The sequence below is a fragment of the Colossoma macropomum genome, unplaced genomic scaffold (assembly GCF_904425465.1).
Source record: "Colossoma macropomum unplaced genomic scaffold, Colossoma_macropomum, whole genome shotgun sequence".
Classification (NCBI taxonomy): domain Eukaryota; kingdom Metazoa; phylum Chordata; class Actinopteri; order Characiformes; family Serrasalmidae; genus Colossoma; species Colossoma macropomum.
In genome coordinates, this window is record NW_023494809.1 from 20,768,327 (window position 1) to 20,895,295 (window position 126,969).

The window sequence follows — 126,969 nt, forward strand, 5'->3', positions numbered from 1 at the left end:
ACCTCCCCACAACTCAGAGCATCCTAGGTTTTGTGAGCCAGAGCAAACTAGCCAAACTAGCTAACTGACTCAGTGACCTTTAGTGGCAGTGGCACTTCTGGGTTGCTGTCAGAGGGAGTTGGCACCTCCACTTACTCATGTTACAGAGCAGCATGTCAATGGCTTAGTCCTATTAACACCATTTGGCAGAAGTTGCACTGAGGCTAAAGGCAAAATCAACACTGCTTACCTGTGCCTTCTCTTGTGAAGGCCTTTATAGACAATTAAATCCTTTATTTATCGTAAAGCCCTTACTGACCTTAAGCCTTCACGAATACCTTCTATCTTAAGCCCTCATGAATAGCATAAACTCTCCTATTCCATGGGATAACAAGAACGAAGAGGCCTTTTTTCAAATTCAATTTTGATTCTATTAGATAAAAATGTTTACTCTACAAAGGCATAATCTCACCGGTTACACTTTGAGTTCTTCCTTAACTTTGTTTTGACTTCCATATTCTTCATTCTTTTCCTGACTTTCATCCACCCACTATCTCTCTCAGCTGTTAGGTCCACTCACTTTCAGTGGGAGAACGAGGGAGAGCAACAGAGAGAGAGAGACGGGAGGGACGCCTCATCCCATTTTATATGACCAGGCTTTCACTCCTACACTAATGGAAAATCATCCCGTCCTCCCTGGTCATGCCATTACAGATTCCTCCCAATTACTGTCTCCATGGGAAGATACGTGGGTTCATCGAAAGTTCCTCTCCTCCAGCACAAAAAAGGCTCCAAGCAGTAGGAGATTCAAGCTTCATCAAGCCAAGTGTAGACTCCTCCAGCTGGGAGGGAAAAAGCTTAAAGCCTTGTCACCGCATAAATGTGTCTAATTAGATTCTGATGTCACAGTGTCACCTCATGTGTGTTAAATCCTGCATATGTACCTCGACTGCGGCGTATCAAAGATGTATTAAATTTGTATTTGGAGCTAGCGTCGCTCCTCAAGGAGGCCACGTGTGTTGCCGAGGCTAATGCAGAGATCGAGATGCTCTCCCTGAACATTCATCTTCACTACCGGCTGCCAAGGCCTTACTCAGTTCCTCATACAGCTTAGACAGTGCTGCACACTCATGTTGCCACTTCTATTGCTGTCAGTATAAGGCCCTGTCAGTCAGGGTTACCAAGCCAAAATTAACCTCCTGTTTTTCAATTCAGGCACTAGGCATTGTATTCTTATACTATACCTGTAGGGAACCATCAGGGCCTTCTAGAACTTCAGGGAAGGCCTAATGATTTATGTGAAAAAAATATATAAGGAACAATGCTAACTCCAACAAGAAATGGCTAATACACTACAGAAATACTTGATTTGAGACAGAGATGTTGCTAACTATCCACTGGAGTGATAATGCATCTCAGTGAATATCGCAATAATTTCAATAAGTGCCAATATTATTTTTAATTACTTTGCTGTTATTTTACTATTGCCTTTGTACAATCATTCTAATTGTTCTCGAAAATATATAGAATAGAAAAGATTGCACTTAATTATAGGCTGCACAAACAGGACACCAATAACCAATAAACTACACTCATACATACTTCAAACACCATTTGTTAAGATTATAACATAGATTTTCAGTCCTCTATAAAGATGAAGAATCAAATGGACATGCTTGTGCCAATGCACCAGTTTGGCAATATGGTTTTCAACTAAATGAACCCGAAGGATCGATGAATGTTAACAGTGTCACATATATAAATATAGTTTTAGTAATCCTAGATATATAGTTATCATTATAAATAATTAAGTAATAGTAGAAGCTAATGCAACTGGTAATTATATAGTAATTTTATTACCATCATGGAAAATGCGAGCTATAGGGTAAGACTCTGTAACACTCACATGGTTTTTGGTAAGCAAATTGGGAATGCATTAATTCTGCTGATGGAAATTATTTGTCTAAATTTACATTATTGTGCAAGCTTACTGTTAATATACACTATAAGGCCAAAAGTACATACCCCTCCTAATTTTTGGGTTCAGCTTCATGAAATGGCTTTCCATGGTGGAGCAGCTGGATGCAAGCCTAAGATCATTATGCACAATGCCAGGCTCCAAATGGAGTGGTGTAAAGCACACTGCCACTGAATTCTGGAGTGAAAATGTTCTCTAGAGTGATGAAATACACTTCAGTATCTGCCAGTCTGATGGACGAATCTGGGTTTGGTGAATGCCAGAGGGACACTATCCACAAGAGCGCACAGTTCCAGTAGTAAAGTTTGGTAGAGGGGGGATAATGGTCTGGGGTTGTTTATCAGTGTTTGGGCTTGGCACCTTAGTTCCAGTAAAGGGTAATATTAATGCTACTGCACACAAAGACACTTCAGACAAATAATATGCTTCCTACTTTGTGGCAACATTTTGGGGAAGGCCCTTTCCTGTTCCAGCATGACTGTGCTCCTGTGAACAAAGCGAGGTCCGTAAAGACATGAGTTTGCTGTAGAGGAACTCCAGTGGCCTGCACAGAGCCTTGACCTCAACTGGAACATCAATTGGAACATCAATTGTGAGCCAAGCCTTCTTGTTCAACATCAGTGCCTGACCTCACAAATGCTCTTTTTATAGAAGGAATACCTTCCATTCCCAGAAGAGTGGAAGCTGTTATAGTCACAAAGGGACCACCTAGTTTTTATGTAAGCAAAAATTTAGTGGTAGAGATAGTCTTGAAGTAATTAAGAAAAATCTTTGTGATGCTTTTCCGGACTTTTACCGCAGCTTTTTTCAGTTGTTTGTTTTTCTCCTTCCAGTCTTCTCTTCAGGAGGTGAAATCCAGGCTCAATTGAGATAAGGTCTGGTGACTGAGTTGTCCAGTCTAAAACATTTCACTTTTTTGGACTTCTGAATTAATTCTGCTGCTATCATCATGAGTTACATCATCAATCAAGATTTCTGACCTCATTCCAGAAGCAGCCATGCAAGCCCAAACCATGACACTACCTCCACCATGCTTGACCAATGAGCTCATATACTTTGGATCATGAGCAGATCCTTTCTTTCTCCACACTCTGGCCTTTCCTCACTTTAGTAGAGGTAGTTAATTTCTTTACGAATTTCAATCTGGCCTTCTCATTCTTACTGCTGATAAGGGGTTGCATCTTCCGGTATGGCCTCAATATTTCTGCTCTATTTTGAAACTTGGATTGTGATACCTGCCCTGTGGAGGTTGTTGGTGATGGCACTAACTTGTTTTGGGTTTTTTCCACAGCGCTCACAATGTTTCTGTCATCAGCTGCTGTTGTGCTCATTGGCAGACCTGTTTAATGGGTTGTTAGTACACCAGTGGTTTCTTTCTTTTTCAGGACATTCCAAATTGTGATATTGGCTGCTCAATGCGTGTGCAGTGGCTCTGATCGACTGTCCCTCTTTTCTCAGTTTCAAAATGGCTTGCTTTTCTTTCATAGACAGCTGTCTGGTCTTCATGTTGGCTTATCTTTTTCAGCAACAAACCTTCACAGGTGAAACCCAGGGCAAAAGTAGACATTCAGAACTATTAATTGTTTAAACAATCAATCTAACAAGGCACACCCAGGCAACAAGTCACATTTCAATATTTATGCTCATTTGAAAAATAGGTGGGTTCAAACCAATGTGCCATTTGGTAAGTTGTTGCCATTTCAGTAGTTTCAGAGTGGACAGAGGAGGTGTGTTGGTTAGGTGTCCACATACTTTTGGCCATATAGTGTAGCTAACAGTGATGCTGACATTGATTTTTCATCTTTTGTTCATTTCAGCTCAGTTTCTTGTGCTAAAGTGGTGCTGAATATTTTTTCTAAGCAATTTAGTTCCAGCACATGTAGCTCTAATAATCAGATGCTACTGAATGCCTTGATTAACTGGATCAGGTTTGTTAGATCAGGGCTGGAACTAAACACTGTAGGGTGGCAGGGCTGGACAGCCATGCTGTATCATGCTTCCAAGAATGCCTGGGACAGCCAAGGAAAGTTTCTCTTGGAGCATTTTGAAAATTTAATCTGAGATCCTATTTCTGGGCTCTTCAGACAGAAGCCCACTCAGGACAGCCTCTGGTCAAGCGTGACAGAATGTCTCACTGAATGTCTCTCACTTTTAGCTGTTATGATTTTCACAGTAATGTCTTGGATCAACGTGACAGGCCAAAGATACTTTGCCAACAGATTTCCATTACTGTTATGACAATAGCCCACACTTTTCTTTTTTTTAAAGAGCCCATATCATGGACAACTGAATTTTGCTCACTTTTTTCTTTGACTTAGTATATAAATGCCAGTGACATTTCAAAACATACCATTTACTCTCCAGTCCATACGGTCCATATATGGAAACATATATCTGGTTTTGTTCTGACAGTAAAAATATGGACCTTTTAACTCACACTTGACTGACTTTCAGATAAAAAAAATATTTTCATCTTGTTTTAAAACCCCAGACATTTTAAGCCTCTTCAACGTTTCTGTAATCATTGATTTTGCGCACCTCTATGATTTATAACTAGACACAACTTTTACCCACAAAGTCATGCTCCATCACGCTGACATTCCACAACTTTCTGGACTTTGACAGACTACGAGCTACATTCATCACCACTTACTGTGTAACACAGGCAACCTTGGATCATTTCATCACAGCTAATGAAGAGAAGACCTAGCAGGGTGACAGAGAGATCAATTTGTAGCTAACAAAGATAACAAATGAACAGCGGCTTCAGAAGGTCACTCACCCTGCTTGACCTATCCAGCTGGCCTCTTCCCTGCAGCACCAGAAACCAGCGACCTTTACTTCAACTTTCTTTGGCCTCACACGCTGCCGGAAAACAACACAAAAGAAGAGGGCAGAGGTAAGTGGAACAGTGTGTGAGGTAAAGTGCATACTGAATTTAGCTTCACTTTAAACCATGCTGTGTTTTCCTAATAGATGTTTTTAAAAGGTCCATATCATGGAAAGATAAAGATTCTGCATTTTTGAAATAAAAGTAATATTTAAATATTATTAGTCCATATATAGTTGTATGCAAAAGTTTGGACACCCAAGCCAAATTGCATTTTTTACAGATTTTTAAAGTGAACTGAAACAAAAGGCAACGTCTGCAGCAAACTGTTTTTAAAAATACCATTTTTTCTGCAAACTTTAATCCAGAGTTATTTTTATGTAATTAACATAAAAAATGAAATAGTTGTGGCATGTGACAAAGTTTGGACACGCTTCTAGTCAACACTTAATTCATTAGGCTTTAATGGACTTGTTAGGCAGGTCATGAACTGTCATTAGAAATTGTGAGCTGATGATAATTCCAGAGCAAAATAAATTCTCTGACTATTCAAACCCTTTGCTAACACTCAGCAACCATGGGCTCCTCTAAGCAGCTGGGTGATGATCTGAAAGTGAAGCTGATGTCTACAAAGAAGGGGAAGGCCCTAAAAAGATATCAAAGCCCAGCTCGCAATTTCCACTGTCTGAAATTCACTAAAAAATGGCAGCAAGATCTAGAAGACCAAGAAAAGTCTCAGATTCTAGAGCTGCTTGCATGCTGGCCAAAAAGGCAAAGTAAAACCCCCATATGACAGCAAAAGACTTGCAGTTTTAGCTGACACAGGAGTCGTAGTGCACCGTTCTACTGTTCTGTATTGCTTGCTCAAACCTGATTTGTGTGGGAGTCATCAGAAAAAAATCTTGACTGTGTGACCTCATCACAAAAGTCAATATCTGAAGTGTGCAAAACAACATCTAGATAAGCCAAATGCCAAGAGGCATTTTGGAAACACATTCTGTGGACTGAAGAAGTAAAAATGGAACTTTTTGACCCCAACCACTGAAGAGATGTTTAGAGAAAAAGGCACAGCATTTGATGGAGAACACCTTGCCAACTGTTAAGCATGGAGGTATATCTATTATGCTATGGGGTTGTATTGCAGCCAGTGGCACAGAAAACATTGCACAGGTAGATGGAAAATGGCTCCACCAAATTTTAACTAATTCTGGTAGTAAATGTGACACAGTCTGCCATGAAGCTAAAGAGTCTTTCTCTTGTGTGGCCTTTTATGCTAACCAGGCTACTCTTGCTGATGTTAGCATGGCCCACAAACACTGAAAAAATATTATTCTGACAACCTTCATTGTCCACTGAAGAGAAAAGACCACTTGTAAGAAGACGACGACGAGTCTCCATCAGCTTCCAACTCTGTACCAGTTACCTCTGTTAGCTCTTTAGCTTGCTGATTTTCCTTGGCTAAATTTGAATTCTCATATACATTTTCAAATGTATAAAAACTCAACTATATGTAAATTAATGTTGTTCAGAGTTTCAGAGTCTGTTTCTATTTTTATTATTTATTATTATTTTTAGGATTTATTTTTTTCCTTTCTTGTAGTTAACTGATTATCGGTTTATTAACTCATGGATATTTCAATAGCAAAATTAGTCAAAATGCACAGTCCTACTTTAAAGAAACACAAAAAAATCAAATGTGTAAAGACTTTAAGGGATAAAGGAAGATTTGGAAAATAGGCGTGTAAAAAAAAAATGTATAGCTTTATTTACATAAAACCACACACATTTTATAAGTGGAAAAAAATAAATAAAATTCAGTTGTAGCATTTTAAGATGTTTTGTCCATCCTGAATCCATCCAAGGGCAGCTGCTCCTCAACATTCCAGGGAGCAGAGATAACCTCTCACTCCATCTCTATGAAATGCTGGAAGACCGTGGGAGCACATCCCCTGTGGCATGCAGTAATGTATTGCAACCTCTCCTTAATGTTTCAGTTCAGGTGCTTAAATCTCCACATATTTTTGACTCTTGACAGCACCGCTCCTGATTAAATACTGACGCATATTAAAATCAGCTCTGCATTGCAAGCAGAGAAGGAAGACTTTGACTAAATAATAATTTAGCATGACCGAATTAATGATGATATATTCGTTAGATAATTAAAGCCCAACCCCTCCAGCAACAGATCATGTGGATGACAAGCTTTGTGGAGAAAGAGCTGCGCATGTGCTTAACCCTGTGGTTAAAAGTCACCATGGAGACAAAGGTCACAGATAACCAAGGGATCAGTCCACTAACCTAGCACTTCAGGGTCTCCACTTCTTCAAATCTGTGCAAATCTAGACTGGCAGGTCATCATGGCAAGTCACAGAATAAGAATCTGATATTATGGAAGAGAGAATAAGACTGAATTTGAAATGTGTGACCTTCCCGGCACTGAATTGGATCACTTGACACTCAATAAATCAAGAAGCACCACAGGGAAATTTACACTTGTCTGTTCTCTTGCCTGGAAGAAATTACTAGATACGCTCAACAACCTTTAATTCATGCTATATGCACGCTTGAATGACCCTTCAAAAGAAACCATTTCATAGGAAACGGCACCTTGGACATAATGAAATGATAAGAAAAACCAACTCAATAAACAATTAAGAGGAGTAGCCGACAGGGATTTAGCGCTTGTGTTCCCTTTGCTTTTCAATGCCATGGAATCCATATTCTCCACAGCCAAAACTGTGGGAAAAAGGGATATTTGGAATAAAAGATGGGGAGCATATGCATTAGGGCTAAATGATATTGAAGAAACAATATTTAGGTATTTGCGATAAATTTTGTGATATATGGACAGCAAAAAGAACCAATCATTTACCATGAAATCAATATTCTGGAAAGGGCTGCACAGTATGAACAAAATATCATATTGCATGTATATTGCTGCATATTGTGACTGCACATTAGGGCATTTTTCGACTGCCAATTTAAAAATAGAAATGAACCCAAATGGGAACCAGCAGAACTTGCAGTTAATTCTAGTTCATTTTCCACCTGCTCGAGACAGCTGGAACTGCCATTATAACCACAGTAACAATTTAATAATTTTTAATCTTTTTAAAACACTCTAATTCCAGATAGTAAGAGGAAAGCCGGCCACTGTTGGCCTGCTGACAGCAAAGCTGGCGACCTGCTGGCTTTTGGCTCAGCGTTTTCTGGTGGCCTGCAGGTGGTTAAGCAGAGTACTAGACAAAACGCCACTTTTTATTGCTCTTTTTGCACTCACAGTCCAGTTTACTTGTTTTTTATTCATTTCTTCCTTTCATTGTCCTTTATATTAATAATGTCTAAAAAATAAAAAACATAATCTAGCACACAAAATCATTTTATATAGGCCTAGTCATATATTTTGTTTTTAGTTGCTTGCAATATTTGTGTTTATTTTCCAAAATAAACATAAATAAATAAACAAAAATAAATAAATTTAAAATCTGAGGAGATTAAAAACTAGTTAGACCTTGTATGTAGGACAATAATCTGGGCGGTCCAAGGGTGGACCAGCAGTGGTGTACAGTCAGCAGGGTGCCGACCTTATCATGCCAGACTGATGTCTGCACGCTATCTGGGATGTGGCTAATCATCTACCTTGCTAGCTTAACTTATTGGCTGACAAAGTATACACTGTAGCGTTCTGCTTCTCAAGTGTGAAAATATAAGATAGACCACTTCTCTAGAGGCTAGCATAAATGCTAATAGCGTTAGCTTGCTAACTATCACCTGAATTATCTTACATTAATTTCACAGGTTGAACGGATTGAAAAACTTTACTAACAAAGTGTTTTTGCTAACTAAAGTGCCGTCAGGTAGTTTACATGAGCTGCTATCTAACGTTAGCTACTGGGACCATTTGGGTAATTTCAAAGCACAGATCAGATAACAGCAGTTAGCTGGCTAGCTAACATTGCTTTATACTAAGTGACAGCCATAGGGCTAGTTCATTTCAAATGGGACCTTCTGGCTAAGGTATAGTTGGGGTACAAGTTAGCTGAACAGCCAGCTTGTGGTTATTTTATATAGTGATATAACTGCAGCTGCCGTCCCTATTAAATACAATGACAATGGTCTCTTATAGGTGTACTTTAAATACAAATAGCAAAAAAAGCTAGCTAGCTGGATAGCTACTATAATAAGGTCTAAGGTGTTAACTAAACTCGCATTTCACTAAAAGGCTATCATTGCAATAGCTAAACAGTGGTGGTCACTTTCCTTGAATAGAGTTTAATTTATGTCCCATCACCTTTTAAAAGCAATAAAGTGACTGTTGTTTTTTTTATTTCTGTAAAAAGTGAAGGGAGCTGTACTTAAAATAAAAATATTAAAACTAGCATTTAAATAATCACACTTAAAAAACACAAAACATCTGTATCCACCTTTAATATGGTGATTTTGGGTCCCATCTTACTGACAGTGTACTTCTTATATTTATTAAATCTTCCAGTAACACCATAATTACAATGTCACTTGGTTAATTTCCAAGCAATTTAATGTTAAAGAACTCTTTCCTTATTAATTTATTTAACAAAAAGTCATTTTAACCTGTGTCCCACATTTTATGTGCACCCCTGTTACCAAAACCTGCTCCCCCTCATAAAAAATGGAACATTCCATTTATTATGAAATATAGCAGAATTTGCATCATCTGGTTTTTTGCAGAATGACCATCAGACAAGTAAGTATCCTCATTTGGTTTACCAATTTATACACAAAAAGTGACTGGACTGAAGGAGTAAAGCTTGATCATTCAACGCTGTAACCAAAATTGTAAGAAAAAAGAGTGTATTTTCATATATTTTTAAAAAATATGGTTATTAATAGTTAGCATGCAACATGTGCACCATGTCAAGCTAACCACTCCTAGATGCTAGCTTACTTTAGGCTAAGTTCACAACACTGTTATTCACTTTTTTAACTTCAGTTATTTTAAATGAAAATGAAATCAAAATTGCTGGAATTAAAGGGCCTCATTCACCATCTTAATAAGTTTTTTTCTAAAGTTTGTTCTTGAGAAAGGTCCTAAGAATAAGTCTATGACAGATTCATGACGTGTCCTTAAACCACATGACTGTTCACACCTTTGTGCTCTTGAGTGTGTGTAGATTCTGTTCTTACCTAAGAACAAATCCCAAATAAGAAAATATTGGTGAATGTCAGAATCTTCGTGAAAAATTTGTAAAGTGGGTTTTAAGAAGAAATTTCTTCTTAAGAACCGTTTGCGAATGAGGCCCAAAGATTTTAATAAAAACATTTGTATTAAACAATTGTTCAACTTTACCTTCTGCTCTATGTTGTATATTTTATGTTTTTTTTTTACTGCATTAATATCAGCTTAATGGGGAATGGTCTCCTGTTAGCTGGTCATTTATAGTGAAAACAGCTCGTATATTATCTGATTTGACAGCGAGATGTGAGAAAATAACATTTTCTGAAGGTGAAACTGATTAATATTTGTCAAAACCATCAAAGAAAAATAAAGAGTTTCAAGGCCTAATTTTAAGTCTATTTATGGAAAGCGACAGTGGTGTGGCATAGATTGGATGACCTCAGGTGGATCAGCACATCGACACTGTACAGTGGAAAAACGGCCCTAAGTAAACCACAGACTGGCCTGCCTTTTATAATTAATTATTTATGATTTTTGGATCATGTGATTGCCTTAATTCAGCCAAACACACAAAGAACACCTGTGATTGGTCAGGAATGCCAGAGCATACAATAAAACATTCACTGACTGGTTAGAGGCTCATTTGTATATCATACACTTCCACGATATCAGCATTGCGAAGGGCAATGTCACGATAATGATCAGAGAGCAATACATCGTGCAGCCCTATTGGGCATGTCCAGAGTCGCCTGTAGAAAACTGGCCGCTGTTCCTCTCATCAGTGGTCTTTAAGTCTGCATCGGCTCTGAAGACGTTCTCAGCTTGATGGTTTCTGTCAGCCTCTGTGTTAATGCACTCTTAAGTGTGATGGCTATTTGAGAGGCTAATCATGATGACCGTGTGTGAACTTTGGAGTGTTTGAGTGGAGGCTCGCTGTGAAAAGCTGTCCCACGTGTCAGAGCGAGAGAAACTTTTAATGATCTGGCTCGCGTTCTCTCTGCGACGCTAATTGGCTGAAACGAGCGACGGGGACCTCCTGCTGGCAAGTGCTTTTAAATGGAAATGTTGCCCACTGTCATTCTCAGTGGCTTTCGGCCTCTGCCACGTCATGTCTTACACGCTGACTGCCTCCAATAAACGCTATTTTACTTGTGAACTCTTAATGGCAAACACAAAGTCAAGCTAACAGGTCTTCATCGACATCACCTGGAGCAGAGATTGGCAGGTTTGGTCCTAAAGGCCCACTGCTCTGCACATTTTCTGTTCCCAACAGACCTAATCCAACTAATCACCTCATTAACAACCTTTTACCTAATTGAAGTGGGCATGTTAAAGCAGGGAAAGTACAAAAACGTCCAGGACCAGGGTGGGGAAATGCTGACATACACCAAGGATGAGCAGCTCTAGTCCTTGAGGCCTGCAGTCCAGCACAGTTTGGTGAATTTTGTTAAATACACCAAAGTCAGAATGGTTCACAGTGGTGGTGATATGAACCAGATGTCCACAAAGCCACTTCATAAAGAGAATTTGTTACTAATATTCTGCCTTATATTTGAGACTGATAGTTTTGAGGTAAGATTTTTGCCTAAAAACATAATTTTTAAAACATATTAATGGTGGAGAGGTACATACACAGCACTGTAGCGCAAAATAGTCCCAAAGAAAACATTTTTCTCTAAGATTATTTTATTATTATCAACATTACATAGAAATGAAAAAATACATTAATAAACCCTTTAGTTTTGGAGTGTAAATAAAATGCCTATATTTGGTAAATCAGAAAGTTACTCTACAATGAACCATTTTGCATCAAACCACTCTGAATGGCAACTGAATTATGGAGAAACTTTGGTAGATCATTGAAATTCAAATCTTACTCAGTTAAAAGCAAAAGTATGGAGTCAAAATATACTTGAAAGTCAAAGGATATCAACATCTAAATACACTTAAGTATGTAAAAGTAAAAAAGTAAATGTTTTAATATATAAATTAAATGTAAATTAAATTTGTAAACAATGTTAATATTAAAAGTTCCATTTTAAAAAAAAATAAAATGCAGAGAAACTGAATGGAAAGAGATCTGTCGATTATTTTGAAGGCATAAACGAAAACGCGCAGTTTTTTTCGTGTTTTGGAAATGTAATTAAATGAAAGTACAAGTATTCAAAAGTATTCAAAAGCTTGAGTATATTAACAAAGTACGACTGCTCAAGTGTTTTTTACATTCCTGTCCAGGATCAGATTTGCCACAAATGTCACAAGCTGCTTAACAACACGCTGGTCATCCATAGCAGCACACCACACTTCATCAAAAAGAGCCCACATTTTATGTTATAGCCTATACTTAAAGTTTTATATTTAATAGTATTTAACAACTTTATCATTTCAGAACCTGTCTTTGTACCAATTAATCAGCCTGTTTTGTTACTATTTACTGCCTTTAAGACTGATACACTATATTGTCAAAAGTATTCACTCACCCATCCAAATCACTGAATTCAGGTGTTCCGATCACTTCCATGGCCACAGGTGTATAAAACCAAGCACCTAGGCATGCAGACTGCTTCTACAAACATTTGTGAAAGAATGGGTCGCTCTCAGGAGCTCAGTGAATTCCAGTGTGGTACCGTGATAGGAAGCCACCTGTCCCACCATCCAGTCATGAAATTTCCTTGCTACTAAATATTCCACAGTCAGCTGTCAGTGGTATTATAGTGTAAGCAACTGGGAACGACAGCAACTCAACCACGAAGTGATAGACCACGTAAAATGACAGAGTGGGGTCAGCGGATGCTGAGGCGCATAGTGCGCAGAGGTCGGCAACTTTCTGCAGAGTCAATCGCTACAGACCTCCAAACTTCATGTGGCCTTCAGATTAGCTCAAGAACAGCATGGAGAGCTTCATGGAGTGGGTTTCCATGGCCGAGCAGCTGCATCCAAGTCTTACATCACCAAGCGCAATGCAAAGCGTCAAATGCAGTGGTGTAAAGCGCCGCCACTGGACTCTGGAGAACGGTACTTCTCCGTCCGGCAATCCGATGGACGAGTCTGGGTTTGGCGGTTGCCTGGAGAGTAGTACTTGTCTGACTGCATTGTGCCAAGTGTAAAGTTTGGTCGAGGGGGGATTATGGTGTGGGGTTGTTTTTCAGGAGTTGGGCTCGGCCCCTTAGTTCCAGTAAAAGGAACAGGATGAATTAGAGCAAAGACTGCGAGCCAGGCCTTCTCGTCCAACATCAGTGTCTGACCTCACAAATGTGCTTCTGGAAGAAAGGTCAAAAATTCCCATAAACACACCTAAACCTTGTGGAAAGCCTTCCCAGAAGAGTTGAAGCTGTTATAGCTGCAAAGGGTGGGCCAACATCATATTAAACCCTATGGATTAAGAATGTCACTCAAGTTCACATGCGTGTGAAGACAGACGAGCGAATACTCGGCAATATAGTGTATGTGTAAACAGCCTCTATTCTCATTGGCTACTGTGTATTGTGCCTCCCTAAAACTGTCCAGGTTGAAATGAAAGGAGCAAACTGTAGAGTTCAGACTAATATTCCTCAGAGATATCAGAAAAAATAAACTTCAGCCACTTCTTTCATACGTGTGGATAATTTGCTTCCTGACAGCCAGGAACAGCACACCGTTTGTTTTTCCAGCTTCTTCTGCTTCTGTGGGCATTTGTGAATGTGTTCACAGATGTGTTCATATGTGGACTGTACTGACTGAGGAGTGAACTGTGTATTCTGAGAATTTAACAGTGTTTACACAGTACACTAGACTCTTCAAATACAAAAAAGCGAGGAAATTTTGGTTTTCCAAGATACTGCTCTAAGTATTATATAAACGCAAGCATGCATGCTTGACCATGACAGTGTTCAAAGACTTTTTCCCCTCCAAATAGGGCTAAATCTCCCCTGAGCCACTGTTTATTCAATAGTTACACAAACATTAAAAAGAGAGACAGGGCAAAAAGCATGACTGCAAAGAGTTGAGTCTCAGCAATAGATGGCCAACAGAAATTCAAAGGCAATGTGAAGATAATGCCCCTGGGATGTGCACAGTTTCACAGAAAAATTTCCATATTTGAAATATTAAAGATAAGCATAAATCTTGCAAACTATATTTATGCAAACAAATCTATAAAACATTTTTTAATTGTGCTGCCACTCTGGAACGACCGAAGCTAAAGACGCTGGTGTTCAGCCGTGCTAAGTTATTATTCAGCACCAGTAAAAATAAAAGCACAGCATTAGCAGGAATGAAGTAAAATTCAAGTGAATACCCATGAGACCACTCAAAGGATGCTTATGATATTTGTCTTGTCACCTATAGGAATTCACTGTGACTAATGTGTAAACAGATGGCGCTTGTCAGAATTGTCCACTCTGATTTCTGTCCGATTGTTCATGTTCTGTGAGGCAGCAAACCCTCACGACAGGCAAGTACAAACTGAGAACTCCTCTTAACAGTATACTTCTTGTTCAGCCAAACTTGTGGTCATTGTTACTCTTCCATACTGGTCACTATGTCACTGTAGAACCCTGCTTTTGAAGTCTTGTAGCCGGTCAACGGCCACGGCTTCTCTCAGTGCTCTAAAGAATCCGAGGTAGTGAGCTGTGTTGTGAAGCATCAGTAACACCCCTGCCAGCAGTTCATTGGTCACCAGCAAATGATGGATGTACGCCCTCTTATGGTTCTTACAGCAGTAACAGCCACACCCCTCCACAAGTGGGCGGAAATCTTCCCGGTACCTGAAGGCAAAACAAAGTCACTTTCTCAAAAAGAGTATATACACCAAGTCACCAATTTATACAGTAGTCTGGAGTTCATACAGCACAAAAGGAAGCTAGCTAGCAAAATAACTAACCGTTTAAAGGAATGTGATCTGTAACTTAGTAAAAATTCAGGTAGAGTGATTAGCTGACAACTATCAAACAGTTTCAAGTTGTTTTCCTCTTTCTTTTAAACACTGAATTGCCTGCTTTTGGCATTTTTGTTCAATATGGATTCAATAAGTCACTGCAATAATGACTGCGCATTAGTGATGGGGAGTCGATTCCTAAACACGTCTGGGAGTCGAGGTCAACTCTTGGCCAATGACTCAGAATCGAAATGCTTGGAGTCGACTCATTGATTCTGTTTACTCTGTGTTTTTTAATTGTAATTAGCTTGAAGGACAGTTGCATGGAGGCGTGTGTAATACAGGAAGGCGTTTGAGTAGCCTGAGTTTGTTACCAACCTTTCTGGTGTGCCAACGCTGCTCACCAGCTGCTGTAAGCACAAACTGTGCACACAAAAAAAGTTTTCGATACCTCTACCCCTACAATGCACCGCTTTGCAACCGAACTCTGCTCACAGAAAACCAATGCTTCATGATGATGCTAAGTGGATGAGGCTTTTTATTCGCCAGCTTCTTACTCACATTTTTTGTTCCACCTTGAGTGATACTGCAGTTACATTCTGGTGCCTCCGCAACCTCTACATCATTTAAGGTGGAACAGAAAAGTGGGATAAGAAGACACTTGCAGCCTTTTGAATCTGATGGTAAGATGTGTTTAGACATTAGTCAGCTGTAATCACTTATTAAGCTACCTGATACATATAGTAGGTATACTATATGTATCAGGTAGTATACTATAGGTATACTATAGGTATACTAGGTGTAATCTACAAATCATCATCATATTACTATAATCTCTACCTACTCAAAAAATTGGGTAAATTACATTAAGGATGGTTAAATCTCTGCTATATCTCTTTAGCTCCGACTCTGGTGCTGTCTTGGTTAAAACTCCATCAATTCCAGCAACAAGAGTAGAAGGATGACTCCAGAAAACCCGGATTCATGCAACACTACTGCACATGACCGTTACAGAAATGACAGGCAAAGTTAGCACAACACACATGCTACCATGCCACCACCATGTCAGTGGCATTGTATAAAACGTCATAAAGTAGTATATTAAGAAAAGGCAGGATCTCACTAATGCACAAGTTTGCAGTCACAAACTGGTCAGAAATTTTGAGAAAACAAAGTAAAAAGTCTGAAAACATTGTAAACATGCGATATGTAGGAACACGGCTTTGTTCACCAACCAGCTCAGGAGATGCTAACCAGCTAATACAGTGATATTCATGAGCTAGGCCAGAAACATACACAACATTTTGTCGCTGTCCAAAGAAAAACATGCATCTCCAAAGTAGTAATTTTACAGAACAAGGGCAAAATTGGTCTTACTTTTTGAATGTAAGTTAATGTAAATAGGTTTTATTCCAAGTGATTTTAAGACATTTCTATCGGTCCATTCATTAAATCAATCATGAAATTTTCAAACATTGTAAAGGACAGCCGTGTTCATGAGTTTGCCAACTTTTTTATAATACATTAAAACACGTGGACTAGACATGGCTTTTGAACTCAGATGTTTACAAAAGCAGGTGATGCAGTCTGAGAAGAAAGAGCCACAAACATACATGTTTGAGATTATAACTTTCAAACTTTCAGGTGAGTTATTTAAAAAATGTTCTTACACAGTGTTATAGTATTTAATTTGTGATTTTCACTGAAGAATTTCATACATCAATTATCTACATTATTATATACAAAATTATAATGCAGTCTTTGGAAATAAAAAAACAGAGATGAATCGAGATCCATCAACAATGTTTTTTCACAATTGCAGGTTGGCACCCTGCACTAGAATTGATTGAAACTGAACTGAAATGTTAAGGTGCCTTGTGACTCTAGTACAGGGGGCTGATAAATTGTCCAGCAACAGTCGGGCTACAGTCTGTAACTGTAAACCCACAAACTGCACCTATTTAGTAGGTGTTGCAGTGAAATTGGCCGGTATGTTTTGTATAGGGTGTACCTAATAAACTGGCAACTCTCTGTATAGAGAATATACACTGACTACACAAAACATAAGTGACCCCCATTAGGGACACCTCTTCTTTCCATTAAACAGGCTGCCCGGGTGAAGCCAGGTGAAAGCTCTGGTCTCTAATCGATTTCACCTGTTAAATCCACTTCAGGTCAATGAAGATGATGGAGAGGAGACTATAATGAAAGATTTTTTAAGGCTTGAGACGTGGACTGTGTAAATAAGTGAGGACAGCAAGAAAAAGAAGAAAGACCTGAGTGCCTTTGAATGCGGTATCATGTACTTGTCTCAGCAATGCTGATGGGTTTTTAAAGCTTGCCAGTGTGCTGTGTGCATCTAAAATAGCCCACAGCTTAGTAGTGGGTGGTACAGGCAAAAATGTACATCATGATTTAATTAAGGTTACCGATGGCTTTGATATACATCACGGTACAGTGCAGTTAGGTATATTTTTTTCAGATAAAACAATTTTTTGCACATTAACAATGGTGTATTATTGTTGATGTCCCTTCACTTGTAATAAGAACCATATTTAACAACTGAAGTAAATCTAAAATATTTTTATTGTATGAAAATAGAAATGAACAATACATAGACAGGTGTCAATATTGCTTCCTAACCCTAACAAGATAAAGGTGAGCGAATGTAAAGCCCACAACAGCTTTGTCTGAAAGTCATTTGTCTCATATGTGTGTCTCTTACATTCAAGCTTTAATCTACGAGCCTCAGATGCTGCTGGAAATTAGTAAATATTACAAGCCGTTCACACTTTCAGTCTTAACTGAGAAGCTGCAGAGCCTCTTGGCTTGTAGGCCAAGACCGTGGCATCGCCTGAAGAAGCTGGCTGAGCAAGGAGTGCCACGAAAAGCTGGCTAGTCTCCATGCTAGGGCTAATGCCTAATGGCTAACCCAAAGAGACTGGCTTTTCCTCTCACTCTCTTTTCTCTCCAATTACTCATTAACTTATTACAACCTGATGTCTGCTCCTCTAACAATAAACTGGACTAAACTACGTCAGGTTGCAGCTTACTACACGAGAGGTGCGGGAATAAGTGTGTTTTGCGCTATTTGTACATCCCGTTATCTGCATTTATTTGCATACCGGTAAAACAGTAATGACAACACTAATACCTTGAGAAAAATTTCAACTGGTAAACAGGATGAACAGGTATATCACCCACTACTACCACAAACCAAAAGGCATTTAGACCAGTGGTCTAAGGACACTTACAAAATAGGCAGATCAATTCAGGCTCTACTGTCAGAAAACAGACAGGCCAAAAGGGGGCAAGACTATACCAGCATGACGCGCTCAATGTTTTGTATGCTTCATGACGCAATGCAGGGCTATGAGAGTGAATGATTCACATACACTGACACAGATAAGAAAAACAACTTCTTCCTTTATTCACCCTCTAACCTCTAATCTGATCTGACTCTACAACTTAAAGAATTATTAGGGAAATATAGCTGGTCACCAAGAAGGTGGGTGTGAATTACAGAAATATTGGCTCCATTCATCCACTGTTCTCATCAAGATGATCAGATTAGAGGGAGAATGGTACAATAATATGAGTGTCTGGGTGACCGCAGACAGCAGCTGCAGACAGTAAATAAAAAAGACAGAATTCTTCCTCACATACCTTGTGTCCTTCAGATTCATCTCAAACTGCGTCATATTTTCAGGACTGCTGTCTCCGTTCTCTTTAAGCTTCTCTACAGCACGCCTCTCTCCATTTGACTCCAACACTGTCACACACAAACAGGTTTGCTTTTATACAGTGTGAGGACATGAGGTCATACATATTTCCCACATTAGAATTAATACAAATAAACACACATGGAGGAAAAAGTAAAAAAGATTTTCTTTTTTAAAGGAGTGAGTTTTTGTTGTGTTGTTCTGAGCAAATAAATGCTTAGTGATCAGACAAACAGCTTTTTAAATTAACTTTTATCAAGGGCCTAAAAGCCTAAAACTCAACAGTAAATGTCTATATATAATAATGTAAGTATCTATATGTAAGAATAATAGGTCCCATGCGTATTACACATTATATATATAAAATTTTCTAAACCTAACCCTAACCTTACCCTCAGATAACAAAAAGAAATGGTTTTGCTTACTCAGTTTTTTAAAAATTAAACATGGAGCTTTTGGGAAAAGCAGTTTACAAAGTCAGGAGCCTTTGAAGGTTAGATCTGTTGATCTCTCTTTTTTTTAATACAACGTCAGGACATTTTGGTCTTGAAAACAAGCGCACACGCACACACACACACACACACACTCGCACTCGCACTCTCCAATAACTTCTCAAGCCTCTCAATAGATGAAGATCATAACCCTTTTCATTCTACTGTGAATAACTGAGATGGCACTTTCCCAAACTCATAGGCCGGGCAAAGGCACTCATAAAAATACACATAGGCACCAATCCACCTGGGAACACTCCTTGCCCACTGGCTTCATTAAAGAGTTATCAAGCGCTGTCACAGAGAGAGAAGCGCTCCAGTCAGCAGAAGGGCAAAGAGCACATCCTGTGTATTATCCCAAAAAAATGAAAGTAAAACAGACAGACGGAGATGATGAGAGAACAGGCAGAAGGGAAAAAGAGGGTCAAAGGGGGGGGAAGTAAGTAGGAGAGTGAGAAAAAGATGTTAAAGGGAGGGAAGAGTGAAGAAACTAGTGCAGATGGAAATGTTTCCCGCAGTGTCAGAGGGGGTTTAATCAGTGGGACAGCCTGTGGCCCGTCCCCCTGTGGCGCTCTCTAATTGGCTGAGAGGATATCTACATACCCCCGCCTTCCCAAATCCAGAGGTGGACGGTGGCCCGCCCTGAACTCCATTACCCTTCTCTCACCTAATTGATTCGCTCCGTCTGCTCTTTACACATCGCCGACTCTATCAATTACTCCAGTCTGAGATTTTCTGCCTGTAACAGGAAACTTACTCTATGGAGTTCACATCGTCCTGAGACTTGCACAAGTGCAATAAAGAGGACAGCAACAAATAATTGACTGAATTAGCATAGCTGCCCTGCACAGGAGGCGGTAGGAGTCAGGTACTTTCGCCTGGCTGTGAACAAAGCTAATTATTGTGTCTGACTGAGGGCTACACATAAAATAAAGGAGGGCTACACATAAAAGGGAAAAAAGGTACTTTCCTCACTGTTACTAATCTCTCATAAAGAAATATGAAGGAAATGGAAAGAAAGACTAAAAGAGAGAAAGAAGAGCGAGAGAGAGAGCTTTGCTCTATGCGCGTCCCTGTCAGCAGTGAGCAAGGCATATTCATTAATTCATTATCTGGAGCAAAAGATCACTGAGGGATGAAATCTGCAGCTTTGCTTTCTCTTGTATTTTGCTGCAAGGTTAAAATCACTACATTTGACATTATTATTAAAGGGATTCTCAAACTAATCTCCATCTGCTGCATCTGTAGTTTGTAGTCAGTTATCATGAAAAACTTCAACATGTTTCCTTTTAATTAGAAGAAATACAGTGGTGCTGGAGTGTTTGCGAACCCTTTAGAATTCTTTGAATATCTACATAAATATGTCCTAACATGCGATCAGATCTTCATTTAAATCAGAACGATAGATAAAGAAAAGCCAAACCACCAAATAACACAAACTATTACGTAATTTTTCATTTGGCTGCTGTCGGAACAAAACCTCATATCTCCAAAATGGTAACTTTACAGGAGAAGAAAAAAAACATACTGTACTTTTAATGGAAGTCCATGGAACCAGACTTATTTCCAAGTAATTTGGGGCTATTTCTTTTGGTTCATTCGTCATGATATTTACAGGGCAACAGGCATTTTCAAATTATGCCAAAAACTGAAAAATGGAAATGGAAAAAAAGCTTTTTTGAGGTTTTGTTCTGTTAGCAGCGATATATTGATTCAAGTGATCAAACATTAAATGTCTTTGTTGGCAAAAGCATGTGAACCTCTGCTTTCAAAAACTGGTGTGTTCCCCTTGAGCAGCAATGAACAACAGAACAGTTCCTGTAACTGTCGATCACCCCTGTACATTCACTTGGAAGAACCTTGGCCCATTTCTCTTTATAGAACTGCTTTAACTGTGTTATGTTCTTGCATGAACGCCACACATCAGGTTCTGCCTTGACATTTCAAGTGGATTAAGGTCTGGACTTGCAAAATGCAAATGTGTTCATAGACCTAGTAGTATTTTTAGGGTTGTTGTCTTTCTGCAGGACCCACCTTCTGTTGAGGTTCAGGTTATGGATGGATGCCCTAACATTCTCCTGTAGAATTTCCTGATATAATCCAGAATTCACAGCTCTATCAATTGATGCCAAGCTGTCTTGGTCCAATTGGGAAAATATGGCACTATGGTAACAAATTTGACACAATACCAATCTATATAATAATAATAAGCCACACAAAAGGTGGTAACCATTTAAAAAATATGTTTTTGAGTGCAGGGGGTCTTTAAAGAATGACACTGACCCCCAATTTCAAAAGAGTGAACAAGGGCACACCTGTAGGGGGCGATGTACCTGCAGTCTCTGGGTCAGGCATGATGGTGTAGTTGAAACAGAGAGCGCAGCCTCTCTCCGTCACCTGGAAAGGAAAGAAACCTTCGAACAGATCCACTCCGGCTTCCACGCATTCTATCACTTCATCCGGACGGCCAACGCCCTGCAGCAACCTGACGTAAGCAAACATTTCAGACAAAAAAGATGACTTTGAACTTGGAAGTAATCATACAGAAGCTGAGAGAATCGAGTTTGCAACTGTAGAAGTTACTTAGGCTCAGCCTGAATACCTGCATAATGGATTGCCTATATAACTGCAGCCAAATAAGTAAATAAATAAATAAACAAACAAATAATGCTCTAGACTGAGTTCAGTCCAGAGGGAGTCATGAAGTATTAATACAACACCACTGTATCTACAGCTTATTCTGCAAGCTGGAACTCTGCAGCCTATGCAATGTTCTGCAGTCCAAAGGGAGTGAACTGCCGGAGAAACTTTTTACTTTCGAATTTTAGGACTTTGGGATAAAAATGTACTAAACGAAGTGGAGAACGATTACCTGGCATGGCTAGCTAGACAGAAAATCAGAATAGAGACGCATAAGTGACAGCCATGTCACACCCTAATGCACTCTCTCATTTAGCCACTGGCAGTGTGCTCCACTTACTGATCACCCAGTGGCTCCCATGGGAACTTTCAGTTTCTAATGAGACTCCACAGGCCTCAGTGGGAGGGATGCTGTCGAACAAGACCCTACAGCAAGCTTCCAAATCTACAAAGAAACAGGCTGCTTTTTCTTTCTCTGCAGCCCCCCCCAAACCCCCCCACTGCCAATTTGTTCCTGGAACTACTCTTCCTCATCCTCCAGCATCCCAACTGAAGTAGCAGCCTGATGTGGTTGCCATGGTTCCTGGGAGGAGGATGGAGAGTTGCCATGGCTGCTGAGAGTCTGAGGGTACGTAATCAAGGGAAAGCAATAGGAGATGTGAGGTGGAGAGTGCAAAGATCACTCAGCCTCCAACTGAGAGGGACAAAGGTTCTCACAAAAGTTTGTGTGTGTGTGTGTGTGTGTGTGTGTGTGTGTTTGTGTATGCAGAAGAAAAAATGTTGCTGTGCTTCAGACCCCTTCCCAGAGCGGATGAATCTGATTGCAAGTGCAATGAAAGAATAGAATTTTTTTTCTCAGACTTTACAGGGAGACGTGTAGCAGAGCTCGCATATCATATTTTAACTTATTTTTTTCCTCCTGACTCAGTGATGCTACTACTTCCCATTTTAACAAAAAAAAATCTTGCTTAGTGCAGCTTTAAATAGCATTTGTTCACCAGTCTTAAAGGGGAATTTCACCAATTTTTCAAAATTACTGCATAATGAAATCGTTAATTTAAGTCACTCAGTGGTTTGATGTGCTGCTCTAGACAAACTTGTCGAGTCAGAACTGTGCCCAACAGTGGTGACAGAAACCAGAAAAGAGTAATGACTTTAAAAGCTACCTTACAGGAAGTTATTACGTTAGTTATAAAGTTTTAATGAAATGGTTATGCATATGCTACGTGATGCCTGAGACATTGTTTTAGGAAAATAACATATTAGCATTTCAGATTGTTTTGGCCTAAAACAGATTTTGTTAAATTCATGGTGAAGAGGTATATCCAGGGCATTTTAAGGCAAAATAGTCCTTTTCTTACCTTAAAATTTAACCTTTAAAAGGTAAATTACTTTCAGTCACAAAGTAGATTTCTCAAACAAGAGCAAATTCACAGTAGTTAAACGACGTTCATGTTTATTTCTACTCTGTGGAAACTTAATATCGGCCGATTTTTGCATCCAAATGATATATCGGTTGAGCCCTATAGCGTGATGGATACAAACACGAGGCTGACTTTTAGCCTGACTTTCACCTCGGTTTTTCCTGAGGCAGCTCCGCGGTCACTGCCGTAATCAGCTGACTCCTCAGCTCCTGCTCCATGGCGGCAGACTGGAAGCCATCCAGGACGAATCCTGCCACGGGCCGCTTGGCCGTCTCCCGCGCTGACCTGACCCTTTCCTCCCGAATATCGCCTCCCTCCACCACCCCGAATATCTCCGCCTGCTTCAGCTCCTGTCAGCCAGAGGGAAGATGCACAGTAAGCAGGTCCCAGTGCCAGCCGTGCCACTTTGTGGGCTGGGAAAACAGAGAACATCTTCATAAGCAGAACTGAGAAATGCAGTGACAAACCTCATCATTTTGTCAATAGAAAAACCTATTCCTGGCACAAATCCTCCACTAAGACTACTCTGAACACGACAGCAGTCTTTATACAGCAGGCAGCTAAGTGTCTTTTGGAGTAAGGAAACTTAAATTCACCTGCAAATCGAGGAGAGTTTCCTGTATGCTTGCTGTTTTCTGACCCTCAAATAAATCCGTATCTCAAATGCAGGTTGCAGCAAAATAAATAAAACTATTTATGAGACAGCTAATGCAAAAGGGCAGATAAAGGACAGCTTCTTTGCAAAACTGCTATAAGAAAAGCTAATTACTATTCATGCTTGCAGCAACAACATTTTTAAGCATTCATGTTGACTAAATGAATTTGGAAAGTAAATCATTTCTCTGCTGTTTATGAGTGAAGAACAAGGACATTACTCTCTATTTCTTTGTGTATTATTAAATATCCACTCTGTACAGTACCTGCTTTTTGTGATGCAGTATCAGACATTCATCTAGGTGGGCTAGAGTGCGGTCCACAGCCTTGCGGACCCTTTTCCGTGAGGTGTTGGCCTGCCACGTTTCTCCATCTGCCATGCTCTGATAGAAGTCTGGCAGGATGACTGCCTGCATGGCCATGAACTTGGCCACGGTTAGCTCTATCCTTCCTCCACTGCCCCACACTGATACAGTCTGAAATATCACACACCCATATATATACATATTCACACAGATACATGTAAGAAAACACTCTGTGACCAAAATGACTAAATGAAAAATATTCAACCCCTGTGCTGTGGAACCTCCACGTTTACACAGATGAAAGATACTGCCCTAACAAGGACACAGCTGGATTACAACTGGCCTCTACCTATGAAGCATTAAGAAAATTCAGATGGATTTTCACCTTGTTGTGAAAATGAAGACTAAAGAGTGCTCTAAGGCCATCAGACATAAAGTTAGAGGCATGAACAAGATAAAAGAAATGGCTACAAAATAATATCCAAGTGTTGAGCATTCCAGTGAGTGCTTTCGGATCAACTGTGAGGAAATGGAAGCAGCATCATAACTACCCAGGTGCTGCCTAGAGAAGGCTGTCCCATAAAACTCAGCATCACAGCAAGACCCAGATTTGTGAGGGAAGCCACAGAGAGGCCAACAGTCACTCTGAAGGAGCTACAGAGCGCACTGGCTGAAACTAGAGTGCAGGTGCTTCAGTCTATGATTTCAAGAGCTCTGTTTACAATTGGCCTACATGGGAGGGCGGCTAGAAAGAAGCCATTACTGAAGAAAAAACACTTGAAAGTAAGTCTGGAGTTTGTCAGAAAGCATCAGAATGACCCAAGTAAAATGTGGGATAAGGTTTGAGATAAGAGCTAAGAGCTAAGAGATAAGATAATAAGTATTATTTATGTGATGGGGACAGTTTGGGTGGTCTTATTTTCCATTTACTCTCCTCTTCCTTATATAAGTGAATCTTAAATCTCCTCAGAAATATCTTCTTTTTAACTGTACTCTGGCATTCGTTTCGCGTTCACTGTCTGTTTCATGTTTGAATAGCAAGAAGCTTGCAGCTCCTCATATTTGCATGCTTATGATATGCTGGGATAGGTAATGCTTTCAGCTTGCTTTATATATCACTGCCCTTGTGCATTGCACAGAAAAGTGCATGACAAACTCCCTTTTTTGGCTGATGTACATAACTCATTTGGGAACAGCTTTTGTTGGGAGGACACAGCTATAATTGGCTGGCTTCAATCATATCAAAACCTTAGAACTCCTCATTATGCCACTTAAAAACATCCACTGCCCTTTATATTGTGTGAACATATTGTGTGAAGTGGACCAAATTGGTCCAAATTTACTTGTAATAAAATTCTTGTTACAGTAAAGTATCTTAAAGTTAAGAAACATTATTCCATCTCATATTAAGTTACTCTTTTGGAGATATTTTATTTTCATGTTTCGTCACGAAAGTGATAACATGAACATGAACTCTTTGAAAATTGTGAACAACTTGGCATAAAAACTAAAGTACTAAGTAAGCATGAAGTACTTCATCTCCAGCTAAAACCCAAATAATCTCAACAGAAACGAGATGCCTTATTTGAGCCAGCACGCTCTCAAAGATGATTTGATCGTGTGTACACATCCATTTGTTGGGATATTCAGTGACCTCTGACCTTGTTAGTGATGTGGCCCGTGGGGCAGGTCGTGGCAGGGTCTTGGAGGGAGCAGTACAGCGCTGTGTCATGTAGACCTATTTGGGCAAAACACAATTTTTAGTATTAATTTTCGGCAAATTTATCAAGTTACTGCCATTATGTATGTTTACACATGCTGCAATTTCAATAAGTCATCATACACCAGAGATGCGGTTAAACACAGAACAATCAAATGCAGAAGAAAAGCTAATAACAAGGAATAACTACTACAGCCTGGTATCTAAAGACAGTCTTAAAGCACTGTTGTCCAAAGTCCGGCCCCAGGGTCAAATGCGGCCCGTGGACAGATTTTAATTGGTCCCTGGCTTTTATTTTACAGCGTGTTATAAGTGGTTCACCAGCCACTCTGAATAATCAAATCAATCTTTTGTGATAAGCGCTTACCTATCAACAATAAAGGAAGCCTTATGCCTCTTTTATACAGTGATAGAAAACACGGCAGCTCCTAGAAATCTCTGATTCTGCATGCTAAAATGTTTCACAATGACCTGCATGAACACGCAAACACTTTAACTCCTCTGTTGACTGATTTATGTGCATTTAAGTGGCCAGCGCCAAATTCTCAGAAAGGATTGCTAGCAAGATTTTCGGTTAGATTCACTGCTCTACATGACTGTATTATTCATTCAAAACTTAATATTTTGAATCAATTGTGAATATTATTTCAGTCCCTGGCTATATTGACATGGTCCAATCTGCTCCTCTATGAAATAAGTCTGGACACTCCTAGGGACACTCTGGCAAATTTAACCATTGCTACATCTGCTGTAAACATGCTTACTGCCCTACTACAGCGGTGCAGCTGTAGTCTATAGTTTAAAGACTAGGAAAACATTCTTCTGATGATGTACCTTGAAGGTGGGAGGAACCTTTAAAAACTGCAAGAACTCTGGGAAGGATATTCGAGGACAGGCAAATTGAACTGCTTTTCCACTCGCTGCCTAATGCTTACAGGACTGCTAGGAAGCCGAATATCACTGTGGTAGGGGGTGGGAAGGTTCCCGATGGTTGTATAAGGTATTTTCATAATGCATTCTGGGTATTGTAGTGAGAGAACACTGATGGATGTAAACACAAAAAAAGGATGAAAACTGTGAAATCTGTTAAACTGATGAGGCAGAGGTATGCAGTGTTGCTCTACACAATAATACATAACATAAAAATAACATTAATCTGTAGTTTTAGAACAGAACGCCCCTTTAAGGATCCTTAGGAGAAACATCAGCCAAAAAAGGGAGTTTGTCATGCACTTTTCTGTGCAATGCACAAGGGCAGTGATATATAAAGCAAGCTGAAAGCATTACCTATCCCAGCATATCATAAGCATGCAAATATGAGGAGCTGCAAGCTTCTTGCTATTCAAACATGAAACAGACAGTGAACGCGAAACGAATGCCAGAGTACAGTTAAAAGCAATCAGGCAGGACACGTGTTCATCTCTGCTTGCTTGGCAAAATAAATAAACAAAGAACAGCCGGATCGTTTTGAACCCTTGTCAAATAAATTCACAGAGGGAAAGGAACCAACTGTGGAATTGATGAGTGTGACTGTGCTGGTGACAGTGCATATTTGCATGAAGGGGCCAAACAGATCTGGCGCCAGTGCTGGAGCTCAATTATACGTCATGAAGACTGGCTGACATTTACTTGAACCAAACAGGCAGATAAATCTGAGCAGAGCACAGTACACAAACATAAATACAGTCAGGTGTTTGACACCGTCAGGTGAAACAGCAGTTTTATATCGTTTAATTATGCAGTCAGGTCACTCGCTGCTCCCCCTCCAGCCACGTTCCAATAAGTTTGCTCAACTGAAACAACAAAATGAAGTCACTAATTACATTTCTCTTTTCTAATGTAAGTGCTAAGGGCACGTAATGGCTGGCTGGGTTTCAGTGGTTCTCCCTAACCATGTCTGAAAATCTTAAATGGGTTCATAGTACCAGATGTTAAAGCCTATTTTGAAGGAACATAGAAACACTTTCCACCTGATCAGTATACGCCTGCTTTTCAAACATGATGGCAAAATTAGTCAGCAGTGCATTATGTATTGATATACTGTACTGTGCAAAAAATCTGAGACCTTCTCCAGTCAAAACGGCCAATGGGTATAAGTTAATAATTTATCAGGAGATATTTCTGAGAGGATCAGATATAAGAAAATCAACATGCATAAGGAAAGGTAAGATCAAAGAAAAATAGGTTTAAAAGAAAGAAAAGAATTTTCCAAAACTTTTAAAAGATAAAAGGTTTTAAAAGATAAAAAGTTAAAGGGTACAGAGCAAAACGGGACATCTAACAATCATGCAGGACCAGGCAGACCACCAAAACTGTCCCCATCAGATAAACAGCACCTGAAGTAGGCCAGTCACAATCACAAAATGATGATTAACTGCCATATAAATAACAGCAATTAACAAATTAATTGTCTTTTTTTTATTTATTGCATGCAACTGTTAAAGTCCAAGCCTAAAGCAGCCAACTAAACTCTCCCAACTGTTGACATACACAGCTAAAGTTCAAATGCTAAAGCACAGTGTCTATCCTCTGTTGAGTCACTCACTGAAGAGTTCCAAACTGCCTCTGGAAGCAACATCAGCAAAAGAACTGCACATTAGGAGATTCACGAAATGGGTTTCCATGACATTCCTTTTCCTTTTCTCGTCTGACTTTTTTCTGACTTTTGGATGATTGGCATAGGCAGATAATGTTTGAAATGATTCAATTATCCATAAGTGAACTGGATATTATAGGCAGCACATTAATTACATTACAGTAACTACATTACAGTAACTAACTAGCCCACGTTCCGGATCCACAGTCATGCTCACATAATGTTTTTCTCTCCTCCGCACAGCCAGTAACACAGTGGTTTTGCTCCTTTTAATTTTAAAATACCTCACCTTCACATTAACAATGCAGACTACCCGTCAAAAGTTTGGACACACATGATTGTATATTTTTCTTAAAAACAGTTTCATTTTAAGGCTCATGTCTAGATGTTCCAAAGTTGTTTTTTAAGACAAATATATGTATTCAAATTGATGCTTATATATGAATTTATGTCCAAAACAAAATAACCATTTTAAACATTGTTTGTTTAGAGGCTGCTTTAGGGTTGGAACCACAATCATTAAACCACCCTAAATGAAACAACGTGTGCCAAGTTAACAGTTTATTAGTGTAATGTCTGTCCTTGTTTATGCAGTATTATCTCTTGAAAAATGGGCAACTGTACAGTACAATATATATAACGATAGTAACCTAACAATCGGCTAAGCCAAGATGGCTCAGCAAGGCACTGCATGCTACTGATGCGATCAGTCCATCGTATTTTTAACATTTGCTTTGGTAACAAACAGAACCCCAGTGACAGCTGAACAGCCCTAAAGATATGAAGATTTAAAATGCCAATTTATTAAAACCCTGTTCAATTATATATCATGGTCCATGTTTTTGTAGGCATTAAGTATTTATATCAGTGTAATTAAACTTTCATCTTTACTGAAGCCCTGTTGAAAACAGCATCATAATTCTGGAGTGGCCTCGTTTGACACTTTCAAACATTTTGAAGTCTCTCTGATGGGCAAAGCTACAATTAGGGGCCATGTTGATTCCCAGTCTGTGTCTCATATTATTAAGCAAATGTGAAATGGTATAAGAATTCTCTCCATTCACTCTGTATATATGTATATTACATTTATACTTTCAACATCTATATTTTTTCTTACCGCTCCACCGTCCTTATTTGTACATATCGTAACTGTCAATTGTCGGTCACTTCTTGCAATTTATATACAAAAAAAACACTGTATTTCGCACTTCTGGTTAGATGCTAACTGCATTTTATTGACTCTGGACCTGTACTCTGCACAATGACGATAAACTTGAATCTAATCTAATCTAATGATTAGTATGAATTAGTATGAATATCATTTACAGCCATTGAATGTTGGTATTAGAATGAACAAATGAATCAGAAACATTACACTGCAAGAAACCGTCTGAGTGACCTTTAATATATTTCATTCTTGGTTTTACAGGCAGTAAACAGAACAGCCGTGACATTTACTCTCATCTACTTAATAGGCCTGTTGACTTTTAAAGAGGCACTGTTCACTTAAATGCTCATAACCCCCTGCTACAACATCTTAATCACGACAAGGCCTTGGGCTGAACACAAACTTCTACAGAGATGCTCAGACGGGCTAAATGCTTTTTGTCTGGGGATATAAACACCGTACCGCAGATGATGTTCAGAGACTGAGGTGGAAGCCCTGCTCATCACCTTGATAAATTTGGAACCTTAAAGTAGAACTAAAAATCTGAGAGGAAACTAATTCTATACATCTTACATGACAAGCCTCCAAAACTGACTACGACTTTTCAAGAGGTTCATCATCACACAGGATCGTAACCAGTTCAGCTACACCAATCACATTCTAAGATGCTGCAACTTGGAATATTTTTGCATTATCAGATCATTAAGATGTTAACAGTCAGTCAGAGTGGTTTGATGTGGAATGTGCGGTTCTAGATAAACTTGCCAAATCAGAATCTCTCAGGATTACTCACAGAGGTCCTGTGACAGGACAGAAAACGGTTAAGAATCTGCTGCCTGGTGTGTAAAACCTTGCTTTATGATAGTTTTGAGCATGTTTATGCCTAAAACATTTTTAAATATCCTTTCATGGCACAGAGGGTACATGCAGTGTGTCATGAGGTAAAACAGCCCCACTGATAACTATTTTTTCAGATTTTTTAAAGATCTGGCACTATTTTGCCATCATCAACATTATATATACAAACTCCACATGCAGGTTCACTGATCATTGTAGACAGTAGATAAAAGGGCTATATTTGCATTGCAGTTTTCACGACCCCTGGTTTCTATTACTACCACTGCAAAGAAATCTGAGTTGGTAAGTTTTTCTACAACTAACCATTCCATATCAAACCACTCTGAATGACTTTATTTACATCTCAACACTTGAATTATGCAGACATTTGAAAAACAGATAGGAGATAAAAGGAGATAAACTTTAAAACACAGAGCTAGGTGACATTTCAGAGCCTTACTGACCTGAAAACTTCCGTACACCTTCTTTAAACTCCTCCAGAACTTCATAGTGCTCTGCGCTGAAAGAGACATAAAACAATCTTGAGCAATATTAAAATTAATTATCATTTATTCATAATTAAAGCTTAATAATACAACTATGTGGTATCTTCCACACATTAGAGAAGATGTTGGGCTATACAGTAAGTAAAATGAAGCAAAGTATGTGAACAGATCATCTGCTTACAGGCTGTCCAGTGTGACCTGCGTGACTGTAGGCAGGCTGCTCAGTGTGTGCAGTGTATCCTGAGTCAGATGAGGCACCGTGGCACAGCGGGTGTAGAGGAGACAGCCTGGCACGTCTAATGAGTGTTGCCCCTTTTGCCCTATCCCAGTCAAAACGCCCAGCCGGCATCCTCGCACCACTTTAGACAATTCCAGCTTCATCACACTGACGTGTGGATATGAGTGACTGGCTACCTGAAATGTAAATGAAGACACATTAAGCACACAGAGGACTTAACCTACTCTTAACTGCACGTAACATACAGACCTAAGTCGCCATTTCACAGTCACTTTGCCTCAATTTCCACGTTTAAGTATCTATTTCAGCATTACAGAAATCTTATAGTTTATTATAGCATTACTACAGACTTTTTTGCAAGGGATATGGAGGATATGGGTTTGGTTCGATCCATCAAAAGCCAGAAAGGTGGGACACAGCAGTTTACAAACCTACATGATGGCAGCAGTGACAGATCATTTCATTCCCCACGCTAAGTAGCCCCCAATAACAAAAGTAAAATATGACTGACTGAAACAATACTGAGCCCCTAAGGTGACACAGTGATTAAGGTTACTTTTAAATAAGGCTATGAATTAATATATTAAAGCAACAAATTGATATACTGAGGCCACAACATAGGTTTCACATAACTCGTGGCTTCAATATATTAATCCATGCTCTCAATATAGTCAACTGGGGCCTCAGTATAATATCTCAATATAGTCATTTGTGGCCACGTCACCATGTCACTTTAGGGGCTCAGTAAAAACACATGTTAATTCTAATTTAGAAATGTTTTTCATCTGTAATTTTGAAATAATTCCTGAGTGGTTGTGTTTCTAAAAACGCAGCAAGATATCAATATTTAAGCGTTGCTGAAACATGACAGTATCCATGGATCCGTCTAGAAGATTTTACAGTACATAAACGTAACTGCGCAGATTAAAAACGCCAAACCTCTCAGCAAAACAGAGTCAGTGAAGTTAGCCTAGCACTGCCGCTGTGCCCGGCATTGGGAGCCGTTTCGCTAAGCTAACGTGTCAAACCGCGTATTGCTCAGAATCATAGCTATATATGGACAAATCTACCAACACAATGGTTTACGAACATATTATAATCGATCATGTATAAAAGTCTTTAAGCATCATCCGCTTACCAGCACAGCAAAACACGTGAACCAAGTCGCAGAATTATTACAGCAGCGTCTCACACGTACTACGTCACCGAGTAGTCCTTCAAAAAATCATACCACAGAATAAAATTAACAAATAAAGTTGGCCATTTTTTGCGAAAAAAGTTCACTATTTATGTAAAAAATGTTTTCAAAATGTAACATTTGCTACTAAAAACCCTGTCGAGTGTGAAAAAAGTCTGTTACCAAGGTTACCAAATGAACGCTTCGCTACATTTGAGTGTTGATGGGATTTGTAGTTTTACGCAAGAATATTCGAATCATCCCAGCTTAACGGTTGCACTACAATTCCCTCAATTCAACACGGTCAGGGATTCGACTCGTCGTGTTGTTAGATGTGTTAAATGTTTGCATGTTTTTTGTAGTTTTGCTGAAGAGTTTGTTTTTAAAAAATAACTCAAAGTTTAAACTTGTGACATGTGCAGCGTTTTACTGTACGTTCACAGAGCTATAAAAATGATGAAGAATTTTTTGTATGTGTTTTCTCTGTAACTGTATTAGCAGGCTACGTTTTCCGTAGGATTCCAGTCCTTCTCTGACATTAGCGACGTTACTCAGCTCGTTGTTTTATAAAACCTGAGGTAAAGAATGGCAAATCAGTCACACAGGCCAGATATTTTTCGCTGGAAAAGATTTACAAGGAGTGGAACCCAACCAAGCAGTAAGGCAAGTGAAGTGTGTCTTCTTTGACTGCTTGTTATCAGGATTGTGAGTCTATGGAAACTCTACTGGTAAAAATATATAGCCATTCAGTAAGTAATAATGAGAAAGTTTTCCATAATTATGACGCAGCATCTTATAATTATGACATAGCTTCTCATTATTATGACTTGCTATCTCATGATAATGAGATCCTATCTCATAATTATAACTTAGTATCTCATAATAATGGGATTCAATCTCATAATTATGACTTAATATTTCATAATTATGACTAGCGTCTCATTATTGTGACTCTTACATTCTCATAATTTCGACTGACAATCACAATTATGACTTAGTATTTAATAATAATGACATTTAATTTCATAATTATGACGTACTTTCTCATAATTATGACTTACTTTCTCATAACTATGATCATTTTTTTCTCATTATGAGATACTAAGTAATTATTATGAAATATTAGCTCATAAGTCATGATTATTCTCATTATTATGTAAATTATTATTATAATTATGTAAAACTTTATCATGACTTAAATGCTGATATATTTTCCTCTGGTGGCAGAAACGGGCTTCCATATGATTCTTTATGTTGCTAATGAAATAAGTATACGTTCCAGCATCTTCTTCATTAGATCAAATTATCTTATTTTCTGTGAGTCATACTAATTTTATTACTGTCAAAATTACACGCACACACTTAGGGTCAGTTTCTCAGTGATGGATTAAGCCCAGTCCTGGACACAACATTCTGAATGCAGATTCTCCATTGAAATGTCTGCATAATTCAGTGGTAAAAACAAAGTTGTTTAGGATGGTTTGATGTGAAATGCTCTGTTCTAGAGAAACTTACTGAGTGAGATTCTTTCACAGTGTTAAATAGAATATGGATATCTAAAACATTAATGTCTTTAAACACTACATCACAGCAGGTTATTACATTAAATGGTTATGAATATGTTGCCCAAGATGACTGAATGTATTACAGTAGTTTTGAAACAAGGTTTTGGACTACATTGATGGTGGATGGGTACATGTACAGCGTTGTAAGGCAAATGGTCCCCAAAGAAAGCTTTTTTGTTTCCTGATTTATGACAATTTTACTGTCATTAACATTACTTATAGAAACTGAGAAGACACTTGTAGGTTCACTGGTTGTTTTGGATAGTAAATAAAATGACTGTATTTGCATTGTAGACATCATGACACACATCAGACTTAAGAATGACTTTGTTTACATCTTAATTATTTATGCAGAAATTTAGAAAAATCGGTGGAATTTCCCCTTTAATCTCTGACCAGGAAACCAGCTGTTAGTGCCAGTTTCCTGGACATGGATTAAGTCTAATCTTGGACTGAATTTCAATGTAAATGGAGAATTACTGTTGGAAATTGGTTTTAGTCTAGGCTTAGCCTTTATTTAGTAACAAGGCTGATTTAGGATTTGGTGATGTAAATAAATGATGTTACTTTCCTAAATTTTCAAATATGATGGTTGGATTCAGTCTTTCATAGCATTCATTGAATTTAAAACAGTAATAGGTTTTGATTAGATTGAAAATGATTCTATAAAGCTTCCTTTAGAAGGTGGGTAAATGGACCTGGGGCCAAACCAAATGTTATTGATCTCTAAATACATCCTTTTGTTGTTTTTCACCTCAAATTGTAAAAGACTACCTTTATCGTTTGAAAAAAAGGTATTGTTTTTAAAAATATGCATAGTTTTTATTATCAAACTGTCCTGATATGTAAGGATTGCAAGCTATACTTTTTTTGGAAGAATTGCTGTTCTGCAGTTTAGCAGAATCTCTGGAGTCACTGGAGTTTTTAATGCAGTCTAGAGAGCCTGAGTTTAACTAACTCTGATTTCACTCACTTGTACCTTGACTTCATCCTCCTGATCCTGTACAAGAAGCTGTCTACTTAACAAAATCCAGACAGTCTTATTAATCCAAAAAAGGTGTCGACCTTACTAATCTCATAGAAAGTGCAGCTTATAGGAATTAGATGGACTCTCTGAGCAAATCTGGGTATGTATTATGCATATTTGTAGCGAGACATGGTTTCTAAGCAGGGTATTACATCTTAATACACATATGAATTATCTGAGCAGAGTCATCAGGGGAGGGTCAGCGCCACCCTAGTTCACTCACCTTCACTCCCACCCATCTATCTGACACTATAGTAAATAGTGGGCATTTTCTTCTCTTACCTTATAATCTGTGGTCTTAAATCTTTGTACACTTGATTCCCTCCTTTATGCAGGTGCAACTGACTGATGGTGATATAAACCAATGGATGAAGGTTAGTGTAAGAGAAACATGCAGTAAAGGGATATAATTAAGAGACAGTATAAGACAAAAAAGCTTAAAATCTGCTTATTTTAATTTTTTTCAGAGAGTCGAGATGGCGTCAGAGTTTGCTGTGTCTGAAGTATTCTCACCGCAGAAACGACACACTGCTAAACACAGCCAGGCTGTTGCCCTGCAAAGCTTGGAGCAACTACAGGACCATGATGACGCATACAGTGAGGGTACGGCCAGCTGATAAAATACTCTACTCAGGCCTTCATATTTACACAGTCACTTTTAACCCTTTGAAATCTAGGCTAGCAAAAGCAGTGCTAATTGGTTTTTATTTACATGACCATTTTCCGATCTTTTTTTTATGCCTTAGAATTAAACAGAGTGTTGTTGTTACCGTGTCTTTAATATATATATATATATATATATATATATATATATATATATATATATATGGTCTCTGCTCTGAATGGCTGCCCTGTATTGTGCCTCAAAAAGCAGTTCAGGCTGAAACACTCCTTATAACTTCAGGGTGGGTGGAGCTAAACTTCTTCAGGCTCAGTATTTGCATATATGTAAATATGATGGGATATTTTGCAAGTTTAACAATGTTTACATACTACATCAAACTCTTTTATTTAAAAAAAAGGAGTTTTCCATGACATGAGACTTATTGTTCAGTACTTTGATTATTCATCACTACTATGAAACTAAATCTGTAAGTTTCTTGGTTATGAAAGTAAAGAAGGGTTAAGGGTTTAATCATTCATACAGCATGTTTCTATACCTATACTGGCATGTTCCAGGTAAATGTATTATACATTTTATTATTAGTAGGATACTATGCTTTTACATATCAGAGACATGATATATTAGCATAACTAGTCATTTTAAGGGGTGAGTTTATGTTTGTTTGCTCTCTTCTGTCTTCTGTATCCTACAGCTCAAGCTATTCTTAGTGACTGGATGAATACAAAGTTGCGCCTAGAGTTGGAAATGGACGAGGAAGAGGAGGAGCTGATTGGTTCAAGTAAAACGCAAAGTCCAGAGAAGACAGCAAACCTGAACTACAAAAACTTTGATGGTGCATATTTATGTGCTATAACAAGTAGGGCTGCATAATATTGATTTTTCAACTTCCAGCGCCGCTGTGGGTGGCAGCCTTTTCCATAGGCTGCTAAATTTCCTTCGGGATCAATAAAGTATCTAACTATCTATCTATCTATCTAGAACCATATTGCGATTATATAGACCTGAAGTCATCGTTCTGTAGACAACGTTATACTCATATTAGGAACTCAGACTCTAAGCAGTTTTTCTATGTGGGAAAAATAATTGGTTTTCAAAAATCACTTCATGGCCTGTGGTATAAAAACTGTTCTAAAGCTGACATGTTTTTTCCTGTGTACGTTTTTCCCCCAAATGTCACTGGAACCTCTAAATCAAAAGGTCGTGTAGTAGTCAAAATATGAATATTACTACTATGGTAGAAGCAAGCTAATGCTACTGCGCATTGAAATGATGTTGCATGAAAGTAAGTCTACTGTTAAACTTTAACACTATTAAATTGCAACAGCAGCTGTTCAAACTGTGGTCTACTGCTGCCAAAGCAACCTAACTACCTAATGTAGCAAAGCATTTTTGTTTGTGTTCTAGCAAAATTAACAACCATGTATTTGAGAGGACATTCAGAGGAACGATGTATGCACGGCGAAATGTGATTGCTTTGGAACATTGTTACATATCACAAGGCATGATAGCTGCGATTTTTGAAAATCATCATGAAAATCATGATGAACAACGATCATGTCTTCTCAGAACTTGTGGCCTTCTTCTATGACATTACAGGTAACTTGTTAAGTGTGCAGGTTATGGTCATGAATTTTGATTTTGTTAGGCCTGTGTCTCATTTTCATAACATTTAATAACATTTATTTATTTATTAAATTAAATCATACTAAGTACAGATACAACTTCTGAGATTTTTTTTGCGGCCCACTCAGCACTCCCCTTTGGCGCCAGTTTGAGAGCCGCTGCCAAATCCAATGCCAGATTAACCACTTTTGATTCCCTAAAAACTCTTTCTTTAGAAAACTCAGTTGGAACCACTCAACTAAAAGGTGCTTTAGGGAGCCAAAAGGTTATTTTGTGGCATTGTTTCATTGGCACCTTCATTTTTTAATATTTGATTGTTTTTCATGTTTTTTTTTTATTTTCCCCATTTTCCTTATCCACCTTTCTTTCACTCTCTACCTCCATCAGATATGTATTCTCAACTTGCGCAGGAAGATGAGAGTTTTGAGGTGTACGACTTCCTCCAGGACCTGATGGAGACTGAATTGTTGGATTCTAGGGCAGTGGAGGGTCTCAGGCTAGATGCAGAGCCAGAGAGGAAATGCAGGGACCCCAGTATCACCATGCAGGTGCGTCATCAACAGGTGAAGGAGAGGCGCTTGCGGAGGGATGCAGAACGGGCAAAGCAGCGCAAGGAGCAAGAAGCACGGAGGGAGGCGCGAGAGGAGGCGCAGCGACTGGAGCGTGAGGAACAGAGAAAGAGGAAGCAGGAGGCCCGCAGGCAGGATGAGCTTCTACAGCAGGAGATGATGCGGCTGCGTAGAGAGATGGAGGAAAAGAGAAGCATGGAGCAGCTCGCGCGAAAGACGTAAAGCTTATCATTATACTATTAAAACAAAAAAACAAATTTACAAAATTGTATATGTGACATATGTGCTCAGTCAGCCAATACTTGCTTCTTTAGATTTTCAACTTTGAGGTTAATTTAGCAAATAAGCAAGTACCCCACTAATTAGCATTGTATTCCGCATACCTAAAGCTGCACTATGTACGTTTTGGGGATTTGGAGACCTCTCTGGTGGAAACATGTAATTACACACAATGTGCGGAAGAACATTTTGTAACGTCGGTTGTGCTTTGAACTCCAACAAGTGGATGAATCTGATGTTTGTGAGCTTGTTGAAAGAGTATTCAAAGAGAACTCAGTTCAAACCTGGTGTAAGCGAATTATTTACTATTGGCTGACTTGCAGCAGCGTACACACACCATATATTAGCATGTTCTTTTTTCTCCAGACTCAGTAATGCTACTTCTTCTTTTAACAAAAAACAAAAATTACGTAGTGCTGCTATAATCCCTTAAAATCTCAGGCCTATTCATACTAAGACTATTCTACGGTTATAGAAGTGTGTAATAAAACTTTGGGCCTGTCATCGGGCCCTGGCCTTTTAAGGGGTTAAATCATCAAAGACTTGCTTCAAACTGAGTTGTCACATAAAAAATTTAGTCAGGCAAAATGCCTGCAAAACACAGGTGTAGGGCTCTAAGGACTAAGCAACATACTTCTATTTATTTTTATAGCTCTACAGTAGCCTTGTAGCCCCAGTGCAAGAGTACTGAAGCAAATATCACCAAACATTTTTTGACTGATCAAATACATTTGTGGTGGAAAATTATTAATTGGTTGCCAAGGTACTGCTTTAAAAGGGAATTCGATTTTTTTTTTAAGAATTTCTGCATAATTACACCATTATCATGTCAGCAAAGTCTTTCAGAGTAGTTTGATGTGAAATGCTTTGTTCTAAAGAAATGTACCTAGTCAGAATTTCTTCACAGTGGTGGTGATAGTAACCAGACATCCAAATCATTCACAAAACATCACAGAAAATTATAAATGGAGATACAACTGAACTTAAATATATTTTGTAAAATGCATTCGTGGTGAAAAGGTACATGCAGGGTGTTGGAAGGCAAAATATACTGTAAAGAAAAAACTTATTTATTCCGATTATTCAGTGTTACCCTATAAAAACCCAGAAAAAGTGTAGATTTATGCTGGTTTTGGATAGTAAATAAAATTTAACATTTGCACTGTAGACTTTGTGACCCCTCATTCCTATCAACATCACTATAAAGAAATTCGAGCCAGTAAGTTTCTCTACAATGAGCCATTTTACAATAAACCAATCTGAATGACTGTATTTATATCTTGACACTTGAATTGTGCAGAGATTTTGAAAAATCAGTGGAATTCCCCTTTAAACGACAGAACAGTGAGTAAGCTATGTATACACGCCATAAAGTGGCAGCAAATAATGTTTCCTGTATTTCTGTGGAACAGAGAACGCGAGAGGATGGAAAAGCAGCGAGTGAGTCGACGCTCTCTAGCACCAAAGCCTGACTCACAGAGGCAGCTGCAACGCAGAGAGCAGGAAGTGGAGGCAAGGGTGCACATTCTCAATCTGCAGGTTAGCATGTTGCCAATGTGCTAATGTGAAGTGGAGATTGTAGGATTATATGTATGTGTATCGTGATATCACTTCAGTGGGTTAGTAATGGTGTGAGTATGTGTGTTCTAGTGCATGCAGAAGCATTTCTCAGCCTGGTACTCAGTGGTACTGGACAAGAGGGTGCGGCTGGGTAAGGCAGCAGCGCTCTGTGATTGGAAGAGGCAGCTGAGAGCGTGGCGGGCGTGGCGAGCGCTGGTGTGGGTGAAGAGAGAGGAGAGAGAGGCTGAGAGAACAGAGGAGGAACTGAGGATGGATAACAGGCAAGAACATCCACACACATGCACACACACACACACACACACACACACACACACACACACACACATACACACTTAGCAATGCAAACTAATGCTAGCCTGCAACTAGCATTTGGAATACAGTGGAATAACCCTGCACATATAACTGTAGTGCCATTTAATTCCTTTTAGCCTTGTCTGTTAATTAACTGAGAAATTGGTCAAAGCTTGTCTCAGTGAATATTTCAACGGATAGTCCAACAGTTTAAGAACTGCTGAACTCAATAAGTGATTTTTGGCAAGTTTTTCACTGTAATGAATAATAACATTAAGAGATTCAGGGAAACTTGAGAAATCTCTGTGCATAAAGGGCAAGGGAAAAACCACAACACTATGTTTGTGACCTTCGATCCATCAGGAAGCACTGCATTAACACTGCATCTGAAATATTGTTTGTTACTGTATCCACAAATGCAAGTTAAGACTGTATTATGCACAGTCCAGAAACACCTCCGACTTCTCTGAGCTTGAGTTCATCTGAAATGGACTGATGCACAGTGCAAACATCTATTGTAGTCTGATAAGTTAACCTTTCAGAGTGTTTGTGGATATAAGAGACATGTGTTCTCCAGATCATCTAGATTGTTGCCAGCATAAAGTACAGTTCAAAGCCAGGGTCTGTCATGGTTTGGGGGTGTTTCAGTGGGTAATTTGCCGATCTGTGAAATCTGTGAAGGCACCATTAACGCTGAAAGAGCACATATGCACATTTTTGAGCAACATGTGCTGCCTTCCAGATGACGTCTTTTTCAGGAACATCCATGCTTACTTCAGCATGACACTGCCAAGCCACTTTATGCAAGTATTATAATAGCATGGCAATGTAATCAGAGAGTGCGGGTGTTAGTCTGACCTGCCTGCAGTCTAGACCTTTCTTTCATTGGTAATGTGAGGCATGTTACCTTACAGATTATGCATGGAAATAATGGACATCATGTTCTCTAGGTCAAAGGAGAAGATTGTTACCAACATAAAGTTGAAACTGCAGGGCTCTTAAACTCTAAGGATATTAATCCATTATTAGTTTTAGGGCTTTTTAAGGCTTTAATCCAATAACTATTTTGAACTATTCAGTAACGTGTGTGTAAATTGAGTGAGGTTTTTAAGTGTGGACCAGCTGGCACCTCCTTACAGTTTAAGCTGTTGAGAATAACGTTAGGAATATGAAAAAGTATTCTTACATTTTGGAAAGTTGCACTTTGAAATCTCTCAGCAACATTATAAGATTAAAACTTGAAAAAAGGATATTTACATTCACTTTTCAAATTCACACTCTTTGCTTGGAGGGAGTCTGAGGCGTTCATTTGCTTAATGGATCTATTCATTGTTCGCCATAAAAGACTCTGACAGTGACAACAGGGAGCCTCAGCTAAACCCAGCCAGCACTGCAGGCCAGTAGCAGTCGTCTTGGTGGGTCTTGAGGTGTGTTTTCTCTCCCTGTAGGCGCCATCAAGTTGCGGCAGAGAGTGACCGGAGACGGCTTTTGAGGCGCTGTCTTAATGACTGGCGGTTGTGGTGCCGAATGGAAAAGGAACGCAGGGAACTCCTCAGCCAGCAGGAGGAAACAAGGCAAAAAATGGCCGCCCTGATCAGCGCCGCTGCTTCTGGGAAACTGACCAGAGAGAACTGCAGCGAACGACCACTTGCTGACATGCCTAATACATCCACCAAATTTGAGTACAGCACTCAACCTGTGAGTGAAATACTTAAATATACTTAACAAGATACAGTGTCAGTCAAAAGTTTGATTTTTCTTATTTTTACTATTTTCCACATTTTATAATAAAAGTGAAGACATAAAAACTAAGAAATAACACAGTAACAAAAACAACACAATAACAAGTAACAGAAGTGTTATATAAAAATATCCTGTATTTTAGATACTTTTAGAAAGTAGACCCCCGTTGATGTAGCTTTATTCACTCTTGATCATCCTCCTAAGCAGCTTCATGAGGAGCCATCTGAGATGATTTTAGCAGGACTGAAGAAGATACCCAGATGCTGACACCACTTGTTGGGGCATTTAAAAATCATACAGTACTATGCAAAGTCAGAAACAAGTCAAAACGGTCATTAGGTGTAAGTTTCATCATCAGCATCAGTATTTAGTTTGTCTACCTTTTGTCTTTATTACAGTTTCCTTACTTTTCAGAAGAGTTGCTTTCAGTTTTTCAAAGAGATCTAAAGGAATATTTTTCCACTCCTCCAAAGTTCAGTCTTAGAAGCTGGCTGTATTTTCTTTGTAATGCCAATTATAATCCATAAAACCTTCTTTCACAGCTCAGATGTCCAGTTTCAGTGTTCTAGTGCAAATTTCCTTCTTTCAGTAACAGCTGTCCTTTCAGACCCATAGCATTAAGTTGCCTTCTCACAGTGGAAGGATGAGTAGTTTTCAGATCTAGAGCAAGAGTGGAGCTTGATTTTCTCCTATCTTTCAAAGATGAAAGTTTTAAGTACTGTTTACCTTGATTGAGGTGGTTCTACCAGGTCTTGCATGGTCTTGCATGGTTGTTGGGAGTCCCACTATCTCTGGCTCTGTATCATTTTTTAAACTCCAGTTCCAGAAACCTTTGTTTTTTTACTTATTTTCCTTTGAATTTCCCCTTCTTTATCTATCCAACCTTATCTAACCTTCTCAGAAACATCTCCTGAAAAATGAGTAACTCGTACCTAATTGTAGTTTTGACTGGCAGTTAAACAAATGAAGGGTATCTGATATTTGTACCATAATTTATATATATTTTCATTTTTCAATGAAAATAGTAGTGCTATATATTAGGTGCCTCTGCATTATTTAAACATAGTAAGACTTTCCAAAAAAAGTTACTCACCTTGTTTGACACCTTGCTTGCATTGCTTCATTGTAGCAGCAGAGAAACTTTCCCTTGTTGAATATTCAGAGCCAGTAAAAATGTGTCCCTCCTGACTTTGTTAGTGAATACGAAGAAGCATTGTGAGACTGGGAGAGATAAAACTGAGACGCGAAGGACAGAGTTAATTAAACTGAAAATAACAAGGTAAAAGGGAACGTTAGATAGTGCAAACATATGAGCTTTACTTTGTCAGCTCCCCCACTGTGTAATTATCCGTGCCCCCCAGCCTCAGCACTGGAGAGATATGAGAGTAATAAAGGATTTTTCATGGTATCCTCTTCAGACTGCATTGGAGATGACAATTTACAAGGTCTAATACCCTGTTCATATATACATTTTACCACCAGATCCAGGCACCAGTGCAAGGGGTCACCTCAGCTTCTGCCCCGCCCACTGTGACTAACAGGAAAATGGCCCCTCCCACTCAGGCCTGGCAGGTGACACGTCGCCATGCTGCTCTTTCACCAACAGAACTCCTTCGAGCTCAACAGAGGCAGCCCCTGAATAGCGTCCCCCGCAGCCAGAGTGTAGAGGTAGTTGTAGTAGTTGTGAAAAAAACATTCAATTTCTTTTTTAAAGTGATGGTTCAGCTAAACCTGTTTCCCCTTCAGGACTGCAACTGCTAAAAACAGTAATATAATATAGAGATATTAACTTGAAGCTGACGTGAAACAAAGGCCCATGTGTGATTGTTTTAGAGAGGAGTTTGTATTTTTCCATTTTTATTTATGTATATGCAGCTTAAAATTTTATCAACCCCAACTTACAACACCTTCCCGTGTCCCTGCCCTTACCCCAGTTGTAGTCAGCCAAGATACAGGGTGATTCAAAAAGATTCATCTGATTTCAAAATGATGTGTTTCACTCGTAAATCATTACAGAACAATTTAATAAATTGTAAATGGTTTGAATGAGCATAAAGTTTATTATGTAATTTTACAAGTGCTCAGTATGAACGTCCTCCAGCTGTACGGACAACATCAAAACCATAGTCAAATTCATCCCATACTCGATTGAGCGTGTTGGGTGTCACTTTACTCACTGCTCTTTCAGGGCGATTTCGAGATCATCCAGTGTTGTGGTACCAACGATGACCGCTCTGAGCTGTTGGAGATTCACTAGCGACGAAAATCGTGTTGCACAGTTGTGAGGGATTCACTCTTTAAGTGGAGAATGCAAAACGCTTTCTGCTCAACATTTAGGACATTGTTTTCAATTGAACGTTGGTGATGGTGTTTGTATATGCTATGGCCCATAAAGCAACACTTTAACCATTAGTGAACTTTAATCACGTTTTTTTAGGTTTCTGTATGACATGTTTAACAAAACATTTCTTTCAGAGAAAAAAACACTTTTAGCACAACATCTAACTGATGGCAGACAGAATTGCCTGTTTAATACCACTTGGTGTGACCTTTTCTTTCCCAATACAATGAATTTAATACTTTTTAAAGTTTGGCACAAATGTCTAAATAATTTTTGTTGCCATTGTCTAAGTGATGGAGTCAGTGAATCAACTGTAAATCATGTCCAGTCTTGCTGTAGATATACAGGAATTTACTGTGTTTCACAGTGTTATTAATTACACAAGCAATCAATTAAGCAATCTTAAATAGACTTGCTTACACAGTTTCTAAAACTGTATGCTGTACTGTTATATATAAAAATAAACAAAAGTATATTGCATAGTTACAAACAGTAGTAGCACATATCTTGAACCAGAATTACATCCTTACTTTTGTCATTTTTTATAGACAACAGTTTGTCATACAGTGTCAGAAACCACATAAGCAAGTCTGTTTTAGATAACAAACTGCATCAGTCTTGTTAAGTTATCTAAAATAGACTTGCTTGCTGAACCAACACGTCCGTTTACAAGTCTGTTTACTAACATATGACAATTAAACTGTAGGTGTGCGGTGGCCGGTTTGAGCATCGTTACGCAGCCCAGCAGCAGACCATTGCAGAGCAGAGACGTCTCCTCAAAGAGCAACAGGAGCTGATCTCATGCCTGCAGGAGAGACAGAATTTTCTGGAGCTCAGGCAGGAGGCAGAGAGAACTGCAGAGTCAGCAGCAGCGACTCCAACAGCCCAACCCAAAAACTCAGCACCTCACATCATTACACACGCCAGCACAGGTGGTGGAGATGCTGAGACAAGGTACCTTCCTGGACAGCTCACGTTATGAAGTATAATTTATCTACAGTCTTACTTTTTTTTATGCTATTCAAAATACTAAACTTAATTTCAAAAAACATTGTCTCATTCACCAATATCTTCCTAAGTTGCTTCTTAAATGTGTTCTTGAGAAGGGTCATCAAAAAAAGTCTACGTCAGATTCATGACGTGTCCTTAAACCGCAGAATTGTTCACACCTTTGTGCTCTTGAGTGTGTGAGGATTCTGATCTTACCTAAGAACAAATCCCAAATGAGAAAACATTGGTGAATGTCAGAATCTTCGTGAAAACTGCGTATTATGTTTTTTTTCTGTTAGCATTTCATATACTGCCTGAACTTTTTTAGAATTGAGTTTTTTCTTTTGTCCATTTTTATAGATAACAGTGTGTTATTCATGCAGTGTCAGAAACCATATAAGCAAGTCTATTTGAGATTGCTTAACAACTCAACATGGTTTGAAGGAAGTGTGTGATGATTTAGGCCTATAGTTTGCAAGATGCTAATTGGTGTACAGAAGCTTCCATTACTTGTCAGCTACATTCGCTTTGTAGTTCCTGTGCAAAAGTAAAGAAGAAAATTTCAGACATCAAACATGTCTTGGTTGATTGACTGCAGTGGGGGTAAAATTGTGTAAATTAGTTTTTTGACAAAATTTTGCTTTAAAAGCAGATTCCTCTGTTGGAAGCCTTAGACAATGAGATTATTTCTATATCGATCTAAACCTAATTTTCTGCCTGTTTTGTATAATAAAGGAATTCATTGGGAGGGAAGCTATTGTAATCCCCTGAATTAATTATAGCTGATGCCTCATTGCTTTGTGCTATTGTGAGCAGACAGACAGGTGAATAGAGAAAAGAAGATTCAGATAGAGAGAGTCACTAAGGTATTCCTGCATCTCACAATTCTAGATCAAACAGAGCCTCAAGGGAAGACAGTGCCAGTCATCCAACCCCCAAAGCCACAGCCAGTCGCCAAATGGCTCCTCACCCTGCAGTACGAGGTCAGTTCTACCTACACTGAGACAATTCACACCTCCACTAAGTTGAAACAGGCCTGCCAGTGTGGTGACAGCACAAATCCCCTCATGCTTTTCTGCAGTAAAATAATCCAGCAGTGAAGTCACTGCCTCTCAGGCTGTATTTAGTGCCATGTGGGAGGACTGAGAATAGAAGAGGCAGTTTAGCCGTACGGGGGCAACGTAAGGGCTCCTAGGTGTGAGGATGAAAGATTTTAGCACCCCTTCTCTGCACAAAAGGTATAAATCTTAAACACCCTGCATCCAAAACAGTGATTACACCCACGCTCAGTTTCACTTGCCAGTATAGACCTAAATAAAGCCAAACCAAAATATTGATTGCAAGCACATTCACTTCTGTTCAAAAGTTTGGAATTAACGTTTACAAAAACATATTTGGTTGAAGATACAGTGTGGTCCAAAAGTCTGAGACCACATTGAAAATCTGGGATGTTTTTCATGTGAAGCTGCACTGTGTACTTTTTTTGTGGAAATTGAAAATGATAGCATTATTGAGTCAGAGGGTGTGCGTGTGCTGCTGTGAGTCACCCTGAAAGCCTGAAATAATTATTTAAAAGTCTGAGGCGTCAAGTCAGATTTGGCAGGAGTTTTTGAACCACCTCCTTCGTCTTTACTTATTAACATCATGCGCACAGGCTGAAAAAAGAAGGTCTGGCTTTCAATTGAAATATCAGCATCACACTGATGAAAATATCATGACAGGAGATAATTTACTTATGTCCTCCGAAGACACAACCGTCTCCAGATTTTGACTGAGTTCTCTTTGAATACTCTTTAAATACACTTGCATTGATCAGATTCATCTGCTCAGGGAAGGGTTCTGAAGCAGAACCCACATTACAAAATGTTCCGCACATTGTGTGCAATTACACATTTCCACCAGAGAGGTCTCCAAATCCCCATATCCTTAAATCTTACAGAGTGTAGCTTTAAACCTGCAAATAAATAACAGAAAGTTCAATCATTTTTAAAAGTTTGAAACAAAGAAAGGTTAGGACAAGTAAAATGAAGATTCTACCATGTTTCTGGGTCACTGTTTAAATTGTGACATTGACCATGTGACTGTGGCCTTTTTAATCTTATCTCTTCCATTGAAGCTCATGTTCATACGACTCTGAGGTGAATCTGATCTAATCACATGCTTTTGCACAAACTTGCTCAAGTGCATGCTGTCATTAAAGAAAAAGGAGGACCAAATATCAAATACTGAGAAATTCTAAAATTTACGTTAAAATTACTTTTCACTCAAATTGCAAAACTATTTTCACTAGCAGTATCAGATGTTTGGTCTCCACTGTACACACACGTGTATTCTAATACATTAGTCCTGTACAACCATACACATTTCAAATAATTATTAGAAAGCTAAGAAGCTTAAAGAAGCGTAAAAAGAATTAATTATATATGTGTCCAGAATCATGAACAGAGCCATAAGAGATTCTGACTGAGAAAGCTGTACAGCATCGAAAAATAAAGTTATAACAAAATAACACTGTATTATTTATCATTTAATGACTGCTGTATTGTAAACATTAAATGAAACATCTGAATATACATGTTGGTGTTTAGCTTATGAAACTACTCTGTGTAAGTTATTGTTGCATATAAAATAACATGAATTATTAATATGAAAAGTAAATACAAATGTTTGAACAGTATTGCACATGACAGAGATCTTAAGGCAAAATGCTGCCTAGAGACCCCATACCTGACCTTCAGCCTCACACTTTCGCTCTCTCCTTCTCAGCCATGGAGGAGCGAGCGCGGCTGCGTGCAGAACGCAGGAGGGAGGTGGAGGAGATGAAGAGAAGGCGAGAAGAGGAGAAGTTGGTGAGCATTAAACAGTGACGGTAGTCCAGTGGTTCCTAGTTCTAGAGGATGAACCCTGTCCTGCATATTATAGTGTTTACCCTGCTCCAGCATCCAATTCATTTTAACCATTTTTGCTATTTTGTATTTTTGTCATATTATCCCGGCACATCTTCTACAGAGAACACAGTAACATTTTAGTGCACGATTTCTGTTTCAGAGAACACTCTTCTGCACATTTTACACAATTTCACAATTTGCTGTATTTAACGTGTTTGAAAGAAATAAAACATAAAATATGCACTTTCGTACCAGCATCACTTAACGTTTTATTTTTTTCCCATTATGTTAAATACAGCAAGCTGTGAAATTGTGTAAAATGTGCAGAAGTGTGTTCATTTATTTTCACGTTTGCATATGACTTTAGCTCCACTCAGATATTACATTAATATGAGATGCGATATCCTTTGCTTGGAGTAAGGTGAAAATGGTATAAACTGTTTTGTTAATATGAATATGCACTACATGCATGTTTGTCTGCTTATCTGTGGTTTTACTCTGCACACTCAGTCAAAAACTACTAGATACATTATTCATATTCATTCATTCATTTCATTCATTTCCAGCCCAACAACCATTAAGTACTAGTTATTTATTTTTTAGGAGATATTTCTTCAGAGATTAGATATACGTTTCTGCAACTTAGGTTAAAATAAAATAAAAAAAAACAGAGAAAGTGGGACTCCTAACAACCACACAAGACCTGGCAGACCACCAAAACTGTCCCTATCAGATAAGCAGTACTTCTGAAAGGATGTGAAGCTGTCAGAAAGCCCTCACTGAGAAAAGGAAATAGATAAAAAAGAAAAATGGAAATGGAACAAAGAAGCTGCTGGTGTTTTCAGAACAATGGACTGACCACCCCAGAGTTCAGGCCTCAACATCACTGAATGTGTTTTGGATTGTTTGGATGGTAAGACACAGAAAATGCAACCAACTTCTAAGACTGAACTTTGGAGGTTTGGAATGGAAGCTGTAATAAAGGCAAAGAGTGGACACACTAAATACTGCAAATTTGATACTATTTTTAGTTTTTTAGTTGAGGCTTCTGTGCACTTTTCTGTTATATATACGTTTTATGCTTTTTTATAGACACAGAAAAATGAATGACTTAATGACTGTTTTGACTGCACAAATGAAGGGTGGTCTCTGATTGTACAGTACTGTATTTCAGAAATACCTTATTAAGTTAATGAATAATATGAGTTCAGATATCTGTATGTTTGAATAGCCCCCAATTTTACCCCCAGGCTCAGATGAAGACTGCAGAGGAGGAGAGACTGAGGCAGGAGGAGGAGGAGAAACGCATAGCAGCAGAAAGGAGGAAGGAGGAAAGGAGACAACAGAGAGAGGTGTGTGTATGTGCTGGTGTGTGTTAACCAGCTGTATTTGCAGTTTGCTCACACCACTGCTGTGTGAGCAGTTTCAGACAGCTCAGTGATGAAGATAAGAGTCTTGAAGTGGGTGACAGTTTACCAACGGAGATAAATATGCAGCCGGGACATCAAAAGATAACATAATAACACCCAAAGGATTTGTATTTGGCGAGTCATTCTCAGTCATCTATTACATTTTATGCTCCAAACCGTTTCACCGAGCAGCTTATAGCTCTGGCTGTTTGCATGCATTCACAGTTCATTTGTTCATTTAAACCCCACACTGCTATATCAGATGGCGCTTGCTTTAATGGACTTGCACTTTCCTCCTAACTCCCTGACAGAGGAGAAGTTGCTGAGAAATCTTTAGTATCCTGGCGCAGGTCCTGGCACCGACTGCTTAATTAGCTTTCTCCAGCACTGACAGAACAGCATAGATCATCCAATATCAACCCCCAGTAGCTCATCTTCTCCACAGCAGTGGTCTGAATGTAATTTAGATCCAAGATTAGCCTCTATTCCCTTATATGCTAAAATAGTTTCCTTAGTTTTGCTTATGTTACAGATCAGGGCTGTCCCATATGGATTATTTTGGACTACAAAGCTTTATAGCACAGTTGAGCAAACAGTGAATGCTAAAGAACTGGCCTATTTAGTTCTTGAGTAGCATTATTTATTCTGGTGCTAAAACTATATATACTTTTGAGCTACAGATTGGCAAAAAATCTAATTTATCTCATGTTGTCTATTGCCGACTAGCCAAGATGTTTGCTTCTTTGGTTTTGCACTGGAGCTATGAGACTAATGCAGCTAACCACTCAGCACTGTGAGAGCTGTATGCCTAAAACACACTTTCCCCAAACAATGTTAAGTAATCTCAAATAGACTTGCTTATGTGATTTATCACACTGTAAAACATACCGGCATCTATATGTCTATCTAAATGTATGTCACATAGCTAAAAACAAAAGTACTAAACATCTTGATGATGATGATGATGATCTATTTGATAATTAAATAAGATACAAATAAGACTGCATTCATACAGAACTTACAAGCATTTAAAAAAAAACACAATAAAGCCCTTAGGTTTATTGTGGTCCTCATAAAAGATATCAAGATGACAGATCGTAATAATCAGGCAAGAACAGAGAATAAAAATTACTATAAAGTAATACCAATGCACATTGTCACATATTTAGCAGCCATTTCTTCAAAAGACACTTAAAGTTCCTCTCAACTTGCAGCTTTTTAAGAAAAGCAGGAGGTCTGTTCCATGTAACTGCAGCTGTTTAAAAAATGTATTTTTACCAATTAAGCTGTTACACATAATGTAATCTTGAAACAAGTATGTGATGATTGAAGACTGATTTATATTTCAGTGGATTATTATAAGTTAAAGTGAACATCAATGATTTAGCATAGTTCACTTTAGCCTTAGCCAGAAACGGTCGCTAACTCCAAGATAGAATTAGCTAGAATGCAATGCTCAGTACAATAAACTGTTAAAAATAATGTAATCTTGAAACAAATATGTGATGATTGAAGACTGATTTACGTTTGTGCTTTTTTTAATGTTACAATGACTTTTATTTAGTGATATTTGAGATAGAACTTCAATGATTAGCGTAGTTCACTTTAGCCTTAGCTAGAAACAGTCGCTAACTCAGCCTAGTTAGAATTAGTAACAATGCTATGCTCAGTGGTACCAAACAACACAATACCATTAGAAAAAAATAAAATTAGTTTATACAGATCCTATATTTCTGTGAAGGTGCACATAAACGTATATGCCTCAGGACACAGAGAAGGGGTTCATGGGTAAGTGTAGCTAGCAGATTCTTACAGAGGCCATAACGTGCGCACCTTTAAAATCTCACGCTTTGTGCAAACCTACAGAGCTGTGTGTCTGATTAGCTCTCCAGTAGTGTTGGGAGCAGGACGAGACCCAAACAATACTTGACTCAAACCAGAACTTGCACAAAATCAAATGGAGCAGGTCAAGGATCGGCTAGCAGTTTGCACTATGCTAATTAGTGATATAATGGTTCTGTTACTTGTTGGCTACATTAGCCTCACAGCTCCACTGTAAAACTCCAGACACCAAACATTTCATGGCTGATCAACTACGTCTGGGGTACAATTGTGTAAATTAGATTTTTTGCCAAACTAACACTTTAGTATGCTGCACTACATTGCCTTAAAAAATGATCTGTCTGTGTGTTTAGAGAGAGCTGGAGAAGCAGAAGAGAATGGAGCGGGAGCAGAAGTTGTTGAAGCAGGCGCAAGAACACTACCACAGATCACTGCTACTGTACAAAGGCCTGGCGCCATGGAAACGCCTGGTGGAGAAGAGTCATACCGGTACTCAGGTCAGCAGACGTACACAGATATAAGCTGCCAATCAAAAGTTTGTCAACAAGACGTTCTTAAATGATAAATAACATACTGTAATTGTCCATTTATGCAATTACCTGAAATTCTATTCGTTATCTACCTTGAGACATCACTTTTGAAATCAGAGGCATATTAATATTCATTTGAATGTAATGTTATTCTTCTTTTAAAAAAAGAGGGGGAGGTTGATAAGTAGCGCTTAGCATTGGACCTGTTGAAGGAAGATTGCGAGGTCGAGCCTCGACAATGCCACTGCCAACTGTGGCTATGAGTCCAAGATGGACCTCTGAAGTTGCTGTCATTCTGTAGTTGTCGTCATAATAATTCTCTCATTAGGAACTCTGTGTTTGAGCCGGTTTAATAGTAGACTTACTTTCATGTCACATCATTTCAGTGCACAGGAACTGTTAACTTGCCTGCATTATGTTTGTGGCATTCTATGCATTTTGACTTAATTTAGGGGAAAATATACACAGGACTAAACAAATCAGGTTTGGATTATTGTGGTTTACCACAGGATGCGATGAAACACTGTTTATTTTCTCATAGAGAAAACCAGTTTTCACATAGAGTTTCTAATATGAGCAAGATGCCGAATGGAGAGTGATGGACGACTTCAGAGGTACTTTGGCCTTACTCTCTGGGTGTGTAGGATGGTCCCCCCCCACTCACTCAGCATGATGTTAGCCAGCATGGGTGTCTATTAGCTCATGTAACAGAATGGGCAGTTAATGGTCTGCTCCGATCCTGTTGAGCTTTTCAGTGATTTTGCGTCAAAAGAACCACTTTGGTAACAAAAAAAAAAATCAGTATCTGGTTCTTTAAAGAACTATTGTTGCAAATGAGATGTGTGAAGTGTGAAGAACCATTTAAAAGTTAAAAGAACCTCCACACAATGTGAAGATTCTATGAAAACCGTTAAATCGGTATAGAAACTTTACATTATGTAAAGCTTCTAAAGCTTACAAATCTCTTTTTAGCTCTTTAGGGAACCAAAAGTGTTTTTTTTACTCAGGTGTTTTGGGTGTTTTGTTATTGTGATAAACAATATGCTTTTCTGAGCATATCGTAAGTATCATCAGTACTTAAAGAACACAGAAAAACTGCACGTTTAATTTCAAAAGAGAGCTTAATTAGTCTTGTTTAGCAGGATTTAGTGCAGAACATTATGTGAAATGCTGAATAACAACCACTGTATCCAGAATTTTTGACAGCAGTTTTTAAATGTGGTGCACTGTGTCTGTGTCAAAATATTGTGATGGATACCGTGTATCATGAAAATGTCTTTACATATTGTGATAATATAGCCCTAAATGTTAGCATCATATTAGAAACGTTATACATATGTGTATCTGCACCCACATTGGTTTTATGTTATTGAAGTGATTCCAAACTTTTGAACTGTCTCCAACATCCATCAAGTTATTAGACGCTTCTTTATTGACACTCTTACAGTTTCAGTTCCACACTGACTGGAAGACCAGATGTTGCCTTTCACACAGCACTGGGTTCAGTCCTTGGGTTTCTGATATTTGTGGTGTATTGTTGCTTTTGCACCTGTCGAAACACCTGTTATCATAATGGATTAAGAGGGACAGGGTGTTTTGGCGGTGTAAGGGGGTGGTGAGTGATGGATAAAAGGAGAAGAAAAAAAAGAAGAAAAATGGGTGACATTGAGTCACTAGAACTCTAGTCGGATTTCATGCAGCAGCGATTTTCAGCCCCCTGATAAACAATGCTCTTTTCATTGATTTATACCTGTGAGAGAACTATACTCTAAATCCAATTAGTGCCAAATGCAGCTAGCCTTCAGCAAAGGAGCGTCTGCCAACCAGATGGCCCTCGAGTCCTTTTGGGAGTAGAAAGCAGAATTGTCCATTGAACCGTAAAGATTCATTATACACCAGTCTGCCAGGCTGTGCATTCCTGCTCTAGTGTATACGAGTCCTTCCATTGTATCTCAGCCATACTTCATGCTCCATGGAGAACACAGGCTCTTCACCTCTGCCTAGTCAACATAAACAGTAAAGAGGGAAGAAAGCAATCCAATGAGACACCCAATTAGATGCACTCTGATGTGTTCTCAGTCACAACCAACCACAGCTGACACTACGACACAATGACACTACGTCAGAGACTTAATGGTCTCAGACTTTTGCAGTGATATATATATATATATTTGTAGGTTAGCTAAGTACTTTTTGTTTCAATGTAGACAATTGTGGTTAGGTTTTGTTTTGTTCTTTTGTTTGGTGCCATTCCAGTGTGGCACTAGGCATCATAGCACATCATTTTATTGTGGTTGGTTTTAATAAAATAGCTTCAAAAGCTCTATTGGTCTGTTCCCCAAGCTTTTAATCCGTCATCACCAGTCATCACCAGTCATCAACAGTCTTTTAATGCCACACGTTGCTGACCCCACAATGCCCTACACAACAATATATATCGCTGTTGTCAGAACAAAACCTTTTGTATCTCCAAAATGTTAACTTTACAGGAGAAGGAAAAAACATATGTTACTTGTAAAGTAAGTCAATGGAACCAGAATTTTTTCCAAGTAATTTTGGGCCATTTCTTTTCGTCCATTTACATTTCATCCGTGACAAAAATGGAGATACAAGGTTTTGTACAGCAGCGATATATATATGTATATATAATATATATATATATATATATATATATATAATATATATATATATATATATATAAGGTTTTGTACAGCAGCGATATATATATGTGTATATATTTTTTTAATAATGTAAACAAAACAGTACACCAACCATTTTTATGTCAGAAAAGTTTGCCCAAAATGATAGTAACTTGTGATTGCTGTTAACTTCCCAAAATGCTGTTGAATCGCCACCTTTAATTTTTATTCTGATTATATACTGCTCTAAAACAGAACAAGCCAGCAAAATGACAAGACAAGCTGTTAGACAGTAAACAGTACAATTACAAAAACATACACTCAAAAAAGTAAAGAGAAATAACTTAAAATAACTGTAAGTGAAAGTCTGGAAACAACATTTTTCTTCTTGTCATTTTTCCACATGAATCCAGACATGTAAAATGTAAAAATCATACTGTCTATACTTGTGTAGAAACTCTGTACCCACCACATCCTCAGAGAAAAGCAGAATTGAGCAATATGAGATATTTGGATTTGTCTTCTCCAGAAAGCTGTGGACCATCACAGACAGGTTCTCCAGAGACGGTGCCTCCTGTCCTGGCTGCAGGCTGCAGGTGAGGCCCTGGCTGAGAAAGAATCCTGTGCAGGGCAGTTATACAGACGCTTTCTGCTCAGGAGAGCTTTCTGCAGCTTGCAGAAGGTAATTGTTTTTTTCTACCTTGTCAGGATGTGGAATCATTCATGTGTCCCATATGTATTATATATATCACCACTGTGCCGAAGAAAGTATCTCTATTTTTTTTTCCAGTTGTATTTTTCTACATCATTTGAGCACAAAAGCTGCTGTGAAAATTTCATGATGAATGGAACAACAGAAAAAAATCTATCTCTTTAAATTGACTTTTACATTAACAGTAAAGAACGTTTTTACCTTCTTGTAAAGTTACCATTTTGGAGATGCATGTTTTTTTGAACAGCGACATTCTGTAAGTACTATGTAAGTAAATCATAACTTTAATCAAAATGAAACATTGAGCTTTTACCAAAGCACTTTACCTTGTTGCCTTGTCCTAGTTTTCCTACATAGCCAAGACAAACACACACTTTACACTAGATGTTTGAACATAGCTGTGAGGATTTGACTGCATTTAGCCACAAAAGTGTTAGTAAGGTCAGGTAATGAGGGGAGGCCAAGAGGGGTACACAGCTCTACAGCTCAATGCTGGGGGGCTTTATACCCACAAGATACCCACATGGCATTGGGCATGGTGACCTTAGCCTCATGAGTTGCTACTCAAGAGCCTCCCATTCTATTGGCACTCATTAAAAGGGTGACCCAGATTCTTTTGAAAATATAGTACTGGTTTCCCAGACATGAATTAAGCCTAGTCTTGGACTAAATTACATTGCAAGTGGCGACCTATCATTGGAAATAAATCTTAGTCTAGACTTAGGCTTAGTCTGCATCTGGGAAGCTATGAGTGTTGAACGTCTAAGTCAGGAAACAACATTTTTCTTCTTGTCATTTTTCCACATTTTTCCAGACTTGTAAAAATCATACTGTCTATACTTGTGTAGAAACTCTACACAGGGATATATTATTGGATATATTATTATTACTTGTGTGTGTTTGTGTATATATATATATATATATATACACACATACATAAGTAATAATAATATATCCCACTCGTATTATATATACACATGTATATGTAATATGTTTCATATGTATCATATATGTGAGTATCTATCTGTAATAAGTCTAATCCTAAACCTAACCTTAATCCTAACCTCAGTCATCAAAAAGAAATGGTTTTGAAATAAACATGGAGCTTTTGTAAAGAGCACTGTAGGAGCAACAAAACTCTTTTTCTCTTATTTTTGTCCTGAAAATGTAAGAAACAATCACAAATACATACAGGCTCCATTCAATATGAATAGGAATTAGTTACTGTTCGTTAGCTCACCTCACCTCGTCCCTAAAGTAAGAAAGTAGAATTTGAAACTAGAATTTGAAACACTGTCTTGCATAATGTATCCCATCCTGGCTGCTGCTGATCGCTGATTAATCCCGCTGTGTGTTTCAGTCTAAGGACCTGCAGTGTGTCCTGGAGGCGCGGGCCAAGCACTTCTACAGGGCTCAGACGCTCAGGAAGGTTTTCGTGGCTTTACTGGATCACGCAACCCACCAGAGACTGCTGGCCTGGGACAGAGAACGGCAGGCGGAGGAGCACAATGCCAGGTCAGCATTGCAAGCTTCATCACAGCTACTGTCTCTGTCTCTGCTGTCGAGGATGGTGTCATATATTGTACAAGAAGCCAATTACTTTATCACTTGGGGTTAACACCCATAAACTAGCAGTAGTGCACAGCATGTAATAACTTCAGATATATTGCAGACAGAACTTGACCAACAATTCAAAAGTTTTCTTGGGGAGAAACATTTGATAAACTCCATCTGCTTCAGGATGGATTTTTATGGGTGGGCTGTTTTGAGATGTTTTTTTCTCGTGAACTTGTTAATGCCAGTCAAAAGATCATATCATTAATTAGAACGGAAAGCACAGATTCCTCAATTGATAGAAATGACGTATCAAAGGACAACAAGCTAAAAGCTGACATCTATTTTGTGCTAATAAAAGCTGTTTTCCATAGAATTTTGTTCAGTGACTGAGGTAAGAGTTTCTCTGATGCTCGCTTAGTTGAATTTATTAGCCCATAGCTCAGTGGCTAGGCTAGCAGTCAGGATTAGTTGACACCACAGGGATTCCCAATGGTTGCATGATGAATTCACATAATGCATGCTGGGTATTGTTGTGAAAGAACACTGAAGAACAAAGGAAATCTGTCAAACCAGTAATGCTGAGCTACAGAATACTACATAACATGACAAATAACATATTAAAATCTAGCTTTAGGCTGTAATGCCCCTTCACAACTATTTATTATTCTAAATATTTATTACCAATACTTATATTGCACTACCCTTCAAAAGTTTCAATTATATATAAAACCAATTTTGTTGCAGATACATATAAACTGATTCTGATGTGATGCTAACATTCGATAGGTTTCAACATATCGCTGCTGTTAAAACAAAACCTTGCATCTCCAAAATGACAACTTTACAGGAGAAGGAAAAAAGATACTCTACTTTTAATCTAAGTCAATGGAACCAGACTTTTATCCAAGTCATTTTGGGCCATTTATTTTGGTCCATTTATCCTGAAGTTTACACACAATGTTAAGGCCAACAGGCATTTCCAAGTTATGTCAGAAAAGAAAAATGACAAAAATGGAGGTACAAGGTTTTGTTCCGACAGCAGCGATATGTAGGAAGCTGTAAAATTGAGTTGTAGATTATTCCATAATTGTGAAAGCTGTATTGCCATAACTTAAAATTAATATCCAGACTGCCTCATATTTGAAACGTGTTGAGAATATCCCTGATCAAATAGCTATTCATTGTAACTTCATGACTAATTACTATGAATATATAATTACAGTTCATTATTTAATACCATTTGCTTTTTTTTTTTTAAATGATGTCATAACCTCTTGTTCTTATAACATTTCAACCCAAACCACACCTCAAACAGCAGCATCTTTGTTATATTGTTCTCCTTTAAATAAAGCTGTTAGTATTTTATGCTATGATAGTTCCACAAAGGAAATATGCTCATTTATCACCCTTTGAACTGCAGACTTTGTAATTATTCAGTACTTACTGTGAAACTAATATGTAATGTATGTAGTTATGCGAGTGAGCAAACAAGGGTTTAAAAAAAAGGTGGTTTTGAAAAGCTAGGTGTGCTTAAACTTTTGACAGGCAGCATAAGAGCTCATTGTATGCCATGTGTCCCACAGGCGGTCAGCGCGAAGGTGTTTCTCTGGCTGGAGGCGTCTGCCGGCGGCCCTGAGGGAGGAGCGAGAGAAAGAGGTGCGCAGAGAGCGGCTCCGGCGCAAAGTGGCCGAGATTCTCCCGGACTTCCGCACCTCGCCTGTGGATGGTGTTTGGAGCCCAGCGCCATCCCTTTAACCAGCTCTCTCTGCCTGAGGATCAGCATTTGGTAGCATTCAAAACACACAAGCCTTATGTGCGAGCCATGATTCAGTGAAACTTGCATCAAAAAGACATTTCATCTGTGCAGTTTAGCCGCTTTGGTGAAGTTAATCTCTTTTATTTATGCTTCTGTGAGTCACAATCAAATTGAGCAGCTTGTCACTGATGCATTAGGATACACAGATGGGAATAAACCCCTTCTAAGAAAACACTGCATGGTTGAGACACAAAATATGTAAGTTTTTTTAACACTTCTGTTTTTCTGGAGGCTTTGAATGGGATGAAGCCCCCTTTTGATTCACAGATGTGATGCTAATCATTGTGACCCAGTTTCCTAAGCATCGCAACTTGGCTAGCTGTTTGATAAATATCAAAGACTCGTCCCCATTTGAAGAACATAAAAAAAAACACAAAACAAACACACACACACACACAATGTCCTCTGACAACATCTGTCGCCTTCCTAACAGAACATTCAGCATGCTTCCATTAGAAGTTAAAAGCTGTCTGGTAATTCTGGACGTGGACACATTGTTGTGCGGTCACCCATTTTTCCATGTCCTTGCAAGGCACTAAATCAAGTTGGATCATAAAACTATGTGTGCACGACACTGATAAAACACTTTAAATTCTGGGGAGCAGAGAGAGCAGCATCAACACAGAGCAGCTCTGAAAATAAGGTGTCCAGGTTTGCATTACATCCACCGCATTATGGGTTCATGTTGTATTTTATATGGCTTATGACTCACAGATGATGGGACTGGTGACCAATTAGCTACATCATGGGCAGATCACCACCCATATCCTCTCCGCTTTTACTGATGATGCATTGTGATTTGGATATAGCCAGATGAAATATATAGCATAATGCTGCCATCTAGTGGGTAAAAAAAGACTTTCTGCCACAACTAATTGATTTATCAATACTTTTGCACCTTGGCCGCAATCATCAGGGCAATAAAACCGACCTTGGGACGGCAATTAATCAGTGCGCGAGTGACCCTTGAACAGGACAACTTTTCACCACCCCCCATAAGTCTCAGATTGGCTGGATTGCGAACTCTACACCAGGTCTGCTGGTTTGAGGGCAGTCGGCTCCAGTGTCTCGCCCATGGTCAGGAACTCTGTCCAGTTGCCACAGAAACCGCGGGAGTAGACGCCCGTCTCGATGACAAGGCCCCAGAAAAGACTGCGTCCTGTTTTATCCCTCAGAGCAATGCGAGCCTCTCGCTCCGTCACATTGTAGCTGACATTGATCAGCTGCAGAACCAGCAGGTGGAGCAGCCCTCCCGTGACAATACTGCTGTACCAGGCACAGGTGAAGCACAAAGCCGAGCTGGAGAAATATGCATTCTGGATGTTAGTTTTATAATAACTTCATTCTCTTAGACAGATTTCAGAATTTAATAAGTTATATAAAGTATGAAAAATGTTTGTCCTCCCATTGTTTGAAAGGGTTACTTTCTGACAGGCCAACTTTGGGCATCCCTCATCATCCACAGCTCTGTTCACCATTCAACATCTAAAAATTCCTAACAAATGTTTTGAGACATATGACATTATAATCATTTTATACAACTGCCACCAATTTGATTTTATATTATTAAACACAGCGATTCCAAACGTTTGAACGCTGGTGTTGCAGATGGTTTTATCAAGAGCAATTTACAGAAGTACTTTGTTGTCTTCTTGGTAAAGTCATCCTTCAGCTAATGCAAATTGGCTACAGTCTACATGCTTATAATCGGACCGAGACGTGGCTGTGTTACTTTAAATAGTTAGCAAACAAATTTACACGATTACCACCTCACACGAAATGCTAGGAAGCTTATACTTCACCAATTAGCTTTGTTCAAACTGCATGTCTAAATGAACAGGCTTGCCTCAAACAGTGTTGACTTGATTAGTTATCTCAAAACAGATTTGCATATGTGGTTTCTGAGACTGTATGACATACTGTTATCTATAAAAACACACAGCTAAAAACTGTAGCAGCAGCCAACGTGGAACCTGAATTTGTTTTTTCCCCCCACAGTTTCTCCTGAATTTAGTTGTGGGCAAATCCAACCCACTAGCTAGGTCTCCTCCTATCACACGATGCTAACAAGCTGGGAGGGTTAAAAGCGAGTAGTTGCTTCCTCTAAGCCACCATGTAAAGCACAACCACATCTTGCTAAACTACCACCAATGCAACGTCTCTGCACAGCTCAACACGCTTGGAGGAGAATGCTAACTACCAGTTCAGTTATGTTAGCTAATAGACATCAGTTCATGGACTATTCTAGAAAAAGAGGACAATTATGATCTGTGGGATTGCTGGCAATATGGCTAACGCTTAGACTGTTGCACTACTTGCAACCTCCAGAAGTCTAGATTCCGTCCATAATTGTTCATTTTCATAGATAACCGTATGATGATTAATAATAATGATTGGTGGAGTATACACTGATCAGCCATGACATTAAAACCACCTCCTTGCTTACCATATAGGTGCCCTTTTTAGTTCTACAATTAGAGTTAGACTCCACACACTGTCCACTCTATTAGACACACCTGCCTTGTTGGTCCACCTTGTAGATGTAAAGTCAGAGACACTAGCTCATCTGTTTCTGCACAGTTTGTATTGGTCTTCCTCTGATCCTTCATCAGTGGTCACAGGATGATGCTGGCTGGATATTTTTGGTTGGTGGACTATTCTCAGTCCAGCAGTGACACTGAGGTGTTTAAAAACTCCAGCAGCACTGCTGCGTCTGATCCACGCATACCAGCGCAACACGCACTAACACTCCAGCACCACATCAGTGTCACTGCAGTGCTGAGAATGATCCACTGCAAAGCTAAAGAAGGTCATTTCAAATACCAAACATGCTTTGGCTCGACTACACTGTAAAAAACTATTCCTTTAAGACATACAGATGTTACTAAGACTATGCAGCGCTTATGCTGTGTGCACATTTTTGCCTACGTTTCAAATCCAGGCCAGGTGGAGGACAGGATACACAATATCAAATCCCAGAGGAACTGTACTACACAGGCCTTTGATAAATTCCACCTAAACTTGCTGTGCTTCCACTAAATATTCACCCTTAACACTGAAGTGGGAGGTTTAGTAGTATGGTCTGAACCACACCTGTACTGGCTGTAGACGTCAGGGCAGTAGAACAGAGCGGTCAGTGCACTCTGTGTGGGACACACACTGCGTAGTACCAGGCTGATCCCATACAGGGACGTCGACAGGAAGAGCAGGAGCATCAGCAGGAAGCTGCGGTGATTGGCCTGTCCCACACAGCTGTTAATCCTATCAGAGCAGCGACCAATTAATTAGTCACAGATAAGAAAACAGCACCAGACTGAGCATTAAAGGAATGGTTCAAAAATGTTACATGTACACAATTTTCCCCTTACCCCAGAGGTAGTCGATCCACCAAGACATGTTTGGTGTCCAAATTCTACTTCTTTAGTTTTACGCTGTAAATAGTTACTCAAGAAAATGTATGGAAATACCTCCGTAAAACCTCTCTCAACCCAGTCAAACCACATCCAGGTCTTTATCATGTCATGCGAACTTGTCAATGTAGTGTGGAGGACAGTACAATTGACTTACTGTGAACAATAAAACTGAACAAAACTTTACAGAGTAGCTGAACACAGCTATTTTAGACCAAAGGTGTTGTACTGAATCCGGACTCCCCCCACAGAATATGACTCCACTCTGTATGTAGGCATATGGATGCTAGATGACATTTGAGATTTCAGTTGTTTCATTTTTTAAACATATGACTTCAGCTAGAAAATTCGAGATCAACAAGTTATTCCCAGTAGTAACAACCAAAATCTTGAACGTAATCCATAGCGGCCATATGCCTGAAGCCATGCACGTGATGGGGTTGGAATTCGACAAGAAGTCATAATGTATCCTAAACCGCAAAGTCTGCACAACCTTAGATGAAGACCTGGATGCAGTTTGCGTGGGTGGAGAGATGTTTTGTGGACCTATTTACAGAAAGGATTTGGGTGACTATTGATTTCTAGTGTTTGTTTGCAATAATAGACTTGGAGCTCTATTGCTAACTACAGAAGCAAAATCTGGAAACCAAACTTGGCTGATGGTCTACATCTGGGGTAAGTGGACAATTGTGTAAATTTGATTTTTCGCCAAACTATTCGTTTAGGATTTTGATTATTTTAGACTAACATTATAAGGTAATAATTAGAACATGGCCTACAGGAGAATAGCATTTTTAACTACTTGTGAAGCGTAACGATGATAAGTCTTAGTTTATCGATACTTCACCAATTGAAAAGAACTGTTTAGTGAAAAATCAAATGTACATAATTTTAACCATAGTTTCACCTTAGCTCTGAGGCTAATGTGGCTAACAAGTAACTGGAAGCTTATACACCACCAATTAGCACACATCAATGGTTGCAAGTATGTTGCATAGCTAAAAAAAAGCAACAGCCATCCTGCATTTTGTCCTGAATAAATAACAGTATAGTTACAGTTTCAGAAACCACATAAGCATGTCTATTTCAGAGTACTTAACATTTTGATTTAAGCATGAAATTTGCAAGATGCTTCTTATACTGGTGTACTTAAGCTTCCATTACTTGTTAACTATGTTAGCCTCATAGCTCCAGTATAAAATGAAAAAAAATGGACTGAATTTGGAGTAATGGGAAAATTGTATACATTCTTTTTCTGCTGAACTATTCTTTTAAATAGATCTATTGACACCTGTTTTATATAGCTAATATGAAAATGTAATGTAAATATCTGTATATAACTTTCATTCTGATGCATCCGTAGACAACAGCTACAATATTCCAGAATTAGATGCATTTGTTTCTCTACAAAAAGCCAACAGGGAACCAACTCCATTAGCAAATGAGCCAGCCAATCGAACTCATGACTGATTCTTGTCTTCAGGCTTTTTTACACATCGCTAACTCGGTGCATTTAACAGGGATGCAGTCTACTTTGTCTGCTACTTTCAATTTCCACTACAGAGCTCAGTTCTCCAAAAACATCTTTTGTTGCACCTGAAAACTGTTCTTAGAGAATCTGAGCCTCCCTCTTTAGTTGACTAAATGCCTCCAACCTCAGATACAGTGTTTAACTGAACATAACACAGGGTAATCTCCATAAATGAAACTATCCTCAGAAATGAGTGATCCTGATGATCCTGGAAGGGCCCGACCGATATGAAAATGTTGTAACTGATGAACTGATTTTAAGAAGCTAAAACTTCTGATAAATGGTAGCAGCCGCTTTTATTTTATATGATCAAAAATTAGATAGACTCCTTTTGTTTTATTGTAACAGTGCTTTACTGACTAATATGGTTGTCAATTTATCAAATTTCTTAAACAGGATAAACACAAAGTATATAAATAGTAATATAAATATATGCAAGCCATTTATTAATAACTTTATAAATTAATCCTAAAACAGGCAAAAACTCTCACAATGCTGAATTCTTAAACAAGTACAAGTGTTAAGTACACTGTTCTGCTTGGAAAAAGCAACTCACAAATGAACTGTTTACACACACAACGAAAAAAATCACTTTGTATCCTAGATGTGCAATAATACAGTATTTCCATTCAAAGACATTTTCAGTGCTTTATTAATGGGACTTCCATTGAACAGACCACACTGACAAATTAACCTTCTGATTTTTTTTAGCAGTTAAACAATATATCGGTCGGGCCCTACTTGACCTTGAGATGGGTGCACAGGGAGGTGAGATACCTGTGCAAACATAATAAATTCCAGAGACCCACTGAGAAAAAAACAGATGTTCAAAGGAACTAGTGATGCACCAATCTGATACAACAGATCAATATCAGCCCTGATATTGATCTTATTCAAAAGGACTATATATCGGTGAGATGTCCAAAACGAACGGTTTCTTATGGAGCTTTAGTGCAAAATTGCAGTTTGTAAATGTAAAAACGTGCTTGTTTTCTTAACATAGAACAACCTAAAATATTTCAGTACTACTGTCATATTTTTAGCACATTTAAAGTCTTATCCATTCTGCTTAAACTTGTAGGACTTCCTAACAGTGTCTGTACATTCATGACATCAGTTAGTGCAAACTGCCTCACTCACGAATGAGATGAGCAACTCAACAGCTAATCTGGACTCAGCAGTAATACCAACCAGTCAGCATTCAGTAGCAGTAAAGCCAACCAATCAGTACTCAAGAGCAGCAACGCAAACCAATCAGCATTTAGTAGCAGCTTACTGCAGAATAACGGAAATATGCTGGCAAGTTTACTTGAATTTTTTTAATGGAATACTTCTTTCTACTTTCCAAATTAAACAAAGTTCCTGCATAAATTAAACATGTATGATTTTTCATTGTTAGTCGTTGTTGCTTTTAGGAAAGTCTGTCCACTCTACGGCCATCTTGGCAACACCTCCAGGCAGTTATTTCCGATCATACAAGACATCATTTTAATGGAGAGAGATCTATAAAACCAAAACTCGTTTTATTAAAGGGCGGAACTTTCTTCAGAAACAGATGCCACCATGTTACGAGCTTTCCTGTTCATGTTTCACCCAGTGACCTCTCTCCTCCATTCACCCACATTCATCAATGACACTTGTGGGTGCCCTCTAGCATTTCACAGTCACATTTTTGATATAATAAGATAATATAAGCCAGGCTCCTCTTAAACTGGCTCTGGTAGCTCCCAACTAACAAGAGAAACAGCGTGAGCTCAAATACATAAAAAATACTGCCCCCTAAAGGTGTTATAGCACCAAGTCAGAAGTTAGAACTTTATATAAATGCGTTATGAAAACAAAACTAACTCGCATTCTGTGTGCTGCAACATAAATATATGATTGTGAAAGCTAACAACTGTGGAAAAAAGTGCGCTCAGCTTCATCATTGCAGTCGGCTCAAATAATTGCAATCTCCATAATAACTGTGACAGGCCTACTTATACGCTGACTTCAGATATTGGAATCGATATCAGGAGAGAAAAGGCTAGATTGGAGCAACCCTAAATGGAACCCACCAGACACAGTGGTGGTCCAGCCGTAGAATGCAGGCCCCGCAGATCCTGCAGTGTCCCGCTCTCGGAGGTTTCACCATCCTGCAGAACGAACACCAGTTCTTCCTTCCGCCATCCTTTTGCAGTGCACTGCCTGGATCTGCTTCAGATTCAGCACTCTGCTCTGGAGAACTTACGCGATTGGCTATCACCACCTGGTGTCGTGACCCGTTGTGGTAGGTGGAGTCAATGTCTGGTGGAGGGCTGTGATAGGTCACTGTGCTGTGAGTTTCAGAGGGGCGGGGCCTGACATAGCCTGGCCCTCGCTTGGTATACATCAGGGTGATGAGTGTAAGGACCACACCTATAGTCACAACACCCAGCTGTAGATTACTGACATCGCCTCGTGGAACAACCTCAGAGACAAAGAGGTAGTACATGTAGAACAGCGAAAAGAGTGCCAGGCTGAGGAAGAACAGAGTGCGTCCTTTCTTGCGGTGGGTGAAATAGTAATACCACAGCACCATGCCGGGTAGCGCTATTAGAACTACGATACCCAGCAGGTAATGCAGAGCGGCGATGTGCAAGAAGACAGGAAGTAGGATAAGAGGCGGGATCAAAGATAGGTCAACTCGCTTAGCCCCTGAAATCCAGGGCACTCGCAGACGATCGGTCACTGTGGCCACCACTCGAGACAGAGAGTCTGGATTTTGAGGCTCTCTCTTCATCCACCTACGAAAGACAAGAGAGTGAGCTTAAAACATGAGCAAATTATCTGCTTACTGTGCGTAAAGTTTAGGAAGCTTCTAATCTGAAATTAAATATTTGAAATCCTGAGGCCTTGCAGTATGAGCTGTATGCGCTGCTGTAGGTCACTGGTGGCCCAGATTGACAGAGAATGAACTTGTTATAAAAATGAGTTATTCCTTAGCTTCAAAACTCTCGCCAGACTAGTCTCCATTACATATTATACACTGTGTTGAAAACTAATCTTGTCACCTAATCACTATTTCTGTAGAAGCACTACAGAATACTGTGCTATATATACTATTAAAGGGAATTTATGATTAAAGTAAACAATTTCATACAATCACAACACGGGTACAACTTTGCTATGCCTCATCCTACTCTTTTCAATGGTGATCTCTGCTGGATCCTCACAGTGCATAACGGGTGCAGTGAAAAAGTTCGATAGGTTTCCAGTCAACACACTGACCAGAGTAGACTTTCTTCATCAAAAACCTCAAAATATTTTTTTTTTGCACATTTTATGCTGAATTTTTCCCAGTATGTTAAATTCCACAAATAAACAGTAACTGTGCATTAAAATGTGCAGAAGTGTGTCCTCTGTAGAGGGTTTGAAGTTATTTCCACTTGGAAAATCAACAAAATATTTCATTTGACTAAGAGCGCTCAAACTGTTGCATATGACTGCATCTGGTTTTATACATGCCTGTTTGACAGTGACAAACCATTTGATTGTACACAGTTTACATCACTGGAGCAGGAAGGCAGAATTTAATCACATTGAGCTTGTTGGCTACTTCCAAAGATAGCTAGTTTACTATTGAGAGTGAGCTAAAAGCAGGACGACTGATCCACATTATGAAAATTATAAAAGCATAACATCATCAGTCTGCATTGTATTAGGCTTTGGTGTAACATTAAACAAAAATAAGAAACACTGTTTGCTGTATCAGATTGTCAAGGGTATTAACAGAGAGTTTGTATCCTCTTTGCTGCACTAACAGCCTCTACTGTACAGGGAAGGCTTTACACTAGATGTTAGAACACTGCTGTGAGGATTTGATTGCATTCAGCCACAAGAGCATTAGTGATGTCAGGTATTGATGTTGAAAGATTAGTTCTGGATCATAAGCTCCTTTCCAACAGTTTTATATCCTTCTAGTTGATGCTTGGACATGGTGACCTTAGGCTGTGCGGCTGCTCCAGAGCACCCCATTCTATTGGTCAATGCATTTCTATGGAGATTTTGCAAGCTGGGTGTTCACAGTTGAATGCCTGTCAGTAATGAGTGAACCTTAAAGGTGCATTGTGTAAAATGTTTTTGTTAAAATCGAAAGCAGTGGTGGGGCGGCACGGTGGTGCAGTGGGTAGCGCTGCTGGCTCACAGCAAGAAGGGCCTGAGTTCAGTTCCCCAGCCGGACGGCCAAGGTCCTTTCTGTGTGGAGTTTGCATGTTCTCCCTGTGTTTCCTCCCGATGCTCCAGTTTCCTCCCAGAGTCCAAAGATATGCAGTCAGGCCAATTGGACACGTGTGTCTGCCCTGCAATGGACTGGTGACCTGTCCAGGATGTTTCCCGCCTTCCACTCAGTGACCGTTGGGATAGGCTCCAGCACCCCCCACGACCCAGAAGGATAAGAGGTTTAGAAAATGTGTGTGTGTGAAAGCAGTGGTGTTACTGAGTCTAAATAAAAAAAAACACGCTAAAATATGGTGTCTATGCACAGCTGCGAGTCAACCTGACATAATATTTTGAAACTCAGAGGTGTCAGGTTGGATTTCACAAGAGTTTTTTGAACACCTTCATATGTCTTTAGGTATTAACATCACACACACAGACTTAAACAGAAGGTCTGGCTCTTTTCAGGTGCCAAAGGCAAAACCAACATTATACTGATGAAGATATGATGACAATAGTAGATAATTCCCTTAGATCTTCAGAGGACATCATTCAGGAAGTTTTGAGTTCTCTTTTAATACTCCTTCAACACGCTCTCAATCATCAGATTCATCCAATCAGGGAAGAGGCCTGAAGCACAACCAATGTTACGAAATGTTCTTCCCTACATCTGAGAGGTCTCTAAATTACATAGTGTAACTTTAAAGTATCTGAACTCACTAATTAAAAGGGGTGGCTGGATACTTTTGGACATATACATTTCCTCCGTCCTATTTTAAAGTGTGCATGCTTGCACACATAAATCTGTAGTAAATGCATCCCTAAAACACAAAACCCCTAATTAAATCGTGGCCCTTCCTCAAACAAAGCTCCACCCTCACCTGTCACAGGCTTCGTCTAGATCCTCGCAGTCGCAGCAGCACGCTGCCACATGGCTCCTCCCACCGTGACGGTTCACATACTCACAGCAACACAGCGGATCGCCCTGCTCCAGCGCTTTTTTGGCTCTCTTCTTCATGATGGCCGTGAGCTCATCCAATCATCGCAAGCTCAGAAGGACAACATGCACCTGCAGGGATACAAGACAGCGGACGTGAACTGAAGCGGGCAGACCACTTACATTCTTCAGCCTCATCAATTATACACCCGTCACTCTACTACCACAATTGACTTCATGGCTCAAATTTCAGACCAGAGTCCTTCATTGAGTCCTAAATAATGTAGCCCAAGTGTCGCATTGGCAGGACCTAGATAGCAGTCAGAGAACCTGACTGTAAACCAGGAGCCAAAAATAAGCCCTGCTGATAACGTCCAGCTACTGCCACTGCTCACCCCGTGAACATTCAAAGGAACCATAATCCCAGCAAGTGGAACAAATGCATCGCCTAATATTATGAAGAATGGCGTTCTCTTGAAAACCTCCACCAAAAGTCACTGAAAACAGTCCATCCTGATGCATTTTCAGTACAACCCCAGCTGAATGACATTTAAAGGTCCCTCTTATCCTGAAGCCAGGACACTGAACGTTAAGGGCGGGGCAATAGCCCGGAGGGTGGAACAATCGTCTTTCTTTGTGTTCCCTTATTGGCCAGTACCACATCACTTACAGGACATGCTTCACCTCAGTCAAGGTCAAGAGCCCCCGGGGGATCCACTAACTGGAGTCATTCAGTGTGAACCCCCATTGCAGCAGTGGGGCTACCCTAGCAGTAAATGCCACAAACAAAAAGGATGATGACTCTCTGAACTGCTGCACCTCATTGGTTCAAGAAAGTCTTAAAGGAGAATTCCATCCATTTTTCAAAATTTCTGCATAAGATGCAAAACAAGTCATTCAGAGTGGGTTGATGCAAAATGTTCCACTGTAGAGAAATTTACCAAATCAGAGTTATTCACAGTGGTGGTAGGTGCTGGTAGGAACCAGGTGTCCAAAGAGTTTAAAGTCTCTAAAAGCCATCTCACAGTAAGTTATTATTACACTATATTACAAACAAGCTTTAAACTTTGTTTAGAGATTGTTTTAAGGTCAGATTTTGTCCTAAAATGCATTTTTAAGATCCATTTGTGGGTGCATACAGGGTTGTCTGGCAAAAATACTCCCTAAAGAAAACTATTTTTTTCATATTTATCACTATTTTACAATCATCATCATTACATACAAAAAAAAACAAAAACAGAAAGCACGTGTAGGTTCCCTTGTTATTTTGGACAGAAGAAAAATGGCTATATTTGCGTTGTGGACATTGCGACTCCTGGTTCCTATCACCACCACTTTAACGAAATCAGTCTTTTTAAATACGATTTCACATCAAGCCTCTCAGAATTTACATCTCAACGACTGAACTGTTCAAAAATTTCGAAAAACCGGTGGAATTCCCCTTTCAACCAGTGGAGTTCGTATAGTTAATGCAGCCAGCCTGTGCGTTTCGAAAATTCAGAGCAAAAAAGGTCATTGGGAACATACTTTCATTTTAGCCTGGTTCTTTTTTAACTAACCCAGGCTGTGGGCTGGATGTCAGCTCCCTGGACCGTTACGGAGACATAATTACTGAATTATCTGCGGTTATTTTAGACAGACTTGCTCCGTGCTGAAAGGGTGGGACGTCGCCCGCACGTCTCAGTCCGGAAAGTTGGTGATGTTTTGAAAAGCTGGCTGCATTTACTCAACTTGGCTGATGTCTGGGCACCATTTTAAGCCACGTCCTCTTTAAAGGAAATTACATTTGAATACTATTGCAGTCAAAAACACTGCGAACCGCAGAACAACACGACATTTTTCAAGCTTCGTCTACCTGTTTGCCGTTGACTGCGAACCATTTCGTCCGGAAACCGTTCAGCCTCCAGCCCGGAACCTTCCAGCTTTTTCGCTGAGAGGCTGAACTCACTCAACCCCGCGGAGCTCCGCCGGCAGGGAAGCCGCTCTACGGCGCGCTCGGACTCGCTGAGGATCAGCAGAAACCCCGCTGGTGCCGACCGGTGTCTCTCTGAAAGCCCCTCGTACCGGACGCATGGCCGGGCGGCTGGGTCTCCTGCCAGCTCTGTGTTGCTGCTACTGCTAAGAGTGGCGGGGTTGCCAGATTCCGCTGTCCAAATCCGCATTCGCATTTGCGCATCACAAACACTGCTGTCCTGAAAACATTTTTTTATTTATATTATATTATTTAATAGATAATGTTAACACTATCTAGAGCTCTCTTTGTATTATTTTAATTGTCAAATTAAATCATAGAAAATGAAGACGACGGAAATATATATTGCTCATATTAAAAATATGTACAGTGTATGTAATGTTTTAAAATATATGTACTAAATATTTGCACATATAGGTCAATATTTTGAAATATATACACATATGTAGATGCAGTATATGTCATAGGGTTAATTTTTAAAATGTACATATTGTAGACACCGACCGACCACTTCCACTACACTTCCTTGTTTCTACACTCACTGTCCATTTTATCAGCTCCACTGACCGTATAGGTGCACTTCGTAGTTCTACAGTTACAGACTGTAGTCCATCTGTTTCTCTGCATACTTTGTTAGCCCCCTTCCACCTTCTTCTTATCAAACATATATGCAAAATGGAAATATATATATATATATATATATGTATGTGGTGGTGTGTTAGTGTGTGTTGCGCTGGTACAAGTGGATCAGACACAGCAGTACTGCTGGATTTTTAAACACTGTGTCCACTCACTGTCCACTCTGTTAGACACACCTACTATGTAAGTCCACCTTGTAGATGTAGTGTTAGATATGATGGCTCACAGTCATCCTCTAGTCCTTCAACAGTGGTCAGTTTCTGGCCACAGCACACTGTGGAATGGATATTTTTGGTTGGTGGCCTGTTCTCAGTCCAGTAGTGACACTGAGCTGTTTGAAAACTCCACTGATGTGTGTGATCCACTCTGTGCAGCATTAGACTGACAGGAACACTGATAACTACCCTTAACTACCAACAATTAATTAAATCTCCATTCATTTTTTATAATTATTTGTCTTTGGACCCGTTTCCCAGACCCCAATTAAGACTATACATAGAGATTATTAATGATGAAATATCTCTTACATTGCAGCTTAGTTCAGGACTAGGCTTAATCCATGTCAACAAAACAGGCCCTAAGTAACTGATTGTAGCCTCAAGGTCTGTTTTCCCTTGACAGTTTTATGAGGTAAATTTAAAATCTCCTAATGAGGATTTCCTCTCAATATGGCAACACTGACAAGGAACCTGCCTATCCAGTCTTTTGACGTCAACACAGACCAGGGCTTTCGTTTCCAGAGGTGAAGTTTTACTGCAGCTTCACAACATTGAAGACTACAATAGGACGCAGACACACACACACACACACACCTCTGTTTTATGAAGTGCAACATTCAGAGGTTTTCAGTAACACCCTGTGTACAAGACTTCCTTGTTGCCACAGTTGGTAAACTTATTCTGCAGGGCTGTTTTGGCAATTCACATTAGGCAACAAGGAAGATGGTTCCTGTTCTGCTACACTGTCTTTGAGAACCACCCATAAAACATTATGTAGCAAAGCCACCACAGCTACAGCAGGGTTATTTATTTTTCTAAATGAACAAACATCTGTTTATTTTAGCTGCATACAGTATAACACAAAACAATATAAATAGTTTCACAAAAACATTATGATGGATGGGGCTTTTATTCAAGTTATAAATAGACACATTTCAGCAAAAATACCCATATGGGAGGAAAAAAAGAGAGTAAGAAAAAAAACAATTTCCTGAGAAAGTTTATAAAAGGCAGGGGTCACCCCTTTGAGATCTGCTTCAAAATTAAAATGACCACTCTACATACGCTATTACATCAGTGTGCTCAAAGTGTGGTCCCTATGAGCTACTCTACAGTCGCAAATTATGTAGTGTAAACACACACTATATTATATATATATATATTTACGAACTACAGTCTTGCAGGCTCACTTCAATATTAATATATTAACCAATATCTTTACTGTACATTTAGAAAGCCCTTTAGAGGAACATAAAATATGTCAAAAGCTTTAAAACATTGCAGTTGAGGTACCTTTGCATAAACTAAAAATAACATACAGCCAGGCAGAATTTGCATTCATTCACTAGCAGTCCTGCCCTGGTCAAGGATTCAAAGGTGCAATCATTAACATGTCTGGAAACATCTGAAGTTGCTTTTCAGCCATTGGCAGATTTACCAACATGGTAAAGGAAATTTTTCAAGCACTTTGTCATGCCCTGGTTAGCAGTGTTATAACGGAGTATTTCTACAGTAATTATTGCTTCTTACTCACATAGAGACACGGCCAGAGGCTTGAGTAGAGCGTTTGTGGTGTCTTAAACATGATAAATGCTTTACAATAGCTGTGCAAATCAACAGGCCAAAACCGGAGAAGGTAAACAACTTTAAGAAGCAGTTGTAATCAAAAAAGGAAATAAAGGCAACAGCGGTGAACTTAAGTATAGCTTTAAAGGAGAATTCCATTGATTTTGGGTTAATGTTGAGAGATAAACAAGGTTATTACAAGTGGTTTAATGTGAAATGCTTCATTCTAAAAAAAACTTGGTCAGAATTGTTCACAGTAATGGTGATAGGAACCAGATGTCTGAAGAGTTTAATGCTACCTCACAAAGTTATTACATGAAATGGTTATGAATACACTGCCTGATCTGTTTTACAAATGTTTTGTGATAAGGTTTTAGCCTATTTTTTTTAATTTTTTTAATCCTTACCCTCCAGGATGTTAAAAGGCAAAATAGTCACCATACAACACATTTTTCAGATTTACCACTATTTTACCATAATCAACATCACAGAAAAACTCAGAAGGCATGTGTACCTTCACCAGTGACTTTGGTGAATAGAATGGCTGTGTTCTAGACATTGTGACCCTTGGTTCCTATCACCACCACTGTAAAGAAACTGTCTGTAACTTTATCTTTAATTGAACTTTTTACATCAAATCACTCTGAATGACTTTGTTTACATTTCACAGATAAAATTATGCAGAAATTTTGAAAAAATTGGTGGAATTCCTCTTTAACAAACGAGCTGTTGCCTCGCAGGGGCAACGGGCCTGCATTGCTCCCTGTGCCCATCGCCACGCTGTATGCTCTCGCATGAAGCTTAAAATCATTCAGCCACCTGTAACCACAACACAGAAGACCTGGAGTGGTAAAACCCAAAGGCAGAGAGAAGTCTCTGGAGTAACCGTCTCTATGGCAACACTCCTCTACGTGGGCAAACCCTGTGGGCCGGATCCCCCTGTTCTCCAGTGGTCACCAGGCACAGTGGCTTTCATAACTGGTTGTAGGTCTTGTTGTGGCTTTGGAAGTTCTGCTGGAGCACCACCAGAGAGCTGCGTAACTGTGGAGAGAAACAGGAGCCATTACGACCGGCACAAACAAACAGCCAGCACACCAGAGACCTTTCGGCAAAATAAGAGACATCAGAGGAGAGATGTTTTACACTAGCACACGGGGGCACACAGAATCGCCCCTTCTGAGATGGAGAGTATAGCAGCAATAGATGCTGCATTATGTTAGAATTAGAATCAGTTGTTATGATTGGTTAAGCAAGATATTAGCAAACTAAGCTCAATAATATATTGTATATACCTTTTTTCTATTTGAGATTCATTCATTGAGTCATTTTGGACAGTTTCTATTGACAAGCTTACATAATTTAGAGAGCAGATGGTGTTTTCAGTGTTAAAGGGGAATTTCATCAGTTTCTTTATGATTTCTGCATATTTTAAATCATTAAGATGTAGACAAAGACTGTCACAGTTTGAGGTGAAATGCACCATTCTAGAGAAACTGGTGGTGATAGCAACCAGACGTCTAAAGAGTTTAATGCCTCTTCAAGGTTCCCCACAGAAAGTTATTACATGAGTAAATACGTTGCCTGATGTCTGAAACATTGTTTTGTAAGTAGTTTTGCAATAAGGTTTTGGCTTAAAAATATATTTTTTAAATCCATACATGGCAGAGAGGTGTTGTAGTTTATTTTATTATTATCAACATTACATATAAAAACTGAGAAGACACCTGTAGGTTTACTCCTCACTTAGGATAGTAAACAAACTGACTGTATTTTTGTTCTAGACATTGTGACCCCTGGTTCCCATCACCACCACTGGGAAAAAAATAAAACAATGTTTGTAGGTTTCTCTACAATTAAGCATTGCACATCAAACCAATCTGAATGACTAATCTCAATTATTGAATGATGTCAAAATTTGGGAAAAAAGGACAGATTTAACAACACATACAGAATATTTTAATAGACTGTTTTTATGGTCTAGTGAAAACAGAATCAGGTGTATCTGAAGTTGCACTGCTGCTTGTATTCTCTTCCAGGTGAAATGTGGTAGAGCTACACTAACACACCTGTTCTAGCAGGTTAATGGAGTCCTGTAGCACCGCCCTCAGTAAGCGCGTCTCCTCTTGGCTCCTGTGAAACACAGGCTGTCTGGGGCCTAGGTCAGGTGCCAAACTGTGGAACAAAAGCACTTAGGTTTTACCTCTTTTAAGATTTTAAACATTTTGAAAGGTTTGTAATGCTACATCAAGTTAGGAGGCGTCATTACATTGTGCATCATTATAACAGTTTAGGCAGCTTATCAATAAACCTTTTATCAAAAGGCATCTAACTAGCATCTACACTGTAGATTGGAGACGTAGGATTGTATACAGTCACTGTCAGAACAAAATCTTGTATCTGCTTTACACAGTGTTTAAATTTTATGATAAAGAGACTAATAGAAATGGTCCAAAATGATGTAGAATAAATTATTTTTTAGACTGACTTACATTGAAAGCCAAGACAGTTTTTTCTCTCTCTTGTTACTTTTGAAAAGTTACTTTTTGGGTAAGGTTTTGTTCTGACAGTGACAATACATAGTACTTAATTCAAAACATGTTCTCTATTTTCCAAAAGCAATGACACATTTATGTAAAATCTTACAGAGCAAAAAAGGTTAAAAATCACATGCAGTAAATTCTTAATGTAACAAGCCAATAAAAGAATTTCTGAACATTCCAGCATGCATACACTATAATTCCATGAAATCAACAGCAGTCCTTACTTTGCCTCGGCTCTCTCCCTCACACGCTGCTTTGTGGTGAGGTACATGCGATGGGCCACGTCCTCCATGGCCCACAGCTTAAAAAAGAGCCCAAGGTTCAGCACCGTCAAAATCAAAAGACTGAAAAAAAAACATACATGAAAGCATATCATGACTTTTGTAAGTTTACACTAAAGTACATCAGCTTTCTAGATCTTCACTGGGCCTGTTCAGCCAGTCCACAGCACTGCTAAGTGGGTGCAACAATTAGGTAGGACAAAAAGCTATACTGGGTAGTTCTATACTCTTATTGACTCTTTGTAAAAAGTCCTTTATTGTTCTTCCAGCATGGCAGCCCAAGATTTAGCATTTTTCACTCTTTTTTAAGGTTCTGAATGTGCAAGAAACTTTTTAACCAGCTCTACTACAAACGCTAATCATTCAAGATGCTATGCAGAAAATACACCTCATGGTCATGCCTTTGACTTACATGACGCTCATTCCAGCTATAATGGAGGTGATGTTCCACTTCTGTGTGTTCTTCATGTCCACTACACCTGAAACATGAAACCAAGTCACTATTAGTTATGGAGTCTATGTATACAAACAGAAAAACTGACTGCATTGAGAAATGTTTGCTTGGGGTATATTACTTGGGGCACACACACACACTGAGAGCACAATGTGTACAGCTGAACACAACAGGAAACTGCTAGTGGTTTCAGTGTTTAGGTTGCACAGTTTGACATTTACATTCACACCTGGTCATTTCACACGTCTTGAGCATCAGTTTCTAGTTGTTATTCACTGTTTTGCTACAATGCATTACATTTTAACGCATGTGTTTGATGAGGCTAATCATTCTAAACAGCTGTCTTCTTGTAAACATCACTGTAAAGTGTTAAGGAAAAATGAGGGACAACACTGTATGAGCTGATTTGCATATTACCACTCAAATTTAAATCTGAATGACCGAAGATGCCTTTGACTGCCTAGTGTAAATGCATGTGGCTAAAAGCTTATCAGGTTACAATCCAGATGCAAGTCACATGAAATGAGCAGATTTAAATGGGGTCAAAGTGTATAGAGCTCGTACCCATGCTGCTATCTCTGTGCTGCTCTGTGTCTGCACCATACTGCTTGCCAGGCCGCATATGCTCCTGCAGGGTGCGACTGTAGGTCCTCCGCCTTCTACGCAAGCCGCCCTTTCCAGTATCGCCCGAACCTTGGGTCAACTCCACTTCCTCCTCAAGCAGCTCCGCCTCTGAATTAGAAAGAGAATCAGATGTAAAAGTTCAATGTATTGTTTTGCGTTCTAACATGAGTATCACTAACTTGAGGCTGACATATTAGCCTGTGGTTAGTACAGGATAGGATTAAAGAAGCGAGAGCTGCCTTATAAAAATGCTTGTGGGAATCTGTCCAGGTTTTGGTAAGAGGGAAGGGGGACTTATACCCCCTTTATGCAGACAACAGAAACCATACAGTCCCATTCACACCTGGGGGAAATTCTGGCCAAACTTGAGCCTAAATATGCATTTTCTGATTAACATTGTAAATGAGGGTCACCCTCAAATGTTCTCCGAGATTAAATAAAGGCTGATTGATTGATTGATTGATTGATTGATTGAGCTGTAATTAAGAGAAAATTTAACTTAGCTGGGGTCTGTTTAGCTGGCTGCTGGGACTGCACAAGCTGCTGTTGTTGCCCAGGGTGATGGGGGGAGGGGGCGAAGTAGATGACGCAAGGTGGCACACTCATATATGCAGACAGGAACTGTTACATTTTTTAGGCATGCGGTTCTTTTGTTTGTCCTATATGTGGCATACAACCTTTTGCACAGGGCTTATCTTCTGCTTAGAAACCAGTCTGACTTGACCAGGCAAAACTTCATTGTGTCATTCTAAAGTCTCAAATACTGAACGCTCTAGTACAGTTAACAAAAATAACAATTTGAGACACTCCTTTTATTCCTCCATCAAAAAAACGTGCTGGACTGAGACACCACCATGTCATATTGAACCAAATTATGAATTATAAAAATCATTACATCCCTAAAATTTTTATTATTTATGCAGTAATACAGAAAACAAAGTGCTAATGAAGTATTGCCAATTTCTTATGGGACAGCCTGGTATATAAACAGTGCATTATTACGATTTCACCACAGTGAAAAATAATTCTATAAAATGGTCTTCTATGTGAATAAGCTAAGAAGTGATGCTTAGTGATAAGATACAAAGTGATGATGATTGATCTTATTTTAAAGAAGTGACTCCTTCGCTTGAAGAAACAGTGAGAGAGACAATACTGGGAGATACTGGTACTCATGGAAAGCCTCCTGGCCAGTTACATTGCAAGGTCTGAACTAACTGTGGTATAATGTCCATTACATTTATATTCAATTAAGTTGGTCCTTTGGAACTGTGTGTCCATAGCAAAAAGTGTGCATTTTAGCTTTGCCAAAGAGCACATAAGGACCATTTCAAGGTAAGGGCACTGATCTCAGTAGTAGTTTGTCCACGCAGTTCTGAGTTAACAGCATTATTGTCAGAAAAGGGACATGACTGCTGAGGGCTTCCTTTCCTTGTCTCTCAGTCAGCCAAAACTGAACCAGCACATTCTACTCATGGTCATTTAGAGGCACTTTGATCTGATCAATTCTCTTAATTACTCTCTTTAACCCCTGCTCTGTATCCGCAGCAGAAAAACCTATTGGCCAGCCCTCTGCCTCGGCCAGTCAGAAAAAACACCAAGCTTGGTCTGTGCTTGTGGTCACTGGGCCAAACCCACAATGACTGTGGGTGTTTGTCAGCTCTGAGCATGCATAGGGAAAATCACGATATAACTGAAGATATAACTGACTAAAATGATCATGGCTGCAGTGCTGCATAAATATTGAAAATGTTTAAAGGGGCCCTCTGGTCAAAAATTAAAAATGTACCCATCACTACAGCTGCTGTAAACACACTGACTTGCACCCTACAGTGGTGCCACAATTGTCTAAACAGTGAGATGTTCTGGTTTATAGACCAGAAAAACACTCTTCTAATGATGCATCTTGAAGGTGGAGGGAACTTTTGATAAACTACAAGCGCTTTGTGGCTTACACATGAGGACAGGCTGTTTGAAATGTTTTGTTTCTGCTAGCTGGCTAATGCAGAAGGATGGCAGTTAGCTAACAATACTGCTAGGAAGTCAAATGTCTAGTCTGAATTTCTTAGACTCTACAACAGTGGAGGATTCCCAGTGGTTCTTTGATACAGTGCTGTGCTACAAAGTGTTATGTAACACTACAAACAACATTAATTACTAGCCTTAGGGTGGATTTCCCCTTTTAAGAAGTACTAATACATATTGTCAAGTCATTTCACCACAAGTATAATCTTCACAGTCCTTTTTTCAAATCACACCTCTCACATTTCTTTGTTGTTTTCTACCACCATGACTTTTTAAAAAAATTACAATTTAATTGTACATTGTTGGGTGAATTATTGAAATTTGAAAAGATCTATAATATAATTAAAATTGATAGCTGTCCCATCCCTATTCAGCTCTGCTGGACATATTAAATTATATGTAACAGCCTCAAGCATTAAAGACATCTGCACTGCCCAGAGAGCAGGACAGGGATGTGGATTTGCAGACCAGCAGACTGTGCACTAATGCAGGCCATGCTATAAGAGGAAAGACATCAGCAATAATTTATATTAACACAGAGAGAAGACGTATCACTCTGGGGACTAGGTCAAGGAGATGGAGGGACCAGAACTAGGAAGAATATATCCAAGCAGAGAAAATACTAAAAAAACTGATACTCACCAAGGTGTCTGAAATAATCCTCCAGGCCACTCCACGAGTTCTTGGTGATGAAAGACTTAACAAAGCCCCATGGCTGCTTCTTGTACTTCACATCTGTGTAAATCCTGTGGGAAAAAAACTCATTTTTTACCTATTCTCCTTTGGCTTTCACCTTCTTTATGCAGGTGTATTTTCTAATATCAGAAATATTTCCTAAAAATAAATAACTTGTACTTAATGGCTCTTTTGGCTGAAAATAAAATATAAGAAGGGTGGCCTCTGAGTTTTGCACAGTACAGTATTTTGTATATGATTCAGAAAAGAAGGAGCCATTGGCCATTCATGCAGTTGACATCACATTCTGTTTAACAGGACTTGCATGGCAAATATGAACGCATGTAAAATGCCATTTAAGGGCTATAAATTGGAATGACACAAAGCCTGAAAAATTGGTGGTGCCTTATAAAAACAGATATATCCGTGGCACCTTAATATCAGCCGATTCTATTGTTCATGCGATAAATCAGTTCAGCCAAGTGCATAACAGGGAATACTGAGAAACAAAACCATACTTACCTAAGCCTACACTTGCGCTTGGAGCTGCGGATAATGCAGTAGCGATTCAGAGTGTAAAAGTAGTCGTGGTACGGAACGTCATGTGTGTAGACTTCAGCATCCACTAGGTAGTAATGTCCCTCCCTAGACTCCTTATATAAAGTCTGAAAAAAATAACAGTGGGTGGTGTTACTTAAAACAGCAGCAATGTACACACACACAGGGAATGAGGAGTTTCACTAATACTGCCAGACAAAACTCTCCAAAGCAGAAAAAAGAGAGAGAAATAGAAAGCAGCCCAACCTGGTTTTCTGTGGCAGTTGAAAATTTGCCCACTAGTGGGTTGGTGATAGTGATGGTGTAATTCAGACTCCTCTTCATAGAGCCAGAGGTGTCCCTCTGCCAAGAAGAAGAGGTCACACCTGCCAAGTGAAGAAATACAGTAGTTACTAGCAAGACCTAAAACACTTAATGTGGAAATGTTTAACTACATATGAAGAAAAAAGACAAATAAATAAAAGCAGTTTTCACATTTTGGAATTTGGAACTTTTTTTTTTGGATAATTGATCTGTCCTTGTTTTGCACAAAGTGTATTCTTTCATATCAACTGTTGCAGGATCAGATAAGCTGTACAGAACACTTTTAAAAATTCATGTAATCTAATGAGAAACTGTAGCAAGTTTTGTTTGGGGTCACTACACTCTTGAACTTCCAGTTACTGAGGTTCACTATGTTGCTGCAGCTAATCGAAACTAGACAGGTTGGAAATGACAGCGACAAACCTGCACACAGCAAAAAACTACATCCCATCTATCCTAACAGCAGCTATGTTTCCACTTTTTTTTTTTTTTACAAATTGCAAGTGATACAATGCATAAAATTCAAAAACAATTATGACTGTTAGTGATAAAAATGAGGGAAATCTGTCATGTAACACTAAATTTATGCTTAAACAAAGTATTTTTCCTGGGGGGAAAAAAAAAAACATTGGCTGCTAATACTGACAAAAAATTTTACTAACAATTTCCATTTCCGTAGCCCAAATCCACAAACCTTTTCTCAGTAGCAATAAAAAAACAAACAAACAAACAAAAAAACGTCCTGCTGAGATAGAAAATTAAAAGGGAGAATACAAATGAAGATCATTTTTACCTGTGATCTTCCTGACATCCATAAACCGCCGGGAAAAATAGGAATCAGTGAAAAGCAGCTCAAACATTTTCTCAGCGCTGATTTGAAACACCCTGTTCACAAACAGCCTTCCTTGAGACGCATGGGACACACAATCACGCTCCACTGCAAAGTCAAAACAAATCAACAAAATAACACACATCAGCCTCTGTGTGAACAAAAAATGATCATAAATTGATAGATTGAGTTCATAAATTCAGAAGCCAAGTTATTTCGTGTTTTCCATATACAATAACGTTCAGTTGAGTGAGTGAGTCGAACGTCTGCTCTGAGAGAAAATGTAGGTAAATTGAATAAACTTTGTGTGGTACTTTGTTGCTATTTTTTGAGGGCACATTGTAAAAGATAATCATCGGAATTAATCAATAATAAATGAAGAATAAATAAATAAATAAATAAATGATTAATTCCCTCATTATTAACACATATGTACAGTGCATCTCTCACCTTCCTCCACGCTGTCAGATAAACTGTTTTCTGAGAGTCGGTCTTCATTGGCATTCAAGTCCAAGGACAGAGAAGAGCGCTTGGACACTTGCTCATGGCTGAAGCGCTCTAGAGAGAGGTCAGGACTGCGTTGGCGAGATGTCATACTCCGTGTGTCCTCCTGTAGGACATGCAATTACAGTAAATACACAATCCCTATCTGCACCATCTCTAACCCTGTGTCAATACTGCATTATGCATATTTTGGGAATTTTGGAGAAAATATCATTTGTAACGTCAGTTGTGCTTTGTGTCTGTTTCCTAAGCAAGATGATCTTCATTAGTATAATGCAGATTTTGCATTTGAGACAGAACTATGTCTATGTGTGTGATGTCACTACCTAAATACGTACAGCATGTTGTGAAAAACCCCTGCCAAATCCAACCTGATAATAATTAAAATTATTCTTTCACGCTTTACAGGGGACTCGCAGCAGCGCATGCACATCATATCTTAGTGTTTCTTAATTCAAAAAAAAAAAAAAATTACATAGTGCAGCTTGGCAATCCATTCTATAAGTGGAGGTTAGGACATAAAGTTGTAATCAGAGAGTTTTGAACCCTCTTCATCGGATCTTAAGCAGGAAAATGTTTAATGTGCTGTACCCCGTTTGCAGAGAGAGTGCTCTGTAGTCCAAGTGAAGACTGCGTGTCATCTCCCAGAGGTGTGGAGGCCTCATATGAAGTCTGTTCAATCTGAGGAAGACGTAGAGTGGAAGGTCTTTCCATCCTTCCAGTTTGATCCTCTGCTTTTATGTTTAGGCTGAAACAAAGAGCACATTCATAATACAAGGTAAGCTTCTGGCTACATTACAAAATCTAAAACCTGAAAACAAATATTCATCTAAAAAGTGTTTACACAATATATGTGTGTATGCAACCAACTCCTATGACTGAACTTAGAAGGTGTACACCTATGATAAATTCAGGCACTAAACTGTGCACTAAACCTACAGAAGTGTGTTCTGTAAGCATCAAAATAATCGTCTATACTATCACTAAGACAATCAACAGTAACTGTGACAAAGTCACAAAGGACCAAATTTTTCCATTCAGCATTTATTTTCGTAGCCAATGAACTGTTTGTTTTGAGAGTGTGAAAACCCATGAAATGTGCATTCAAGTTCATGATCCAGCAGCAAAGCCAGAAAAAACAAGTTTCGCAGGTAAACAATGAGACTTTACAGGTATGGCCAGGTCACTGGTATCTGTGTGTGGTGAATGCATGTTCATCCTGACGTGTGTGTTACCTGGTCTGTGTATATGCAATTGTATCTGCTGTCATCTGCAAACTCTCCATCTCCTCAAGGCTCAAGCCCAAATCATTGCCATAGTGCTGTTTGACCATCTGCCACAGCTCCTGCCTGGTCAACTGCTGTGGAAAGAACAAATAACCAAAGAAACTGAAGCAGCTGAGCAGCTGAGCAGCCGAGCACCTCGCTATCTCTTTCTCTCTGGGTGACCTGTGTGAAGAATGCTTCTGGCTGGTTGTTGATACCAGATACCAGATCAGCCCAACACAATGCACCTTTAATAATCTACTAGGTCAAACTTTCATGCTGGAAAACCGCCCTAACCTGCTTTGCAGTCGTCTGTGGAGATGCAATCAGAGTAAAGCTGCAGAGGTAGACTGCTAATCTACACTACATGTCCAAAAGTTTGTAGACACCTGCTCATCCAAAGTTTCCTCTGAAATCAAGGGTACTTATGGGGAGTTTGTCCCTGCCTTTGCTGCCACAACAGCTTCTACTCTTCTATGAAGGCTTTGCACTAGACACTGGAACACTGCTGTGAGGATTTGTTTGTATTCAGCCATAAGAACAAAAGTGAGGTCAGATACAGATGTAGGATTATTAGTTCTGGACACTCCAACACATCCCAAAGGTATTTGATGGAGCTCCATCTCTCCAGAGAATGCAGTTGCACTGCTCCACAGCCCACTGCAGGGAACTTTATATCCCTCTAGTCGACATTTGGCATTGGATATGTTGACCTTAGGCTCATCTCATTCTACTGGTAATGCTTTTTTAATGGAAATTACCCAAACTGTGTGCACCTTAAACTTCACTAACTAGCAGGTGTGTCTGTATACTTTTGGACACAATAGTGTGAGTTAGTTGTCTATGCTCTAATTAAGTACAGTCACATTGACTGACTCCTACTAGACAATTCAATGACCTGGATGACCACAAACTTTCACATACATAATGAAATCAGCTTTTACCTCTCATATCAAAGTGAACTGAGTTATAAAGATTATGAAGGCAGGTGGAGCTGATCCTTGATGCTCCCCTATGGACCATAAACGCCACCTGCTTGAAAGCAAATTGCTCCAAAACAAATCCTGTCTTGTGAGATTTTGCTTTTACAATGAACAACTACGTGACTCACAAGTTAAACAGCTTCACAAACGTACAAAACAAACGTGAACTTCAGTCTTCAGAACTAGACTGAGTGTCTGATCAGACTGAGTCTCAGTTGAAGTAAAACCAGACCATAAACGGTGCTTTCCTAAAAAGATAAGGAACGCTATGCTAACAACGAATAGCCACAAACAAATCAACAGACCATATAGCTACGAGGCTGAAGTCAGTTTCTTATTCGCCAACTTCTAGTTCGAATTTTCCCGTTCCTCCTTAAATGGTGAATCAGTTAAGGTGGAACGGGAAAATACGAACTAGAAGCTGGCGAATAAGAAACTGACTTCAGCCTCGTAAGTTAGACCATATGGCGCACAAACACGGGCTCTACAATAAAGACCTCCAACCTAAAACGATACATTTTGAAGACAACGCAAGATAAGAACATTTAAACTGAAACCAACGGTCAGTTTCTGTATGCTTTAGCTTAAATAACATGAAGACGCACTTATTCTGTCGTACTTACAACAAGGTGTCACCTACCTGTCGAAAGCCTTCAGTGAACTAAAGTAACCCGTGAGCTGTCACTACAGATAAAACCCAGTGGGCTCGGCGATCAGGAAGTTGTTGCGTTCTGTAGCAATATTATTTTCCCCACCCGTATTCCGACAGATAAATCTGCAGACTTTCACTGGATGCGACTAGTAGTTCGTTCATCACAATTTTACACTATTTATCTTATACAGTACATTTAGAAATATCACTGAATTTATTTTAAAAATAATATTTTCTTATTATGGTTTTATATAAATGTCTTTAATTATTTAATAGTTTGCTGCACTATAAAAAAACGACCATCAACATTTTTGTTCATTAATTTTTAAAAGTTATATTTTGTTTTATAATATTATTTCAAAACTTATTTAACAGTTTGCTGCAGTATTTCCTTAAACTTTTTGGTTTACTTTTTTTTTATAACGTCGTAGATTCCGCATTTTGTTCAAACCATAATATATGTTTATTAATTTAATGCTGGGTTTATTTGCCGTTTGCATTTAAATTAACTCAGAATTGTGAAAAAAACAGGTTGACTTTTTTTAAGCACAAAACAACAAATAGTTTTTTTAAACAGAATTTCAGCATGCTGAAAACTTTTTTACCCACCTGTATTCCTGGAACGCTAAAGCCCCGCCCCCAGCGGGTGGATTAGCTAATCGTTCAGGCTGCTCCTAGCCGATCCTGGCGCAAGAGGGCGGGGCTTTAGCATTCTGGAACGAAGTGATGTGTGAGATGCTAGCCAATCCTAGCACGGAAAGGCGGGGTTTTCCGGAAAACGGGTGGTGAAAAAACCTTCAGTTTTTGGCTCTGATTAAATGATTAGAATGATTAAAACTGAATTGTGGTAAAGCAGATTAATTTACTTGCATAAAAAGTATTTTTATTTGAAAAAATTAAATCCTGTCAAAATGTAGTTAACCACACTATCTGGAACAGAGTTTCTGTCTCCCATGGTTCACATTGTTCAAGGGAGGGACTTTTTTTCTGAAAGGCCGCTCTGTTCTCATGCAAAGTAGAAAGCCACACCCAGGAAGGTCATTGAATTTTACATTCATGTACAGTTTCATGTGCACACAGCACCAGTTTCTAATTAAAAAGAGCACTTAGAAGCTCATGTGGTAGATTGTAACGTTAATATAAATGTTTGGGCAAGAGGTGGGCGATACAGCAAAATCACAATACTTCAAGAAATTTTGTAAGATATGCAAAATAAAAAATATATCATGATATCTGATAAGTTAGAACAAACCCCACATCTTAAATATACTATCACAAACTATGAATTCAGTTATTTGTATTCAACATTTTACACTAAGTCCAGCACTAAATCAGGCAGTTAGTAAGTGTTTTAAGTACTAATGACTTTCACTCAGAAACGACTTTTACTCAGAAGAGCGTATTGTGACATGTTGTGATGTAATTTATCACAATAGCAATAAATATCATCATATTGCCCAGCTCTCCTTTGGCTTAACAGTATTTTCTAGGTTTAGTTTGCACTGGACATTCTAGGTCAGAGGTAGCTAGGTCCAGAGTCCAGTACAGTTTGGGGATTTCCCTGCTCAAACACTCAAACAAAACTTGGGAAATCAGATGTATTTGAGGTAGGAAATCACCAATCTGTGCTGCATTCTGGTAGAACTCATTCTGATAAGGGAAAAAGGGCCCTACATTGTTTTTTTTAAATAAAGGCTTTGATTCAGTTTTTAAAGTTCAGTATGTTAAAGTTTCAAAAACCAAGCCATTCACTTCCCAGTCACTACATCAATCCACAAATTGAAATATATATATAAAGAGAGGTTGGAAAATGGTCATGAAAACATGAATTTTGGCTGCTTTTTGTACATAAACCTATATAAACATCATGAATGGACAAAACAAAACAAAATAGAAATAGGAATAGTAGTAAAATTTCTCAGGCCCACCTTGTCCATCAGTATATTCTGCCATAGACGAAAAATGGTCTGGTAGCTCTTCTCCCTTGTGGAAAATGATGTGAAGAACAGCTAGGGGAGTAGACACTATGTTAATCTGATGTTACCAAATAATTTCATATTGCACCAGTTACAATGTACAGTAATACACTATATGGCCAAAAGTATGTGGATATCGCTCCTAATCATTGAGTTCAGGTGTTTCAGGCACACCCATTGCCCCTTAGTTCCAGTGAAGTGTAATGTCAATGCTACAGCAGACAAAGACATTTTAGACAATTATATGCTTCCAACTTTGTGGCAACAGTTTGTGAAGGCCCTTTCCTGTTCCAGCATGACTGTGGCCCTAGCAAGCACAATAAAGACATGGTTTGATAAGTTTGGTGTGGAGGAACTCAAGTGGCCTGCACAAAGCCCTGACCTCAACCCAAGTGAGCACATAAAGTGGAGGCCATCTCGTCCAACATCAGTACCTGACCTCACAAATGCTCTTTTGACTAAAGGGTACAAATTCTCACAGACGCACTCCACAATCTTATGGATAGCCTTCCCAGAGGAGCAGAGTCTGTTGTGGCCACAAAGTGGAAAGGGGCGACTCTATACTAATGCCCATGGTTTTGGAGTGGGATGGCCAACAAGCTTGGATACATTTGATGGTCAGGTGTCCACATACTTTTGGCCATAGTACATAATATAAATAGTACATTAGATAGTAGTACAACAATAGTAAGTTATAGTATAATAAGGAGAATTATTTAAAGTATTTTAGTGGTTTAATCAAGTCTATCCATAGATAACAAAGGATAAACCAGTGCTTGTTACCTTTTCTGTATTTGTGTAGATCTGAATGGCGTTCGGTATCAGTCGGGCTGTCTTCTCTCTTGACATGGATGCAATATCTCTCATATTTAACATTATCTACATTAAAATTGACCAAAATAGAATCAGTAGCAACCCTGTATCAACTCTCCAAACAATATAACAGACTGTATACATTCAAACAGACTGTGTGCTCTCACTTTTGTTCCCCAGAAGACATTACTGTAGAAACAGAGCCAGTTCTCTGTGAGGTAGATGCGGCCCTGCAACAGAATGTCCTTCTGCAGAGCGCAGGTATAATCTGGGGAAAAACACAAATCTCAAAAATGCAGGCCTAAAGACATTTAGCATATCTCTCTTTCTCAATCTCTCTCCCTCTCTCTCACCTACTATCAGTCTCTCCAGCTCAGCCAGTTCTTTGAATGTCTTCCTGAACTCCTCACTCCTCTGTTTGTAGCTGGTCGGTGATTGAGGTGATCCTATACACTGTCCTGTGACATCCTGTGATGGAGCCTAATTACAATGAATGAGTTAAAGTAATCATCATTTAGGCTGCAGCATAGGGTGTGCATTAGAGCTCTCATTAATACTGAGTTAAGCTTGCTTTCTTTGCTTAAAGCTATACATAATATTCTCAGTTCCTCTATTGCTCTCTCCTACAGTCAGAAAAAGAGCCCATTTATGTAGACATACAGTCAAGGTGAGAAATACAGGGAGTCCAGGGGGGTCTGGGACATCCTCATTAACCTCTTGGACCCCTCTGAATGTCTCAAAATGAAAATTTTGTTCTATATAGTACCAGAAGCTTGACATCATAACAATAGAACTCTATATGTTCCTAATAAGCATAATTCTATTTCATTTACTAAAAATATGCAGCTTCAACCACCAGTAGTATTTAAAATTGGACACAGTACATAAAATCAAGAGGGTCTGAGTGAGAAATACATTCTCTGGATGTTAAATGGTAAATACATTATGCTCTTTTTAAAGGAAGAATGAAGCTGCAGCTATGTTCAATGTCCACAAGAGGGCAGCAAAAACATACAAGTCATTTTTTCCAATGAAAAGGCTACACTACTAAACAGTGTTGGTTCATGAGTTAACTGTCTGTAATCCTGTATCTACATGAACTGCATTGCTCACAGTGATAAAAGTCTATACCAATTCATACACTATATGTATTTAGATCAACTGGTATAAAAGATGTAAAATGCAGAGCAAAAGCCAGGAGTGCTGTTTCAGTCTATATCATCAATGATGTTGAAGCCTATTTGTTCACCTCTTGCTCCTCGGAGTTCAGCTTGGCCTCTCCAACTGGGCTGCCCTCCTCAGTCACATCACTGCCCGCCACCGACTTCGCTATGTTGGTCATCTTTGTCTTGCCTGGGTAAAAGAGTCAGAGCCACACCAGCTTCAAAAGACCATCAGCCAAGCTGAGAAGATGAGGCAGCTCATTCTGCTTTAAATTCACTATGACGGTGCCTTAAGCTATGCAGAGTGTGGCTATTCATAGCCAAAGAGGGTAAACACAGACATTAAGACAAAGAGCTAACAAGAAACATGAAAAACTGGCTTATCCTGCCCTGTGAAGCGACTTCAGAACCCCAGCTGGGGTTGACACCTAAAGAAAGCTCAGCCAGACACAAAGGCCAGGCACAGAGGAGTCAGAGAGCCAATAAAGCAGCTTCACCAACATTAACTAATGGCAAAGAGGAACATGCATTTTCTAATTTAATCACATCAATAATAATATGATAATACATCTTTATTTATATAGCACATTATATGTTAGTTGCAAAATCCCAAAGTGCTTCACACAGAAAGATAAGTAAAAGATTGTAGAGATAAAATATTATGATATAAATCAAATAACTGCACAATTTAACTGCACTGAGAAAATGAGCTCCAATCTGCACTTAAAAACATCATTGTGCTCACATTGCTAACATTCTCTGGAATGTTTAGGAGCTATGTAAGAAGAGGATCATCCACCATTGTGTAAGTGATCATAGGAGTATGCAGTAGTCCCGCCTCTGGCTAGAGGGGCTGTAACGTTTCATCAGATCAGTAAGACATTGTCACTGTCGGAACAAAATGTTGCATCTCCACTTTTGCTGTTTTTTCTTTTTTTTTGCAGAAACTGAAATGGTCAGCTGCTCTTCACACTGTGTTGCAATTCATGATAAATGGACCAATAGAAATACTCAAGAAATAACTTGGAAATACATCTCATTCCATTAACTTTCATTCAAAGTTGAAAAACGCTTTTTTCCTCCTGTTAACTTAGTTTTGGAGATGAGGATTTGTCCTGACAATGACAATATGCTTATATTACATTAGTGCTTGTTGTAATTATGACATTATTGTTTCTCAAGTAAAAGTAAAAGAAATCTTTCCATAAAATAACTTGAACAAAAGTATCAAGTCAAAAAACTGCTGTATGTAGAGTTCTCTACAGAACTGCAGCCAAACTTTTTTGTAAAGCATCTATGAGAACTGGAGCTGAAATTTGATAGGTTTGATCTATCTATCTGTCTATCTATCTATCTATCTATCTATCTACCTATCTATCTAACTATCTGTTGGTCTGTCTGTCTATCTATCTATCTATCTATCTATCTATCTATCTATCTATCTATCTATCTGTCAGTCCGTCCGTCCATCCGTCCGTCCATCTATCTATCTCTCTCTCTGTCTGTCTGTCTGTCTATCTATCTATCTATCTATCTATCTATCTATCTATCTATCTATCTATCTGTCTGTGTATCTATCTATCTATCTATCTATCTATCTATCTATCTATCTATCTATCTGTTGGTCTGTCTGTCTGTCTTCCTGCCTGCCTGCCTGTCCGTCTGTTTATCTACCTATTTTTAATAGTTACATGTTAGTTAAACTGCCTAAAACTATTACCTGCTATCTATTCCACGTGAACCTGTACAGTATTGCACATTTTGATCTGTTTTATACACACACACACACACACACACACACACACACACACACACACACACACAAATCTTTGCTGTCCCAAGAAAAACATGTATTTCCATTTTTTAGCAATTTTTAGTTTTCTGCATTGTTTGAACATGGTGGCTGTTCTTTACATTGTGTTAAAATGTAATAATATCAATAAGGAAAGGACCAATAGCAATGCTCAACAATTACTTGGAATAAAATATCTTCATATTGACTTACACTAAAAGTAAACAACGTTTATACACAAAATTCAACTTTTCATGTATATTTTCTGTCTTTTTGGCAGCTTCTTGCCAGAGGAAACCCCTAATAAACAACTGTTATTACATGTTAAAGCTGATGTGCTCATACCTGTGAACGCTCCCTTCAAACATCAACACGTCCAGATCCTGCGCAGACTAATTCCAGCACATCTATAAGAAGAGCTGCGGAAGAGTGTTGCTTCAAGTATAATCCTCAAGTAAGAAATGTTTGAAGAAATCACCTACTTTCACAGTGCTGAAGTGCTGCTGTGGTGGAGGTGTCTTCTTACCTGGCAACAGCCCCAAGTCCCTCCAGAGGGAAAATACCATTCACCACTGGAGAGGACAGAGAGCATGTTTCACACATGAATACGCAAAACAGATCAGAAAGGGGTGGAGCCGAACAATCAAACACCCTACCAAAACACAAAAACTCTCTGTTTGTTTGGTCTGCAGCAACCACCTCACTTTTATTACTGCTGTTACACACTTTAAAAAGATGGTTCTTTAAGGGTCTTTAGTATGGAAAATGGTTCTATTTAGAACCACGAAAACTCAAAGAACCGTTTGCATGATTTAATGTTTCTTTGCATTGTGAAATGGTTCTTCAGACTGATAGCACCAAAATGGGTTCTTCTATTATTACACTGTCAAGCTTGTAACAGTAGGAGAACACTTTTTGGTGCTAAATAGAACCATTTTCAAAACCATCTACAGCAAAACATCTTCAGAAACCAAACATGTCTTGGCTGATTGACTATGTTTGGGGTAAGTGGAAAACTGTGGAAATTTGACTGATCAGTGAACTTTAACAATATTAATCTGACCTCATTACAGATACAGACTACAGTAGTAAATATAAAAGATAAAGTGAGATATGACATCAGCAATATTCTCTGCAGAAGCATCAGGACATAAGACTTGAGACACAGGATTCCAGAGAACAGGTGGAGGAAAAGCAGCAGAACCAGTTCAGCAGTGCTACAGCATCGCTGACACTTGAGTCACACATACAGAAATAAACTGCCATCATTACTGTTATTTCATCAGCCCTTCAACTCTGACACTAGAACTGCTAAGGCCTAGTCCCCATACGGAAATCTGATACATGGCCATGTGCCTATATCATAAAGAGTCAGGCACATATTTCAATATACACTACACAGACAAAAGTATTGGGACATCTACACCTTAGACCTACAGGAGCTTTTATGACATCCCATTCTAAATCCATAGGCATTAATATTGAGTTGGTCCCCCTTTACAGCTATAACAGCTTCCACTCTTCTGGGAAGATTTTGGAGAGTGTCTGTGGGAATTTTTGCCCATTCATCCAGAAGAGCATTTGTGAGGTCAGACACGGATGTTGGACGAGAGGGCCTGGCTCACAATCTCTGTTCTAGTTCATCCCAAAGGTGTTCGATGGGTTTGAGGTCAGGGCTCTCAGTCAAGTTCTTCCACACCAAAATCACCCAGCCACACCTTTATGGACCTTGCTTTGTGCACTGTGGCTCAGTCATGCTGGAACAGAAAAGGTTCTTCCCCAAACTGTTCCCACAAAGTTGGAAGCATACAATTGTCCAAAATGTCTTGGTCTGCTGAAGCATTAAGATTTCCCTTCACTGGAACTAAGGGGTCTAGGCCAACCCCTCAAAAACAACCCCATAGCATCATCCCTCCTTCACCAAACTTTACAGTTGGCACAATGCAGTCAGGCAGGTAATGTTCTCTTGGCATTCTGCATTTTGATCTTAGGCTTGTGTGTAGCTGCTCAGCGATGGAAACCCATTTTGTGATGCACAGTTCTTTTGCTGATGTTGCTTCCAGAGGCAATTTGGAACTCATTAGTGAGTGACTCAACAGAGGATAGACACTGTGCGCTTCAGCACTTGGCAGCCCCGCTCTGTGAGTTTGCGTGATCTACTGATTTGTGGCTAAGCTGTTGTTGCTCCTCGGTGCTTCCATTACACAGTAATAGCACTTACAGTTGACAAGCGCAGATCCAGCAGGACAAAAATTTCAAAAAACTGACGTACAAAGTATGACTCATTCTACTGCCAGTGTTTGCAGAGACTGCAAGGCTATGTGCTTAATTTGATCCACCTGTTAGCAATGCATGTGGCCAAAACACCTGAATCCAATAATTAGGAGGGGTGTCCCAATACTTTTGTCCATATAGTATATATACTTTATATAGTATATATATATATTGTCGCTGTCCAATGAAAAACATGTAACTCCATTTTTTTGCGATTTTTACTTTTCTGCATCATTTGAGCTCAGCAGCTGTCCCTTACATTGTGTGAAAATCTCATGATGATTGGACCAATAGAAATGGTCCAAAATTGCTTAGAATAAAAACTTTTTCTATACACTTACATCTGAAGAACTATTTCACCATGCAAAGAACCATTTAGCATGAACCATTCCCATTACTAAAGAACCTTTGAAGAACCGTCTTTTTAAATGTGTAGTGTAGGACAGAGGAATATATTATTCAAAGTCCATAAATCTCCACAAATAACCTTAACCAGCTGTGGATCCTGAAATACAGTGGTGGAATAATAGAGGGATTCTGTCTTTAACCCTTTAACCAGTCTAAAAGACAGAAGGAGAGATGAGAGTGTCATTAGCACACACAGAGACCACCGGAGCACTTTCAACTTCACCTTCCCTTACAGCTTAAACTTGAACATGACAGCTTAATGCAGGAGACTAGAGGGTATGTTGTACGACTGATTTATGAGGGAAAATGCAAAAACTAAAAAATCTGCAGTAGGACATTTTGTTTAGACAGCTCTGCATCTAGTGAAACACAAATATTAATGACTACTGCTTTCTTTCACAGCATAGAGACGCAGCAGTTTCTGAAGTACCTCAATTAATTATTTGATGAATAAATGCACAGTGAAGTCGGATAAATCAGTCTTAAAATTAGCAGAGAAAATTTCAAAGTTCATGATTTCAGTTACATTTCTTGTTCTTGATCAGGTGAAACTAACATTGTGTTTATAAAGGACCCGATCCTGATATAAACTGGAGGTAAAAACAGTCGTAATAACATTCAGCATAAAATAAGCTGATGGCTGTATAATGGGTTGTGGCAGTCGTCTCCCTCTAGTGGACATTTCTGAGATTGCAAGATGTCCGCCACCCTACACTTAAAAATAAAGGTGCTGTGCAGGTACGTTTTTCATTCATCAAGGTACAAACAATGTAAATGTACATTCAAAGGCACAACAGTGGCTTTATGGTCCAATTATGAACCTTAAATAAGTTCTTCTCTGGTGAAAAGTATGTTTTTGTACCTTTTCATAACCTAATGTTTTAAAACAGGACGGTAAAAATAAAAAGCCTGGAGACGAGGCGGGGTGTGTGGAGTCAGCACAACTTACAAAATATGGTTTCAATGGTTATGTTACAATTATGTTCCCTGACTAAAGGCACTGAGACGCACCCTTGAGGGTACCACCCCAGTGACAAGAGGGGGACTGAGAGTGTATATATGCAAATAAAACCTTTACCAAACTCACTTTCTAGTTAAGAAACTGTCTTAGAGGAAAACTTTGACTCATAGCTTAGAGTCAATAACTAAAATACATTCATGACTACTACGATTTGATCACTTAAGCAAAATGAAAGCAGGACAATGCAGATCTGACAGATCATAAAGCTTAGTCAAGGTAGTCAAGATGACAATGAATGTTACGTGAACTGTTATGTGAGCTTTAAGAGAAGGTTAAAATCTACTGTAAATTTTGTATTAGCGTGCATAAAATATCTTCTGAATACATTTTCACTGGAGAACCTGAGGATTTCCTGAAGTAGAATGATGAGCTGAAGAAGAACTAATTTAAAAAACAAGTCACAAAAGCTTTCTCAATATAATGATCACATCACTGGTATTAATTATATATAACAAGCAGAAATGGAATATAATCAAAGACAAGGATCATGGTGTATTGTACTAGCTTTATTTAAAACAAAAGGGTGATGGTGTTTAGTGCGGAGACAGTGCAGTGAGGGATGCTGGCTCAAGAAGCTTGTTGAGTTTCTAGTTGAGGTTTTTCCAGCTTGAACGCAGTGTAGCCGGTAGAGGAGCCTGTACAACAGAACATAACAGAAGTTAAAGGAAAGTAGCTGATATGGTTGGGCACTTGAAAAAGTAGTGATGGCTGAACACTGAATACACTCTACCTAAATGTATCTAGTAATGTATTCTGTTTCAATACATACAAAAGTAACATATTCAGAGGAGGTTTAGAACCTAATGATAAGACATACGGGGAAAAACTGCTACTGTGATTTTTATTTAATTCACTCTGTTTCTTGCTGTAACTGGTTGGCAGTTTTCTTCATGTTGTTCTTCTGTTAACCCCTTAACAAGTTTTCTTACACACTCCTATAATCTAAGAAAAGCTTAGTTAGTTTGAATTGAAGTCCTTGTAGATACTGAATAATAAGCCTTTGTATGAAATGAACCTGGAATGTTAAGGGGTTAATATGTTGCAAGGAAAATGTGCTTATTTAAATGACTGCGCAAAATTCTCAACGTTATTTTGGCTCTCATCACCAGCTACAGTTCTCTGCTGCTCCCATAATTCCACTGCCGTCTCATGAACTAAGCAAACAAGTGACCATATCCCAATGACAAAAATTAGACTATAACATGGGTAGGTGTGATTTTCAGTTAATGGCATGTATGCAACTTCACACAAAACACATTCACAAGTCCAGTACAACACTGATGCTAAGCTTTACACTCATGAACATGTTTGCTACTGAGGAGACTACCCAGTTCAATCATCCCTCAAAAGAGTTTAATAACATTGAGATAATACTGATCACTGCCTTGATTTATCAGTCTACTCAGGCTTTAGGAATTTCAGTGTCACACGGAAGCCATTTTTGGGTCCTTCTTTAGAGTACATACTTACAAACAGATGTTATAATAGTTAAACAAATATGGTGTCACTTTTAAAAATGGTTTATATATATTTGAGGTTTAGTGGGTAAGTATTCTAAAAGTATTCCTCTAAGAATGTAGAAAGTAACTGTATTCTGAAAACTGCCTTTAGAAAATGTAACTTGGACTGAATACAGATACTTAATTTCTGTATTCTGAATATGTATTTCCAACACTTGTATTCCATTACATCCCAACCCTGGCCAGTGAGCTGCATTTCTTCACAGCTTCAGATTTACTTTGTATTTATGTCTAAAAACACTGAATGCGTTTATATACACTTAACGATCTGATAACTGCAGAAAATCAGATTTTGTCAGTACTCCGATCAACGTGTTTACATGCACTTGGGTAATCAGATAATGTGAAAACTCAGAGTCTACATGATTCAGGCAGTAATCAGATTTCTGCTTTGCAACTAACCAATAAACTCACAGAATATGACTTGACGTAAACGTAACATAAACTCAAACTTGTGCTATGACTTTTTAAAAAAAATCGCACCTGAAAATATAAATATACATCATCTAGAAGATAAGGAAAATTTAAATCCTTCATTTGGAATGTAGTTGGTTTCAGTGCTACTCCAAAAGTTTTTTCTTGCAATTTCGTGGCAACGCTGCTACGGTATAGCTGTCTGTTCCGCACATGTCCGAAAGAAATCAGAGTAAGAGTTTACATGCACTGAGAAATCTGATTACTGAGCTAAAATCCAGCTCTCTTTATCAGATTTCTTGTTCTGATTTCTAGATCAGAGAATGCTGTTCACATGACAATTTGAAAAATCAGATAACTGCAGAAATTTGATTATGATCAGATTATTGAGAGCATGTAAACACAGTATCTCAGGAAATCTCTACTTTCCTCAGTTTTCTCTCAAGTAATCACTAATGTTGGAATGCACTAAACAAACTCTCATTTATAAAACTCACCTCCTCTAGCACATCCTCCTTCTGCCTGTTTTGCTTCCTTGAACCTCTCTGTCCTTCCTTTTCTGAACTTTCTGCTCAGCTGCCTCAAAGTCCTCAAGCTCTTTTTTGAGATCAATCTTTGAGATGGGCTTCTGAGAGGCACAAAGAGAAATTTCAGTATGACTTCTAAACTTATTCCTCACTGCATTTAAACACTGAGACTTTGCAGCCTCCCAACATACCTGTACAAGAGCCTCATCAGTGATTCTCTGCCATGCGTTAAGTGGTCCAGACGTGGGAGGACGGATTCTGCGTGACCGCACCAAAGAGGTAACCACTCCAAGAAATGCAGGTTCCTAGAAAGCAGACATGTCAGTGATAACAGAACTGCTGAAATTATTCTTATTCAAAACATCTGAATAGTCCCCCATCCCACCTACACACCTGTCCACAAGCAGAGAGAGGAGCTTCTGCGGAGACCCTTCGGCTGGTAGCTGGACTGGAAGCAGGTGCTCCTGAACATTTCAGAGCAGCAGCAGTGATGTCATTATCCACCTCTGTCTTTCCAGGTCCATCTACAGGGCTGAGTGCAAAATCTACCAGCTTGTTGAGCCTCTTTTCTCTGGCACTGACGACGCTTCCAGCTGTTTTCTGCATGTTCTTCACAAGCTTCATCCCTTCTTTGTCCCTGGTCAGCTCAAACCAAGGGTCAGCTATCCGGTTGGCCTTCCTAACTCTGTCTGCCTCTGCCCAAGGGGTGTCCTTCCTCACTGGCTTCGAAGGGCCTCCTACCCACACCCACGGGACATCTTTCTCACTGGAAGCAGGACGCTTCCGGAAAACAGGAGGAAATAACTTCATATTATCCCTCCTTGTCAGTCCAGTGGCGTCCATTTCGGGCTGCTGTCCTTCGTGCTCGCTGCTCGCTTTCATATAGTTCTTGTGGTTCATTCTGAGATGCTAAAAAGATGTTCTTTTTACTGGGAAATGTAGAACAATAAATAAATGACAATAAAAGAATGAAAATCAGTTTGCGCTCACTAACATCGACGCTTCTGTAAATCACAACGGAAATGTAATCTGAGCTGCACTCTCTGCTGCCTTTTATACTACTTTGTAGCGATGATGTCACTTCATTATGATGTCACTGCACTCCATTATGATGTAATTCTGCAAACGGAGCTCCGGTGGGCGGGATCAGTGGGTAGAATGCCTGTCAGTCATTTTTGACTACAGCCAATCAAATCACATTTTTGTTTTTATTGAGCCAATCAGCAACCAGAGGTATCTGTCCATCATTTTCTATTGTTTTTATTTACATAGAGTGAACACTGAGCTGCATTAGTATGTATGAAGGATGGTACACAAACACAATAAACTCTACATGCAGTTTGTGGACGTGTGAGTGACGCAATAGTAGATTGTCGTGATGTCATTCTAGCTACAAAATAGTATAAAGGGCGCCGATCGTCTATAACTGGTGCTATAACAGCCACCATTAGTGAGCACATTTGAATTGAGGCCCATTCTTCAACGGCAGTTCATTGTTTTTTCTATATTGCTGTAAAAGAAGTCTTTGTTTGTGTATCAGAATGAACTGGGAGGTGAGAAGAGGGAGATGATAGACATGGCAGATTTAAAAACTCTAAACTAGACACCAATGTTTAGATCTTTTAGTCAATATTTCCACAAGAAGAAGTTATTTAAGGATGAATTATATACTGCAATCACCTATTTATAGTTTTTGTAAATTTATCTACCTCAAGATGTGATTGTCACTTCTGGAATACAAGGCATTATGAATATTTTATATTTCATTCTAACTTGCAGTCATGCAGCTTTGTTTATCAGTCTGGATACATTCAAAATGTCTTTATGCTTTTATTTACTTTCTTTTACAGCTTCCTTACTATTTGTAATTATATAAACCAGGGCTGCTGGAACCACGGCAGTGCGCGGGCATTTGACCCACCACTTTCAACAGTACTGAGTTCAGGATCCCCACATTAAACCCTTCACTTTCCCTAAACTACATGATACAATTTTTAAAAAATTAAAATAATAGACTTCGAGAATAAAGTCATATTTTCTTAAATAAAATTGTAATATTTTGAGAATAAAATCGTAATTGGTTGGTGTGGACTGTCTAACTTTTTCTTTAGTTTGGTTTTGACATGTGACTCATCGTCGCTGTACAATCTGCTGCTTTAGCATTTTACTCTTTACAGCTCATATCGTTCCTGCACTGCCAACTGCTGTAAATCAGAAGAGACAAGCAATAAAATAATGATCTGTGTTAGATTTTGGCACATGGAGATTTTGGAGAACAATTTTGGCCAAGCATCAGTCGACCTGATCAGTTAATTTTAAATCGGTGATGATCAGCTTCTCTATTTCTCTATTTTCTGGTTTTCTGTTTTCATGGTGGTGAATGTGAGAGTAACACAGCGCTTGCATCCCTGCAAAACGTCTAATCAATGAAAAAACACCCACATGTATAACTTAGTGTACTTCAGCCACTGCAGTCCACCGTCTGAACCAAATGAAGAGATCAGAAAAATATCACAAAAAACAAGCTGTGGGGAGTCTTTAGAAAATGAACTGGATATGACAACAGCTTGATGTTCTTTGGAGATACTAGCAAAAAAATATTGCTATCTGAGGCTGCAGCTACTGAAGCAGCATCAAAACAAACACTGACACTGGTCATGATCAGGTTCAGAGGTGGGGAGAGGAGCCCAAATCAGTACTCAAGTAAAACTATTGATACTTGCATAAAATAATTGCACAAGTAAAAGTACCTTCCCCAAAACAGTTTAAGCAGAAATATACAAGAAGAAGGTTGTAAATCTACTTAAGTACTGAGTTCTGCAGTGGAACTTCTTACTACATCCAGCATTTATCAGAACTGAAGATTGTGCAGCTCTGTTCTTCACTTTTTGGGATTCTTTTGGTCTAAATACACAAAGCTCCAAAGTCAGAGATGAAACCAATCACAAAGCAGTACAAATGTTGCCTCCATCAAAACGCACTGAAATTAAACACAAAAGATGGAATTAGTAGCTAAATAAGGATGGCTAAAATGTAAAGGAGTATAAAGAGTCCTTTACTTACGGAGGCCATGAGCTGTTGCCATAATTTTCTGGATTGTCATCTTGAGATAACAAGATAAATAACTCATTATCTCAAGATAACAACTTTGTTATTTTGAGATCACAAGATAATTAACTCAAAATAACAATCCAGAAAATTTTAACTACCTCATGGCCTCTCTGGACTTCTGTATTTACTCACTTTAGTAGAAGCAATTCTAATATGATTTGAAAACACGCAGGAGAGTTAAAATCAATCAATATTTTACTGAAGTACATGTACTTGAGTAAATCGCTGTTGTCGGAACAAAACCTTGTATCTCCAAAATCAATTTTAAGTAACTTTACAGGAGAAGTAAAAAACATGCTTTACTTTTAATGCAAGTCATTCTGGGTCGTTTCTTTTGGTCCATTCATCATGAAATTTACACACAATGTGAAGACCAACAGGCATTTTCAAATGATGTCAAAAACTGAAAAATGTCAAAAATGGAGATACAAGATTTTGTTCAGACAGCAGCTAAATGTAACTAGTTACTACCTACCTCTGAATAGGTTTATAAAGACTTCAATAGCATGACATGAAAGGCAGTTTTAGTCAGTGTCCTAATTGCATTTCATCACTCAGCCAGCCGCTTTTTTATTTTTATTTTTAAAAGAATATGTTTTGCCCCACCATTTTTGGAGGTGTGGCACCACCCCAATATAAACTTGATTCCAAACTTATGAATGGTGATTGATAATATTTGATGCTTGAGTAGATGACTTTATGTGTCTGTTTTCTAGGATCTGCTTGTTTTGATTGATCTGGAGAATGAACCTGGGCGAACTCCAGAAATGTATGAGCACTCTTTCTAGGAAGCTCTGGTTGTCATTGATCTTGAAAGTGAAGATGATGCCACATCGGAAAGTGAAGAAGAGGTGAAGGACCTCATGGCAGCCAGAGACGCCGTAAACGCAACAGAGGAATTCTCAGCCCAGGAGTTTCAGCCTGCACTTCATTGGCCAGTGAACTCTGCTGTGGGGATATGCGGGACCTATCCAGTACCTCCTCAACCGGTGAGCCCTGCTGTCTCTTCTCCTCTCAGTCCCTGGGAGAACATCACTGGAGGGCATGAGGACGATGAGGCTTGTGATCAGGTATGTGAGGGGGCTGTGGAGTCTTTGAATGTGAGTGAGGGATTACTTTAGCAGTTGTATTAGAACATCTCTTTCTACCTCTCAGACACTTGAGCTTGAGCACACTGAAGACAGTGATGTGAGTGAGGCAGCCGAGCAGGAAGTTGAGAAAGTGGGTGGAGGAGAGGAAAGAGAGGACAGGGAGGATCAGGGAAAGAAAAAGAGGAAAAGAAAAGAGGACGTGGTGGAGGAGGTGAGTTTTAGAAATAAAAGTTTATTTAGTGCATTTTCACATTAGTGCTTACTGAAGTGAGAACTGAGGATAGTGGCGATTTCCTGTGACAGTGTTTTATGATTATGTTCCTTTAACTTTCTGTTCTCTTCCAATCTGCTTTACAGGTTCCTCTGCTGGCTGCCCTGCATTCGTGTTAAATCCAGCAAGAAGCACAACTAGAAAGACAACAAGGTTCCTAAGACGCATCCCACACTACACTGCCTCAGTGCAAAACACAATAACCTTTATCTTTTCAAATGAATCTAATACACAGAACCGTTTTATTTTATTTTATTTTTTTAAGTAAAATCTAGTAATATTCCATTTTAGTGTGTAATGAATTCCAGTGACAATGATATATTGTATAGAGAAAATTTCTATGGATGGTCTTTTAAATCAGTAATAGTAGTAAACTTTCAATGGCTCATTTAATTTTGCACTTGAACACCATATTTACACCCCCAATCTAAATTAGCAATAAGTGCACATTCACCCTGCTATTAGACAGGACAATGAGTCTGATACTATGTCAACAATACGGACAAAGACAATCTGAAATGATTCCAGAAGCAGTTGGAAGAAAAGCAAGAGGATCTGCTTCATGATCAGCCTATAAATTCTGATGTATGGGTCACGAACACATGAAACAATTACAGACCTGTAAATTTGACATTATTTTATTCTTTCGGCATTTAAACTCTGTTACACGAGCAGTGCAGAATAGAAGTGCAATGCTCCAATCGTACAGCGGATACACTGGACAATACAGCTTAAAACACAAAAACTAAACCAAAACAACAAAAAACACAGGCAACCACAACAACTGCCGGCAATAAATAGTAACTTTAAGTAATCACGTCTCTCAGATCTTCTGTACAGAGAAAATGGAACGATAATTACACCAAACATGAAATCTATAACTATAGATAGGATGATATCAAAAAAAAAAACAATACACTGGAGAATGAAGCAGTGCTGAGATTTTTAGGTATGAAAATACATCCAAAACACACAAAGATGATCAAACTTGTTCATTGATGTGCAGGAATGGCTAGACACTTCAGGCTACTACTGCTACATAAGAACAAGGGAAAGCAGAGCAGTGGAATGTGTGGAGAGGAGAGGAGAGCGTCAGAGGGACAAGAGGATAAGCGCACTGCCCCACAGGCTGACTGGACTCAGAAAGGGACTTAGTCCTCCAGCGTGCGGAAGGAGTTCTGCATGTCCTCATGCAGCTGGGCATAGTCAGCTTTAATCTTGGCCTCACCCTCCTTTACAGGGTCCTGAAAGAGAGAGGAAGAGAGAAATGGCTTTAGTCAACTTGAAATCACAATTGACCTTTTTACCTCGTTAGTACATGTCTGGCCGTTAGCATCATTCATCATATCATAGCTTTAAAAAGGAGAATTATTGTTTTCCTGTAACCTTATGCATAATCCATAATGAAAACATGAATTTACACAGTGCACAGCAAGTACCTTAAATTTCATAGAGCTGATCCTGTACAGGATCTCTCCCATGTGTTCACGGATCATGGCCCAGGTGATCTTGTTGTCACTCTGTGCAGTGGACTCCACTGCATGCCGAGCCATATCATAGAAGGCGATCATATTCGACAGGATGCCCACCGTCTTGTAGAATGGACAGAACCTGGAGATTTAGAATAGGTAAGAAAGGTTTTAGAAAAGGTAATTTGGGTTGCTTTTTACCACCATATCATTTACTGTATACACAGCACAGGGTACATACTGCATACACGGTAGTGCTGGGCGATATATATTGTCTATACCGGCATACAATTATACTAACACATTGTGATATTGCTATTCAGTTTTAGTGATATTTCAATAATATCATTTTTATTTTCATGATTTTTTTCATTTTCATAATAAACCTAAGCTGTCCTGTGAAAAGGTGTTCGACATCTAGCCTGGTGGCAGGTTTGGGGAAAGAGCCCACTCTCTCATTCTGTTAAGGCCTGACCCCAGACCAGGTCATAACAGTAATGATATAATGACCATAAAACAGCAGCCAAATGATTTGCTTTAATTATCTGTTATCTGTTGCATTGGTATGCATGTCTTTTAAAAATTACAGTAAAGCATGGTCAACTATAAAATTCCCCTTGGGAGTTTTAAGTGAAACAGAATGATTTAATTACATCATGGTAAGTGTAACTACCTGTCATAAGGCGTGTAACCATTCTGCTGCAGGAAATCATCCTTGATCAATTTAGCAACTTCCAGTGTGATTTTGTCAGTCTCAGCCAGTGAAGCCTGGTATTTACAAAACAAATAACATTTTTTTTAAAAACTTATAATAATACTTTATATCTCACTTTTAATGACAGTTATGTTATAGTTATGGTCACTATTTAGCTGAAATAAGCAGCAACAAACCAGGCACACTTTCTCACCTTGCCCACAAGCTGTACAATCTCAGCCAGGTCCTCTTCCTCCTGCAGAATCTCCTTGGCTTTTGTGCGCAGTGGCACAAACTCAGGGAAGTGCTTGTCATAGTATTCATCAAGTGCTCGTGTGTACTTACTGTAGCTGATCAACCAGTTTACTGAGGGGAAATGCTTTCTCTGGGCCAGTTTCTTATCTAAACCCCAGAACACCTAAGAAGAGAGAGAGATAAAGAGTATAATAATCTGTGTGAGAACAAAGAAAGTGATTTTAACGTGAGAGTTAATGAGTGTAAGGTCCATACCTGTACAATACCGAGAGTAGCAGATGTCACAGGATCTGAGAAATCACCACCAGGGGGAGACACACTGCAGAAATACACAAAACTCATTGTTTTACTAACATCTAATAACAGAACCACGTCTGTGGTTTGGATGTATACTATGACGTTATCTCCCATTTATATAAGGAACTGGTCCCTTATTTATTTAACCAAGAAAAAAAATAAGCTTGTTTGTATAACTAAATAAAACTACATAAACCAGTTCATGTAGTTTTAACCTGAACTAAATAAACTGAGGGGATCAGAACCTGTCTTCATAAAACTTCTCCAAGTATGACTGCTGATCTAAGATCAGCTCTGAGAAGCTACATGAATATGGCCCATGGACTGATATGAGCGTTTTCACTCTGAGATACTTAAAGGGGAATTCCACTGATTTTCCAAAATCTCTGCATAATTCAAAGGTTGAGATGTAAACAAACACATTCAGGGTGGTGTGATTTGAAATTTGAGTGCATTTTATAGAAACTGAAAGGATTATTACTTTACAGTGGCAGTTATAGGAGCCAGGAGTCATATCTACAACACAAATATAGCCATTTTATGGACTATCCAAAAGAGCCAGTAAACATACAGGTGTCTGAATTTTTATGTAGTAACTTTTTTAGCAACTGTTTTATGGAGTAACTTTCTGTGAGAAAGCTTTTCAAGCATAAAAAGCTTCAGACATGTCGTTCCTACCACCACTACTGTGAACAACTCTGTCTCGGTAAGTTTCTCTAGAACAGAGCATTTTACATTCTGAACGAATCTGATTGTATCTTAACAATTTCTTCATGCAGAATTTTTGAAAAATCAGTGGTGGAATTCTCCTCTAAGTGTGGGCGCAGATCCTTAAAAGAGCATTCCACCAATTGTTCCGAATTTATGCATAATTCAGACATTAAACTAAAAAACAGAATCATTGAAAGTGGTTTAATGTGAAATGCTCTGATAGTAACCCCTGGTTACTATCACTACCACTGTAAAGAAATCTGAGCTGCCAAGTCTCTCTACAATGCTCCATCTCACATCAAACCAGTCTGAAAATGTTTACATCTCAACCACTGAGTTATGGAGATTTTAAACAAATTATGCAGAACGTCTGGTGGAAAGAACAGGTGGCTTCAAAAAAGAGGGAGATAAACAGCTCCCCCATGTGTCCAAAAAATGTACTCACGCGCCCACTATGCTAACGCTGCCTTCCCTCTCTGGATTACCAAGGCATTTCACCCGGCCAGCACGCTCATAAAATGAAGCCAGACGTGCACCCAAATAGGCAGGATATCCACTATCTGTTTAAAACACACACACAAATGGTTAACGAAATAGTGATGCTAACACACTCTTTTGTTCATTTTAACAACCGTAAAAACATGGATTATTTATTCACCAGCAGGCATTTCAGCCAGACGACCAGAGATTTCTCTCAGAGCCTCGGCCCATCGAGAAGTGGAGTCAGCCATCATGCTCACATTGTATCCCATGTCCCTGAAGTACTCGGACAAAGTGATTCCTATAGTAAAGATTAATAAAATAAACATACACAGACATAAAAGTCATGGTATGCAATATAAAGCAATACACAATGTTCATTATGACTGGCAACATATGCATTGCAGTGATGTTTAACAGGATAATACCTGTGTAAATAGAGGCCTCTCTGGCTGCCACAGGCATGTTGGAGGTGTTGGCTACCAGAGCTGTTCTCTTCATGATACTTTCCACTTTGCCATCCACCTCCATAGTTAGCTGTTGAAGAAGAGCACAGTCAAACATCCTGGACTTCAATCATTACCAGTTCAGGGCCACCTCAAAAGTGATGCTAACCCCTTACACTATAGGTTTATTATTCATTTATGAACCTTAAAGCTGCACTATGTAAGTTTTGGGGATTTGTAGACCTCTCTGGTGGAAATATGTAACTGCACTGAAACATTTTGTTATGTGGGTGCTTCAGATCCCTGAAGAATCTTATGACTGCAAGCGTGTTGAAACAGTATTCAAAGAGACGTGTCTTCTGAGAATGTGAGTGAATTATCTACTATTTGTCATCATATCTTCATCATTATAATGTTAATTTTGCAGTTGAGACCCAAACATCGAGCCAGGCCTTCTTTGTGAGGCTGTGTGTGTGACGTTAAAACATTAAGACCTGACACCTGATTTTAAAATTATTTTATATTATTTATTTATTTCAGGCTGTACAGGGTGACCCACAGCAGCGCAAACACAAACATATTTTGGCTTTTATTTGTCTCCTGTCTCAATAATGCTACTTCTTTTAATAAAAATCTTATATAGTGTAGCTTTAAAAAAACAGAATATATATAAAAACATACTAATGTGATTAAAAATAGCCACTATTTAGCATGACATCATTAGCATAATGCTAATTGTAGTTACACAATTTCATTCACCTTTAAGTGCATTAATACTTATAGTGACTACTGCAAATTATTCTTTGTCACTATAAACTACTATGAAAGTTAATGTGTAAGTTCTGCAGTACTGACACTGAGGAATTGAAGTGTAGACTTATATAGAGAGTTTAATGGGTTAAAGCTACACCATTACAATTTGTCTCTCACCTCAGGGAAATCGCGTAGTACTTCTGACATCTCATTACCACGCTCTCCGCAGCCCACATAGATGATGACATCACTGTTGGAGTACTTGGACAAGGACTGAGAAATCACAGTTTTGCCACATCCAAAAGCTCCTGGGATGGCTGTGGTCCCTCCCTGCACACATCTATGAACATAAAATAACACAATCTAATGAAAACAGGAATGACTGTGCATAAAAATAAAAACACTTCACACACCACAGTAGGGGTGGGCTATATGTGTGTAATATGGAAATATTTATCATTATCGTGATCAATTACACTGTCATAATTAGCATTTCAGGGTATTGAACAAACACTTAATAACCGTGTGCTTCATTATAAAGAGAGCATCAGTTGTCTTGTTTAATTGGGTTTAATTCAGTGCAGTATGCAAAACTACCAAACATCAGCAATCATTTTCATAAACACGTCAGGTACCGTGATATGTTTTTGCCATATCGACCCCACCCCCCATTTCTACACCACAAAAAGAAGTCATACTGAAACCCGTCACGTCACTCACGGGAAGAGGGCATCCAACACTCTCTGGCCAGTTAGCAGGGGGTGATTAGCAGGCAGTTTCTCAGTGACGGGTCGGACCTGACGCACCGGCCACACCTGCACCATGGTAAATTTCTCCTTCACCCCCTCAAACTCCAGCTCCAACACCACATCCTACCACACAGACACATACACTTCAAAGTCACATCAATACTGTATGATTATTAAAGCGCTGATCTTGTGGTTTAAATCAACTCCATATCTCACCGAGACGTCATAGTTCCCAGGTGGGGCCAGATAGGTGACGGTCCCCCGGTTTCTGGGTGGCAGCATGATTTTGTGCTTAATAAGAGAGTTCTCAAAAACCATACCATAGATGTCACCTCCAGTAATGTGACTGCCAACCTGAGAAAGAAGAGAAGAGAGTTAGGATTTCATAAACAATATGAATTACATACATAATATTATCAACAACAGGCGAACATACTGAGGCTTTTCTGAAGTGATTCGGCTTTTCTTTGAAAAATGTATCAGAAGCAGAACTTTCCTAAATCTCCTAGTGTGACATATGATCTAAATATAAAGTTTTTCCAGCAGGCACATCTGTTATGCTTATGAACTGGTGGAATGATTTTAACTTACTGCCAGTATGAATTCTAGCTGTTATAATCTGAAATCATTTAATCATTTAAAAATAAAGCTTAACTTTCGAGGCTACTTTTGCATTAAAAAAAGTGCTTCTTAATCCTTATTTAAAATAGTGATCTCAGGGGCTCCTAAGTACTGCAACTCTCTAAAAGTTGGCCCGATTGAGAGTCTGATTCCTGGCGATCCCACAGCCATATGTGGCAGGGAGCCTAAAAGACTAGGGAAGCACCGAAAAATAGTGCCAAAATAAATAAAAAAAAAAGAACATAAAAGACTAAATAAGTCTGCAATGAAATGTCAAAATATAACACTTACACTTGTTAAGAAAATGAGAAATAGTAATTAAAATGCTGTTTTTTCCCTTTGCTCATTAACATACATATGTGAGGTTTATGGTTCTCTAAAAGGCAAACAGTAAAGCGGACTGTGTCCTATTAGTGTCCCCTCCTGGAAAAACCTCTGACTTCTAGGCCTATTAAACATATTTACATATTCATTTTTAAATATATAATATTTTAAATATCAATATTTACATATTGTAATATTTATATATTAAAAAAACAAGGTGCTTTCCATTGCTATAGCATGCTGGAATTCAGCTACAGATGCCTTTAGGAATCGATGAAGAATTATATTTCAATAATTTTACAACTTTTAATATTTGATATTTTTTTCCAAGATGTCTATAATTAGTTTAGTCCTCTAGTTCTCTTTCTCAACATGGGGATTATCACCATTGAAGCATCATCAAAATTATTACATTAACAAGCCTTCACCCTCCCAGCGTGGAAACATTCTGTGATAGGAGATCTAGCTAGTGGAATTAGACATGACTAAACTGGGGGAAAATAGTTTAAAACCAAAATAAATAAATAAATAAATAAATCGGGATCCTAGTAATAGATGTTTGTGCTTAGGGCACTAAAGGCAGCAGAAGCCTTATTATGTACTTAGTATTGTTTTTGTTATCTAATATAATGTCTGTATATTATAAAAATTCTGATGTTTTGACTATGTCCCACATCCAAAAGCTGCAACACAATCCTACAGAAAAAACAGGTCCCATTAACGGTATGATGCTTTAACCATGGGATTTTTGGGCAATACATGCTGTACTGACATTGTATTTAACACACATTCATTTCAGTAAAATTCTCACTCATCTTTAGGCACTTACTCGTAGACTCTTGGAGGGAGAAAACTCCCATTTGAGGTCGCGGTTCAGGGCACCGATGTTCACTCCTCGGGGGATGTAGATGCTCTTGGTCAGATCATTGATGTCTTTGAGAGGACGCTGAATACCATCAAAGATGGAGCCCATGATTCCAGGACCCAGCTCGACAGAAAGGGGCTTCCCTGTACGCAGGACCGGGTCGCCAACACACACACCAGCTGAAAACAGCTTAGGAAATCTAACACACTTAAGAATCAGGCATCTAAAAATGCATCAAGCTGAATCAGTCTAAAGGTGGCAGTTCAGCTGCATTCATTTTGGAATTTCATAATCCTTTATGGTTGACTATATTAATGTTTAATAAAGTGTGCATGAATTTTTGGGCAAAATCAAATTACCTTACTTTTTGTGAAAAAAAAAATGTAAAAAAAAATTGCATTTGTATATTCTCTGTAATTTTAAAAGTAACACAAAATTGAAAATCATGAAACCAAATTCAATCACATTGTGGTGAAATTTGAGACTGAATCGTTTCCAGAAATATTAATTGAATCTTGAAGAAAGAGATTTACAGTGGCATGCAAAAGTTTTGGCACCCCTGTTCCAATTACACGTTTTCTTGGTTTTGTAAGTGAAAATAAATTAACACATTCTCTACTGGGGAAAAAAAAAAACTTAATTATGTCATTCTTCTGCTAATTTTAGTGCACAATGTATATTTATTTGCTGAGTTTAACATATTGGAAAAAACAAAACACCAAATATAAAATGTGCAATAAATGTGCCGCATTTTATGATTTACTTTTTCCCGCCAATATGTTAAATTTAACAAATAGACAGTAATCGTGTATTACAATGTGCAGAAGTGTGTTCTTTGTACAGAATGTATTAACTTACTTTCACTTAGAAAATCAACAAAACATGGAATTTGATAATGGGGTGTTCAAGCTTCTGCATACAACTATATACTTCTGTAAAGAATGTATGACTGGGTCTTTATATTACACCTACAGGGCTAAACAGAGGGTGCTGAGGTTTAAAAGGATGAAAAGTAGTCCTTTTGGTCTGACCAGCATTTAAATGCTATCCATAAGTAGTAATGCTTAGCTCTCATGGGTACTAATATTTTATCCACAAGTAATAAAGCACACTTAGTTACAATAATGTTGCTCCTATTGAGCATACAGAAATCTCTCATTTCAAATAAAAGATTGTATATAAATGTTAAATTTCCACTGTGCAAGTTATGTCTCTTCAGAGTAGGATACAGGTTTCCTCATACACCTGAATGGTGGCCATATCACCCTCCAGCCGGATGATCTCTCCCACCAGCTCACTGTGGCCCACACGCACCAGCTCATACATGGCTGCCCCGGCCATGCTGGAGGCCGTCACGACTGTGAGGGAAACGCACAGATACAGGTCACTTACATGACAAACATACCATGTCTTTGACAGTCTTCTATCAGTGTTTCGGCAGCATCCAGATTTTACATATAGCTGTACATAACTATTCAAAATTTTTTAATGTTTTCAATAACCCTGATGGACATTTGACAATTTTTAAATGACAAAAAATTCACAAACAGTTAAAGCACAAACTATAACAACAACAAAAAAAACAACGGAATTCATTGCCATAGATAACCAACTGTTCTCTGTGATGGACAAAGCTGGATTTTGTGGCACATTCTGTAGCTACATATTGTAAGTTGTAAGTTTATTTTATGTAAACTGTTTTTACTGTCAGCTCAGTTTTGAAATAAACGATATTAAAGGAATAGATGAAAAAAATCGAAACATAGTTGTAGATTCTCTGTGTTACTGACCAGGTCCAGACACGCCGTGCACATATCCAAACTGTCCCTCACGCTCCTCATCTCGAATCTTGGGCAGCTTGGAGAAGTCCATGTTGAAAATGTGTGCCTATAGAGCAGACAGAGAGCAATACTGGACATCATTAGCATGAAAAATTCAGCAGATCACTCATTAAGGTCTTCAGACTGTACAAGCTATTATATTTTCAGATTAAATACAATTTTTGATTTTAAAGTTAAAATTAAATGAAATTTTCCATGTATTGTGGATTAAAAATGTCTTAATGCTACAGAACTCTATCAAAATACATTTCAAAATTGAAACACTCAGAATGCAAGTGACTTCATTAAAAAAAATAATAATAATAATTTTTACACAGTGTTTGTAGCATAAACCCCATAAACCTGTGTATTCATTGTGAACTACAAAGAACACTTTCAAAGAACTTGGCCTGTATGATATGGACTAAATATATCATACTGTGATTTAGGGGTGGGCAATATGACGATATTTCATTGTAACTGTGATAAATTATGTCACAATATGCTTTTATGATGATCATGGATATCGTCAGAACTGGTTTTATTAAAATAATTTGTCTTTTTGATCTAAACATCTGCAACAGCCTGTACTTATGCATGGACAAGGACTTGTTGGACAGTTCTGTCTGACAACAAAAGCAGCGAGAGCCTGACATAGTAAATAGGTGCGATATCCTTCCTCCAGTCATGTAATCTGATCGGAAGTAGTCACTGGGGACGCATGCAAGACGCACAGAAATGCCAGATGTACACAGCTACATGTCTCACTGTCTGATGTTAATACCAGGTATGAACCTGGCCCAGTTCACACTTCACAGAAATTTGCTCTGAGCTGTATGCATTAGCCACAATCATGATAACGTGTGCAGCCCTAGAGGTCTTTCTGTTCTTCATCTGTAGGCCATATAGGCAGACCTGCGCAAGACAAAAAATTCTCAATTACAAGGCTCAAACAGTTTCATATGGTAATACACAAGCGAAAGTGAATGTAGAGTGTAACCTCTTTACATTCATGGACGCCAACATCATAAGCCTTGTTCAGTACTTACATGAAACATAATGCAAAGTAATTTTACAGATGGGTTCATGAATCTTAAGAGGTTTTTAAAATGCCCAATATTATTAAATATGTAAATATGTACGTATGTGAATATGTATCTTTGTCCTGGCATTTTCACCAAACACGCTATTGTGTAATATTTATGGAGGAGTCATAGTGCAATATCACATGATGACTGCCCGTGACTGACTGTTAAAAAAAAAGAGGAAGGGGCCAAATAGACGCTTGAGTAATTCTGGGGAGTTTGTATTCATCCGCCACATCAGCACTAGCAGCTGTGTGGAAATAGGAAATATAAATGGGATTATGTGCCGCTTAGTCATTTGAACAATAACAGTTAGGCTATAAATCTTGAGATTTACAGAGAATAACCCCTGTCTTCACATCTTATCTTATCTACTTGTTCTATTAGAATCCAATGTATAGTGTCAAAAAAAAGTGACCAAAATAAGACTTTCATCCCACAGCTCTGAGGAACCTCACGGCCAACAAATGTTAACATTAGTCTTCTCCTTTTTCCCCAAACCTTGTCTAAACCTAAAGAAACAAGAGAACCAGTCTTACTTGTAATTAGGGGTGAGCAATACCGATAACATACAATACTATTGTATGTTATCATTTTTGTGACAGATTACATCACAATATGTGTATATAACCAAATACTCTGAAAACATGGTTATAGTCAGTACTTCTACAACACTCATCTATTTAACTTCATAAAAAAAGACGGATTTGGCAGCTGTGGGGCGACAGTAACATGCGATATTTTTTAAATGTACATATCGGCCGATGCAGGTACATAACATTTATAAAATGTGGGAAACTGGGACTAAATCTATCTAATATCCACCGGATCTAGAAGTCTTAGCTGACAATTAGTTGTTGTGTAAATAACAGTGATTAATGATTTAATTGACTTTTTTGTTCAATTTTTGCAACTATTAAAATACAAACCTTAAGTGGCCGAATCAGCTGATTAGCCACGTTACTTGCTATCTATGTTTACTTAGTAACTAACACTGGTTGTACTATCAAATCAATACAGCAGTTTCTACAGTTACACACAATAATGTGTACAGCTTAAGTAAAGTTATGTAGCTTAAGTAAAGCTACAGGAAAATAAGCAAAAAACAAAGATTCTACCAGCATACCTGCTAAAAACGTTTCAGTTAGCTACATAGCTAACAAACAGATAAACTAACATTACTCAGTGCTGCCCTCTGTATGTAGAATACCACACTAGAAGCTAGAACTTTTTTGTTTTCATATTTTAACATTTTAAAAAAATTATTATTATAGAAAAAAAAACTATTTATAGTTCATTTTTTTCACTTTTTGTTTTCATAAATTGCAAGATTCCCCGTTCATTTATTTACTTTATTTATTTTAGCATTATTCTGTTCTCAAACTTCAGAAAACTACTAAATATCATGAATCACTTCTTCATATATGGTGATGTGTAATGCTGAAAGACTAATCATTTTTATATCAAAATCGAAATTTAAGAGTGCAATTTTCAAACCGCCAGAGCTGCGATTTTTTAATTACAGCCTAAATTATCAACAACATTGTCTGAAGTTTATAGAAGGGAAATTCAACCTAATAATAACAATAAGGTAGACCAATCAGAGGCAACCAAACCTCCACGTGTTGTGACATCACAGCCACAGCTTACTGGCTGTCTAGCACACTACATTGAGGGGTCAAGCCTCAAGCCAGAAAAAGTGGATATCCTGGTCTTCTTGGCAAAAAGAGGCCTTTTTATAGAAGATGATCACAGTTTAAATCCCAGTCACAATATTAGTCAGATAAAACACAATTAGCTATTTTCCCCAAATCGTTCAGCCCTAGTGATTATCACCCAGCTTTTCCTGTGATCAGCTGTCACATGATGTTGGGAATACACTGACTTCTCCAATGGCAAAGTGACATGGTCTCTACAGCTACAGAAACATGATGGTCACCTAGAAATAGGTTTCGCCTTCTGAAATAAACTCAAAATGTTGCACAAAGAGAACAGAGCTTATATTTGAGGACTGTAAGACCAAGCTGTTGGCTGTAGTCCAGTCAGAATGATTGCAAGTCACAGCATTGTCTGATCACATGACCACGACAGCCTAATGTTAAAAACCGCAACGGTTTTACCTCAGAAATTACATTAATTTTTCCAAAACATCCCAAATGGAACTGTAGACACTGGATGCATCTTTAAACTACTACGATATTTCATAATGTACAGAACTGAGGCACATACTTTTGCCCCGCTTTATGAAGACGGCAAACCTGACTGTCTTCGTTTCTACTCTGATTCAATACACAATATACATTAATATTACTGTGCATCGTGTAACGTTAGGCTAGCAGGACCGTGTGCATTCCCAAGGTTATAAGGAGGAGGAGGGGTGCAAGGTAAGAAAATTCAGCATCGTACAGACAAACATCCACCACCAAAATCTTAACAACAGTGACAACGTCGTTAAAGACCATTTCGTTAATTCCCGTCACAATTAATATGATATTTATCCAGATGAATTTCTGCTGCGGTTGCACGTCAATGGAAATCGACCGAGAATGCAATGAATCTAGCTGGTTAGCTAACGTTACCTGGAACTAATGTCGTGTAAAATCACCCGGACAAAACACTGCGATGAATGAAAGCAGCACGATATCAAGTCAGAAATATCAAATACCTGAAATGAGGAAAGGGAGCCGAGATCTCTTGAGCCTGTTTTGCCGAAAAAAACCGATGAGAAATAAGCAACTAGGAAGGGTCAGCTGACTTCATTCACTCGATGGTTGTAGTGCGGGCTAATCAGAAACGGATCTACACAGTGCCACCTAGTGTGAGACTTTAAAACCATAGGTTTTTATAACACTGGACACGCCAGGTTTTTGTAATAACGCTACTCACACCAGGGTTTGGTAAAACTGCACACGTGTTTTTCTGCTCCAGTCATCTGGAGGGTTTTTTCTCAAAGCAAAAATCCTGCCGTTGGCAAAACCTAAGCCTGCCCAATAGAAGGAGAGATAAACGACAATACTGCTGGACTGTCATTATTTTTGGTTCAAACATCTCAGCTGACTGTGAAAATCTGCTTTACCCCCTGGTCTGCATATTTTCCTGTTTTTTCGTGCACATGAGCCACATGTGCTAAATCGCCTATGTTAAAGCAAGAAAAAACACCACACTGTGCAGTGCAGGTGGATTATAAGACTGGTCAAAGGCTCTACATATTGCTCAGTCATTATTCCCTTAAGGCTAAATATTTCACATACTCTAATACTCTATTTTTTTGAAGATTTAACACTGATTTCTTAATTTTAAAGCACGAATTTCACACACAACAATTCTTAAACACAATATAAAATACAATAAAATACTACTCTGCTCCAGGTTTGTTGTAGTAATTCGTTATTATTTTTATTTATTTGTTATTTATTAATTTTATTTATTTATTTACTTTTTTGTTTATTTTTGACGCACACATTTACACATCAGAGTCCTCGTCTTTCCTTACCTGCGGGGACTTTTATTTTGTGCGCTGAAACCTTCTAGGAATCACGCCACGTCCTGTGCGTTATTTCTCCCCGTTGCTTGTGTAGCTTGAGCAGTGAAGTTCGAATCAGTTTATCGAACCGATTCGTGCTAACTGTTCATTTGAATGAATCGAACGTCCGATTCAACGATTCATTGATTTAGAAGTCATGCCAACTTTCTGCTCCATGTACAATAAGATTCAAATCACAAGGAATCCAGCTACAGTCTACAGAGAGGAAAGTGAGGGAATTCAAAGAGCCTTTTATTTATATTTTATATGTTATATATTTATATGTTACAATGAGATATTTTGTGTAGTGATTTAATAATGTTAAAGTTAGAAAGATCTAACGGTCATAAATCACAGCGACTGAATTTGTGTTATAATCTTAAGAGACTTTTGCTATTTACCTGAGGGGTTTCATCAGTTTATCATATAATCATAATGTTGCACTATATATAATATTCTCATAATATTATAACATTTATCATTATTATTATTATTATTATTTGTAAGAGTAGTAGTAGTATTAGTATTATTATTATTAAGTTCAAGATTATACTACAAGTCCAGTCTCCTCTATGTACTGGTACTAAACAATTTATTAGGGTTACTGAACTGGATTATTAAAAACCTTCACAGTAGAATTTGCCAATATAACATATATATCTGTATGTCGTACAGATATATATGTATGTTGTATGTGTATTCATAAATAACAAGCATCATATCCATTATAACATTATCCCAATGTCTCAGGGTGCACAGGTTCATTAACGTTATTAATGCAAACTCAAATATCATCTGATAGTTATACTGTGACATACTGCATGTAAAAAAAACACTGTGGTACAGAAATGTAGTAGTGCTACATGTAGTAATGCTGCTCAGCACTACTTTATAGACAAATTGTAATTTGTCATTTTATTAGAATCATAACACTGATGTTAGCCTTCCTATTTCTCTTACTAGAAGTCTTTAGTCTTTGGTGGACGCTACAGAAAAGTTCCATTCAATTAGGACTTGTGAGTCGGTTCGATCGATTTATTGGAAAGAACCGGTTCAGAAAAAGCGATTCGTTCACGAGTGACAGCAGCGGCGGAGTTGAGCGCTGCTGCTAGTCCTTTAGCCAACATACATGTGGAGGGTCCGGAGAGAGTGGAGCTCCGCACAAACTTAGGACAAATCCTCTCCAGACTGGAAATATACTGTCGACGTCCTTTGCCTCTTTCACCTCAGACAAGTTCTCTTAAACATGAAAGGGTGAGTAAAACTCTCTACATTTGTCCATCTCGACTAAAAGTTTTTTTCTCCTCCTCTCTTCTTTCAGCAGGGGGAGGGGGGAGCTGCTGGCCGCGCTAGCCGCCTCTCAGCGCGGGGTGAGATGGTAGCGTTTACCACCGACATAGCCAACAGTTTTTGCAAAGTAAACCTTGTCGATCAAGAGCTGAGTTATCCAGCTAAAGTCCGAGAGATGTTATGCTCACCACAGTCCTTGCAAATTAACCCAGTGTCCCATAAACCCCGTGTGATGTCTGCTAGCTTAGCCTGAGCTGGAGTCTGAAAATGTTGAGTCAGACTACGAAAAGCTAGCTGGCTACATGGCTAGCCTGCTAAGTTGCTAACCATGCCTGCTCTTCGATAATAAGATATTTATGTGTCCGGCCCCCTTTCCAAGCCCTCTTTATACCTCTTAGGTTTGTAATTACTCTGGCTAACTTACCGTTTGGTGTTAAGGTGGGCTCTCTGAGTCCTGTAACACCTTGTACGTTAATAAAGGTGGCACATAATGTAGCTTAGCTGCCCACCTGCTTCCAGCAAATTAGCTAGCTTAGCTAAATACTAGTTTTTCAGTCTAGTAGTGCTGGATAGATACAGAGTCCTCTGGAATTAAGAGTTAAACCAATGTAAAATAATGAAATTAGTTAACGTTAGCAGTTGGCTAGCTAACAGTTGGATTGGCAGAAAGGTAGTTAACTTTGTTGAGTGAATCAAACTCCAGTCTTGTTGATGTGAGTGGGGTGTGAACCTCGTCCACATACTGTACATGAATCGGGGAACGCAGCAAAATACTGTAGCACTTTTATGGTTGGCTAGAAGCTTGAAAGTTTAGTAGTTTGTTGTTATTCAGAATTGATGTAAATTCTCACTGTACGATACTGTCAGAGTCTCAACGTGGGTTGGCAGCTAATGGGTCAGCAGCAACTTTTAAACTCACTCTGTATCTTTCTGGTGTTGATGCAATCTCTAACAGTCTGTTTAGTCCAGGTTTGTGCTAAGCTAGAGAATTACCAAATAAGTATACACATAATACATACCACATCTTCACTATTACAAGGACATGTAGCTTAAGTTTAGCTCAGTTAGTACAGTTAAGTAGGGAGGTGTCTTTTAGTGCCACCTTGTATTAAAGGGCCCATACTCTACATTGAAAACAATAGTAATAATTATAATAGTTTTTTTCCCTGATGTCCATCTTTAACATTTGTATGATTTTATGTAAAAAATATTTTTTACATGACCATTTTTCATCTCTCTTTAATGCTTAGAATTAAAGGGGAATTCCACAGATTATTCAAAATGTCCGCATAATTCAGTGGTTGAGATGTAAACGAAGTTATTCAAAGTGATTTAATGTGAAAGCGTTTATAGTAGAGAAACTTACCAACTCTTATTTGGGAACCAGGGGTCACAATGTCTACAACACAAATGTAGCCAATTTATTTACCGTTCAGAATGACCACTGAATCTACATGTCTTCTTTTTATATGTAGTGGTCACAGTAAAATAGCTGTAAATCTGAAAAAAAGTCACAACCCAGTGCACAACTATTTTGTCTTATAACACCCCTGTTATAGGCCAAAACCTGATATGAGAACATTGGTAAAACAAAGTCTCACACATCAGGTAATGTACTGATAACTTTGTATTGATAACTTTATTCGAGGCATTAAACACTTCAGACATCTGGTTCCTATCAGTGCCACTGTGAGCAATTTGGACTGGAGCATTTCACATCAGACCACTCCGCATCATACAATAATAAAAAAAAAAATATGTTAAATATAAATATATATTAATTTCCCCTTTGAACAGGTTGTTTATGTTACTGTGCTTTTTAGACTGATATACGTTAATGATCTCTCCCTCACTTAAAAAAAGTCTTGGCTGAAATGCTGCCTACAACTTCAGCATGAATGGGTGGGGCTAAATGCTGTAGAATAAATAAGTGAAATGGTACATTTTAAAACTTACCTGATGTTCCATGTATTAGACTAAGGAAACTTTTTCCCCCCCATGATATGGGCCCTTGAAAAACACCACATAACAAAGCCACTCTAGGTTAGAAAGCTGGACGTCCTAATAAACTGTACTTGTCGTGCTCTCGTTACCTTATCCTGCCACTGACTGTAGGAGTGCCGACCTAAAAACGTGACATGCAGCTGTTGTGTCGTCGTGGAGGATTAGCATGCAGTCGCCCTATAAATACCTCCGTACTCCTGGTGTCAAGTGGAGGCAATACAAACTTCTGGTGAACACTTCAGCTTGATAGTTAATGGTGTGTTGAACAGAGGGGTCTTATTGCTTGTTGCGGGCTAATTGGTTTAGTTTGCTTACTTTGAAATAAGCCTGAATCTCTGAGAGAACTTAAGCTAATATCAAATTAACTTAAATTAAGGACTGTATGTGTGCACAGTGGTTCCATCCTGCTGATATGAAGAGGGTAGTGATATCAGCTGAGTTGTTTTGTAATCAAGTAAGTTTCATTTCTGCTGTGTTGTTGGATCAAAAAGTGCATATTGTGGAGTATGAACTGCTTTCTTTTTCATTTTCTGGAATCAATGAACAACCAGTTGACCATTCTGCTTTTGTTCCAGTAGCCGGATCGAGCTGGGGGACGTTACCCCCCACAACATTAAACAACTGAAGCGTCTGAACCAAGTCATCTTCCCCGTCAGCTACAATGACAAGTTCTACAAAGATGTGCTGGAAGTAGGAGAGCTTGCTAAGTTAGGTAAGTTACAGAGTGAATTGTCCACACATGAGAAGTTTACTGCGTTGATGTTAACACAGTCTTTATCTTTCATTTTCATTGAACTTCAAATAGGTTTATATGAATTGCTTATGTATCAAATAGATAAATAAGGGTGGATGATATGAAAAATATAATATTGCTATACTTGAAGACATTTTCACAATAAACAGTATGTATTATGATGTTTCTTAGAGGTTTGTGAAGAAGTTGGAACTGAGAAAATTCACCAGCAAAGCAGTAGCTCCACATTTAAACAGTGTACAGTTATTTCTTTTGTGTTAATTGTGTTTTTTTTAATTATTGTTTGCAATTGTAAACTATTTACTAAGGAACAAGAGGAAATATCAGTTAATCTGCCAAAAAAGTTATGAATTAAGTAAGGATACACACTGACACCAGATTCATATCTGTATCAGCAGATAATTGCTTAAAAACAGTGTTATTATTTTAAAGATGCTTAGATTTGACCAGTACTTTAACATATATATGCTAAAATATCTGTACATTCAGTTTACTGCATTTATAACCCTGTAGGAATAAGACTTACATTTCTGTGTAATCCGTATCCAAGTTGATGTAGTCCCAATCTTTACATTTTTATAAATGTTTTATAAATGTTTATCAGCATCGGCAGATATACACAATATTGGATATCGATATCAACCTACGTTACCTATATCGGTGCATCTCTAAAAATCAGAAAATGTAACAAAGCACTGACATCTTCTGTACTTCTCTTATTTGCAGCATACTTCAATGACATTGCTGTGGGGGCAGTGTGCTGTAGGGTGGACCACTCCCAGAACCAGAAGAGATTGTACATCATGACACTCGGCTGCCTAGCACCCTACCGCAGACTGGGCATAGGTAGGGTTATTTTTAGAGAAAGCAAGATCAGACATGAAAAGTCTTCACAAAACAGTGATGGATTCATCCAGCATCTGATAATGGATTATTGTTCTTTTTTTTTCTTTATTCCATTATAGTTGAAATATAATTTCTTGGATATTTAACCCCTTAATGCTCACACGGCTGGCGATTCATCCAGACTTTTGTTACTCGCTCATACTTAAAAGAAGAGATTCTTCAAAGGTTCTTTAGTAAAGGCAATGATTCTATTTAAAACCATGTTTTTAGGTGTGCATAACGTAATTATAAGTAATTCATTTTGCATTGTTTTCCATGTAGTTACTGAATAATAAGCCTCAGGATGTGGATGTCAATGAAGCATACGAGATTAAAGAATGTTGTGAAAGTGCCATTTCGTATTCTTTGTTTAAACTTGGATAGACAGTATTTTATTCTGTTTTATATGTATAAATGTTCGTGATGTATGTGCCTCATGCATTTTTTTTATCCATATTGTCTTGTTTGTTTAAAGGAACAAAGATGCTGAACCATGTGTTGAACATTTGTGAGAAGGATGGCACTTTTGACAACATTTACCTGTAAGTTATTATGGTGATTTGTCTTAATAACTTTGATTAAACAAAACAGTTGAAAACAGAAGAACTATAAAGCCAATAAAATTTAATGGAAACAGCATATGCAAAGAAGTATGATGCATGAAGAAGTTATGTGCACATGATTGCAAGATCTGTTAAGAATAGGGATGTAAATGATTAATTGATAACTGTTAACCAACTAGTGGAACAGTTGTTCAACCAAAGCTTTTGGTTTATAAAAAATAATGATTTACATAATTTGCAAAAAACAACGCCTTCTACTTGAGGCAGTTGGTTCTGCTGAGTAGACCAACTAAAACAATTAAGCGTGCAGCTAAAAATAGTGGTGTTCAGGACAGCTTTAGAAGAGGACAATAGCACAACTGCAGCAATGTACCATGTCGAAGGCAAACCTCCAGAAGCAAAAAGACAACTATTTTGTCCATGTTTTCCGAAAGAAAGTGTGATGCAATGCAGTGAATGGAATTCATGTGCAGCGGTGACGGCTTTCAAGAGCTACTGAGCCAAAGTTAAGCCCGGCATGGCATTTATGCTTGTTTTAACTTGAGCAAATATTGAGTAGCAAATATAAGAATAAAATTTTAGAAAACTTTTTAGAACAAGTTTTAGTAGCCCATTATTATATATTCCTGTCAGTTGGCTAGTTTGAGTATATTATAGTTATATATATATAGTATATAGTTAATCAGTTTAAATAAAACCAGAGATATATGTGTGATATATAAACATTTATACCTGGCCCCACCTATTAGTGTTGCACAAGGAACACTTTTTAATGTCTTGATGCATTTTTAGAGAATTCAGTTGACATGTGTGCTCATAAGTGTACATACATCAATATTTTACAGTGACTTTGAATAAGGAGCAGCCAGTCAGATTTCAGAACCCGAACAATCCACTTTATAATTGATGTTTTTGGGTTGTGTCTGATTTTAACAATTAATCGCCGGCTAATGACAGTCGTTTATTGGTCAAAAGAATTGGCCAAAATTGGCATCACTAGTAAAGAATATTACATACAAGTGTCAATGTTTTAATCCTTTTAATCTGTTTTTTTTTTCCTCCTCAGTCATGTGCAGATCAGCAATGAGTCTGCAATTGACTTCTACCAGAAGTTTGGCTTTGAGATCATTGAAACAAAAAAGAACTATTACAAGAGGATAGAGCCTGCAGACGCCCATGTTCTCCAGAAGAGCCTGCGTAGCCCGTGTGCACCACCAGCGGGAGAGCTGCAGAAGGCTGAGTAGGGGCCTAAGCGCTGAAGAGATTGGTTTTTGCCCGTACTCTCAAAATGGAACTGTGACAGATGCCCCGGGGTCTATAGATACACCACTTTTTCAGAGGGCAATTTAAAGAGAAAAACGAGTCCATGAAAAATTGCTGCATTTTATTTTGCAAAAACAAAACTTAAGTCCCCATCAGTTTGCGTTTTCCTCTTCATTTAGAGATTTGAAATTAAACATTTTTTGTTGTTTTTTTTTCCAGGCAGAATACATAAGTGCTCCAAAAAGCTGCTTACTTGTTACAGAGTAGACATGGTGAAGGTTAACTATGTAAGCATACTGTTTGCATTTTGTTTTTAAGTTGTTTAAAGGCAAGGGGACATGACTGTTGTTTGGACAAGACAATAGAACTAAAAGAGGGGGAATCCTTTCAAAATAGGACTATTGTTGACTATAGATGGTCCTAGCTGGCAGCCTTGGAGTCATGCTACGGACGGTATTGGTGACTTTCGGAACTCGTCACCTCACCACCTGGGCCCAAGGACACATGGGAAGGAAATGCTCCTGGTGGTTGAGACATGTTTTATTTCACAGGCAGAATGCAGTGGAGGACCATTGCATGTGATGCAGTGTCTCCTGGTGATGTCAGCCTCTCCAGCCTGCCTTGAAGCTAGCCCAGAGAGGAATAGGATCAATTGCCCCCTCAAATCAGGGGGACCTTGGTTGGTAAAACGGTTCGAGAGTGTGAGAGTTTGGAGGAGTGGACTCTACTCTCGTTTCTGAATGTGTTTGTTTTTCTGCCCATTATTTAATATCCCCTTAATTTTTTTTTGCATAATTGCTGATTAGTTCATGGCTTTTCCTGGGGTGCTGTTGGTGCTTCAGATTGGAGAAAGGATTTTGAGTGCCAGTTATGGAGAAGAGGTTTGCTGTTGGTACAGTTACCCCAGAACCTGAGACCCTTTCCCCATGTTGAGCCCGGTATTGAAGCATGTGCCTTGCCATAGGCTCACATTCCACATAAAATCAGGGTGACGGGCTTTAATGAAACGAGTTGTCCAACCTTTTTTCAACTTAATCCTCATATGCAGCATCTGTAGCATACAGTCACTTACAACAAACAGCAGTTTTGAGTCCTGTCTGTGGAAAAGAACAGAAAATCCATGCTTCAGTGTGTGCACATTGGCCTCCGAGTATGTTTGGCATCAGTGGGTTGTCTGTCCTTTTCTATATACACAGAATTGTATGTCATAATCATATGGAAGGACATTCACACCAGATAGCCTTCACTGTCTTCACAGAATAATGACTTATTGTGTCAAAATATTGACTTAGTATGTTGAAATAATGACAATTATCTTGTATTAATGACTTTATTTATGACGTTAAATTTAATAACTTAATTATTTTGGCAAAATATTTCAAAATCTTGAGAAAATAAGACTTTATATCACAATATTAAGTCAGTATGTTGAGAAAATAAGTCATTTTTGAGATGGTAAGTCAGTATTTTGACTTATGGCTGCCAGAAACAGAGGAGAAACATGAGCAAAAATTTTTTGTCCTCTGCCTGGCAGAAATTCCCTGCAATAGACCATATGCTACAAATGAGGTACAAAGACATTAGGTTAAACTTTGGAATCTTCCTTTAACTCATCAGATAGATATTTGGACCTCCTCGTCCTTTTTTGTTCATGTGTTTGTCCTGTGAATATTGCTTTTTAATTGCTTTAGATTGTGGCAAAAATAGGCACTTAAAGTTTCTGCAGTAGACTGTCTGTAGACAATGCCAGCATCTTCAGATTATGTGGTGTCCATCTATTTAATTTGGAATTTTGAACCATTGGAAGTTGGTGGCAATGTCTGTTGGCAGTATTTCAGAAATTGTTTTTTATTTTTTGGAACACTGCCCCTTTTCCTACCCCAAAATAAAAGCAAAGGCAATTAAAGATGTTAACAGAAATGAAATTTTATTTGTGATTTAATAAAGCGTAAGGACACATTTACTTTGAATGTATGCCTTTGGCAAGGCCAGTGATTAATTTCTGGACTCTACATGAAGGTTATTCATGTGGTACAAACGTATTCGCCTCATATTCTGGGTAGTATGCAAAATCCTGAAAGGGTTGTAATGAGTTTCGTTTGATGGTGGCCTCAGCCTGAGTTTTAGTTCTTCAGCGCTCAGACACTGTGCGGGATGGTTTTTCATTATTTGCAGAGTCGCAGGTTTGGACCTTAGCAGTCTCCTCTTTGGAGTGCTGGCAGCTAAAAATCTTCCCACGATGCACTGCTATCATTTCAGTGATGTTCACTGACAACCATCCGTTTCCTAAGTGCATTGTGGGATTGTTGCAGTTTGGTAATATAGGTTCCTTATGCAGAACTTGGATGCGAGAGCTGGACCCCAGGAGAAGCCTTGATGCTGCATGCCAGGAGGGACATGCCCTCTTCATTGTAGTTCAAGCATGTTTTTCTTTCTTTCTTTGGAGAATTTTGTCTTTTCTGGAGCTCTATATTGTAAAACTTTTAAACCTCTAAATAAAAAAGTACTATTTGCATTATTTGCCAGAACATGCTGTTAGAATGTAAGTGCACAGAAGACAAAGAAGGTGGATGTTTGACATTGTGAGGCTCAAAAAGTCCTGAATAATAAGGGCAGTGTTACATCCGAAGAATGTTGATATAGCTGTGTGCAAAAGTTTTGGTGCCCTTGGTCATGTTTTGTTGCTTTTCAAATATATATATTTTCATATATATATATATATATATATATATATATATATATATATATATATATATATTTCCCAACATGTTAAACTCGAAAGCAAATAAATAGAAATTGTGCAGAAATTGTTCAGAAAGAAAGCCATTTTTACGTTTTCTGTAGAAGATATGTTAACTTTTCACTTATATAATCAAAAAATTGTCATTCGATCAAGGGTGTTCAAATTTTTGCATACAGCTGTAGTTTCCCAGAACCGGATTGAGTCTAAGCCTAGAATAAATGGGGATTTCCCTGGTGAAACACCCTCACCATTGCAATTTAGTCCATGTCTGAACTTACATCACGTCTGATGAACCAACTCAGTATGTCTACAAGTGGTAAATTTTGTTGCTAATTTTTTTAATGCAGGTTGTCTTATTTTGTTTAGCAAAATACAAAATGTTTGGCTGGGTGATTTAGGGACGCCATTTGACTTGGGATAAATATAGATACCATGCAATATATTTACTAGAGGGGAATCATGGCTATAAACTTTGGGCCAGTTTCTTAGACCCAGACTGTGGCTAATCCCATAATAAAAAGAATTCCCAATGGTGATTAACCATTAGCGTTGCAGTTTAGTCCAAGACTAAGCTTAATTCATTTCCGGGAATCCGGCTCTGTATGTCCAAATGTATCCTGACAGGCCTTTTAATCAGTGAATTTGGCTACTTTAAGGTGTGCTCGTTGCTGACACAGGCAATCTATTCTGCTCACAGCTTGTAAAAGCATTGCCAGCAGAATGGGGCTCTCTGGCAGCCGCACATGAGCCGTGCCTGTCAGCTAGAGGGGGTATAAGCCCCCATCACTGGACTGTGAAGCAGTGGAATGGTGTTCTCTGAAGTATTGGAGCACCATCCAAAACCTTTGGGATGAGTTGGAGTGGCGTTTGTGAGCTAGAACTGATCATCCTGACCTCACTATGCTCTTGTAGCAGATTACATTCACAACTAGTGCCATACCAGACTGTTACTGCAACAAAGGGGGATCAAACTCTTTATTAATACTCTTGATTTCAGAAGAAATGTTGTATGAGCAGGTGTCTACAAACTTTCGGATATATAGGGTCGGTTTTTCAGACACAGTCTAAGCCTAGTCTTCGACTAAAGTGCAGAGCCAGTGGTGAATCACCATAGGAAATTCTTTTTAATCTAGGATTAGTCTTAATGTAGGCCTGGGAAAGTGGCCCATAGTAGAACTTCTCTCTTTTTTGGTTACCACAAAGTGCACAAAGGATGAAGTTTCATACTGGGTGGTCATTGTTGTGAGGCTCAAATATACTGAACCTTCAGGGACACATTTATTTATTATTTTTTACTTTTATACATACACACACTGATCAACCATAACATTAAAACCACCACCTTATTTCTACACTCATTGTCAGGACCCCCAAAGGACCACCACAGATCAGGTATTATTTGGGTGGTGGATCATTCTCAGCACTGCAGTGACGCTGACGTGGTGGTGGTGGATCAGACACAGCAGTGCTGCTGGAGTTTTTAGCACTGTCCACTCACTGTCCACTCTATTAGACACTCCTACCTTGTTGGTCCACCTTGTAGATGTGAAGTCAGAGACAGTAGCTCATCTGTTTATGCACAGTTTGTGTTCATCAGTGGTCACAGGACTCTGTTGAGTGGAAATTTCTGGTTGGTTGACTATTCTCAGTCATGCACCGCTGCTGTGTCTGATCCACTCGTGCCAGCGCAGCACACACTAACACAGCACCACCACATCAGTGTTACTGCAGTGCTGAGAATGACCCACCACTCATATAATACCTGCTCTGTGGGGGTCCTGGCAATTTAAGAACAGGGTGAAAGGGAGCTAACAAAGTGCTCCTGTATGGTAAGTGGAGCTGATAAAGACAGCGAGTTTAGAAACAAGGAGGTAGTTTTAATGTTATGGCTGATCTGTGTATAAAAATGTTTTAGGCAGAAACATCATAGGAATATCGTCCCCTTGGAATTATGAAGTTACATTTTTATAACATTTATTTTTCATTTTAGGATAAATCATCTTTTTCTTATTTTAAAAAGCATTGCAGTTTAAGTTTTAGTCCAGTGCAGAGGTCAGTTTCAGGTAGGAACCATTAGTTTAAGTGTCCTTTAGGTTTCACAGCAACCAGCTATAATGAACTGTCCCAGCGAGCAAGTGTAGCCGGTCAGTATGAAGGCAGCAAGGTTTTTTATCAGAAACGTGACTCTAATGACCCAAAATCTTTTATTTTTGGAGAAAGAAGGAAAAATGTTGGATGAATGAATACAAATCTGATGTTTATGTTGTAGATAAAACCCCATTAATTCAATGTACACCATTTAATTGCCTTTCAAGTCACTGAGCAGTGCGGCGACATGATAAAGAAGCAGAACCTAATGGTCCTCTTGTGTGTATTCGAAGTGCTGATTGGCTCGCAGATAGACCCTTATAGAACTAAGTTAGAGTTTTACTTTGGAGATGGGACCTTTTTGTTTTCTAGATAAAGACTCCAAAAATGCATACAACTCAGAAACACATAATGTTTAGAAGTCACAGAATAAGAATATATGAAAAACTCAATTTTGACAAA

At 38.7% G+C, this 126,969-nt stretch overlaps 6 protein-coding genes across 9 annotated transcripts; 2 read left to right on the forward strand and 4 right to left on the reverse strand.

The window, feature by feature from the left end:
- Window positions 1-13,834: 13,834 nt before the first annotated feature.
- qtrt2 (queuine tRNA-ribosyltransferase accessory subunit 2) lies at window positions 13,835-32,281 on the reverse strand. Of its 2 annotated transcripts, none has more exons than XM_036558648.1 (9): window positions 32,237-32,281; window positions 31,042-31,274; window positions 30,819-30,874; window positions 25,695-25,771; window positions 23,995-24,204; window positions 23,225-23,424; window positions 21,344-21,495; window positions 18,464-18,569; window positions 13,835-14,687 (listed from the first exon to the last, which is right to left on the reverse strand). In XM_036558648.1, exons 2-9 carry the CDS (start codon window positions 31,239-31,241, stop codon window positions 14,465-14,467), a joined length of 1,224 nt encoding a protein of 407 aa, XP_036414541.1. In that variant the 5' UTR covers window positions 31,242-31,274; window positions 32,237-32,281; the 3' UTR covers window positions 13,835-14,464. The 2 variants fall into 2 exon arrangements, with proteins under 2 accessions (XP_036414541.1, XP_036414539.1); XM_036558646.1 differs by having other exon boundaries at window positions 21,326-21,495.
- A 303-nt stretch (window positions 32,282-32,584) lies between these two features.
- On the forward strand, window positions 32,585-58,241 carry ccdc191 (coiled-coil domain containing 191). The gene is made up of 17 exons (XM_036557928.1): window positions 32,585-32,938; window positions 35,203-35,241; window positions 35,335-35,470; window positions 36,184-36,324; window positions 37,503-37,902; window positions 39,376-39,502; window positions 39,614-39,804; window positions 41,284-41,533; window positions 43,061-43,246; window positions 44,626-44,873; window positions 45,801-45,892; window positions 47,676-47,758; window positions 49,048-49,149; window positions 51,402-51,545; window positions 54,747-54,899; window positions 56,290-56,444; window positions 58,070-58,241. Exons 1-17 carry the CDS (start codon window positions 32,861-32,863, stop codon window positions 58,239-58,241), a joined length of 2,697 nt encoding a protein of 898 aa, XP_036413821.1. The 5' UTR covers window positions 32,585-32,860.
- Window positions 58,242-58,377: 136 nt separating this feature from the next.
- On the reverse strand, window positions 58,378-70,466 carry zdhhc23b (zinc finger DHHC-type palmitoyltransferase 23b). Its single transcript, XM_036558776.1, has 5 exons — window positions 70,212-70,466; window positions 68,301-68,488; window positions 65,301-66,008; window positions 61,396-61,563; window positions 58,378-59,601 (listed from the first exon to the last, which is right to left on the reverse strand). Exons 2-5 carry the CDS (start codon window positions 68,435-68,437, stop codon window positions 59,328-59,330), a joined length of 1,287 nt encoding a protein of 428 aa, XP_036414669.1. The 5' UTR covers window positions 68,438-68,488; window positions 70,212-70,466; the 3' UTR covers window positions 58,378-59,327.
- Window positions 70,467-73,141: 2,675 nt separating this feature from the next.
- Window positions 73,142-90,754, reverse strand: gramd1c (GRAM domain containing 1c). Of its 2 annotated transcripts, XM_036558705.1 has the most exons (19): window positions 90,715-90,754; window positions 90,534-90,607; window positions 88,483-88,586; window positions 87,587-87,713; window positions 87,401-87,501; window positions 87,204-87,299; window positions 86,373-86,453; window positions 82,780-82,904; window positions 82,136-82,292; window positions 81,491-81,650; window positions 81,005-81,148; window positions 80,155-80,273; window positions 79,873-80,015; window positions 79,318-79,421; window positions 76,591-76,758; window positions 75,985-76,051; window positions 75,516-75,635; window positions 74,818-74,923; window positions 73,142-73,792 (listed from the first exon to the last, which is right to left on the reverse strand). In XM_036558705.1, exons 3-19 carry the CDS (start codon window positions 88,573-88,575, stop codon window positions 73,724-73,726), a joined length of 1,980 nt encoding a protein of 659 aa, XP_036414598.1. In that variant the 5' UTR covers window positions 88,576-88,586; window positions 90,534-90,607; window positions 90,715-90,754; the 3' UTR covers window positions 73,142-73,723. The 2 variants fall into 2 exon arrangements, with proteins under 2 accessions (XP_036414598.1, XP_036414599.1); XM_036558706.1 differs by lacking the exon at window positions 90,715-90,754 and having other exon boundaries at window positions 90,534-90,671.
- A 10,693-nt stretch (window positions 90,755-101,447) lies between these two features.
- On the reverse strand, window positions 101,448-114,171 carry atp6v1ab (ATPase H+ transporting V1 subunit Ab). Its single transcript, XM_036558081.1, has 15 exons — window positions 114,060-114,171; window positions 110,280-110,376; window positions 109,719-109,847; window positions 108,454-108,668; window positions 106,896-107,033; window positions 106,651-106,802; window positions 106,108-106,270; window positions 105,160-105,268; window positions 104,910-105,032; window positions 104,697-104,811; window positions 103,499-103,562; window positions 103,203-103,406; window positions 102,968-103,062; window positions 102,265-102,436; window positions 101,448-102,069 (listed from the first exon to the last, which is right to left on the reverse strand). Exons 2-15 carry the CDS (start codon window positions 110,359-110,361, stop codon window positions 101,977-101,979), a joined length of 1,854 nt encoding a protein of 617 aa, XP_036413974.1. The 5' UTR covers window positions 110,362-110,376; window positions 114,060-114,171; the 3' UTR covers window positions 101,448-101,976.
- A 1,834-nt stretch (window positions 114,172-116,005) lies between these two features.
- Window positions 116,006-121,839, forward strand: naa50 (N-alpha-acetyltransferase 50, NatE catalytic subunit). 2 transcript variants are annotated; one of them, XM_036558083.1, is made up of 5 exons: window positions 116,006-116,171; window positions 118,790-118,923; window positions 119,692-119,811; window positions 120,326-120,392; window positions 121,480-121,839. In XM_036558083.1, the coding sequence occupies exons 1-5, from the start codon at window positions 116,164-116,166 to the stop codon at window positions 121,655-121,657; spliced, it is 507 nt and encodes a 168-aa protein (XP_036413976.1). In that variant the 5' UTR covers window positions 116,006-116,163; the 3' UTR covers window positions 121,658-121,839. The 2 variants fall into 2 exon arrangements, with proteins under 2 accessions (XP_036413976.1, XP_036413975.1); XM_036558082.1 differs by having other exon boundaries at window positions 116,009-116,171; window positions 118,787-118,923.
- Window positions 121,840-126,969: the final 5,130 nt, after the last annotated feature.

Coding starts and splice junctions, on each gene's coding strand:
- ccdc191 (XM_036557928.1), top strand. CDS start 32,861: ATGGCAAATCAGTCACACAGGCCAGATATTTTTCGCTGGAAAAGATTT. Junction 35,242..35,334: donor ATATAAACCAATGGATGAAG/GTTAGTGTAAGA, acceptor AATTTTTTTCAG/AGAGTCGAGATGGCGTCAGA. Junction 35,471..36,183: donor TGATGACGCATACAGTGAGG/GTACGGCCAGCT, acceptor TGTATCCTACAG/CTCAAGCTATTCTTAGTGAC.
- zdhhc23b (XM_036558776.1), bottom strand. CDS start 68,437: ATGAAGAAGAGAGCCAAAAAAGCGCTGGAGCAGGGCGATCCGCTGTGT. Junction 66,009..68,300: donor CTAGACGAAGCCTGTGACAG/GTGAGGGTGGAG, acceptor TGTCTTTCGTAG/GTGGATGAAGAGAGAGCCTC. Junction 59,602..61,395: donor GACGTCTACAGCCAGTACAG/GTGTGGTTCAGA, acceptor ATATTTCTCCAG/CTCGGCTTTGTGCTTCACCT.
- atp6v1ab (XM_036558081.1), bottom strand. CDS start 110,361: ATGGACTTCTCCAAGCTGCCCAAGATTCGAGATGAGGAGCGTGAGGGA. Junction 108,669..109,718: donor TCAGGTGTATGAGGAAACCT/GTATCCTACTCT, acceptor AGCTGTTTTCAG/CTGGTGTGTGTGTTGGCGAC. Junction 103,063..103,202: donor TTGTACAGCTTGTGGGCAAG/GTGAGAAAGTGT, acceptor TGTAAATACCAG/GCTTCACTGGCTGAGACTGA.
- naa50 (XM_036558082.1), top strand. Junction 119,812..120,325: donor CTACCGCAGACTGGGCATAG/GTAGGGTTATTT, acceptor GTTTGTTTAAAG/GAACAAAGATGCTGAACCAT. Junction 120,393..121,479: donor ACTTTTGACAACATTTACCT/GTAAGTTATTAT, acceptor TTTCCTCCTCAG/TCATGTGCAGATCAGCAATG.
- qtrt2 (XM_036558646.1), bottom strand. CDS start 31,241: ATGAAGCTGGAATTGTCTAAAGTGGTGCGAGGATGCCGGCTGGGCGTT. Junction 30,875..31,041: donor CAGGTCACACTGGACAGCCT/GTAAGCAGATGA, acceptor TGTCTCTTTCAG/CGCAGAGCACTATGAAGTTC. Junction 25,772..30,818: donor AGGTGTACGGAAGTTTTCAG/GTCAGTAAGGCT, acceptor TTGCCCAAATAG/GTCTACATGACACAGCGCTG.
- gramd1c (XM_036558705.1), bottom strand. CDS start 88,575: ATGACCAACATAGCGAAGTCGGTGGCGGGCAGTGATGTGACTGAGGAG. Junction 82,905..86,372: donor AGAATATACTGATGGACAAG/GTGGGCCTGAGA, acceptor TTCTTTCCACAG/CAGTTGACCAGGCAGGAGCT. Junction 80,274..81,004: donor GGATGTCAGGAAGATCACAG/GTAAAAATGATC, acceptor TTCACTTGGCAG/GTGTGACCTCTTCTTCTTGG.